General features: G+C 35.6%; 3 protein-coding genes across 4 annotated transcripts; 2 read left to right on the forward strand and 1 right to left on the reverse strand.

Moving 5' to 3' along the window:
- Nucleotides 1-1,842: 1,842 nt before the first annotated feature.
- On the forward strand, nt 1,843-18,072 carry CL1 (Cathepsin L). Its single transcript, XM_051215148.1, has 9 exons — nt 1,843-2,191; nt 2,228-2,347; nt 2,385-2,498; nt 5,591-5,675; nt 5,719-5,832; nt 5,871-6,118; nt 7,339-7,605; nt 13,552-13,704; nt 16,660-18,072. Exons 1-9 carry the CDS (start codon nt 1,994-1,996, stop codon nt 16,732-16,734), a joined length of 1,374 nt encoding a protein of 457 aa, XP_051068332.1. The 5' UTR covers nt 1,843-1,993; the 3' UTR covers nt 16,735-18,072.
- Nucleotides 18,073-46,686: 28,614 nt separating this feature from the next.
- MS3_00006909 (uncharacterized protein) lies at nt 46,687-73,661 on the forward strand. Its single transcript, XM_051215149.1, has 8 exons — nt 46,687-46,778; nt 52,484-52,568; nt 52,618-53,381; nt 55,372-55,574; nt 58,842-58,956; nt 65,261-65,459; nt 66,802-66,906; nt 72,092-73,661. Exons 2-8 carry the CDS (start codon nt 52,520-52,522, stop codon nt 72,307-72,309), a joined length of 1,653 nt encoding a protein of 550 aa, XP_051068333.1. The 5' UTR covers nt 46,687-46,778; nt 52,484-52,519; the 3' UTR covers nt 72,310-73,661.
- Nucleotides 73,662-82,077: 8,416 nt separating this feature from the next.
- TUBGCP3_1 (Gamma-tubulin complex component 3) lies at nt 82,078-120,345 on the reverse strand. 2 transcript variants are annotated; one of them, XM_035729639.2, is made up of 19 exons: nt 120,286-120,345; nt 120,090-120,249; nt 120,000-120,045; nt 119,912-119,964; nt 119,811-119,878; nt 119,713-119,781; nt 119,590-119,678; nt 116,487-116,698; nt 114,212-114,324; nt 108,597-108,797; nt 106,242-106,796; nt 104,419-104,521; nt 98,150-98,277; nt 97,284-97,348; nt 95,411-95,556; nt 92,899-93,188; nt 86,378-86,629; nt 85,064-85,204; nt 82,509-83,056 (listed from the first exon to the last, which is right to left on the reverse strand). In XM_035729639.2, the coding sequence occupies exons 2-19, from the start codon at nt 120,181-120,183 to the stop codon at nt 82,574-82,576; spliced, it is 3,108 nt and encodes a 1,035-aa protein (XP_035586448.1). In that variant the 5' UTR covers nt 120,184-120,249; nt 120,286-120,345; the 3' UTR covers nt 82,509-82,573. The 2 variants fall into 2 exon arrangements, with proteins under 2 accessions (XP_051068334.1, XP_035586448.1); XM_051215150.1 differs by lacking the exon at nt 120,286-120,345 and having other exon boundaries at nt 82,078-83,056; nt 119,590-119,672; nt 119,713-119,878.
- Nucleotides 120,346-121,896: the final 1,551 nt, after the last annotated feature.

Raw genomic sequence — 121,896 nt, forward strand, 5'->3', positions numbered from 1 at the left:
TTCCAAATACCAAACCAAAGACAAAGAGAAACCCAAATGTCCTAAAATAATGATATAAATAAACAAATTCAGAAGTTGAGTAAAACAAATACATCGAAAAACACTGTGAAATCAAGAATATTTAATATAAAGGTTATAATCAGCCAAATTTCTCCAGCTCTCCCGTAACACTGGGCTCACTAGATAAATGTGATGGACCGAAATTTATGTTAATTCGAAAATGACACTAAAGTTGTTAGGTCCAAAAGTAAAAGTTGTAATATATCAATTATAATTTATAACCACAAACAAAAGTTATGGGGTGTTGCTTTAATCGGGAAGCTTTGGCGTGTTCAAGCTGCATTTGGTACCATAATCCACAATTATAGGTAATTGCTGTGACTCCAGTGATCTAGCCAGATGTAGTACATAATGGAAATTGAGCTGTAGTCTATACATGTAGATAGTAGATATTTTAGAGCTCATGTATCATGACCACAGACAATTGAGAACGAGAGACGCGTGTGTAGCAGTGTATTTACGAGCGGTTAGCAGAGTGCGTCATTCCATGAGGAGTTCAAAACGGAAACGGAAGAATTCAGGGTCATGCAACTTTAAACAACTTTTACGAACAGTTGTGGTTCATGTAAAAGCTATGAGAATTAACAAAATAAATGTAAACAATGTCGAAATCGATTTACAAAATAAGTTTGTCGTGCCTATCTCCACAAAAGTACTGTGACGATCTATATAATTATACAATAAGTAAGACGGTACTGCACAAAGCAATGGATTATAAAGGTTTGGGAGTCATAGTAACTAACAACCTAAGAACTACAAGTAATTGTAAATCTGTCGCTAACAAATGCCTTGGGATCCTATAGGCTATTTGTGAGTCATTACGTCGCTTGGACGCAGTGATGTCTAAGCTACTATGCACGACGTCTGTGAGGCCGGATTCAGAATACGGGTTTCAAGCGGCAACTCTCTGTTTCAGTCATGGAGCGGATGTGCTGGAACAAGGGTGAATAACCTTACTAACCTGTCCTGTAAAGACAGACCAAGAGGACTTAACCTGTTTCCGTCATTCTGCCTCAGGTACGGGGTGATTTGACATTAAAAACCGTATATTAAACGATGAATTTGGCATTATTATGTTTTGTCGTTTCCCTCCGTCTAGGACTAATCGTTTGAGGAGGCATTCTATCAGTGTTCTGAAACCGAAAACAAATCGTCTATCTCTGGCGTTTCATTTCTAACATAGAATAGTGTTACGAGAGTTCTCTAACACGTAATATCAGCACCTTCTGTTGTTACGTCAAAAGCGAGATCGGATCGATGTTCACAGTGATGCGTACTGCAGTGTTTAATATAAGTCGAGAGATCTGTCAAAACTATTGAAGACTGAAGAATATGTAACTCCTTTTAACTAAGAACTACTTGCAAACCCTGACAATTCAATATCGAAAAAACACAAAATTCACCTATTCGAACCCAAGGTGGCTTAAGTTTTAATTAGCGCCCGATTCCGGAACTCCGGGGTTTATCATACAAAGAGCAACTTGAAAAACTGGACCTCTTTACTCTGTCCTATCGCAGACTAAGGGGAGATCTAATTTTGATGTACAGAATACTGAGAAATGATTTCGGACCTAACTTATTCTCTCTCTTTCTTCCCACTAGATCGGGACACCTCAAAGGACATAGCAGGCGAGTAGAAAAGCCAAGAACGAACAAAATACCCGTGACATACAGGTTTTCACACCGAGTCGTCAATACTTGGAACCTGCTGCCTGAAGCAGTGGTGTCCGCACCTTCAATTGACTCTTTCAAGAGAAGACTGGACACTCACAGAAGCATACTAGAAAAGGAATAACATAGGCCGTAGGCCTTCTGTCCTTACTGCACAAATCTGAATCTGAATAATCAATCGTAGTTGAAAATCTTAGTTCGAACTTCGACCTCTGACAAGGTCAGTGGGTCCGTTCCATTGGATCGTCTTATGTAGTCTGGTATGATTTCTCTCTCTGTTTTGTTAGCACTTTTGATTGGTGGAAAAGATGACCTGCTTTATTACAATGAACACTTCGAAGGCGAATTGAGTGATGCACCCCTAGGACGTGTAATTCCTACGTTGGTGACGTTTTATAACCAATATTCAAGCGAGCCCTACAGATATGTGGCATTTGACGCTAACCAGACATTACAAACTGTATCCTCGAATTTAAATATCTCATTTTTCTCACAGAATACAAGGGGTTATAGATATCGTTTCTCTGTTTTGTTGGCCCCCACTATTTGCCCCAAATACCAAACGGAATATATATCTATTGCGCACTTGGGACCTTGCTCGTTGAAAGTATATGGAGTATGTTGAACTTGAATAAGTGCTCTAATACGTTTAGTATCAACAATGCAATTTCGTTTTAAGCTTTCGAAAGGGTCTACTGTATGATGATAGCACGTTGTACCTTGAAGGTTGTCGATCTGCTGTCCCGAGAATGCCTGTAAACCTCGAGGTAATTATTTGTTAAATTCATGTTTTCTGAGGTTTGGTTTTATATCTCAATATTCATGGCATGCCAGAAATACATCTGAAAGTCCCTAGCAATATAATCTTTTGAAACTGCTTTATTCACGATAAGCAAACTTGTCATTAGCGTATACGCGAGTTACTATAGTAACTCGTTGTAGGTGGTGTGTTTATGTAATTTGCGTTTCTGAGCGACAGTAAGACAAGTGATATCAATAGTTTGCCGCGAAAAAACCAGACTATCCAAATCAAGTTGTATATTCCACGTGGGGTTTATATGAAAGAAACCAGCATATGTGTGTTACGAATTTTATATTGAATCAAGCTTTTATGCTACACATCAGCGCCCAACTTTTTATAAACCGGAAGGTTTACCAACTTTTGCTAATGTGTGTCGAAAGTGTAATAATTAGTAAAAGCATCTTTTGTGTAACGATAATCAGAGATAGAGTATTGGGTAAGACTAATTTATAGACGAGCCAATCAGAAGCGACTACAACAGATGGGACTATTAAGAAGTTCCTGTATCTGTGACTGGCAATCAATTGACTGCAGCACGATGTGCAGACTACCGTGATGACATTAGATTTCGTTGTACTATATGTTAGAAGATAAAATCTGCTCGAGCTGGCACTTTCTTCGCTCGATCACGACTCAGACTAAGGCAAATCATGATAATTGTTGCAAATTGGATTATGAAGTCACCAGTAACATTGGCTGCGGCTTTCGCAGATATGCACCCTAACCCTAAACTCTATCCATAACCTTAACCTAACCCTAAACCCTGAACCCTTACCCTAACCCTAATCTTAACCCTAACCCCATGCACTATGATTTCAGGACATCTGAACCTTTATCTAACCTTAACAAGTTTTTAAATCATGTAAAAGAAGAATATCCGCTGTAATTCATAAGCTTTTTATAATGTTTTCACTTTATACTAGCTCTCTTCTGATTGGCTAATAGTTTCAAGGTCACTGAAAAATTCGTTTAAAGGTCGTCCATAAAATATAGTCCTACCGAGGATTGACTGTATGTCTCATGCTGATAAAATTTTTAATTGCTCAACGAATATTAAATATTTCTCCGTTTATTTCTCCCGTAAACCACTATTTTCCAAGTAGTTAGATGGTATTGTATCTACTCATAGAAAGTACCTCGTATGATCTAGATAACATACATACCAAGAAAATTCAGATAAATATTGGTACAGGAACATAGTAGTTAAACAACTTTAAATTTAACCACTAGGTTGTTTGTTCACTTACTTTCCTGTCATTGGTTTAGACACCTTCGAAGTCTTACTAGTCCTCATAAAACTTCTGGCTTAACGCCAAGCATATAAACATGTCAACAACGTATTCAGTGAACTTCGTTTACTTTGCGTCATCAACTTTTCATTTCACTGAATAGAATGTATTTGTATCAAATTTTGTCACTTAGTAGTATTGTCGACATCAACACACCAACATATATTTCGACGGCTTTTTATTCTTATAAAATTACTTTATGATAGACAATATAATTATGAAATATCTAATAGTTGGATTCATGTGTCAATTAAAGCTGGACCACCATGGAGAACCTGGAAGTACTGGACGGTCGTTTTGTCCTAGTATGAGTCTCCTCGGCAGTGTGCATAATAGAATTGTTTTTATTCTGCAGATAATTCATAGTAATTACACCTTATCAAACATATAGAGGTGATCTGTTCCTCGGATTTTTCATAATTTCAGATAATTCAGCCAAATGAATTAAACGCACTATCAGTCACACCATTTCAAATATCAGATATATGTTCTATAGGTCGACAAGGCTGCTTACTCTCTCTGCCTTTCTATTTCCTCTGATGGTCGACCGGATTATGAAGACCTCAGCATCTGACGGGAAGCAGAGAATAAAATAGACAGCTTGCATGCAACTAGACGATTTGGACTTCACAGATGACCTGGCTCTTCTATCCCATACACACAAACAAATGCAAATTAAGACAACTGGTGTAGCATCAGCCTCCGCATCAGTAGGCCTAAACATACACAATGGAAAAAGCAAGGTTCTCAAATACAACACGGAGAACACAAACCAATTCACACTTGATGGAGAAGCTCTAGAAGATGTGGAATCTTCCACGTACCTGAACAGCAACATCGATGAACGTGTACAGTCCGATGCAGACGTAAAGGCAAGGATTGGCAAAGTAAGGACAGCACTCCTACAGTTGAAGAATATATAAAACTCAAAACAACTGTCAATCAATGCCAAAGTGAGAATCTTCAATACGAACGTCAAGACAGTTCTTCTGTACGGAGCTGAAACTTCGAAAAATACCCAACCATCGCCACAATAATGCAAGTATTCATAAACGGTTGTCTACTCAAGATATTGAATATCTGCTGACTGAATATCACCAGCAACAGCCTACTGTGAGAGAGAACAAACCAGCTTCCATCTGAAGAGGAAATTAGGAAAAGACGCTGAAAGTGGATATTGCATACATTACGGAAATCAGCAATCTGCATCACGAGGCAAGCGCTAACTTGGTATTCTGAAGGTAAACGTAAAAGGGGCAGGCCAACGAACACATTGCGTTGGGAATCGGAAGCAAGCATCTGAAGGACGAATAGCGATTGCAAACAACTAGAAAGGATTGACTAGGACAGAGTTGGATGGAGAATGTTTGTGGACGACCTATGCTCCTCCACGAGGGGTAACAGGGGTAGGTAAGTATTTGAGTAGGTACGTTCGATTACGTCTATTTTGTCTAGTGTTAGACAGTCTATGTTTAAGGACCGATTCCAGGGACGGATCCACAGGAGTTAAATAAACCGTCTTACTTCTGAGCCATGAGAGTGCCTTAATTAAATGCATTCAGTGTGGGCGGCATACCAAAACATCAATCACGTAGTCATTGGTTATTAGTATCAGGAGTTTAGCAAGCGGTTAATTTTCTCTAGCCAAACTGGTAAAAAGTAGAGAAGGAATGTCGATTACATCACAATGTTCCTTGTTTTTCTGTTGGTTAGTACTTCGACGGATAAAAACCTTATTTCTTTTTTACTTCTATGCTTTATTTTTCAGTACTTAGGCTTTAAGTTGCCTGCAAACGTGGAGGAGAAATATGCACAATTTAAGTTAACATATAGAAAACAGTATCATGAGACAGGTAATTTCATATAAAATTTGGAAATTAATACCTTTCTGCTTAGAAGACGAGATTAGGTTTAATATCTTCAAATCGAATATCTTGAAAGCTCAATTGTATCAGGTATTTGAAAGAGGTTCAGCCATTTATGGAGTGACACCTTATTCAGACTTGACAAGTTAGTATACATTTCCTAGTAATCGTAATTATCATTAGCTGATGAATTCGCACGCACTCATCTAACTGCTTCCTGGGTAGTGTCGTCTAGTACAAATAATACACCAATTTCTCTGGAAAAGGAGGTTAAGAATATACCAAAAAACTTCGATTGGAGAGAAAAAGGCGCTGTAACTGAAGTAAAAAATCAAGGAATGTGTGGCTCTTGTTGGGCGTTCTCAACCACTGGTAATGTTGAGAGTCAGTGGTTCCGCAAAACTGGAAAGTTATTATCATTAAGTGAGCAGGTCAGTCTATTTCCTATTCATCAATGTGTACATTCAGAAATTTAAATTAGATAATGTTTCATATTATATTCTAATCTCTCCCTACCTACTTTGGCTTGGGCAACCGACTAGGATCATCATTCATCACGCAAACAGTACGAACCAGTCGCAAACATAGAGTTGTATTCAGTAATTAAGTTGTGTCGAATTTCTCGAAATGGAGAGAAATATCATTCAGCAAAAAACACTTTGTTACTGTTTGCCGTATCAAATAAACGTATTTACAAAAGGTTATACTAAAATTCTCAATGGAGACGTAAGCAGTAGTTTTAAACGTATCGTAATATTGAGTTTACAAATTCATGTAAGTGAAACGTGTACCAGTGTTTTGCATTCAGTAAAAGAAAGGTAGAAATAAAAATGTTGATTAAAACCTATATATATAATATATAGGTTGTTTTGTGCATAACTCTCTTCGTATAGACTTTCTTGAAGGTGGGTTGATTTGTAGCTCAAGTAACCTTATTGTTACAATACTGTGTACGTGTTTCATTATGGTTTGACCAGTTATAAAGTGTGTTAAAGAAGCACAGCAACGCTACATTCTATTTTGTATATAGTTCAAGTGTTTAGGTTATGAATTTTCCAGCCACTACCTCATTGAGTGAAATTGTCCGATAAACCTATCTTGTAAGTTACTACCACTTCTAGTATTCTTCATGTTTAACCTTTTAAATAAACCTACAATTCGTGTCGTTCACTTAATCTTGGTATGCTTAGTTTAAAGCTATGGGAACAACATGAACCTAAAAGTAAGATCTAGATATTTAAGTTCGAAATTCACCTCTGAACATTGTATATATGTTTTGATAGTTTGAACATAAGGCTCCTGTAAACAGTAAATTGGAAAATAATGTGTATACGGATAAAGATATCCTACTTACATCGTGATTTTTGCGACTTAGCAGTATCACCAATGCTCATATAATAATTGTAGTTGATAGTCTAGTACGCATCCTTGCATATGGATAATCAGTGACCTACGAAATCCTCGTGTTGACGGATAAATTAATTGGTACTGAAAATGTTCAGCATACCGTCGTCAATAAGAATAATGATATTGGATCAAATACGATTCAATTAAAGAGTGTATTCATATTTTCTGACTATAATTGTACTTCTTACAACTAGCTTCTAGTTAATTGTAATATTTTATTCTCAATAATTCATGCTAATTACAGCAACTTGTTGACTGTGACGGTTTAGATGATGGTTGTAATGGTGGTCTTCCATCGAATGCCTATGAATCAATCATAAAAATGGGTGGTTTAATGCTTGAAGATAATTATCCTTATGATGCTAAAAATGAGAAATGTCATTTGAAAGCTGATAATGTTGCAGCTTACATTAATAGTTCAGTAAATTTAACTCAAGATGAAACAGAACTTGCTGCATGGCTTTATCATAATTCAGCGATTAGTGTTGGTATGAATGCGATGCTTTTACAGGTATAGTCCTCAAATTATATTTTGGTTTTCTTTATATATACACCATATTTTCTACTATATTGTTCTTTCAAACATATAATTCATCAACAGATTTGGAAATAGAATTTATTAGTGTACAAAAAATGTTAAATTTTTTTTAGCCGTTAGTTGTACTTGGTTAAGTAGTGAAGTTGTTATGAGTTGTTGATCATAACTTTGTTATTATGTATAACTCACCAAGTGCTAGTAATTTTGAATAACCTCAATAATTCAGTCCCTTAAAAGTAAGCTCAGACACTGGTTTTATTAATCCACGCAACCCTACTTTACAGCTTTATGAATATATATAGTCAAATGCTAGTCACGGCTTATTCACAACCGTTTTATGTTGTGTGGATAGTGACGCTCATCAATACGATATCGACAATATTTTCAAGAGTTGAATAAGGGTTCCAAAATTGCTGTAAGAATAAATCATCAGTACGAAGTTACGGTGTTTATAAACAGTTGTCTACGTAAAGTACTTCGGATCCGTTGGCCGGACACTATTAGCAACCACCAACTGTGGGAAAGAACAAACCAGATCCCAACGGAGGAAGAAATTAGGGATAAGCGCTGAAAGTGGATAGGACACATTGAGAAAAGCACCCAACTGCGTCACAAGACAAGCCCTCACATGGAATCCTTAAGGCTAAAGGAAAAGAGGAAGACCAAAGAACACATTACGCTGGGAAATGGAGATAGACATGAGAAAAATGAACAAGAATTGGATGGAATTACAAAAGAAGGCCCAGGGCAGAGAGGGTTGGAGAATGCTGGTCGGCGTCCTATGCTCCATTAGGAGTAACAGGCGTAAGTAAGTAACGAAGTTACGGTGTTATGAAACCTCGGGTTTCACCAAATCTTGACTGATTCTAAACAATGTAGACTAGTATGATGTGTTCTTACTTTTACTTAGGATATTTTCGTTAAGAACCAGCATCCTATACAATAAGAAATATTTATACTATAAATCGTATCCGAATGAGAAATAAATTTCACACCCACAGCCACTTTTGACTTGATCGTGTATAATCCTTATTTTTCATTTTATTGTGTGGTGCGACCTGCTGTGCTTGTATATAGACGACGTATGTCTGAAATATACGGTTCATATAGCGGAGGCTGATATTTGCGTCCTGGACTGAACGGGGAGGGATAGGCGAAAAGCTACTATACGGAGGACCGATAAGTACTCAGGGTTCACTCAAGGCTGCTAATGCTGGTTGATTTTGTTATGACGAGATGAAAAGTCAAATTAGATTGATTACTCATTATGATTTCTATTCAATATTAATTCCGTTTAATTCAATTTGATGATCACTCGGTATAGTATTTGTTTCGTTCCCCCCTATGACATTTTATTCTGTATAATATATGATATTCTTGTATGAAGTATTTTTCATATATGTGATTTATTCTGATTATTAGTCAAAAATGGGTGTACAAACCAATATATAAAGAGTGTATTTCGAACTAGACTGGTCGTGGTTGCTCGTGCTTCTGGCTGCTTGCGGAATGTATTTCCCCGTTTCAAATATGAACTTCTGTCTCCAGTTAGCAGAGCTGGGACGCATCTGAATAACTAGCTTATTGGTCTTCGGTCACAGAGTCCTTGTTCAGTTCACAGACTAGGTGAATTCGTAATCGCTTCAAACATAACATTGTCACTGACTTAGCGCAGGGACAAGGACAGTATTCCGATCAGCGATTTCGTCACGTGGTATTTGACGGGCCATAGAACATGAGAGAAATCAATAGTACGGGCAGACATTTTCCCGATACATATTTTGATTCACACTGCTAAATGGTTTGTATAACATGAATAATATAATTACATCCCGACCGTTGTTGCTACCTTGACGTAGTGGTCGGGCTTGCCTATCGTGATGAAGCAACCGAGCTATACTGACTGGAACAACTGTTCCTCAAGGTCCTACCACGTCAGAAAGGTCGGTTGAAGAGCGGTAAGACTAAAAGCAACAAACCCAAGGTCTGAAGGCGAAGTCGTACTGCTGACTGTACAGAGGTGTGACAGCAGTAAGGTGTTTCCTTCAGACAACCAGCATGACAGCGATGCTGCCTTCCCACAAGGAGGGGTGGGGTTAGAAAAGGTCGACCCTAACAATTCACATCTCGCCTTATCCCACGGATATCCGTCTCCGGAGGTAAGGTCTCAACAAGTACGGAGCTAACACAAAAATTACTCACAGAAAAATTGTGTGTGATCGACCTCAAGCAGTTGTCCCTTGGACACAACGGTCACGCTATTAATCCACTGTTAATCCAATTTCCTTTTCAGGTACCTCCAGAAGAACCCTTCCACGGTGTGGGCAACCGGGAAGTGATAACCGCCCTCATACCTCTAACAGCACTCAAGACCACTGTATTCATAATCAACCTCCCTCTTCAATTCCTATTATTCCTCCTACATCAACTTCAAACTCTAAACTTCTTTTTTCGGCTTCCCCCTCAAGTGTCACCATAGCCAACAATTCTAGTGCTCAAAACACTGTCCCAGGTCTACTGAAACCCTGCTCCAAACTACACATTGGAGCCTTCAATGTACGCACCCTATGTCAAATCGGTTAGCAGGCTTCCTTGGCTAGAACCCTAGAATCTCGTACCATTGATCTATGCTGTGTTTCCGAAACACGCATACAGGATCCCAGTGTGGTCATTCACTTGATCTCACCTCGGCAAAACGGAGAGCCAACGAGATACGCCCTCCATGTATCTGGGGTCCCGATGGCCAGTTCTCGTGGACTGGCAGGTGTAGGCATAGCACTAAGCATGAGGGCGGAACAAGCACTGTTAGAGTGGATCCCCGTCAACAGTCGTCTATGTGCTGTTCGGCTAAATGGCTCCGTAAGAACTCGGAAGGATAGGGACACACGTCGTTGCCTTTTTGTCGTTTCTGCCTACGCTCCCACCGACTGCAGCTCAGATAAAATGAAAGATGAATTTTACAGAAAGCTATCTGAACTTCTTCAGAAAGCTAAACGTTCAGACATAGTACTCGTAGCAGGTGACTTTAATGCCCAGATAAGTAGTTTAAACCAAACAGAAAGGCATTTAGATGGGTATTTTAGTATACCGGCACAACGAACAGATAATGGTGATCGTCTGCTGCAACTATGCTCAGACAATCGTTTATTTTTAGCAAACACAAATTTTAAGCATAAGGAAAGACATCGTCTAACATGGCGACCCCCTACACCAAACCAACGATGGACTCAAATAGACCATATTGCCATCAGTCATCGTTGGAGAGTGTCGGTGGAAGATTGTCGCTCATTCTGGAGTACCTGCTTGGACTCCGACCATGCCCTAATACGGGCACGCATCTGCTTGCGCCTCACTGGGCACAAAAAAGCCACATTAAAAAGACCAATTAGAACTGAGTTGAGTAACGAGAAAACCAAAAGTAGGTTCCAGGAAAAACTGAGGTCACACTTAGGTAGTTCTGAAAACGAGGCTGACCCAGATGCTGCTTGGAAAGATATACAAACAGCTGTGGAAACAGCAATGAAATCTATTAGTGACTTAAACCAATGAGTTACAAAGAACCAGTGGATTTCTTCAAAGTCTATCACACTGATGGATTCTCGCAAACTCGTCCCATCAGGTTCCGAACATGATGAAGAGCGACAACAAATCAGATCTAGGTTAAGAAAAAGTCTAAGAAACGACCGTGAGCAGTGGTGGGCAACGAAAGCAAAAGAGATGGAAAAGGCGGCGACTATAGGGAACACAAGACAGCTTTATAGACTAATAAAAGAAACTGGAATTAATAAGTCAAGTGTAAGTGAGATTATATCGGAAAAAAACGATACTCTCATCTACTCCCAGTCCAGACGTTTAGAACGATGGGGGGAACACTTTAGGGAGCAGTTCAGCTGGCCTTCAGCGACTCTACAACTGCCCTCCATTCCCAGACAGTGTGAATGGAACATTGAAGTAGGTCCCCCAACTCTTGCTGAAGTTCAAAAGGCTATAGTTAATCTGAAACGAGGAAGGGCAGCTGGTCCAGATGGATTGGCTCCAGAAGTCTTTAAGGATGGTGGTCCAATTTTAGCGATTAGGTTAACTAATATTTTAGCTAAGATCTGGGAGTTAAACGTTATTCCATCTGACTGGTCGCAATCACTTATCGTCTCAATATATAAGAAAGGGTCAAAATCATCTTGTGACAACCACAGAGGGGTTAGTTTAACTGATATAGTATCTAAAATACTAGCCTAACTAAGACTCATGAACTGCAAACACGAGAGAACCAAGCTGGCTTCAGACCTGGTCGTGGCTGCATCGACCACATATTCACCACCCGTCAGGTTCTACAACACAGGCATACTTATCGACGTCCGACAATGGTGGTCTTTCTTGACTTAAAAGCAGCATTTGACTCGGTAGACCGCGAGATTCTGTGGCAGTGTCTGTCATTAAAAGGCGTACCCCAGAAGCACATAAACCTTGTAAAGGCTCTTTACTCGAACACTACTAGTCGAGTCAGAGCTTATGGCGAACTGTCGTCTACTTTTGCAACCTCAGGTGGTGTCCGTCAAGGCTGTCCACTTTCTCCATTTCTGTTTAACTTCATCATAGACCTATTGATGGAAATAACATTCTCGTCGACTGAATTCTCGGGCATTGATCTCCTTCCAGGAGGTCCACTTATGGACTTAGAATACGCAGATGATATATTCCTGTTTGGTGAAGACGCTGATAAAATGCAGTCTTTTGATAGCACTAAACAACAGTGCCAGAATGTTTGGAATGCGCTTCTCTCCCTCTAAATGCAAGTTGTTGCTTCAGGACTGGCCTGCGTCAACACCTGAACTAAGGATAGGGAGTGAAGTAGTCGAACGAGTTGACAACTTCACTTATCTTGGAAGTTTGATCAGCCCTAATGGGCTGGTATCAGACGAAATCTCAGCATGGATTCGAAAAGCTCGTTTGGCTTTTGCCAACTTACGTCACCTTTGGCGAAGGCGAGATATCCGTCTATCAATTAAAGGACGAGTATACTGCACCGCAGTCCGTTCTGTTCTAATTTACGGCAGCGAAACATGGCCTTTAAGAGTAGAAGACACCCGTAAGCTACTAGTATTTGACCACAGATGCCTTAGAAATATTGCTGGCGTCTGTTGGGATCACCGGGTAAGTAATAGTGAGGTTAGACTCAGGGTATTAGGTAATGATGGTAAATCAGTTGATGAGGTTGCTAATCTTCATCGACTGAGATGGTTGGGCCACGTGTTACGTATGCCTGAACACCGATTACCACGACGTGCAATGCTAACGGGTGTTAGAGATGGTTGGAAGAGAATTAGGGGCGGCCAAACCAAAACGTGGCATCAGTGCTTGAAGTCACTAACCTCTAGTCTGAGCCATGTTGGTAGATGCAGACTACTTGGTTGAAGTCAGAACGACTATCGTAACCGATGGTTGGAGACTCTTGGTGACATGGCTCAGAATCGATCACAATGGCGTCGGTGTATACACTCCCTGTCTTCCCTTAAACTAAGAGATTAAAATCACTTCATATCTCTCTTTCTACTAACTAATTCTTTCTTCCTGTACTGTATCGTTATATGCAATCTTTCTCCTATATATTACCACCTTTTACCTAACCACTCCTGTGAATCCGGTGTTCATCTTGCTGTGCTAATGAGGTATGGCAACCTGGACCGATGCATATATGTGCCTGGTCCTACGTTGTAGCTGACTGAATATAATTACATTCAATCAACAGGTAACTGGGCTTACTCAGAATTGTAAGAAGTAGAATTTAAGTACAAAACAACTGATGTATTATGGTTTTCAACTTCTAGTAAGTTTCAACAACTGTACACTACAATTATTGTAAATGGATTTTAGGCTTTTGATTCCTATGATGTTTATTTTATCTACCACAACTCAATTTAGTTTTATCGACATGGAATTAGTCATCCATGGTGGATCTTCTGTTCAAAGTATCTGCTTGATCATGCGGTTTTACTTGTTGGCTATGGAGTTTCCGAAGAAAATGAGCCATTCTGGATTGTAAAAAACAGTTGGGGTGTTGAATGGGGTGAAAAAGTAAGTTTTTTCCCTTGCATAACTGATATAAAGCGTCTTACTGAAATTATTTACTACTTAAATTACATTAAATCAACTAGTTTTGTACTGTCGGTTGATATGTAAAGTCCATATATATTATTCTAGCTACTGGACAGGCCAATTTATCCGTTCTTGTTGAGTCACGTTTTGACCTTGTTAATTATTAGCTTATCAACCTTGACTTTTTATATTAGCGTGTGTGTGTACACTTTTTATCTTATTCATCACATGTCTGTAGTTTATTTTTGTGTGATTATAAATATTGATGTCTTCTTCAGCTGGAGAAGAGGCTACATCGAATCACGGTACACCTACCGGGGCTCAATAGTTGTCTTTGCAGGTTTCTTGTCTTTGATTTTACTTCATGTTCGGTGATTGCTGACTACCTATGTACTACATAGAAGTGATTGATTATGCCTTTCTTAGTTGGTAGGCTTTTATTGCAGCCAGGATGCGGGCATTTATTTACATTATTTATGGACTTATTTTTATTTATTGGGGTTTTAGTTTCAGTTTTAGGTAAATTGTGTTGTGGGTGACAAGATATGGGGTGAGCGGCAAACCGGATGGCAGAGAACTTCCTAATCATCCACTCCGCTTATACCCACAACTGATTACGAAAACTACAAAGAATCATAGCACAATTGCTACTTGTTCAAAAAAAGACAAGAAAATGCATAAAACCACCAAAAACTCAAACTTAGTTTATGGAATGTCCAAGGTTGCCTACAAGAGTGCAAACTCCAACAGATTGTAGAACAAATCATCGAACGCAAGTACCACATAGCAGTGATTACGAAAACTAGGATGGTCTCCAAAACCATCAAATAAGACAAAAACACTACCTTCTTTAACTCCAATCTTGACATCGGACGAAAAACCGGTGCTTTCAACGTGGTACGGTCGCTAATCCTGACATCAACGGTTACCGTAACACTGGTGTTGGCTTCGTCATTAATAACCAATCCTTACTGAACCAGCACACAAGACTTCCACCTGGGTACACCCTAAAACTCAGACTGAATATATGATAGATTTGGTATTAACAGAAAATAACTCCAAGTTAATGGTCTCTGACATAAACAACAGTCGTTCTATGGAGGCTAACTCCGATTATTACATGATCACAACCATACTTAAGCTAAATTACTTAAATAGTAATCAGACTCCTAACACTAATAAGAAATCCAAACGAAGACAACGTAAGGCGATACACGCCTTGACCACAGACTACCCAAATATGCTAAATAATTTACTTCAAAATGGATATACTCTAAGTCAGGTAGAAAGAGTAATCATACAAACTGCTAACAAAGCTACAATCCTATATAAGTCGGACACCAAGAGATGGCAATGCAATATAGGCGATCTCTTGAATCAAGAGATTAAACATAGAAAACAATTAAGACTATCCTGGCTAAATAACCCCACAACCATTAATAAAAACCTATATATACTTTAGTGGTCCGTAATATGACTCCAGTGAGATCGTTTCCGATTGCTATTGAGATATATATATCGTCAATCCTCGTATATAATTATCGACTTAGATCACGTTAGTTCATTGGACGGAATTAAATAAGTCAAATACGAGAATGGATTTTGAATATGTATATTTCACTCACTCATTCATTTGAACAGGCAGTCAGGGAATGAAGAAAAGAGAGCGAAGCGAAATGACGTGCAGTGGAGAAGGCATGTGAGCCAACTCAGTTTAGTCAAGCGTTAATCAATATTTATAGTCACACGAAAATAAGCTACAGACATGTGATGAGTAATGCGATAAAAAGTGCACACCACTCATACGCTCATATAAAAACAGTCAAGGTCGATAAGCGAATAATTATCAAGGTCAAAACGTAACTCAACAAGAACAGATAAATTGGCCTGTCCAGTAGCTAGAATAAGGTATATGGACTTGATATATCCCCGACACTACAATCTTTACTTTTCGACGAACTTTCTCAGCTAAATAGGTTCATTATTTCAGATAAATATTAACCACCTTTACTGTTTGTCGAGCCATTCTCTCGTCTTATTAACAGACAAATCTGTGTAGCATATCTTACCTTAATGTCGGTTATCGCACTGAGGAAACCATCATATTTCCTATTAAAAATGTCAAAGAAACTGGACTTTTTATATCGAGTATTTGAAAAGAAGTCTCCCTCTGTTTCTTCCATCCAAGATGAATTTATACTGATCAATTATACATCAGCCTGTACTGATGATCCTATCATATTTCAGTAGTTATTGCACCTGGTTGTACTTATTTATGTGTAAAAATATTCAAATCAGCACATAAAATGAAACCTTTTGATATTTCTTAAGTTATGTTAATTCGTCGATACGATTAAAGTTGTAATATAAACCGTTATTTTGAATCACTCATTACAGTTTGTAAACTTCGACTTGACGTGGAATTCTGTTGAAGTACATATGTAAAATGCTCATATAAAACATATTATGCCAATGAATAGCACTGAAAAATGTTATTTTCATCCTGTTACTAAAGGATAGTCTCACTACAATACTTAATGAGTGATCATTGTTTTTCAATGTGTTTTTTTTAAATTGCCAAGAACGTTTCTGTAGATTCGTATGCCCTAATGATTGAATCATCTAACTTTCAATCATCAAGTTGAAAATTAAAATTCTAAACTACCTACCTCAATTTGATGGTGCTTTTACACAATATCTCTGATTAAGAGCCAACAGAATAAAACTTTACATGGTCAATAATTTACAATAACATAATAGATTCATGTTTAAACTATACGTTGTTGATAATTAGCTCACACTACTTGAATTATTTTTGTAATGCATCTGATAATCTTCTAAATTTGTGTAAAAATTCTTTTTTAGATCAAAATATACATAAATCTCATGTACACTATTTTGTGTATGTATATTTTCGTTTACTTTAACTTTCAGGGTTACTTCCGTGTGTATCGAGGTGATGGTACTTGTGGCATTAATACTGTTGCTACGTCAGCGTTGATCTACTAGGGAGTGTGCGTATATGTGTTCCTTTTTTCATCTAAAAACAATTTATCTCATTCCTAACAGAATCTCAATTTAATTCCGTATTATTTTGTTGAAAATACTTTTTTTCAGATCCTGATTTATTTTAAACCTCCACTTCTCTCATCATCTGACATTTTTTTCATTAATGAATAAACTCCACTACGAATCTCTGTAAAACACCCACTATTAGTTTCTTTTTATTTTTGATGGTGGATGGGAAGGGGAGAATAATCTATTTTGGACAACTGCCTTTCTAATTTCAGTAATCTCATAAACATTTTGTATTAATTATTTTTAGAAACATTATGCTCAGTGCTTTAGGTCACAATTTTCTTAAATATAAAATTCAAACAAACACATTAACGGTGTTTTCTTTATGCAGAGATAAAATTAAATGCATCGCAAATGTTATCTGTTTTACATTGATGGTATCTAAGTAAGAAATAGGTTCTTTATTTGTTTATTCCGTTTAAAAAAGCGATTGTTTGTGATTATTTTTGGTTGTTTATTTTGTGAAATTCCACCGAGTAATCCATATATAGGGAGCAATTGTAATCTAAGCACCGTTGATAATTCATAGCTAAAAATGTCTAAATCCCCAGACTCAATTACAAAAATTTCAGAATTGTTTTTCTGATCATTCTAGTGTAACTTGCTATCTTTCATACCCAGAAAGTTTTGAAGATACATAATTTAGATTATTCTGTTACTGTTCAGCAAAGTGACATTTTAATCGGTCAGGTTTTACCCTTAATAAAATTAGAGTGGGTTAATAATCGATATTGATTAGTTGAAATTGAACTATGCTTATCATCCCCTAATTTTTCTTACCTGTAACAAAACGTTCATGGTAATAATGTATAAGGATGCTGGGTCACACATTAGTCAGTAGTATATGCAGTCTCCTCAGTAAGTGGGCAAATGGATGCCATAAAAGTTTCTTTGACATAATTTTGGGTGTGTTGATCCTATCTGTTTCGAAATACTTCCAATTTGTGGAAGTTCAATTGTCCCATCTTCGCTTCTGTCGTTCATAGTATATTCCAATGTTCCCAGAAACTAGGCTCACCAACATTAATTATCTAAACCCATGTGTTTTACTGTAGTAGTTTTCATAGACTATATTGTGTTCATTTAATCGACAATCATCTAGACGATAACTCAGTGACGAAAACGCGAAAAATATCACATGCGTTCAATGTTTACATCAATAAGGGAAATCATTGGTGGTACTGGCCTTGCATCATTGTTTCCAGTCTTCATGGCTCTCACTGGGATAATAATCTATCAGGAAAGAGCCTTTTACCTCGATATTTTATTTCCACAAAAAGTGCTCAACATTTAATGAATTCCCCTTTAGTTCTCAAGTTTCATTAGCAATTCACGTGGTTTAGTTCCCTTATTTAATGCATAGTGAGTGCGGCAACATAGATACTGATACTTTCTAAGATTTATAATGGATTAGAGTTGTTAAAGTTTATCTGGATTCGATTTTTGACCGTTTTTATTCTATTTTAAGAAGATCTAGTGAATACTGTTTGGATAAATAAATTATCCATTTGTGAATTAGTTATTCTAATTTCAAATTTATTGACTCAACCAACCTATGATCAGTCAGTCACTTCCACAGAACCCACTACTAATAAGTGTACTGGTCCAAGTTGTCACACCTCCGATCAGTGAACTAAGAGATAGTAATTGTTTATGAGTTGAGAACCAAAGGATGATAATTAATTATAACTGTATCAGTAATCTAACCATGAGCCATAAATTATACGAATATTCGTCAAGATTAGAACGAAGAGTTTGACAGAAATTGGGAGCCGAGTATAGAGAAGTCATTATATTTGAAATATTCTCAGCGATTGAAATTTAACTGATTTCAACGTTTCGTCCAGCTAACTTGTCTGGACTTCTTCAGGGTAATAATTAAAATCAAAGAAATATATATCTTTTTAACAATCCGGATTATACTGTGTTAAACTAATCATATTTGGATGTTGAATTTTTTGTAAAATAGGATCAAATGAGTCAGTTAACTACAAATCATGTGAAAAATTCAACTACATGGAAATACTTAACTGAGTAACAAATCGTATGTGTGTGAGTGTGTAGGTATGTATGTATGTATGTATGTGTGAGAGATTGATATGAAGGAATAAATAAAGTTCAAGGATGAAAAATTGATAATGAAACATCGATGTACATGTCAAAACATTAATTGTATATTTCAAATATAATTTTCACATATAATGACTCTATACTCGGCGCTCAATTACTGTCAAACTATTCGTTCTAATCTTGACGAATATTCGTATACATTAATTGTATTGTTTAAAAAACTCATTGAATTCTTTCAAAAATAATAACGATGCATGTGATATAAAAACAGGTTTAAACAAGAGATAGGTTTCAAATTTACTTGTCAAACGAAATTTGCCAGGTAGTTGCTAGTTGAATACCATCTTTTCGGTTCAGGCTGTTCTTGTTCGCCCGTATATGCAGCGCTTCTGCTGTCAATTTTTCTTTATGGCTGTTAAAACCTTTCTGAATTATTTTGGTCCCTTCAAAATTAATCTTGTGTCCTGTTTCTAACGCATGTAACGCTATCGCTGACTTATTTTCAAGTTTCTTTAAATTAACGGAGGATTTTGGAACATTTTTCAAGCATTGTTTGTGTTCCTTCAATCTTACATTCAATTGCCTGGGTGTTTCTCCAACATAGGTAGCATTACAGTCATGACAGTGAATCTCATACACAATGTTCTGTTGTTCTTCCTTTGTTAACTTGTCCTTAACTTTCACTAATGTCGATCTTAATGTGTTATTCGCTCTAAAATACACTCTTATATCATGTTTGTTCAGAATCCGTTTGATTTCTTCTGATGTTTCACTACGGTAAGGTATGACTACGGTGTACTTCCATTCTTTTCGTATACTTTCTAGTTCCATTTTTCTTTCATTTTTAATAATCTTCTTTAAAAACCTTTTCGGGTAGTTGTTATCCATAAGAGTAGAAAATACTTTATTTAATTCGGTTCGTTGGTCTTACTTGTCTGTAACAATCTTAGTACTTCTGTTCATTAGATATTTTGCCACATTAATTTTCGTGCTATGTGAATGGGCTGAATTAAAATCCAAGTATCTCTCGGAATGTGTTGATTTTCTGTAAACATTTATTTTTAACTTATTATTGTGTCGACCAGACAATCTAGAAATGCTAGTTTGTGGTCAACTGATTCTAATTCCTTAGTTAGTTTAATGTTTTCAGAAATGCTATTCACAAGGGAAAAAAGTAGGAGAATGGAGAGTTAATAATAAAACTGAATATTTAGTAAAAGAATGAGAGATGCAGCTACATCACTGCGATTAATCCTCAGCCACGTTACTCGACTGATTTAGGGTCTATGAGAAAAAGCGTAACTACATGTTTGAATAAAACTGGTAAGTTATTGATCATTTATAATAGCTATCAGTGAAAGAAAACCTGCTAACATTAATACTAGTTGAAGAGTGGTGAACTGTTATGGACATGATAAGATCATCTAGAGAAAAAGATGTAAGTCATACAAATGAATTGCTTTTCCAAGTACATGGGCCAAGTTAATCCCATATTACTTGTTCAGACCGGAAATCTTTATGAAGAACTTTGGATGTAGCAGTTTCTACTTAGACAACACCTTGAGAATCTCTTAGAAATATTTGAATATTAAAGCTTTTCGGTAGATGTTTGCGATTTAGTCTCAAATTAACTGGCTATGGAACCAATCTCTTCTGTCTTATTTACATTATCGTGTCCACTGTGTTATCAATAAATCTATTAACTAACGATAATCTAAGCTGGGACACTACTCAAGCACTCAAACCAAAACAGGTGGTTGTTTTAGGGCAGCATTTCGCAAGTTCCTGAAGTCTAATGTACGAGGCAGTGGAGCAACGTCAGGAAACGCGACTCTGTGGTAGCTGATGACTACAATAGATTCATATGCCATTTATTCCTGGACTCGATAGCTGAGTGGACACTATGTTAGGTGTTTGGAGTGAAAGATAGTGGGTGTAAGTCCCCATATGAACACGAACATTGAGACAAAGCGACATCCAGATGACAAGTCTTAAGTTGAACCGGACACACGTCCTGTATTCCACTGATCATCCCCATCAGACTGCCCAAATTTTCCAATTACATGTTTAGTTTAGTTAAATCTGAAAACTGAAATTATTTGTTTCAAATATAGAAATCACTGATTATTCATGATAATACTAAGTCTCTTTATTAATTTTCTTGCATATTTAATTCTTCATTAATTTTTTTTCCTGAACATAACCATCATTCTGATTCACAGACTCGTAAATTTCTTTTTATCACACACTCTTCATGTGATCCATTTTAGCATAGGTTTACATTTTTCTGTTTAGTGCATAGTTTCATGTGATATCCTTACATATTAATTATAATGACTGTATATACAATCACTAAGTGAAGAAAATAACGAATACACCGTTTGATCATTTCAACCCTCCTATTGATAATCGGAATATTTTCGGATAATCAATAATTTTTTTTTCGGAAAAAACGGGTGAGTTGGAAAACACAATGTAACGAATAACGAAATTAGGTAATTTTACTGAAAAGACGTTTACTTTGCTAATTGGTTTAATGGTGAAGAATTCATATTGTCTTTTAAAGAAAAAATCATTAATACAAGCTTCAAATAGAAGCGAACTATAATAATAATTTTCCAGGTTAGGATAATGAAATTTCAACGAAATTACCGGCCTTAGCTACAAATTTTCTCCACTGATCTTCAGGTCAGATGAATTTGATTAACTGTTGACGAATTGTGGATAATTAAATACGATCATTTTGTTGATAAATAATGATCATAGGCGGTATTGAATAGTTACATAAGCCTATAAATGAAATGAATAAATGTAAGTTTATTGAAATTCCTTATGGGGAAATTCATTAATCAAAATTAAGGTCTGTAATGATGTATGGAACATTTCAAAGAACTGTTTAATTGATCTTTAGTTTACTAAGATACATCAATAATATGAAATGACATAGGTTTATCAAATTCTACTGAAAACTGTAACAAACACATAACATCTGAAATTGATGAGTCCTAACAAAGTTTCTCTGGAAATTATCGTGGTACAGAATTACAGATCGAAATTAGTTAAAGTATTTATCAGAGTAAGGATATAGTGCGACTAGTTCCCTTCATGAATTTAAATAAAGCCAGAGCGAACATTGATGCAGAATAATATGGATTCATTATATTTCGTGGTTTCTCATCAGCTGCTTACAACCAAATATGTATTAGAATTCTACACTGAGATAATAAATAGTGTGGAACAGTTGACATAATTGAATGTAAATAATTGGAATGACGAAGCTTATCAATAATAACTATATATATAGAAGTCTAATACATATTTCGTTGTAAGTAGCTGATGAAAAACCATGAAATATGAGGATATCATGACTAATTTCTTGTAAGCTAAACTGGATTGTGTTGGGAATGGGGACAGAAATGAACATACGAACAATTAGAAACTATCTTTCAAGGAATCAGTTTGTATATTTTTCATGTGCATTTAACAAACAGTTGGTACATGATATGCTTATACTGTCTTAACTGTAGGCTCACATTTGATTTATTAACCGTTGCAATATCTTTTGCCATTGATGGATCACAGTGTATCAAATGTCAGTCTGTTACTCTACACAGTACCTCAGATGTCTTAGATGTGTATTTAGCAAGAGTCATTATTTATAGCCTATTGTGGTACTGGATTTTCTGTAATATAACAAAGAACTTATTTAAATTCTGTTGTTTTCGGGTTGGTGAACTGGGGAAGAGTATATTTTGAGTGGGTAGTCGGTTGTTAGTTTGTTAGGATAAAACATATGTTGCTAAGCTACTCAAGTGCATTTGAATGGAAAAGATTGGATTCATGTTATAGTGAATTCTAATTGTATTTCAATGATTTAGTAGTATGCTGGATATCGGAAGCCAATATATGCAGCAGCTGGGTCAGTGGGGGGAGGGAGGACAAATTCAGAGAATTTTCATTCAATGGTTTGTCCGAATAGTGATAGTGGGATCAAATGTTTTTTAGGGTCTTTAGATCTTTAATCTATCAATTTTGAAATGAAATTGTAAAAGACCAGATTTATGAGAAACGAAAGTTAAGGGTTAGTCATAAATCAATCTGCGAAATTTTCAAGATCTGTCATTTATTAAAATCTATGCATTTTTATCAAATAGCAATCTAGGTGTATCTTATTACCTGAATTTGGCATTACAATTTCGGATATAATTGCAATCAGTTACTTGAGACTACCAGACTACTCAACTTTCGTTAAGCAATTATGTTTAATAACAGTATTTATGCCGAAAATTATTACGTATACAATTGGTTTAAACTATTTCTGAACCTGACTAACTACGACTGACCTGATGTGTTTATCTATTATACTAAAGTTAGAGTCTTTTTTCTCAAAAATGCTAACGTGAAACAAAAATCTTCTGAACATTCAGTGTTAAAACTGACAATACTGTAGAAATGCTTAACACAATCTCCCCTCTGAATTCAAGAATTTTTTATCGAATAGTATGAACTAATGCCTAGTTTAACTCTAAAGTATAAACTGGATTCCTTAAGTTGTTTGATCTAATTTTCTGAATACTTCCATTAGTTATGAAGGCTAATAGTCAATCAAACCTCAATGTTTTGACTTCGCTAACATAGGTTGCTTGGATTAAATTTGAAATCGAATTATTCAATCTAATTTGTCCGGCTTTAAATTTGCGAAACATAGAAAATGGAAAGCAATAGATGCGCTTTAATGTCTTTCGTCAAAATCCTTGGAAAATTGAGGTGTCAGAGATACGATGTAAGTTATTTTAAATCTGCACCAATTCAGATTTTTTCCCAGCGTAACACTATCATGTGAGCGCTTTCTGTTTGAAAAAACTGTTAACTTGAATGGAGTTGAAATAACCAAAAAAAACCCAAGGTATCCAATATCTGACAGTTTGTGTAAACTTCTTAAGAAGTAGAAAACCCTTCAAAATTATTGTAATTAACAGACAAAATCTCTTATGTCAACCATAAATTTTCTTCCTGTGGTCCCTATTGTATCGTTCTTCATTGATTCCCTTTTTGTAATGCCTTTGTTTGAATTCAAGCACTTTACTTATATTTTCACATATTGGAACATGTAACTTAATATGTGTGGTACATGAAATAAGAAAATACTTTATCTAGGTTTTTCAAGAGAAGAATGAACAACAATTGGATAGAACTAGAAAGGAAGGCCCAGGACAGAGTGAGTTGGAGAATACTGGTCAGCGACTTATGCCCTATTGAGGGTAACAAGTGTATGTACGTAAGTAAAGTTTTTCAAAACCTCTAATCTACTTATTGTAGATATGCATGATAAAATTCCCATTTTCATTTTTTTTTTAAAATCGTATGTTCAGATTGTATTTGAGAGTATTTCTGAAGGTAAACTAATCCACAATAAGTTGGTTGCTTTGTTTTATTGAGTTAAATATTTACTATTTACGTTTAAATCAATCATCAGATCGTATAAAACTGTATGCTTTAAAAACCGATTCATTTCAGTCTTTGATTTCTCTTGAGAAAAGTTGCATGAATTATTTCAGATAAAACGAGTGTTTATTGTTCTAGAAACAAAACGTTCCTTTTCATCTTGTCTTTAAAAATACAACAATCATATATGAAAGCATATCAGCCGTAACATCTACTGTTTGCGAGGTAAAGATATAAAGCTCCAGAATAAAATGCCTTTGTGAGATTTTATCGGTATACTTCACCAATAATTATCGATAGGCATGGTAAAGGACACCATAGAAGGGTGATCTTGTAATCTGGTGTCAGCAAAACAGTTACTGAAATCCATCACCAAAATATCTCTGTTGCTTTGGAAATAAATGGTTGAGTTTGAAGATGAAGCAATTTAAATTCGTGTAAATATGTCATTTCTAGGTTGGGTCTTTATAGCGAACTAATATTAGTTGAAGAAGTTATGAATTCAATCAAACATGTCAGGTGTGAGACAAATATTATTCATGTGAACTGCTGGATCCAGTTTCAGTAGTATAAAGTTATAATACGGACTGAATTTTTTAATTTGATCTCTGTTTTACGCTTAAAGTAAGCACTTTTGAAAAATCTCAAACTAGGACGACACAATTGCATAGTATCCTTTGATTTTCAGTAGCTCTCCAACCGATACCAATATTTGATGTCAAAAAAGTTTGAGTGTGATCGTAGTTATCATTTTTCAACCACCTTGCCTAATCAAATAATATGTGATTGTAATCCAGTAACATCTGGCGCACTTAGAGACTACTCTTTTAGCCACAATTAATTTACCATGATTGAGAAATCGAGTGTAGAGGGTCAGTTTGTTAAGCTTACTTACTTACTTACTTACGCCTGTTTCTCCTCGTGAAGGAACATAGGCCGCTCACCAGCATTCGCCATCTAACCCTGTCCTGGGCAATCCTTTCCAGCTCCTTCCAGTTGTTATTCATCCTTTCCATATCTGCTTTTATTTCCCGACGTAATGTGTTCCTTAGCCTTCCTCTTTTCCGCTCCCCTTCAGGATTCCAAGTTAGGGCTTGCCTCGTGATGCAGTTTGACGATTTGCGTAATGTATGTCCTATCCATTTCCATCGTCTTTTCCTAATTTCCTCTTCAGCTGGAAGCTGGTTTGTTCTCTACCACATACGGCTATTGCTGATGGTATCCGGTCAATGGATGTTGAGTATCTTGCGTAGACAACTGTTTATAAATATTTGCACAATCTTGATGATGGTTGTGGTAGTTCTCCAAGTTTCAGCTCCGTACAGTAGAACTGCCTTGACATTCGTATTGAAGATTCTTACTTTGATATTGGTTGAAAGTTGTTTTGAGTTCCATATATTCTTCAACTGTTTGTTAAGCTAAACGACATTATTTTTACGGATAGAACAACTAGCGTGTTGTGTCAGTTACTATGTTAAGCGCATATACCTTCTCCTAGCTTTCGGATAGCCCATTTTATTCATTCTACTTGAGTCACATTCTGACCTTGTTATTTATTCGCTTATCAATCTTCACTGTTTTTATATGAGCGCATATGTGTATGTACACTTCTTATCCCATTACTCATCACATGTCTGTAATCTATCTTTGTGATACTATAAATATTGGTTAGTGCTTGACTAAAAGGGAGTTGGCTTACCAGCCATCTCCACCGCGCGTCATTTCTCTTCTCTCTATTCATTTCGCTTCATCTACAAAATATATGTATTCAAAAGTCCGTTCTCGCTATTTGACTTACTTAATCCCGTTATTGACTAACGCGATTTAAGTCGATGATTATATACGAGGATAGGCGACAGCATACATTCATTACGATCTAATTGAAGTCAGATCAACGGGCCACCAAAGTGGGGAGCCCCTTCGACAACATTGTTCGATCTAAACGACGACAAAATTACGGGCCCCACAAAAAGCGTATACGTAAGTAATTGTATACATATCTCATAGAGCAGCTGATTATATGTATTGTATTGATTCATATAAGATATTTCAATATAGGTAACAGCTTAGATTGCGCGCGAATATTTAGCTTTCTCTATCCAATATTGCTATAAATAGTGTAACGTGTGTAAATTCTATCTTAAGTGAAGGCTATAAACAAGTAAAATGTTTAAAACCCTTCAACAGATATGTAAATATTTTGTAAAACTTACTACATACAAAAGTTATGATGTAGTTGTCCCATAATTGTATGAATATTACTCAATACTTCATAAAATACACATGAATTCCTTGTACAATCTTTCCGTACATTGAATTCAATGAGAAGTAATGTTGTAAATAAATTCACAAAGTCTGTCTTATCATAAATTGTATTCATGACAGACTGATTTGAGTTTTAGTCATAGGAATAATAAGAGGGGACTGAAAAGCCATTTCGTCCTGGTATAGGACTTCTCAGAAGTGCACACACGGCACCTCAACCTTCAGAGCTCTCGACAAACGCTTAACTACTAGAACCAGAGTGTCCAGTGGTAAAATTCAAATTTTAATGAATAAAGAATATATATATCGCGAAGACTATTCAGTGTCATTGATGACAACTGATCCAATCCAGATTCGTCTGGATATTCAATTATTCCTAGTAGCTCCAACATACACTTTAATCCCACCTAACTTATGCCTTCGAAAAAGTATGTGACTCATCTAACGCTGCTAAGTATATCGGTTGTCGGTACCAATAGTTGCCTTAGTCATAAGCTAGACTGATCAGTAACAAATATCTGCTAATTATGATTGCTAAATAATATAAATACTTGGAGACTAATACTAGAGGATATTTAGTTAAGATACTGTCAGGATAAAAAGTTATTCACAGCAGAATTATACTTTCAAGTGATTTTTCATTATTATTGACAATAGACTAATCTTCTCTCGGCGATATTGTGAAACAAAGAAAAATGGTTAATTGACAATGGTATTTTATTGGCTAATTTACAGAACCAGAATACCAATTGCATCTCCTATATGGGGTTTGTTATATCCCGATAAGAATAATTAATGGTAATTCTTGAGATCCTTTTATGGGCCAATACTATGAGAATATTTTTATCGTGTAATTGTTATGTAACTAAACTGTTCATATTCATATCGCTCTTATTATAAGCTTTGATTTGACCCATAGACTATTACTATAGGATTTGCCATTCTTGAGTTATGGCCTGTTTATTAACTACTATCTCCCTCATTCACAGCCACATTTGGCTAATTCTTGTACAAATGTTATTTTCTATTTTATGGTACGTTGTGGTCTGTTTGATTAATATATAAACCGAGTATGTTTGAAATAAATGATTCATATTGCAGAGGCTGAGAGTGGTGTTCTGGAATCAACTTGCTGGGCTAGGCGGAAAGCAGGATCAATCAGGACTCTAGGCCGCTCGCACGTGTTTTATGAGCCACGTGTTCGATCGATAATTCGCTGCGGTGTCGTTGCGTCATACAATAAACAGGGCACACAGCTTCACAAGTTATAACAATTGGCGACGGAGATGGGATGCATGAATAGTTAGTGGGGTAAGGAATATTGTGTTCATAATTTTGAACAGCACTCTCAATTCTCATGTTTGATTCTATGTTATTGATTTCTCTCATCGCAGTTCGTCCCATTTCTTTTGGAAAACTGTGGTCACTCTCTACACAATCATATGAATTTGCTATTATTTGATTTGAACAGACTCCAGTATGAATTCGATAATGATCTTTTAGATGGCTTGATCTTAAATATATTTTCTCACAACCAGGAAATGTGCAAGCATACTTTTTCTTTATCTGTTCATCTTTGGTCGAAAAGCAACTGTTTTCAGTATCACTATCCGGAGATTCAACTTTAATGGGGAAGATATTTTTGGAAAAAATGTTACGCACAACATTTATTATGGGAAAAAAATTATACTTCCAGTTGAAATCGAATTCTTTATCAAAAGAGGAATAAACACAATCAAACCGTTTGTTTCAATCAGAAGTGACATAGAATATAAACATGTGTGTGATATGATCTATTATATTTCATTTCTGAAATAATTAAGTCCAATACTAAGAATTTGATATGGATGAGATAATTATGCATTAATGAAGACAACTGGTTGTCCGAATAATTAAGACAATATTGTATAATTGGTCCAGATTTGTTTCGACAAAAAGACATTAGTTGTATAGTTACAGAATACAATGTTCTCAAGCCAAAGTCCACTTAGTAAATAAGTTACATTTTATTAATTCACATGAATACCTTGGCAAAAAATATTATCCAGTAAATAAATGTCAAATCAAATCACTTTTTGACAACTTTATCGGGAATTGTTTCAAATACCAAGTCCTATAGTTGACCAAAGTAATGTAAAATGGATAAATATCTTGGATCTATGATATACTTTTAAAACGTAACTTTAGAGAATCTCAGATCTGATTTGTCTTTATCTGATTTCCATACTATCAATATGTATCATATAGATGAAGAAATAGAAATAATTGAACTCGTGCATTTCTTTATTTCAGACGAACTAATTTAAGAGTGACATTCTACTTATTGTCATGTATCAGTAGTATATATATGTTTTCTAAATTTAATTTAGTGCTTGGAAGTCCTTAACTAAAAATGAGGGAGTAGTCCATGGTTGTCAGTGTCTTTTCTTGTTGAAAATGATCTTAAAATAATGCAACGATTGAACTTCATTTAAAACTGATTGATAACTCAGTGGTGACCAATGTTTTGTTTGTCTATTCCTTATAGTGTTGTTCGGATTCTATCGATCAAGTTGCAATGCGAACACCAAGGTAAGTTATTCGACATCGTGTGGGCTAGGTTGGCTTGTCGAGTCATAAACAAGACATTAGTCACTGGTCAGCCATCAATAACCCTTAAGTAACACACCAATTTGAATGGAAGATAATACTGGTTTCGTAGGTGAAAATACATAGTTCTTTTTATTAATAAACTAGGTAATGAGCAATTTGAAAGTAAATATACCAAGTTTATCAAAACGGGTGTACAATTAACTGAACTGATCGAGCATTTTCAACATTTTATGGAAAATTAGATAAGTTTTCTGATTGTTGACTCCTCAGCGACCAGTCATTTTTAAATATTCTCAATCATACTAGAAGATAGCCTAGACAGATTGTCAAAGCTAGTGATACAGGATCGAATCAGCAAAAATGCACTAGTTCCCTGTGAATTGCATTTATACCTTGGTGAAAAATGAAAAGTAGCACGAAACCTAGATCATTAGTTACCTTTCGACTGCTTAGATAAAAGTTCATTTCAATATCAAATACTTTACTTTTCTGGACATACTGATTAAGTTTTAAAGTAATTTATTTAGAAAAGGGATTCTTTTCAACAGGTTCACTTTTAACATTGATAAATGGTATATATGGAATTTGAGTACATAATCTTTTTGAAAAGAATATGAGTATATACATATATATGTAAGTGAACGTAGTCACTATGTATTTATTTATTGATTTTTTAAACATATAAACATTGGTACATTAAAGCACCAAATATAAGTGCGCCACACTTCACCATTCTATTTGTGTGAGGACTGGAACACTGTCCAGACGCCTAAAATTAAACAGGCGGTTTTTTCAGAGGACCACACCCCGAGCCTTTGACCTACGGGTCTAATCCACAAGGCAGTGGAGCAACGTTAGAAGATGCTGTCACATAGTAGCCGGTGACTAACGATTGGTTCATACGCCAATTGCTCCCTCAGGATCCTAGAGCCCATGTGCACCAATGGTTTTGAATCAGGGTTTTCCAACTCCCTCTAGGTCGATCCTTCATATCCACTAACCTTGTCATTGCGCCTGACATTCGCTTTTCGTCCTCTCAATTTCGTGAACAACAGGAATGCTGCGAGAAAGTAGTGAGTAGAAATTCCTTGGAAGGGGCTGTATACCCGTGACCATGTGAGGGCATTTCGAGAAGGAGAACGAACTCTCCCTACCCTCGACCGTAGCAGGGGATTTGTGACCATTCATTAAGTTGAAGTGAATGAGATGTTTGAGTACTAGTAGAAAAAGCCTGGATAGAAAACAACTTCTGAAATAATAATACTAATAAAACAAAGTAATATACTGTCATTTCGCTGACGGACTTATTTATGAAAAGAAAAACAACAAATCAACAATTGAAAATAAATTAAGCTCATAGTAAAGGGAAGGACTTGAACAATAACTTTTGCAGACGATACCAAGTCATAAATTTCAGGATCTCTATGTATTGCACTTGATTTCTGACAAGCGATTAGCAAGCGAGAATTTAATAGGTTGTTCTTTTGCAGCCCGTTGATGTTATAAATACGATTCAAAACAACCATATGCAGCGAGAGCAAAGGATACATCAACTTTTACATATCAATCCAGTGAATTAAGTGCACTGATCGATCATTTAGCACTAACTAGTGTAATGTTTATCTGGTTCTAATCTGACTCTGTCGACCAAGTCTCTGTATGGTTATTGCTCAAAGTGACTCAGCAATATGCACACCGTTTTCATTCAATTGGTCGGAAATGGTTGACACAAATCCTTGAACCTATGCTTCATGCTACTAAGCACTTATCTTAGTATCCACTTAATTAACTCTTAACAACTGCTCAGGATTGATAACCAAACAGGATCTCTTAGGATAAGCATATTGTTGGATGATACTATCAGTTAAATTGCATTGCTTCGGTTCGCGAAATTAATATACATGATAAGGCTTTTCATCCCTCACTCTAAAGATCACTGGAAGTATCGAGCTAATCACATGCATTGAAGTGAAAGGAGATTATGATGCTTTTTTAATTGACTTTCCGACATTTGTGTCATTCATTTTCAATGTTGAATTCATGAGTCAATCCAAGCTAGACCACCAGTGAGAATATTTAGTAGCCGTTCCGTCCTAGTATGGGACTCTTCAGCGGTGCGCATACACAATTCCGCACGTGAAACTCGGTCCTGCGACCTTTAGCATCGAGCACGAACACTTAATCTCTAGACCACTAAGCCGGTATCCAATTATGTTAATGGCCAATTTCAATCGATTCACATTCAACGCTAACTATTCATTAATTTTAGAGATGATTCCATATTAGACAGTTTTATTATTAAAATAAACAGCTTCCTTTATGATATAATTATTAAAATCTGATCATTTCTATATGATCACATTATTCAATGAGTTTTTTTTACCAAAATAAAGTGGATTATATGTGACACAAGTAACCTTAAAAATATAGTGTGATATTTAGTGATAATAAAGTTTATGAACGACAGTAATAATAAACAAACAATTCAATGGTCACCTTATTTAAAATAAACGATCACGTTTTATCAGTGGTTAGGACGTATGAATCCAAACTTCATATATTTTATAAACATATTTATCAACAACTGTTTGACGTCAAGGAAAAATAGTCAGATTAGTTATTCAAGTTGAATATTTAAGAGGTTGACTGATAATCGGATGTTGTGTAAATGTTTTACTAGAATGTATACAGAAAATGTCTTGTTACTTACTGACCATTTATGAACTGTGTTTGCGATAACTAAAATATTCGATGTTAATTAAAAGAAATATATACAATTTCTAGAAGGCAACAGAAAAGAGAAAACAGTAAGTATAAGCTGAGAAACCATACATAAAAATTCATCTTTTTTCAATCCGAGTTAATTACAAACGAATGATAAAAGGTAAAACTCATGCAATTTTAATTGAGTGGTAACTATAAGGCAGAATAATTCAATTTGAAATAAGGTTTTCTGATCAAAAGTTTGAGTGAAAATTTGACATTCAGGAAAACATGAACAGTCAAATGTGCGGTAAGCCTAATCCTCCGCTTTACTGTTCAAGTTCTCAAAGTTTTGAAATGTGAATTAGATAAATTTAGAAAATTGGTTTAAGGATGATATTTAAAAAGGAAAAAAACAGGACTTCTAATGTTCTGTCATAAAGCAAATACATGTTATACATTAGAAAGTGTTAAAAGAAAGAATAACAAGCGAAATCAATCCAAGTGACAATTATATCAATACCATGATTGTCACAGTTCAATCATCGGTTAATAAAGTGTAGAATTACGAAATGATCTCACTTATTCGTAAATCGTATTCGAGTAATTTTAGACCACTTACAATATTTGACACAGCAGGTCTATAACCGAGAATACTGATGTCAGTGTGTTGAAATGACAGTGAATTTTGGAGCACGTATAAAACCAATCTACTTGGTCCGTGCTAAAAACGGATGTATGACTTACGTTTCTAAAAAAAAGCCGAGAAACTACACTTTTATAGTATTAAGAAAACAAAATTTATTCAAACACTTCAAGATTTTCTAAAAGTCAGTTTACTGAATGATCATTTCTCACTACAATAATAAGTATTTGAACAAACGGGATATTTAGTTGACTTACTGAAACTCCTATAGCGCAAAACCTCCGATAACGACAGATGCATTTTTATAAATAGTCGAACACTGTGTTTTGTAGTGTGTACGACATTAAGAAACGCAATCTAGCTAAAATGGTAAATTATATAAATCACATTTCAGCTACAACAATAATGACATTGATATGAATACTAGTAGAAATATGAAGGATGAATCTTCAACTACCTACTACATCTTAAAAATGTAACCGAGATGACGAAGAGTTGTGGTTCAGGAGGACGATTTTGATAGAGTTGAGTTCGTTGAAATTGGTGGTGTAACTTGTAGACGTATTACCAAGTCTGAGTGTACACTTAGATGGACATGGATCAACAATCAAACAAATTTATAACAATGATTCGAATGATGTCAAGCTTCCGATAAGTCACTTGCATAATTATTGTCTATTTCATTGGGACTAAATTAAAAGAATAACTTCAGGCACTACATTTAAGTATCCCATTCTTGAAATTAATCAATTTACATAGGACTTAACCTATCAAGAACTTATAACCCTTACAAGATTCATAATTGACGTCACCTTCTAAAAGGCCATATTTTATCAATTACCCTTCAGTGTTTATTGTAGTCCCATACCTTTTACCGAAAATTTCTGTTGGTCTTTATCGATTGTTAATTATTTATTTCGAGGATTAATTTGTATTTAACTTGAAATCATCGTACAGCGGACCACATAATAAAACAATATAATATAGCAAAGTATTTTTACAGATTGTTCACTTTCTTATTAGTTAAAAGCTATCATATCAGTCAAGTTTCCATTAAATATAAATACGCTTCTAAAAAAAACAGAAAATATATTCGTCCATATAGATATTTTATTGATACCATTTATCAATACTTTTTCAAACACCTTATCGTAGAATATACCTGATGGAAGTGTTAAAACTTGTGACACTTCTACTTAGTTGTACCAACATTACCAATGATCCAAAAGTACAATTAATAACATAGTTTCCAAGCATAAGCATTATCCTTATCAGGAAATACAAATGCATGTTTTAAACGTGGTGATTACTTAATACTCAGAAATACAATGAATGCGCACGTCTATCTGATCTACCCGAGTGCAGTTTAGCACCACACTAATAAAGACATGTGTCATCAGACAGTGAATTATAACATAAGTATCGAATGATATAAGACGTTCAAGAATCCCAGCGTGATCGCCAACTCTAGGATTCAGGTGTTTCCAACTGATGAGTCTCAAAGACGAAACGACTCGATTCCACTGATAGCCTCTATCTGACCATGCTTAAAAATACTTGCGTCCTAATGATAATATTAAGGTGTTTCCCATATATATATATATATATATATATATATATATATATATATATATATATATATATATATATATATATATAGTGATAAACTGGTTTTTAGAACTCAAGAAATAATTGTAATATCCCAAAGAGTAGAAACGTAAATGTTCGACATCTCATAATTTTTTGGGTAGTTGGATGGTATTTGGCAGAAAAACCTAGTTGACCTAGGTCACGTGTTATATGGAACTCTTCAGTAGCATGTATCTACAGTCTTGAAGGAAGTAACGCTCCCCCGTAGGATCCGAACCCTCGCAACCCAGCTTCACAGTTCAAAACATCACCAAAAAGCCATCCACTTTCTGACTAACCTACAGTCGGACTGGGATTTTTACAAATGACTGATAATTGAGTAGTAACCAATGTCACTTATTTAGTCCCTTAGCGTTGATCGAACTCGTAAACTTTAAAAAGTTACTTTAGAGAATAGGTTTTTTACATTTTTTTCTAAATTTGGTAGAATTTTTGGCCACACTGACAGATTAACACAAAGTGACATATTAAATTATAAACAGAAATAGAAACTACGTGACAAAATAAGGAAAGACGGATTCCAGCTGGCATGAAATAAAAATGTAAAATATAGCAGGAAGAAAAATTAAATCACATGACAATCAAATATTTTATGAAGGATTCTAAATACTTCGCATCAGTATTACTTCAGAATAACTTTTGGACACAGTTTCCTTACTATGTAGAGATGGTATAATAAGACTGGAACTATGTTTCCTACTATTTATATTTCTCATAGTTTCATTTAAGTTGTTGATTGTCAATTACTGATGATACAACAGTCTGTCTAGATCACAATGTCAACTTACTGGTGTAAATATACATTGTTCACTGACTGTGGTTTATAAAATACACGTGATTCTGTTCGCTGTGTGTTCTCTAGTATTGCTGCCCACTTACTAGGCTTATGACGAACCTGTTATATTAGAAGGCGGTGCCCTAAACATTTGTCTGATAGATGTATTTTCGAGACATTTACTCATAATACTAATTTTGGACGTAATTTTTAGTGTATAGAAACTTTTGGATATGTTGGACACTGAGATATACAACATTTGCACACTACTACCCATGTAACTATTTTTATTTGGTTTCAGATTTTTTCGACAATCCGTATTTTTGCATATTTTGCAAATTTATTATCTTGTCTGACTCCTTTTAGCGATAAAATGTTTTCATTTAAAATATTCGATTGGTTTTATCTTTCGTAGATTTAATCAACAACTAAACCTTTGGAGCTTTGTCCACATCTTTTCTCACTCAAGTTTCCATTCAGGTTATCTTTATGTAAGAACTGTAACAAATTTGTGTGGGTTGATCGTGAAGGGTTTAAAGATAGGGTATATGTTATCAATCTTTTTGGAAAGGAACTAGTGAGCAGTTTTGTATTAAGTACTTGAAATCAAACCTATTTCACTGTATGATAACGTAGATCATACTTTCCACGGAGTAAATATGCATGTCCAAAGACCCTAAAACCCCATCAAATTCTCATAAGGTAATTCCCAGTTCATTATTTCTATCTTTGATATTGGCTATTCTGGATACTAAAAAGCTAAAAAGTGTATCTCTTGAAATTCAAACTTCCCATACGTTATACGTATAAAGTAAAAGAACTTTAGCAGTTTGGTTCCAACCGTACTCAGATTTATCCTACTATATATCAAATTATACTAAGTACTTTGAATAGTAGAACGTAACCTTATAGCGCAAAATATATTGAGACTTAATAACTTTACGGCAACAGGTGAGTATATTAACAGATAAAAAATTCAAAAGAGTTGATATTTCACTTTACTATCTTGTCTTACTTGAGGATGCCTGAGTTATATAGCCCTTTCTAAGTGCAAGTATGTAGTTTAAACTTTAGCCCACTAAACATGACCCTAATTTGAAATAACCTGAATAATAGAGGTAATAATGAGGCCAAAACTTACTTGTCATATTTAAGAATACCAATTACGAATACAAAGAAATAAAAATTGGTATAAATCCCACTTCTACTGGGTTTCCATAGATCTCATCAATCTTAGTAAAAAAGACAAACACATAACCTTAACGAACCAACTCTTAGATTTCAAAAGCTTGCCTTTCGAACTGAGCCATACACTTTACAATTTTTCCAAATCCTTATTATTCTCACATCTAACTGCACAGGACAGTTCAAGTGTGAAAACATGAAAACTAAGCCAAATAACAGAGCACATCTCTTCAAGCTATCATAGTTTACTACAGAGCAAGTTTAGTAGCATAGAAGCAACAAGTTAAAGGTAAATGACAAGTAACGAGAAATTCAATACAATATGATGAATTAATGCATTCAACCTACTACGGTCGGTTCTAAGCATTCCATCTGTAATCTTTTAATACTAACTTTACTTTCCTGAAGACTCGGAATAATGCGAAGTGTTTACGCTGTCATATTCGGCTTTCCCGAATATAATCCTACTTCAGTAAACATCATACATCACGATGAACAGTAACTTTGCAAGTATTACACACTAGTCAGTTAATTCACTTGATCTAGATTCATAACTTCAGTTATGGGCATTATGTCTTTCAATTCACATTGTAAGTGGTTTCAGATTGTTTGACGCTGAAACGACCACATCATGAACGACAGTTAAATCATCTGATCTTTATAAGCTAATATTTTCGAAAATGATGTTCAGTAGAAATGAATCTAAAAGAAGTGATTAAAACATATGGAATAGTAGTGACAAGCAGTATAAGACGGGATGAGTCATTTTTCATCTCGTTTATATAACCTGCACAAATACATCAGGAAGATCAAAAGAACACAAAGTTGTGTAAGTTTTGAATTTGAGGGTGAATGTAAAAGTAGATTTAGTGAATATACATGTCTCTTAAGATTATGACGTAGATTTCCTACGCCTATTATTTTTGTTGAAAATAAAATATAAGCTCTGATTACATACCGAACTAAAAAGACAAAATTAAAACCAACTTACAACATTTGAATATGAGAAAACCTTTATTAACCGAAACACAAATGAAGCACGGCAAAATCTAGTTTTAAGTTTATCATTCAGTATTAACAAGTTTTCACGGTTTAAAACACGTACAACAATTATAACACCGAAATTAAAATTAAATCCCATGTATGAATAAGTTATAAGAGCAGCTAAAAGAAACTAATAAGAATAGTTTTTAAATGCCAGAGATAGGGATTGTTTGTCAGTAGTCCCCAAATATGAAATTAGAAGTAAACTGCCGGAAAAATATTAGCCTCATGAAATCATATTTACTTTACTAGAATATATTACTGCAAACAAAATCAAATGCGACTACTAGGTTCAATAATGAATCGCCAGAAATGAAGAGTATGAAGTCAGGTTATTTCCGTGAAATTCAAATCTAATTAACTAATGAACCAAATACACGCATGGCGAATGAAGCAAACTTTGCGGTATACGAATAATCAAATGTTAAAATCTAAATCCCCACCATTGCATGAATTTATGGCATAGCATAGAACGAGAGCAGATCAAATCGTATCCGTAGAACAATTAACTATTTTAATTATCTCAGAAGCATCAGATTGGAGCCATGGTCTTTGCCATACAGTGACCTTGCAAATCTTACTCTGAGTAGAAAATAAACAGAATTAACATAAATGAAAATACCTCTCCACCAGTTACGTCACAAGAATTCTGATTACGAAAAATATCGCCTAAAACATCTAAGATGCACATATTAGTAAAAGGTGTTAATTATCTTACGAGTGTTGTCATTGGCAAAAGTTGTGCACGATGTAGGGGAAAACTTAACGTAAAATGTATATAAAATGCCCTGAACGACCTGTAAAAATGATAACTTGTAAAGACAGAACCTCACCTGGGAGGTCACGTTTACCAACTTAGTTATGATATGAAGACTGCTGTTTCCATGCTCGGAGTTGAATTTATGGGCTACCTTGACCAACTCATGATTAAATTTTTCTATGGTCGCCTCGTTCGGTTGCAGTTTTCTGGGTGCCCCAAACATCTCTGCATCTCCTAAAGTAAGGAGTACAGAAGCAGATACTACAAAAAGGTAACAAAGCGGACTCATTTGTCAACGCAGCGACGATGACCTTCACTGTTTACAATTAGCGGCTTTTGTTTTCAGTCCTCAGTATTCGGTTTTAAGGAAGGGTCTGTATTCATCCTAGCAACTTGTGTTGCAGTTGAGATGTGGTGTTTTTGCTAACTGATGATTCCTTTCAACGCGATTGCGCGCTATTTGCAAATTCAAAATATGACGCGTTCAGTTGTGTTCGTTTACTTCTGGCTTAAATTGCATTATCTCGCGAATTCTTAGTTAGCAACTTAATTCAAATACTTGTAAGTATCATAGAAGGTTCAGTCTCCACCTGAAAATTAACCTGATTGGACTGAAACCATTTGTTCTGGTAAGACTTTTCAGTCATTGACCGCTCGATGAGAAAAACGAAATCCCATTAGAAATATATTAGTTCACGGTTTTCGGACTTTCTTGATGTGACCTTAGATATGATAAGTTCCGCAAGTAGCGCAATAATAAGACATCCAAACACCAAAATCGTTATTTAAATAAACGAAATACCAGTACAAGATCACCTCGCGTTCCACGATAATTTGAAGCGGTCAGAATGTTTTTAGCATTGAACACTTAAGTGCGTCAGCATCCTTGATAGGACAACTATCAGCACTGCTAGTGTCGTCGCACACAGGCAGAGTACAAAATCCAAAACATATATTCTTCAAAGCATTTGAATACTCATCGAAGTGGCCGTAACGCTTAAAACTTTTTGGCGACTGCTCCAGTGCTTATGATTATTATTAGTGGGTTAGAATGAAAGATAGAATCATTTTCCAGATGAGCGCTTTGAGAGTAATTACTACCCTTTTCCACCTCAACATAATATTTTGATTCAGAACAACAGGAGCACCTGAGGTGCTTCTTTTGCATCTTTAAGTGACCTCATCAGAATCCATGTGCACTTTTAGAGCAGTAAGTGCCAATAATTTTTGGAGTATAAACACTTTATACATTGTTTTGAGAAAATTTGAAGTTATTGCAGTGGGTCTACACTTCACATTCTAATCGCCAGATGCTTTCATGTGCATCGGGATTATCGTTAACCTTCTCCACGTTTTCGGTATGAGGTTGGTTGAGAAGGATTTATTAATGATACTAGTCTTAAAATTTTTAGCGAGTTACGTGACTGGAGATATTTTCAAATATGTGTTTCAGTGGAAACTAAAACATAACGACTCATAAAACCTGTGGATATAGGAAGCATGACATCGAATGACTGACGTATAAGAGACATATTTAAGTCATAAACATTCGGCTAGTTATCGCTCCCAATCTTTCGCACGTACGTTTTTTAAATGATTCCCAAATACGTGAAGAGTTTTTACAGGATAATAATTCTTCAACAAACATCAGTTTTAGACTTCTAATTTCTAAGTTTATTAAACCATTTAGTTTTCGAACTTTTGTGGAGTCCTTCTCCTTGTACAATCATTCTTTACCCTCGCTCCCGTAATCGTTTTAGTTGTAGAAATGCAAGTCAGTCAAAACTTACAAAATTAGCTTCAGTGGAACAACAAACATTAAAACAGGAATTAAGATAACAAACGGTGTTTTCAAGTGAGTTATTTGCAAATAACTCCCATTGAGTCGTATGAAATACGTCTTTCATGTTTTGAGTATTTTCATCTGAGTAACTCCTGTGTTTGACTTCCTTTGTTTAATGTAAGAGTGCACTATTCCCATGATTTCCATATATATTAGATAGGACACAAAATGTACAGTGATCCGAGCTAGACAATGGAGCACGTTTACGGCACACATATGTACCCAAATCATTAATGAGAACGACGTCTAAATGGGCATCCAAACAAGTGGGAGAATCTACTACACATTGGTGACCTAGTGACAAAAGAAAGCTACAGTCACATGAAATAAAATCACTACATATAACTGGAAATGTAGTATTGAACTCAGTATCGGCAAATTCAAGGAAGTCACAGGCGAAAACACACCGCAGATGATGTGCAGTTGAAGTTACGTAAATGTTGTTAAGGCAAACATTTATTCAAGTGTTTTGGTTCGCAACGTCAAGTTGAGTAGTCGACGGTCGTTTGTAAGCTTAAAACATGCTGACATAGATTGATTACATTTACAAACATTTTCTCATTGATACTAATCGTCATCTTTTAGATCATTTAGCAGAGATTCTTGGCTTGTGATTACACCACAATTACGATATATGTTCTGACTTAGAAGAAATAAAAGATAGTTCACCTTGCAAATTAGTAACCGGCAGTTAGAGTTTGGCAGTTCGAGAATCAACATTTGATTGTCGTTCATTTATTTCAATACATATTGTTAGTCATCACGATGTCTCTGATTGTACTTTTTGTACCTTGAAAGGTGATAGGTCGTCATATATGCGCCTGAATTGGTTATGCAATTAATAGACATGATAATATGTGAAAATAAAATAAAGATAACTTGTCGAAACACTCCGATGGGAGGAACGGGTAGCCCGAATTTTCAAATGGCCTGCCACCGTTGATGATAATGACGGACAGTTGCTTTTAAGCCGTGAATCGTTATCAACCCTAAGTCTTTTTGTTCCTGCACCCGTGAAGTTGATGTACGGTTTACCCTATACTAGTAACTGTTGCCGTATTCGATGTGCACTAATACTGTGTCAGGAGTTACTGATCAATTGAGAAGCAGCTCCTTCAGTCAAATATAAACATATTAACTGTATTTTGTAGGTGTTTTGTCGTGTAGCTATGTTCCTTTTGCATATGTCCTGGATTTTTCGATACTCGTAACTAAATGATTTGTTGTCTGTTGACAAAGGTCATCAAACCGTTTCCTGTACCTCAGCAGCTTTCGGGTTTGTTTATCGATCCATGGAATCCAATATTTTTGTTATGAGCTTGTATAAACTGACAGATTCCTTGAACTGTTTTTGTTGTTTCCATTAGGTTTCATGGATTTGGAAATGTCCAGTAGCTGGTAGTTTAACAGCTCAACTGCGCTAATTCTGGCTAGTTTGTCTGTTTTTTGTGGATTTGTATGTGTAACTCATGTGAGTGCGTATGTTTCAGGGTAATAGGGTTTCTGATTATCAACTGCCATCGCACTACCATGCGGGAGGTTGGTTGGTTACAAGGTAGGAAATACGAAACGGAAAATTCCAATACTAATAGAAGACGGGTGTTTCGAGGAATAAATATATTAATTAATTGGTGATACAGACAACATGAGATCAGGTTGAAAGACTAAGAGGAGAAACACAGAGGATTATAGGCTAGACGGGAAGCATTTATTAGTATTCTTTAATGATAACCGTGGTAAATTATGAGACATGCATCAGGCGCATGCGGTTCAATATTGGGATGGTAGTCTACGAGTGAGTACGTATTGTTCAGGTCTCCTCTTGAAGTTATCCGGTGAGGTGGTTGTGGTCACTGCAACTGGGATAGCGTTTCAAATGGAAGCAACAATTAGTGACAAAAAATGAAGTCGTGCCCGGATGTTCGCTCTTTTATGTGCAAGCTCTTGTGGGTTTCCTCGATGAGCGTGTTGATGATCTTCACCATTGAAATTACTATAATATCCACAAAATCCATCTGATATTTTGGTAATAATTTCTTGTTGGGGTGACTTGGTTCATTTAACAAGTATGCCATTATCATACCATTTCGGATTCCGCGATAGCTCAGCGAGAATAATCCCAAGTGCTGGGGTCTGTCATCGCAAGATTTATGTTTCAGACCTATCGTACATTTGGTTGCCCACCTATGTATTCGATTCAAGAGATTTATATCTGTTTTGAAAAGAAGGGATGAAACGATCTTCTGGACTTCAAGATGACTCCGTGCGTACGTCTTTGAGTGAGTTAAGAACATTTCTGGTGTGACTGCCTGTTGCGATATTCAGAAAAACTTCCCAAAAATTATCCTGTTAAGTCTAATGCTATACTTGGACTTGAAATGGTATCATTTTCCCATTGGTCAATATTTATTTCACGTGTCGTTTTTCTGTTGGTCAAATATTGTACAAATATTATTTTCTATTTTATGGTACGATGTGGTCTGCCTGATTGGCATATAAACAGAGTATGTTTGAAACGTAACGATTCATATTGCAGAGGCTGAAACTTGTGTTCTTGACTTAACTGGCTGGGTTAGGCGAGAAGCAGGGCCAATCAGGACTCTACGCTGCTCGCCCGTGTTTAGGCGTCTTTGTTCCGATCGATAAGTCACTGCTCTCTGATCGGCCGTCACAGGTTATAACACTGCCCTATGTTGTTCTCCCTGAAATGCAAGAGCGATTGGGTTTCTGAAATCATCAGCCATTCAGTTGGAGACCATGAGACTAGATATTTCATTATGAAAGCTGAACATTGAAATTTAAGGAAGAAGAGAAATGAAAAAATAAGGGTATGTGAATAAGTTAAATAGAGTGAAACAAGAACGTAAGAACAAACAAATATGAGGATGTAACAAGGAGCAAAAGAGCCATGACATATCAACGATGATAATAATAATAATAATAATAATAATAATAAGATGATAGTCCTGACAGTAATAGAAGTGATGATATGCAAAATAATATAGAAAAGTTGAAAGACGTGTATTATGCCGGATAAAAGGTGTGGAAATGTCTCTTCTTACACGTGCATATAATCAGCCGCTGTCCTAAGCTAAGGACGACAAAACACAAGTAGCTAAATGGGTGTCAAGTTATTTTTTAGAGCTTTCTTCTTAGTGAGATGTATTCATGTTGACTGAAAGCATAATTTACTTAGAACTCAGATAATAGTTACGAAAAATACGACACTAACAAGATGGTTTCCATTCAACATGAAATCTGTACTGGTTTATCTACTGAGATGTGATAGCTGTGTGAAGGCGGAAATTTTTGTCAAGGTGATCTGGGGCACGGTACGCATTTCCACGAAGTTGGTCGATGGGGGGCTTCATAAGGGACACGCAGTTTGGCACGAATCATCCATAGAAACATACTAGTCCATTAAACGTGCGTAATTGCTTGATTGTGGTTGGTTCTGGGTAATCCAGAATGCGAGCCGCTTTGCTTTTCATAGGTTGCCTTGAGCATCAATAGTGTGTACGAGGGAATTTAGGGAGCCAGTTCTGATTTGGCATTTCTGAATGTTTACAGTAATTCCGTGCTTTTGTAGTCGTTCAAATACAAGTCTCAGATGTTGGTGATGACACTCTCTGTCCGGACTTGCAACCAAGCACTACGCATGTACTAAGTTGAGACCTCAAAAAATGTCTTTAATGAACCGTTGGAAGGTTTGCGTTGCATTTCCTAACCTGAAAGGCATGCGTGAAATCTCGTATAGACCGAAAGGATAGATGTTAGTGGTTTTCGGAATGTCACCAGCAGCCTTGAGAACACGCTAATATGGTTTATCCAAGTTGATGCTCAAAAAAGTCGTTCCTTTTAAGGTATCTATCAAATCATGAATGTTAGTCGATGGGCAACAATCAGGAATGGTCTACTCATTCAGCTGAGGATGGTCGCTAGTTGGACACCAATCGACGCTGTGCATTTTAGGGCCTATATGTAATGGAGATGCCAATGGGCTGCTTGATGACCGAGTGATTCCTCAATCTATCATATGATCTAATTCGTTTTTGATCAACCTCAGATTTTCGGGAGCTAGTCGTATCATTTTTCAGAATACAGGTGGTCCTACAGTCGTGACGTGATGTGTAACATTGCTGGTTACACACGACAATGTCGGTTGCGGTTGACATATCCCAGAGTACTTATTGAGTAATCGTTGATAGAATGGATCTATCGTGTGCCTGACTGTGCCTGGAGATAATCTGCAACCGGAAAAAGAAGTTACGCAAACAGATACATTAGTGTTTCCGTCTACTAGGCTCCGTTTGCGCGTATCGATGAGTAGATTGTGGTGTTGTAGCAGGTCTATAACAATGATTAGCGAAGAAACATCTGCAACAAAGAAAATATAGTGAATGAGTTTGCGTAAAACCAGTTTAGGGTAAACGTACCTTTTACGATATACACAGCGATAGGCTTTCCGTTTACCGCCTGTGAATTTGAAACCAGTTGGTGCAGTCGGTCGTCAGGATTCGCTGGAAGAACGCTAACATCTGCGCCAGTATTGACGAGGTAGCGAATTTTCGCAATCACATCTGTGACGTGTAACAGACGGCTGTGTTTGTCGTCCACAGTTGCCGTTAACGCGTGCCGGCTGGGAAGTTTCCCGAAAACTATTTCGTGTCGGTCGGTTTGACATTCGGAAAATTGCAGGGTTTTCTGCAGTTTCGAGAAGATTTTCCGTACTGATTATGGTACCAGCAGCAATCGTGGTTATCTGTGTCTCGTGGTCTAGAGACATCGCTTACGTGAAGTATTTCTTCGCGGGGTTTGTGAACACTCACGGTCATTACGAGATCAAAGGTAACGTGTCAGCGTATGACATAATCCCGTAATGTCATTCTATGTTGCTTGAGGTTTTTCTTTGAGTGAAAAAACCTTGGCATTAGAAGATTTCGTGTTTTCAAGGATGTGGTCGGTAGATGCAGCCAGCTCGTCTACGGCGTTTTTTTGAAACGAGACCAGCACAGCTTGCTTCTGTTGAGGAAGTTCAAACTAGAAATGTTGTCTAAATAGGCTATCGTCGAAAGTTCTTTGACCAATTACTTCTCTCATTCTTAACAACATGTGTGTCTCTGAACCGTGTTGCAGATTGATATTATTAGGGAGTTGGTATAAACTTTGTCGATCGGATGGATCTCCGCGTTTAAGTGATTTGTGGGGTTCCGAAACATCACCAGTAAAGTTAATAGGTGTAACGTACCTACTGAAATCGCGCAGTAGTGCCTTGACTACTGCGAGGAATTGTGCACGTGTCTCGTTCACGCCGTGCTCGCAGAAATCGGTTTCTGCGTAGCAGAACCAGGCTTCGATGTTGTTTGGCCAGAAAAGCATTAATAGAAATTAAGATGGGGGCATAGTCTTTCACTTGAGTACCTTGGGTGTCTGTTCCATCATGGTGAAATATCAGGCACGAGAATGAAAGAGGAAAAAATATATATACACAAAAACACTGAAAAAATTTCACAATGTATGAAAATTAAAATAAAGCAATAATTTATGAACTTCGAAAAAAGAACAGACTTACAGTTTGCGAATTGGTGTACCAGATCACTCTGGGCTCACCAATGAAGATGCCGCATGTATTTGGAGTTTGACAACGCTTTAACCAGTAACACCTAGTCAAATCAAATGTCAGAAGATTTATTTGATAGAATATCGATTATATCGAGAATCGACTGATCTAGACTGGCTGGCGATTTCAGGGGAAGTTGAGCACGGCGTTCTTACTCGTGATCTGATGCGGATACATGACCGAGCACCTTCAGCCAGGTGAGTCCATTAAAACTAATGTGGTCAGCACCCAATGCCGAATGCTTACAGAGCTATAGATTTTTGGGATTTATTTACCGCCACAATGTGATACCTGCTGGTTCGAGTAATATAACTACTTCAGAGTATGTGCTCTTGTATGACTAACAGTAGAATAACTGTTTTTTGTTTATGGAGCCCCAACGAAGATTTCCGAGGGTATGACCACAGATAATGAGGTGGTAATTGGTTTGTGTCATCAAAATGTTTGTTCGATATTTCAATTTATACATTTTCTTTTAGCCCATGTATGTATAAGTATAGAAACTGGAGAAGCTGATTGTCTTTAGCTGCAATCAAGGCTCGCTGCTTTAAAAAAGTTAATCACTGAGCAAATTATTAGCTTTTATATCCACTTTAAACAATAAAAATAACCAACTATGCAATTTTTTAAATCAACAATATTATTTTGTGACAGACAGGTTTAAGGATCATAAAGGCGAAAGATGTTGAAAGTTATTCACTAATGTAAAAGGAGGTGTAAACAGTATATTTAACCACAGTGTTTTTAGTGTTAATTCTGTCACATGACCAAGAAAAATTGACTCCAAATCAACTATCGAATTCATTGGAACCAATGCAACTGAGTGACAAACCACCTGCAATAGACGATACCAAAGATCGTGAAACGTTCGATGACATGAAGAATAGAGCGCACAAAATCAATCTGTTTATATTAGTTCGACACAACATTTTTGGATTTTTCCGAACATTTACACTTATTTGTCCTATCTTCTAACTTTATCTAATTCGGACTAATGTTTGTCACCCCAATAACCTTTTCGTGATCTTATAGTGGTCATTAAAACAAATATTTGATGACGTAAGAGCCTCTAACTCAACCAACCTCATTGTCCTGAGACTGACGAGTCTGCCTTTCATAAAATATTTCGACTGCCGAATACTTGACTGGTTCAAGAAAACTTTTGAAGTCAGTTGGCTTTAAAAAAGCTTTGCAAATTTTTCAGAAAACTTCTTAGATTCTGTTCTCAAAGCATAAACCTAGATCGGAAAACAATTAAAGATATTGGGTATTGAAAGCCGCAATTATTGTTGTTTGCGTTACTAGAGGCACAGTCTGTTCGTTTGGCATATCTGTTTAAAGAAATTAGAAAGTTTGTTCTTTGTGTTGATGCTACAGGTAATAATAAATGCTTCACATTTTACGTCATCTATCATTTTCATGTAAACATTTTTTTGGGTAAAAGGAGAAGTGGTTGTATAGCCACAGACCACATATGTGGTAATACTTAGCCATTGCAAATTATGCTAATATTTGATGGCCCTATCGCTCCCATCACTAACAGTTCGCGTAGATTCAACTTTACAAGATTTTGTCTCAACTGGATTTTCACTAGTTTGTTCCTACCTCCAAAATGTTGGTCACCCGTTGCTACTAGATGCATAAACTCGTTAAACTGAGGCCTCAGTTCCGTATGCAGCCATTCGAAAGAAAAAGATGGTTCTATCGCAAAGCCTTGCTCTAGTGAGCCCCCGAAAAGTGTAAATTGCACTTTTCCCACGAATATATTGCAGATTATGGTTCATCCTTAAGGAAGGCTGATTTGTGAACTGTTGTTGTGCATCGTAAAATTTCTTAAATATCCGGGTATCTTCTCGAGAATTTATGTGATCCAGGTTAGTATTTACCAGATATGCTTATGTCTTTGGCGAAATTTCACTAGCTAACTATGACCGATAAAACTGCATGGTACGATATATACTAAGCTCATTATAAACCTTTACATATCATTCTTCTACTAGTTCTAATTCCAAAATAGCCTCAGAGCATCGGTATGTTTTCGTATATAACTTCACCGTAACATCCGACTCCACTATTGGTCTGTCGTTTCCACTCATGTTTTTGACTTTTTAATATACTGGTGTAGTGTCACAACTCATAGGTGTCTTCGAAGCATTGCTTGTATATCCTGGGATCAACCTACTCCTGCACTGTGGAACATCGCTCGTCGGTGGTTGGGCATATGTAACACATGTCCCAGCCATCTCAACTGATGAAGCTTCACTACTTCAATTGATTTGCCATCCTTACGTAGTACGCGTTTCCTAACGACTGTATTGCTGACTCGGTGGTCTCAAGATATACGAGCAGTGCTTGGAAGACACCTATGATTGAATAATAGTAACCTACGAATATCCTCTACTATTACCGGCCATGTTTCACTGCCATAAAGTAGAACGGAACGTACTGCTACGCAGTAAACCCGTCTTTTGGTTGATAGACGGATATCTTGCCTATGCCATAAATGACGCAAGTTGACAAAATCTAGTCGAGCCTTGTGTGTCCATGCTGGGATTTCGCCAAATACCAGACTACAAAGACTGATGAGACTGCCAAGATAAGTGAAGCGGTCGACACACTCAACTACGTCACTCCCTATCATTAGTTCAGAAGCCGATGCAACCCAATCCTGAAGCAACATTTTGCATTTTGAAGGGGAGAATCGCATCTCGAACACGCTTGCATTGTTGCTTATGGTGGTTGAAAGACTGCATTTTGTCAGTGCCTTCACCAAACAGAACTGTGTCATCGGCGTATTCCAAGTCAACAAGTGAATCTCCCGGTAAAAGTTCATCTCCTGGACACTGTATTAGTCAGACTGATTCCTCTGTGATTGTCACAAGAGGACTTTTTTCCCATATAGACTGGCACAGTCTGTGATTGAGATCAGTCAGATGAGATTACGTTCAGTTCCCAGATTCCGCCTAAGGCCTCAGTCAATCTCACTGTTAATACTGAACCGCCATCCTTAAAAATCTCACGGGTAAACCTGTCAGGGCCTGCTGCTCTCCCTCGCTTCGGATTTCCTATAGCTTTTTCAGCTTCGTAAAGAGTCGGAGGACCTACATTAAATTGCCATTCAGGTTGACTGCAGATCATGGGAAACCAAAGTGTAGCTGAAGGCCGGTTGAACTGATCCCTTAAATGTGATACCCGTCGATCCAATCTCCTGGATTGAGAATGAATAATATTTCCATCTTTTTCCGAGATAGTTTCGCTAACAATTGGATTCCTAATACTGATTTCCTTATTAAGTCCGGACAGTTGTCTGTTGTTACCTATTGCCACTGCCTTTTCCATCTCTCTTGCTTTCGCTACCCACCATTGTTCACGATCATTGCGTAGGCTTCTTATCAGTCTGCGCTCAAGTTGATTCCGCTCTTCGTCATGTTCGGAGCCAGGTGGGATGAGTTTTCGAGCATCTATCAGTGTGGTAGATGCTGCTGAGATCCAGTGTTCCACCCTAACCTTACGGTTTACCGTACTAGCAGATGTCACTGCTGTTTTCACAGCTTTTCGGATATCATTCCAAGCTGTCTCGAGGTGGGCACCACTTACACGGCTGCCTACCTGCTTTTTAGTTGTTCCTAAAATATATTCTTAGCTTGGCTATCATTAAGTAGGACTCTAAGAGGTTTCCTTGCAGCGTCTTTCTTATGTCCAGTAAGACGCAGACAAATATGCGCTCGTACTAGAGCATGATCTGAGTCTAAGCATGTGCTCCAGAACGAGCGACAGTCTTCTATTGAGCCCCTCCATCGGTGGCTGATAGCGATGTGATCTATTTGGGTCCAACGCTGGGACGAATTAGGGGGTTGCCATGTCAAAATATGTTTTTCCTTATGCTTAAAGTTAGTGTTTGCTAGAAACAGTCGGTTATCTGAACATAGCTACAACAGACGGCCGCCATTATCTGTTCTTTGAGCCATGACACCATAAGTTCCATCCAGGTGTCTTTCCTTTTCACTTAGTTTACCTGTTTGAACGAAAACGTCACCAGCCACTATCACTACATCAGAGCGCCAAATTTTTTGCGGGGGGTCAGAAAGCTTTCTGTAAAACTCATCTTTTAGCTCATCTGAGCTGCAGCCAGTGGGAGAGTAGGCAGAGACGACGAAAAGGCAACGACGAGTTTCCCTATCTTTCAGAGTCTTTACTGTACTGTTTATTCGGGCTGTCTACTGGGATCCAGTCAAGGAAAGCTAATTCTGCCCTAGAAATCAATGCTATACCTACGAGAAGCAGCATCAGGGCTTCCAGATACACGAAGCGTTAATCGAGATGGTTCCTTATTTTGATATGGTAAGGTCAAATGAATGACGCTACTCGGATCCTGTATGTGCGTTTCGGAGACGCAGCATACATCGGTGGCGTGGGATTCTAACGTCCTAGCTAAGGAAGCCTGCTATACCATCTGGCACAGTGTTCGGACGTGGTGGTGTGGCAACTCGAACTGATGTACGTACGTACGAAGTTCAACGTTGTTACTGACTGACTGACTGAGTGTTCGGACGTTATAAGCTCCAACATGAAGTTTAGAGCGTGGTTTCAGGAGACCATGAATAACGTTCCGCGTACTTGAATCGTTTTCCCTAGCGGTGCGAAGTGATAAAAGGACGTGAGAAGGGTTAGTCATGGATACAACAGAGTCATTAAGAGGTGTAGGGAGGATTTGATTGTGATCAGCTTGGTCTCGTGCTGTTACAGATATGAGGGCTGATGTCAATTTCTGGCTGCCCACACCGTGGAAGGGTATTTCTTGAGGAACCTGAAAAGGAAGTTAGATTAGTGTTGGTCTTAACAACCTAAAAGCGTGACCTCAGAGCCCAAGGGACAACTGCTTGAGGCCGGTCGCACGCGGCCCTTTCGTGGGAGGTTTTCAATGTGTTAGCTCCGTTCTTCAAAGGGCCCTACAGCCGGAGACGGAAATCCGTGAGGTAAGGTGTGGTAAGACATTTTTAGGGTCGACCCTTTCTAACTCCTCCATTCCTTGTGAGAAGGCAGCATCTCTGCAGATGGTGGTTGCTGGAGGGAAGCACCTTACTGTTGTCACAACTCTCTACAGTCAGCAGTACAACTTCGCCCTCAGACATTGAGTTGCTGCTTTTAGTCTTACCGTTCTCCAATTGACCTGTCTGGCATAGTAGAACCTACAGGAACATATGCTCCAGCCAATATAGCTCGGTTGGGTCATCACGATAGGCAAGCTCGATCACCACGTCAAGCTAGCAGCTACAGTCGGGTATGTATAAAGGTAGTTCAGCGAAGAGAATTGCCTCGACGATTTATATGTTTATGTCAAACTTTGAACGTAAAGGTCTAAATGGACTAAATGATTTTATGAAATACTACTTCCCAGAACTACTGCTCTAAAAATGTCTCAGATCCAGTTGTGTCGAGTTCACCTTATTCTTCATGGATCGTTCCTCTTTCGAGGAAACTCACTGGCTAACTTCCAGTATACAGACAACACTACCTTGTTTGATGGAGAAGCTGATCAAATTTAGTGTTTGAAATACTTTGTATAATAATTCGAGAGTTTTTGGGGTAGTTTTCTCTTAAAACCTAAAACTGTTCCAGAACAGGTTTGTGTTAATATTTAGATTGATTATAAGGTATCTAACTGCTTTTTTCATTTCAATTATTGCGTAAGTTTCGTCACACCTGGTGAATTGAGGTGTATCACGTATATTTAACCACCCCCTTCGATGCGTAATGCTCGCTAGATTAGGAATAGTTTAAAGAGAAGCTAGAGGTGTCAAACCACGGTACCAGTCCACAAAGTTATTGACTATTGGTCTGAACGATATTCGTGGGTCCTGGCTAGGGTTCGCGCGATAACAGCAACCAGTGTTTGGTGTCACCATCTTGAAACACCGACTTCGGTGGCTTGGACATGTTCTCCGAATGTCGTCCCAGAGAATTCCACGTCGTGCATTATTTGCCGACTCTGGGACTGGTTGGAAGAAGCGGAGAGGTGGTCAGTGCATGACATGGTGTCGTGGCATGAAAGAAAGCTGCAAAGGACTGGCTTGTGTTGGTCCTTCACGACTCCCTGGTTGGGGTCTGAGAGATGGTGCTACACAGTGGCTAGAGACGTTATCAGGTATGGCTCAGAATAGAAGCCAGTGGCGATCCTTCTGTAACCTTCTTTTACTTTCTTCATAAAAAGTGGTTGTGTCTCCCTTACCTGAAAGATTTCTTCTGATTATACCTTTCCGTTCCCTCATTACTACCACACTACCTTACACCAATCTCTTCGTTATTGTTCTCTTTTTTTTGCGCTCCTTAGCTTTTTTTTCTATTTCTCTTCGAATTCTCATTGTTTTGTGTGGCGCATATATATTGGTGCTCTCTTGTACCAATATTCATGTGTTCAAATAAATAAATAATAAGTGTTTGGAAAAGTTGAGTAATATGTTTCAGGATCGATCACAATGGAAAATATGTGTTCAATCTTTCGCACTTTGAGGTTTAGTATTTTTTCTATTGTCTACACATCAAGATGGTTCCTTGTTCTGGAGCCGTCTTCTCTATTTCTAGTCACTTATTTTTATCTTGGTTCTGCACAGTGAACATGCCTTCCTCGTATTGTTACTTGATGTATTTCATTTTGTGCGTCAAACAAACCTGCTTTTTGATTGTATTAACAAAATTGCGGTTATGATCGTATTGGTCAAATACTGATTCCCAGTAAAATTCTAATAATCGGGCTTAAATACTATTCAAGATTGTGATTCCGAAGATCCAAATATTCTACTGCTTTCAGATAGTTTCATTAAAATATGCTTCTTTTGCGTTTAAAGGCTTTGAGACAAAAATTATTCCCATTTTCAAATATAACGCGTTCAATAAGAGGTTGAGGTAAGCAAATTTAATTATGTAAGAAAATGATAAATGAATACATTTATGAAGTTTCAAAAAATAATACCAAATGAGATATGTGGCCTCCTAATCTCAAAAGTTGTTTACCGACTTTTTAAAAAAGTATTTTTTTGCTCATGGTCTTACCTATTTTAAAACATTTTCTATTGATTGTTTAGTGATGCAAGAAACCACAAGAGTATTACACTATAATTATGGAAACTTCTAAACAGAACTGCATTGTATTAGATGATGAATATAAGGGTTGGTTGTGCTAACTTTCCAATAATTAAATCCATTATTTTACAATTAGATGACAATGTGGATCTCAAATTATCATATCCAGCTAATTACTTCAATAATATCGAGAACTCTGACTTATCACATGTAAATGAAAATGGAATATCCAATGGTTATGCAGAAATATATTCCCCCACTGGTAGTATATCTAGTTCAGAGTCGGTAGAAATTCCGTATGATATTCCTGATAGTCAAAAGTATCATGATCTCGGTGCATATATAAACTCAGTTGTTGTTGCTGCTTGTAAGAATGAATCCTTAAATCCCATAAAGCCCTGTCCACAGTTATCACAAAAAGAAACTGCATATATAACCAATCTAGAATTAACCGAGTCGGATATTGACATGGTACATAATGCACCTACCAATATAGACCATACAGATACGTCAAATGTGATGGAAATAAATAACAAACATAACAATCCTTCATCTCCTCTTCCTCAGAAGTATTCAGCACAAACTCTGACGTCAGATTTATCTAAAGACTCCCATACTGATGAAAACTTTGTGGAGGAATTTGCTGATTTTGTGAGTGATGGTCCGGTTGATGAAGATTGGGCTATATTTTCACCCGAAGTACATAAAAACGTAGTTGACGTAATAGATGATAAGCCTTCTATAACATCTCGGAATTCTTTGGAATCAGATGATAATGAAGACTTTGGAGACTACACTAATTTTACACCAAACATTGTTTCTGCCGCCACAACTACTGTAAATATTCTGAATAACGTTGAACCTCTAAAAGGCAAACAAGCACCTACTCCTAGTATTTTGGTATGTAATTCTAAAACCTAAAATGATGTATGTATTCATTAAAAAGCTAATATTAGTGAGGATTGTTTTTCCGTTTCTAAATGTAAATTAATGCTCACCTCATCTTCCTTTCTCTACCTATTCGCAATCTCATTTTAGCTGTGTGGGGGATACATATTTTGGTACTCTTTTGTACCAAGATTTGCGTTTAAATAAATATTAAAATGGTGTTTCAAGCAACTGCTAGTTTTGATAAAGTAGAAAACCCATTCTTAGTAGCATATTCATGAAGTTCTGTTCCTAGGTTTGTTTCATTCGGACTTGAATCAGAAATCCTGTAGTTGACTTTTAATCAAACTGTTATAGTACATAAACCTTGATTCTACTGGGGTCAAATCTCAAGCTTTCAAATAATAAAATTGTCGGATTCTGTCTCACGGCTGATAGATTTAAATCCTTGTTATCTCATAAATGTTACAGTTAGAAACTGTATACAAAGTTTTCAAAAGGAACCTTCATTGTCAGAGCATGCTCACTTTTAAAATAGATGATGAGCAGTAATATTAAAGAATAATTTGACATGAATAAAGATCCTAAGTTAGTGTCATAATGAAGGATTTAGAAATAGTATTAAGTCGCAACGTTGAAAATAATCATTGGATGGGTCATACGTAATAGTCACATGTACATCATTTGATCAAATAACTTTATGAGAACCTGAAGAGTCTGTAAACATTGTCAATGAATTTTTAATTTTCATTAATTTAGTCACTCAGTTAGTCGCAACATATGACGTGGTACATATGTACATCGGTTCAAGCTATCATACCCCATTAACACACAGACATGAAATTGTCAAACCGAATCCCTGAGTAGTAGAAATAGTAATAATATGAGTGTTAATAGGAAATATTAGGCACGGAAGATACGGTTCGAGGTGAAGTTAGCGAAATAAAGAAATACGTCATAAGAAATTTAGAATCTCAGAATTTGAGGGAATACTAAGAATGAATGCACCTGTTCCGTTGTAGATGATTTTAAGCCATGTCACTCACAGTCTCTAACCACTGGTTATGATAATCACGTGGACTCAAACCAGGTAGTCTACACCTACTAACATTACTCAGTCCAACTGTTAATAGCTTGTCAGTAAGGGGTTGTGGAAGTTTGGATTTCATCTAAGTTATGAATCGATCAATGTCACATTACCATTGGAAACCTGGGAGCACTGAATGGCTGTTTCGTCCTTGTGTGAGAGTCATCAGCAACGCACAACCACGATTCCGCTCGCGTGACTCGGGTCCACGACCTTCGCTCCACGTAAACGCTTGACCTCCAGACCACTTGAATGCTGTTAGAGGTATGAGGGTGGTTTCCACTCCCTGGCTGCCCATATGGTGGAAGGGTTCTTCTAGAAGTAACTGGAAAGAAAATTCGGTTAGGGTTGGTTTTACTGACCTGAGAGCGTGGTCACAGTGCCCAAGGGACAATAGCTTGAAGCCGGTTCCATTCGACCTTTTTGTGAGCATTTTCCATGTTAGCTCAATACTTGTTGGAACTTTACCGTCCCAGACGAAAATCCACGGGATAAGACGAAGTGTGGGAAGGCAACATCGCTGTTATGCTGGCTGTCTAGAGGAAACACCAACGGTCGGGCTCTAGACCACTGAGTTGACATTAACCGGTGTTAGCGTCTAACTTAAATCAATCCACGAAATCGTTCGACCGTCTTCCATTGTTTTTGGTAGGTAACTGCCTCACATTCGACATGTTTGGACTCCATTGGTCACGGCTTCTTACTAGAACTCTGATATTTACCGATAATTATCATGTGTTCACTAGTGACTAGCTACGAGAGGTATCATTTGCGTATTCTAAGTCAATAATTGAATTTCCTACTAACTGCCGTTCAAACTAAATCATACTCTGTGTATGATTTATTTGCTAAATAATTTGCCTTGAAATTTGATATGTGCATCTGTTAGCATATATTTGTTTTTATGTCCTATAGGAACGCTTATTACAGAAATTGGAGCCATCATTGGATAAAGCTTTTGGACTTCATTTCAATCACCAGACTGATGAAAATTTAAATCCGTCAATAGAAACTCTTAAAATCAGTCGACTTTACACAAATATCAATAAATCTGTTCATACATCATCAAATAAAGTTTCGACTTCGCTAGACTCTGAATCAAGCAAAGTTAATAAACGGTATTTATTATAAGTACTTTTCTGATTAATATGATTGTATATAAGTATATTTGCATATTCGAGTTTGTTTAGTAAATATAATAATAATATATTCTGAAAATAATAACAGAATTCATGCCAGTTTACAGGTATTATCGGCTTGATATCGATAATAATATAAAATGTAGAGGATAGATATATGGTATTAGATTATTTGAAGTGCTCTAGTTCAAAAAATCGTTTAGGTAGTACATTTTCCACATATATTACAGCAATGAAAGGCATCAGTTGTGAAATTTTACTTCTCTTTAAGTGGATATTTTATTGGTGTATGAACAGTGTATTTAAGGTCGTTTCCCGCGCCATAACAAATTGATCATAATCATCTACAACTAGGGAAAATAAAACAGAAGCAAAGAGCGTGGGACAACAAAAGCAATAACTGCAACGATAGATCGATCAGGTCTACCGTAATACGTGTACCAGATTGTTTTATAACATACCATTCGTGTTAAGTACTATTCAGGTTATTTAGGGTTACCAGTAATAATATTAATGTAAAGTAACAGCATGTAGGAAGGTTTACTTAGTGGGTCCGGTAATAAAAACGATTGGACACTGAAAGTATCTATAATCTGTTTTGTGGAATATGATATACTTACAGACATGAGAACATTCAAAGCATTTTTAGAGGAGAAGTAAGCAACAATGTGACGGTCAAAGGATGTGGGTGTTTTTTTTCCTCACAGACAGATTGTGCTAGATTATTCCATAGTCTGGAAAATTCGCTTGTAAATTAATTCGTACAGAGAGAATATTTGGAATGTTATTGTTTGAGTAATGATGAGTTACGGATGCTGTAGCTAGGAATTTCTGCATTTTGAATTGCTTCATCGGATGTAAAATATAGTTTATTAAGTATTTTGAAGAAGAAGATTAGATTTAGTTTAAGTCTCCTCTTCCATAAAGAGTCGAGTCCAAGTTTATTACATCTAGACTTATAATTTAAGGTACAGTCAGTCCCAAGAATTCAAAGTTTAAATTGTCTCTGAACGAATTCCAACTTTAATTTATCCTTTATTCAAACACTACTAAAAATAAATGTTCAGTCTTATAGGAGTGGTCGAGCCCATACTTTTGCATCAAAATACATGAGTCGTTGTTATAGAGGTTACGAATTATGCAACCCATAAGACGTTGGAACTTGGAGGTCTGTTTCGAGACCTGTTCTGTGAAGGACCAAATTGTGGGAGTACCTAAGTCCACTACTCTATGTTACCTAAATAACGCCTTACCATTCGTGGTAAGATGAGTAATATATTACCGAAGAATATCCATCCACATTTAGCCATGTTAAGCTCCAATTCCCATCTTGAGCACCGCTTGGCTACTTGGTACAATTTTGCATATTGTTCAGCTCATGAGGAGAAAATGAATACACTACTTTAAGACCATCTGCATATAGAAGAGGCTTACCCATACAAAAGCAACCTCAAATATCATTTATATAAATTAAAAAGAAATTGTAAATATCTTAGCCCCCTTAAAGGTGCAACATTTTCTTCTGTAACTCACAAATAATTAATAAATAGCTTTCAGTAAGTACAACTTTTCACACCTGAAAAATTCTGCTTCATATCGACTTGTTGAATATTCTCTGATTTCTAAAGTGTATTGTTTAAATGGATTAATTCATAGTTAATTATTTCCAAATAGACGATTATTCCATGTGTTAAATTAGTGTAACCTACTTTTTCATTCCGAACATCCATTCACAATATATGTGAATCGGTGCATGATAAAAACGTACTGCCAATGTAAAAAAAAAATAATATTTGCTCATGAATTAGTTTTTCTAGACTTTCACATTGTTGCTTTTAACTTTACCTTTTATTTGCTTCTTATTTTCACTAATATTAAAAATCATTGGTTTTTTATAGGTTAATCTTAAAATTTAGGATGCATATTTGTTTTCGAATTAGGTCGTATTAAGTTAGATTTACAGACATTCTAGTATGTTGATGTTCATAACAATATTAAAATCTAGCTTAATATTTTAGCTTACTTCTGATATCATAGTATGGTACGTGTGGAACTATGATTTGGAGTTTAGAGTTTCTAACATTCAATAGCTAACATGGTGGATATGGACTGCCCGATTGGGGTCTGACGATAATTGCGATGAGTGGTTGCGGACATTGTGTAATATGGCTGAAAATCGGTCACAATGATCGAGATTCATTCACTTTATCCTTCTTTAGATCTCGAGTTTTCGTACTTCTTCATACATACCTAGTCATTCCGTCTTTCCTTATCATATTCCCAATGTTCAGTCTTTTTCATTATCATTACTATTACATGACTTTGACTCCCTAACTGTTCATCGTGTTAATTTCATCTCGTAATGTTAATGCGGTATGGTTACTTGGCCCATTCCATAAACTTGTTATGCTTTGAGTTGATCATGATTAACTGATTAACTAGGTTGCAGATTTTAATTCTGTTCTCTACCTACTTCAATTCAAGCCTTTCTGTGGTATCCCTAAAGTCACAAACAAACACTCCATACTGAATATCTGTTGTTGGTCAGTGAGTAGTATATTAATCTCATGTAACATTTTTAATTTACTGATAAAATCTTTGTAATAAACATATACCTGGCTCTTTTTTTGCTGAAGTAAATGTAAAATCTAATATAATAATAACAATAGTTTTTTAGAGCCCTGCATCAACAAATCCTCACAAACAACTCATTCGATCTGCAGAATAGGTGAATTGTGGCTAGAGGATAAATGGAGGATGTTTGTTTCGTCTTATTTTGGACTCTTCAAGTGGGTTTAATTGCATCACAGTGTTGATATTCACATTAGAACCCTATATACGCAGTAGCTCCATAGGGTTTATAGTCAAGCGTCCTAGGTTCAAGACCCAATATGAACACCAACAACGAGATGCAGGTTCATTCAGATTACTAATCTCAAGTAGGACGAAACATGGATCCTGTATCCCACCACTAGTCGAAATCCGTCAGACTTGTAAAGGACTATATCGAGGCCTATCACACAGAATACACAGATGGTAACATAGATTGGTCAATTTTCAGCCCTGAATATCGACAACGAGAGAATACGATTCCTTAATAACAATAATAATAATAATATAAACTTAACTGATCATCTACAAATCTGTTAGCCTAGTTACAGGTCGTATACGCTATAAAATTCATGTTTTTTAAAATGAAAAAATGTTAAAGAGTCTTAACTACTTTATTTCAATCTTTTTTTCAAGTATCTGGAGTCGGCTATGCAATCCTGATCGACTTCCTGAAATAAATCAACAATGGTGGAAATCTCCCATTTTCATGACATATTTGAATGCTATTAATGTGAATCCCCAACATGCAGTAAGAAATATTCACTATCTTCTCCATATTATTGATTTCTTGTCTAATATTGTGTTTTATTTTCAAAATGATTTATGTGATGCAAAAGTTCTGCAATGACGTTCGAGGTACCGCTTAGTATATTATCAGGAAGAAAAGGTGAAGTTAATGTTTGTAGAACGTATTGAGATTATGTTGCATATGCTTCTTACTTCAATGTGATATACTGTTTTACGTCAGAATAAGAAATAGAAAGAGAGAAAATCGTTGTTCATATATTTCCTAAGAATTGGTTAGCTGAAGCTATGCAGTTGTTGGCAACTGCTATTTATTAATTTGTTCTAAATGAGAATTTGACGTATGTATGTATGAATGCTTAAAATACTCGTTGGATTTCGAGAACGAACTTTCATATTTGGTTGTATCAGGGCATTTAAATGCTCACATATATGGAAAAAACACTAATATGACTTCATTTAACATATAATAAAAAAGAGTCCGCATTAATAATATACAGTTATCCGACTGCTCTTAGTAGTTCCTTAGAACATCTCGAAGCTTAGTGTTGATTGTTTTTCAATATGAAGTTAAACAAGAAATAAGATGAAACCTGTTAGGAAACTCGATAACCTTCACTTACTTGGTATTACGTGGTGAATTTTCAAAGTCTTCATTTTTGTTCTGGTCAACATAATCAGCGACTACCTCAAATCGAAGTCAGCTTTGAAGAATTATTCCACCAGTTTATACAAATATTCGTCAATATTAGAACGAACAGTTTGAAAAAAATTGGGCGTCGAGTATAGAGAAGTCATTATATGTGATGTGATTTTATCAGCGTCCTCACTAAACAGGGTTATGTCTTCCGCGTATTCTAAGACAATAAGTGGACCTCCTGGTGGGTGACCAATTCCTGAGAATTCAGTCGACAAGGACGTTATTTCTAGCAGCAGGTCTATGATGGAATCGAACAAAAATGAAAGTTGTAAAATCAGTTGACGGTTCGCCATGAGCTCTGACTCGACTGGTAGTGTTCGAGTGAAGAGCCTCCGCAACGTTTATGTACTTATGATGTGATTTGATTGTTGAACGCTATATATTTCTTGATTTCTGTTATTACCTTGAGGAAGTCCCGACGTGTTTGTTGAACGAAACGTTGGAACGGTTTAAATTTCAATCGCTGAGATTATTTCAAATATAATCTTCACACATTCTATCAGTGTTTAATCAATGTGTTCTAATGACCCAAAAAATAATTGTTTTTGCAAAACCTTCATTTATACTCCCATTGGCTTTTAGGTTTAGTTAACCTCTTCTAATCACATGAATGATTGACCTGATCGTCATCCATTAGAATTATACCAATATATATGTTGACTGAAAATTGACTATTATTATTATTATTATTATTATTATTATTATTATTATTATTATTATTATTATTATTATTATTATTATTATTATTATTATTATTATTATTATTATTATTATTATTATTATTATTATTATTATTATTATTATTATTATTATTATTATTATTATTATTATTATTATTATTATTATTATTATTATTATTATTATTATTATTATTATTATTATTATTATTATTATTATTATTATTATTATTATTATTATTATTATTATTATTATTATTATTATTATTATTATTATTATTATTATTATTATTATTATTATTATTATTATTATTATTATTATTATTATTATTATTATTATTATTATTATTATTATTATTATTATTATTATTATTATTATTATTATTATTATTATTATTATTATTATTATTATTATTATTATTATTATTATTATTATTATTATTATTATTATTATTATTATTATTATTATTATTATTATTATTATTATTATTATTATTATTATTATTATTATTATTATTATTATTATTATTATTATTATTATTATTATTATTATTATTATTATTATTATTATTATTATTATTATTATTATTATTATTATTATTATTATTATTATTATTATTATTATTATTATTATTATTATTATTATTATTATTATTATTATTATTATTATTATTATTATTATTATTATTATTATTATTATTATTATTATTATTATTATTATTATTATTATTATTATTATTATTATTATTATTATTATTATTATTATTATTATTATTATTATTATTATTATTATTATTATTATTATTATTATTATTATTATTATTATTATTATTATTATTATTATTATTATTATTATTATTATTATTATTATTATTATTATTATTATTATTATTATTATTATTATTATTATTATTATTATTATTATTATTATTATTATTATTATTATTATTATTATTATTATTATTATTATTATTATTATTATTATTATTATTATTATTATTAATGGCTTTATTCAATATTATATTTTGGTATAATAAGAAATCCTTCACCATTCCCAGACATTCGTCGGTTTAAAATTTCGCCATTATCCTAGTTGAATTTTTGCTTGCAGATACCTTCATTTTAATATATGTTTTTGAGTGCGTAACTGTAAGGTTCAATCTAACGAGATTCAGTGGGCGATACAAATGCACGTGGAGATAACAAAGCCTTTATAGGACGATGAACTATCACCTGGGTTATCAAAATGTATCCCTTTTAAAATAATGCTAAAGTACTGACTTCTATTTAAAGTCACCGCTAATTGTACCCGAAACGATAATTAATGCTTCACAACCAAATAATTAGACTCATTGAATACATCACTATATATATCCACTGGAATTACAAATTTTCCCTGATATTCCAAAACCTTCCTTTTCTGATTAGGTTAATCATCTTGTTTGACAGCGTAGACTGAACAAAAGCCTTCATAGATGAATATCTTATAAGATGGTGGTCGGAGGTAGTCAACAGGAAACCCTGAACCCGGGTTTCGTTCTATTTGGCACTCATCAGCAAGGTGTACCTGTAATTTTGAGGGAACTGGTGCTCCTTGATGTGTTCGATCCCATGTCACCCAGCTTCACAGTTAGAGACGTTACCATTGGGCTATCCGGACCGTGACCGACCTCCTGTAGGACTGAGATGTAATCAAAATTGATTGATCACCATCCAGTGATCAATCAATTGTGATGAATGTCTTATATTCAGTATTATGATATTTTCAATTAAATTACTTCTTATTTCATTAAATTGACTATACTTCATTTCTCAAAAAAACTATTCTAATCAGTTGACCATTATATTATACGGGTAAAATTTTTATTTATGACATTAATTTTTACCAATTTATTGACTAAAAATCGATTTCTGTAAAATTCTACTTGTTATCAGTAATAAAATGAAAACTTCAAAAAATTACCATCAATCAATAATCATTAAAACAAATAGTGAAATAATAATATTTGGTCAATGATTAAACATTCATTACATGTTACTTAATTTGTTATTCCTTAGCAACTTAACAGGTTTTAATGAAGAATAGAAAGAAACTTAAAAGAATATAATTACTATTATTTACTGAGAAAATTCACACATTTACATAGTTTATATCACTATGAAATGTTAGATAATGTAACTAGTTTCAATTAGTGCTTTTGTATTTCAATATTCTTATTATATTCTTATTTAGAAAGAGTCTAACTGATCAAGTTGTAGCCCTGAATTTCAATACAGGAGGGATAATTCGAACCTCTACTAATAATGATCTAACTATCATAGTTGTTGGACAATGTAGTGGCTATTTGAACTCTATAACTTAGTGAATAATGCGTTGGAGTTTGAATTGAAGTGTAATGGACTTAAGTCTTAGTGCAAATTTCAATACTAATATATTACAAGTACATTCAGTTGGCGAGTTCCAACTAGAAGGAAACATGCGTCCCTTGGATCCTGTTATTAATCATAGTCTGTTTATTCTAGATTCACTCCTGTTATTTATAATTTCATAGTCATCAATAAATTTCAGTGCATGTTTAGAAATGTTGGCTTAAACTTATTATCTACATTTTTTGTGAACAATGAAATCTTGCTTTGCATGATGTTGCTGGATGGTTCTTTATGTGATAAATTTGCGAATTTTGAAAGAACAGTGTAGTGCTTTAACCTCTGGTTCAAATGAATAAACGAGTACAATGCAATCATAGGTTACTGACTGAATTCATTCTTATAAAAGAACGTAAATAGAATTATTCCTGTTGTTGGGTTGTCTGAGCCAATCGACAGGAACCTTTGAAACTAGATTTAAAGCTATTTAGTGCTTGTCATCAGGGTGTACCTGTGATCTTAAATGAATTATTGCCTCATTTGGGATCTGAATACGTGGCTACCTAATGCCGCAGTCAGAGACTTTCCCACCGAACTATTGGTCACTCAGTCGCAATCAATATAGAGTCTGACACATATGAACGTTAGACTAAGTCGCCCTACCATATTAGCACAACGAGAGGAAATTAACAGGATAAATGATGGATAAATCGAAACAACGTAGTAGTAATGATAATGGTTAGACTGTTCGATATGTATAACGAGAATAAATCACATTGTTCAATTCAACTCCATTGTCTCACTACACTACCAAGATTTATAAAGGAAACTAGTGGACAATGAAAAATACAGAGCATTAAGAATCTGGTTCAAAAGACAGAAAGAAAAAGTGCGCATGAACAATTAGGACAAGTTCAGCTGTAGAGTAAGTCAATGAGTAAATGCATCTGTGCCATTGTGACTGACTTCGAATTATGTCATCCATCGTCTCCAACCACTGGTTCCGATCATCGTGAGAACTTGAATCAAGTGGCTTACATATATCATCATAGCCCGAACCAAATGTCAGTGTCTTTATAGTTTGATCACACATCTTCGTTTGGCTGCCTCACTAAGCTATTTAGACAGCTACTTACTTTCTTTACGACTGAAATGTTTATTGTAATTGATCATTTAATAGTCACTAATATCATTTTCCCTTAAACGTTACTGCTAGTCGAATTCTGTTGACCGAGCTCTAATCTAATCGTCTGACAGTGTGATTCAACCATGACTTCTATTTAAATTTAAGAAAAAAAAAGATATCGGAAGTGTTAAAAATGTCGAGAACCTACTTTTAGAAGATATACCTTTCAATATTTACTTTCTGTAGTACCCTGTAGTAAAAAAAACTTGCTTCTTAAATAACAGACATGATTTGGTTTACTTGATATTATCTCATGGATATAACTTGTTTGGCTAGTAAATTATTTTTTTTCTCCGAGTACATTTTTGTAAAACAATTCTCGATTGGTGAAGGATGACACATCTAATTCTTATGTGATTGTATTTTAAAATATTATAATGAATGAAATATATTTAAATTCACTAAATGGAATATAATGCCGAAATAGGATAGTCTGTTTAACCATTGAAATTATTCAATGATATGTTCATGTGTATATATTTATTCAGGTTGATTTTAAGTTGTATCAAATCATTGATATGAGTTATCCTATTAATGTGACATAAAAGTCATAACGTTTTTGTCGTAATGAACCTCATTTTTAGACAGTTCATCATTTTTTGTGTATGGACTGTGATCCTGCCTGGGTGCCCAGACCGAAGCAGGTGGTTTTCTTAGGGGGCTACACCCCGAGCCTTTGACTTAAAGGTCTGACCCACAAGGCAGTGGAGCATCGTGAGGAGATGCAGTCCCATGGTAGCCGGGTGACCAAGAAATTGGTTCATACACCATTTGTTCCCACAGGATACTGGAGCCCATGTACACCGTTGGTTTTGGGTCCGGCTAAAGCGCCGGACATTCGCTTCTTTTTACGCTCCTCACCTTTTTTCCTTCTCCTCTTCAAATTCCCATTGTTTTGTGTGGCGCATATATATTTGGTGCCCTCTTGTACTAATATTTATGTGTTAAAATAAATAAATAATAAACGTAATGAATCTTTCTCCTATAAAATCACAAATAATTAAAACTATTTATTTTCTAAGTTATGTGATAAAATTTCGTAGAATTTCAATGTTTGTTTTCTTGTAATTTATTTCATCTAGAAAAACTGAATACTTTTACTACTAAATATTTCAGATTAGTTGGCATTATTAACAAATTGTATCTAATCTATAGAATGTAATAATCATAAACTCATCTCAATTGGAGCATGACTAAAAACCATAGATGATTGAAGAGGTGTTTTGGCCAAATATAGGACTTCTCAGAAATTTTCATCCAGTTCATCTCTAGGGATAGAAGGCAGAACCTTCGGGTCTCAGGCCAAGCACTCAAATTATATTTAGTTTATAAATATTACTAATATCATTTAATGTTCTATTTTAAAAAAAAACAACAGATTCCTGCATTCGCTAGTCAACTTCGTCTACTGGAACCAGTTCGGTTGAATAGTCAGGATTTGCATAAGAATATCACATTAAATGACAGTTCAACTAGTCAAGAAAATCATGCAAATGTTTTGTTGCCGACAGATGATTTCAACGACAAATCTCCATCTAATAGTTTAACGCATAATATTAATTGCAACGATACAGACAGTAAGTAATTTCATTATTAATTTTTTCCTTAATATTAAGGACTAGGAAATCGTCCTGTGAATAATATCGTTTTAATATGTTCTATAGTCCACTACAATTCTCAAATTTTAATCCATCTTCAATTTCTTTGAAATCGGTCAGTCGTAGGCAACATAGAGCCTGAGACTTTTGTGCTTTGGTTCAAATTCCCACACCATATTAGCACAGCGAGATGAAGCTATCAAGATAAATGCCAATTCAGCAGAATTAGTAGTACTATCAGTGGCAGTCTAAAAGATTAGGCATAGATAATATGATTTGACAATAAAGAATAGATTCGTTGAATGAAAAAAATGTAGGATAGTGTCAAAACTCAGGATATAAGGTAAAATAAGGAGTAAATGGATCTGCACCATTATGATCACTTTTGACCCATCTCATTCAATGTCTTCAACTATTGGTTAAAATAATTGTGTTGACCTCAACCAGGTAATCTGAATCTACCAATATGTCTCATTTCAACACTCACTGGCTTTTATGGACTGATGTTACTCTTTGTTTAGCCGCCATTTGCTTTCTTCCAACTTCTATGTCAGCAAACCTAATCAACTACCAAATATTTGGTAAAGAATTTCAGTAACCAACTGAAATTATTAATTTGTGATGCTTCATATTATCTTATCACATACTTAATAGTTAAACAATGTTTACCTTTAAATTACTAGGTAACTAGCTCGTACCTTACTCCGGTTTCTGCAGTTTGGGGAGCCAGATAGTGTCTCCGCCCTCATATATGAAATGTTCCTCAAAGACGATTACACGAATTTGTATACTGTAAATGAGTTACATTAGTCGGGAGAACATCATGTTTCTCTTTATCATAGAGCCTATGTATATTGAAGTTAGATTTGACGATCTCCTTAACAAGTATCTAAATACTGTCGATCGGAGTTCATTTCAATCTCTATACTAATCGATTGTATCAATCACATTGAGAATTTTTGGATTACTTTATAAACTCCGAATGATTACTAACGGGAATTATGCTCAGCACATTTTTACCCTATTGGTTAGATCATACCCTAAAATGTTGTACTATTGCATAGACCATGTACTTATGGTACTAACAAGGTTGAAATGAGCAAACCGTTTTCTTTCAACACTACATATATTTATATTATTATAACAGAAGTGTAAGTTTAACAAATGAATTATGCATTCCACTAGCTAATCAATTATACATTGTAATCTGTTTAAGTCTTCCGATGTTTTAAAATGACTTTTTTTAGAAAACCGATAGATAAAACTGAGCGTTCCATCATTTCGTAGATATTTATTAATCCTATTCTTTCTCATATTTTAGGTAAAATAAATCAAGTTCTGGATTTGGACTTTTTTGAAACACGCGAAACTAAAAATAAACCTAATCTTCACACAAATGGGAAGGCTAAACATTCTGAATTATCAGGTAGTCTTTTTTCGTAAGAATGTCTTATCGTTAAGTACTGGTAATTTTGTTGTATTATTTGTCAAATGTATATATGTAGGTTGGGTTATCATTGAAAACTGAAGAGTACTCGACAGCTGTTCTGTCCTAGTAGCTCACCGTTGACTTCAAGATGTTTCTGAAGTTCTAAATCAACGTTGTGATTAGTTAAGTCCAGTTATGTTGGTGGTACACTAGTCGTCACCGTTGGCACTGAATAATCGTCGCGCCACATCACAAACTGGTTTAGGTTAAAATTGTATCATTAAGTGCCGACCCATTAGTTCTAAAAGTTAACCGTTCACAGCAAGATCTGAAAATCTTTGATTTAGTTCCTGGTGGTGTCATGACTGCGCACTATCGAGAAGTCCCATACTGGCACAAAACACCTAACAAGTGCTCCCCAGTTCTCAGTGGCACCCCAACTGGGGTCAATTTGTGAAAAATGTAACCTACAAATTAAACCAATCTCTACAAAACTCCATCAACTAGGTATGTATTTGATAATCTAGAGTTTGGATCTCCCAACTATGTTCGGTAATAGAATCATATCTTAGTAGTCTGTATTTTCAGCTTTTAAATAAATAAGTTATGTATCGTTAACCAAGATTTAAACACATGGGTAGCCTTCATGCAATGTGTTTGGATTATAAACTAGTGTATAAAAAAGCACTTCGTTTTGGGTTCCTTATTTACTTCAAGCTGATTGTTTGCTGAGCAGTAAGCTGTGTCATATTTATGTATTCTTTTAGTGTTGACTAAATCCTATCGATCAATTTACAATATGGACACTATTCTAGAAGGGCTTATCATATTTAGCATATCGGGCAGCTGAAGACAGTTAGAAGTAAGCTCTGGGCCTAGTTTTCATTCTAGCTAACGCTTTTTAATATATGCTTTGTGCAATAGTTAAGGGAATGACATTGCTAGTGTAATTTGAAACCATAGTTACTTAGCATCCATTGTCACAGACATTACCATTGTGGTACTCAACCGATGGCTTATGTCGTGTTTTAAAAGAGAATCCTGATATGAAACATAGATTGTCAAGTTTCTAAAATAAAAACTGTATGATTCTATTCTCGTTTCTGTGTATAAAAGAAGGTCTGTAAACATTGATTACAGTTTTTTTCCGAATTTCGTAACTAAACTGTCTGAACTCTTGTCTAGATATACAGTATTCTCATATTTTTCATTATATCAAAGAAAATAATAGTCTATTTTTCTATCTGTCTAAAAAATTAAATACATTTGACATTCATATTCACCGTATTCACTCATAATATGATCAATTTCATTAAGGTGTTTGTAAAGGGAGATGATTGCAGAAAAAACTTGAAATGTTATTCCTTTAATTGAAGTTAAGAAGTGAACTTTTATTTTGTTAAATAAAAACAAACTGCGTTAAAATGTTTACTTATTACGTGTACTAAATTAGTGATCTTCATATCATAGTCTAGTCGTAAAATGGTAACCGTACAAAGTATCCTGAAGTGTGGAGTGGAGAGGATCATAAGAAATCTTTACTTTATATATATATATATATATATATATATATATATATATATATATATATATATATATATATATATATATATATATATACTACTCAATAAGTCGTTAAATTCTTGCGTGAGCTGGGATACTGCCCAGGTGCCGAAACCGAAGCAGGTGGTTTTCATAGAGGGACACTCCTCGAGCTTTTGATCTAGAAATCTAATCCTTCCTTCATGATCCTGGAGCCGATGTGCACCATTGGTTTGGGATCAGTGATTTCTCGCTCTTCTAAGTGGGCATGGATGACCCACGGACCCAGTTTAAGCGCTTCACGTTTGTTTCTCGTCATTTCAGTTTCGTGAACAACACCCTTGCTGCGAGAAAATAGTGGACAAGACTTTCATGGAGTGGATGTATACGCATGGCCATATGAGAGCATTTCAAGCGATAGAACAAACTCTCCTCTGTCGATCGTACCATGGCATTTGGGGTGTAAATTGTCAATTATGAATTCTGTTCAAATATTGTTAAGTGTAGTGAGTAACACTTCAAGCGAACTATTCAAACAAACAGTTGGTGGTTTAATTTTGTCCACCGTAATCTTTCTACTATTTGTTAACTTTTGTCACAAAATTATCTGGAGTTGTGGCTTATCGATTAGAGTGCTGGAGTTTTAGCTGCTAGGTTGTAAATTCTGACCCTACTCGAACTACTAAATTTAAGCATCCGCATTGTATTACTAGCGCTTAAACCTGTAATATGATTTATAGTTCACGAATGTTGAGTTATTTTGACTAGTTGTAATTCAGAACTATCGCTGAAAGTTGGAAACTAACTACTTTTTGACCTTAGCCAAATTCTCTTTGTGTAACGAATTATAAGGTACTGTTGAAAGTTTTACTTATGATTCTGATGTGTGGGCGAGAATGATAATGATTGGTTGTTTGTTTAGTCAGACCTGTAGATAGTCTGACAGGCGTTAGATGAGTTATATGTGGCCTGCCAAAAATACACAAAAGCGGCTTGCCCCTTCGACAGTTTTAGACATGAATAACTCAGCGTATCATACTATAGCGAAATGGTTGGTGCAAATTCTTAAACCATTACACAAAGAAGTTGTCAAGCCTAGTGTCAAGTATTCCTTTGAGTTTGTTGAGAACATAAAAAATCTATCAGTCAAGAATGACTTCATATCACTTGATGTATCATCCTCACTCATTAACATTCCACTACTTGGGACGGTAGGTTTTATTTGCAATGAACTAACAATGAAGGGCATAGAAACCCCGATTCCCGCATCCGCAATAAAACGGTTAATTCTTAAATGCACAATGAATGCCAAATTCAGATTTGACAACGTATACTATAGACAACTAGATGGAGTTGCCATGGTACACAATTGGACCCTGTACTGGCGGATATTTTCCTTGTAAAACTGGAAAATGGACAACCTAAAAGCACAACCATTTAACAACTTATTATCACTATATAGACGATACTTTCATAGTATTAGAAAAAGAACATGATAAGGACAACCTACTTAATATATTTAATAACGTCCATACATCAATTAATTTTACATCAGAAGATGAACAGAACAATAGCATATCATTTCTAGATGTCCAACTAACTAGAAGAACAGACGGAACTTTAAAAAGAGGGGTACACAGAAAGTCTGCAACAGGACAATACACTCATTTCTATAGTGCAGTTCCAATCAGACACAAAAGGAACTTAATAAAGATCTTGACTCATCATGGCAGAATGATTTGCTCGGAAGACACCATTGAAGATGAATTGGTTAATATTCGGGACTTACTTAGTACGAATGGGTACCCTAGGAAATTCATCGACTAACACATGATGGCGATGAAAAAAAGGGCAAAGATACCTACCGTCCCCAAGAAAGTCCTGTTCATAAAATTACAATTCATAAATGACACCACTGAAGAAATCGTGACTCAGAAACTAAGAAGGGCTGTACAAAAAACATTTAATACAACCAGATTAAATGCTATCTTCTACAACTACCCCAAAATAAGAACGGCCAATAAAGACAGACTGCCTGAATTCGCCAAATCCATGTGTATCTATCGGTTCAACTGCTCCTGTGGAGCCAGTTATATAGGGCGTACAATTCGGCAAGTTCGTCATAGTATTACAGAACATCATCCATCGGGTTTAAGGAAAGGACAGGTAAAGGTGATTAAAAGTTCTATTCTCTCTCACTTGGTTGACACAGGTCATCACGTTGAATTGAATAAAACTTTTAAGGTTATTTACAATATCCCATCGAATTTGCCACATGGTTTACGAGTGCGCCTTGTGCACATTGCGGAAGCCATCGCAATCCATGTTCACAAACCTGACCTTTGCATTCAAAAGAGATTTGTACAACCACTTTCGCTGCCTTGGCCATCGGTATAAGATTTCCTGCAACAGAACTATTTTTCATACTTCTTCCACTTAATTTTTTTTAAAAAGAAATTTTTTTTGTAATTTTGTTTGTTGTTTTTGAACTTTATAACTAAACATTCATCTCTTGATTCTTACATAGCTACTATTCTATTGACCATCCGTTATAAAATTCTGTTCCTTCTCTTTTTCTTATATTACGCAACGTAGCAACTTCTTGATTTAATAATTATTTTCATTATTAATAATCCTCTTTCTTCCAATTACTCAATGTTAATTGAAATGTCATTATGTAATTATTACGTAACGTATCCACTCGATGAGTATTATATCATTATTGTAAATCATATGTTAGTGTAGAGCCATGATGAAAAACTAATTGAAAAGAAATTTCTTCGCTCAATTCGTTCCTTCTTGAGTTATATATTCTCCTATCCTTATTATTGATTGTTGATTGTTGTCAGTTTTTGGTGTGAAAATATATTTACGTTCTAGTCAGGCTAATCATGTGTTCTTGATCTGAATTGTGTTGGAGTCCTGTAGAATAGACACTGGGAGGGAATCTAGTGTAGAAAAGCCGAACGTTATAACAGATTCTCAAGATAGTAATGATTATCCCATATATTTTTCTAGTGTTGAATAGTAGTAATTACAGCAATATAACGTATTTACTAAATACAGTTTTTGTTTATTTCACTTTTAGGCACACTGTTTTTGTAAGGACTAGTGATACTTTTATTTACTTGTTAACTTATTTACCAGATACAGATCCGTATATTCGACTTCAAGCTACACTCTAAGTGTGTTTGTTTATATATATGGAGGGGTAATGATACTACTCAGTTCCCCAGGCTAAAGTAGAATGAAGCGGAATTGGAACCTGCAACTTAGTGGCTGGATGTCAAATGCTTTAATCACTGAGTTACCTCTGTACAATAAGAATAATACCGGGAGGTGAAGCGTACACAAATGACACATAACTCCATTTGAATCCAGCACAGCAATGAAATCGAATTTGGCGGGTTTTGAACCTATGGTTTAATGATTGAAACCTAACTGCCTGAACCAATACATCACTACATATTTGATAAAAGAATAATTCTCTAGTAGTCATTTTTCTTTACGCAGTATTTACTTGATGTCATTATTGCTATCTATGATATGATATCTTGTACAAACTTCATAGTGATGCGAATGTTTGTAGAATTTATCCAGTTCTATTCAAAATACCTTTATTCTTATTTTTATCCCATAGATTTGGAAGCTGAACTATCAATTTTCACTATTCCTCCACCGATAACAACAATAAAACCACCCTCATTATTAGTAGAAGCTGATTTGAAATTGTTAGAAATCAATAAACGTTCTAAATTAAGTGAATCTGTTCGTTCCACCTTAGATCGTTTACCAATGATCAGCTATATGCGTTCAAAACGTCTTATGTTTCCCGTGCAGCAACAAAGCCAAGATTAATAACAGCATCAATAACAATAACTATTAAAAATCAAATTTTATTCTGAACAAGATTCTTCTGAGTATAATTAGAAAATCCTACTGTTGTGTTATATCATTCATAAAAGTAGGAATAATGGTTGTGTGTTAAGAATGATAATAATGTATTTTACAATTTGTTTTTCAAATCTTCAAGTTTCTCTCATGAAACAAATCAATAACTAATCACAATGATGTAAATCTTCTCTTTTCACTTGTTCACAATTGATTGGATCAAATAATAAACATCATTATCATTATGATGATGACAATGTTGTATTAAAATGAAAATGTTGCAAAACTAGAAATTACAGCTTCACTTTTTAAAATTATGTCCTTCTTTACCTCTGTTATATATATATATATATATATATATATATATATATATATATATATATATATATATATATATACAGGTAAAAGTGCAAATAAGATATCACTTTACATGTATTCTGTATGTTTTTGTCTCTTGTGTAAATTCTACTTATTTGTCCAGTGTATTATAGAGTAACAAATCTAGAAATAATTCTATTTTTACAAATAGATAAAGAGAATACACTTGGTATTTTTTAGTATTTTTATTAGAAGAAAAAATTCACTATGGTTTCTTTTTTTTTGTTTTTAAAGTTTCCCCTCTTTCTGTTTTCTTATTGTATATTTTAATTACATTTGTCTTTTATCATTTTCACATTGTGTTATCACCTTTGGTGATGATAATGTTGATGATGCAATGATATTGTTACTGTGTTCTCAGAAAGATAGTGACAGATAACAATGTGTCTTGCCAAATGATCTGTTTCTTCTCGTTCTTTTTTTTCGATTTTATTTCATTGTTTCGTCAATTCTTTTCTTTTCTTTTCTTTTTTTTAATATCTAAGCATGGGTTGGTTAAATGTTATACAAGAAATTGTACTCTGTTTTCTATCTCATCTTTTCTTTCTCAATTTGTTTTATTTTAGAAAAACAATTGTTTTTGTTTTACCTTTTAATTAAATTACTATTATGCACTTGATTGTTGTTTCCTGTTTTTATTTAGTTACATAATGTTATACTTTGTCTTGGATTACATATTCAATGTTCAATTATGTTTTCTTAAATTGGTCAATGAATTATTGACACATTTATACTATGAATGTGTGTATTGAAGAAGTGTAAATTACTTATATCAACAAGTAAGCAATTAAACATACTAATATTCATTATGTGTAATTTTCATGTTATGTTTCTTTTCAGTAGTATATACTTTATTATATCATATAATTTGACTGATTAATACTAATGTTTGCTATGAAAAATAAAATGAATTGATTGTTTGATTATTCAATCACCTAATAAAAGACGGTTACTTCATTTAAATATAGTAATAAGATTATCTAATTTATAGATCATTTTGACTATGTATTGTGATCAACTGGAATATTATTTTGAATGTCCAACAACACTTTTAGACATTTTTGATTGAGACCACAACCCCTATACTAGTAACTAGCTTCGTGAGGGGATTCTCCGAGTTCTAGTGAGCACATGTGACCAGTGGAGCTAATCCATGTCGGGTGGAGACAGGTATCTACCTCAGTACAATGGAAGTTGGTCGCGTAATTTCGTGGATTGTTTGATGTTAGACACTATCATCATTGGATGCCAGCTCAGTGGTCCAGTAGGTTAAACGTTCGCGCGCGGGATTGAAGGCTCTGGGTTCGAATCCCGCCAGTGGGATCGTGGATGCACACTGCTGAGGAGTTCCACAATAGGACGAAACGGCCGTCCAGTGCTTCCAGGTTTCCAAAGGTGGTGGTCTAACATCAATCGGTTCATGATCTCAATCAGAAACTTAATAATCCCCACAACCCCTATACTAGTAACTTTTAGACATGTTTAGCTTCAGTGGATTTAACTTTTCAACAATAATACACACTTGTAACTTCTGAAGAGATTGGATCCTATAACTTATAGATGTTTTAATGAACGTTAATAGCATTAAACCTAACAATTTAGAATTCAGTGTTTTATGTTCGCAATTTCGCCTAATTCATCGTTTAATACTAACATTATTCTATACATCATTAAGAAGTGACTCTGACCTCCACTGATTTAGTTAAATCTATTGTTGTTATATCTAGAAGGTTGTTCTTGACATACCGCGTATAACGCGAGCACTAGAACGCCAGAACCCTTCCAGGTCGCAATGAGAAGACAAAAGACTAATTAAAGGAATAATATTCCCAGATAGTGTCAATTGTAGTACAAAATTGTCAGGTATTTATAGTTTTTAGTAAGAACAAAATCATCATTACAGTTCACCAGTCAGCATACAGGGGGTTATTAGCATTATCTAATCGGGAAGCTACACGTAGGAATTCTAGAACATTCTTCCGAAAGGTGATTTGATGGAATATCTTCGGCTCCTTCTGAGCCTCCTACAACTTCCTCGAGTTCACCCGTGGTCCGTCGTCACAACTGTTAACACGAATTCCAACATAAATATTGGGAAATTTACCTCAGCTTCCACTAGCGAGTTTATGATTCTTATTATCAATGAAGATGGCTTTCAATTCCACTTGAAATCTTTTTTTTTATTGAAAATCGATGTAGACTGAAGTAACTTTAAAAGTAAACAGGATGTATTGCACTACTGTTTTCCTCCTAGTTTCTTATACGATATTTTCAATGTGTAATACACAAAACAGTATAGCAAAATGAGATGAAAAAGTTCGAAAATGCATCCACATCATTGGTTTGTAATCAGAATTTTCCGATTATCCTTGATGCACTATTCATATCCATTTACTCCATTCAAGTTCCAGATGTCCGCTTTTCAACCCTTCACAAAACACTTCCTTTGACGTGAAGGCGGTGATCTGGGTTTCTTTTCTAGAGGCTATAAACGTAGGACTGTATCAGATGTTAAACAAACTTTCCTCAGCGTCAGGCACACTAGGATGAATTACACAGCTTTTCTTATCTATAGTATGTGTTTAACCTTATTCTAGAAGCTTAAAAATATCAGGTGAAAATACACTAACACTGAATGAAAGTTACATTTGTATCTCCGTTGATTATATTCCATTACAAACAATCAATAAATCGAAACAGACCAAGCGAAAGTCAAATGAATTGTATTTAATTAAGACATATACCAGGGACGACAACAATCGATTTGTATGTTTTATTATTAATATGTGTTAAGTACTTGATCTTGAAATATTCAATGAATGAGAATGTAATGTACATCGATTATAGTCTAACACCTTCGACGAAACTTGTATCAAACTTGAAATTGGTGAGCTATATCAGTTAAAACTTTTGGGAACCCGTCTTAAAGTTAGTCACCCACAAACTTAATTTTCAGTGATTCTTCGGTTAATGCTGATCCGGAAACGGATTGTTTCCGTTTCACTATTTAAGCTTGTGTTATCTTAGAATAAAATAACCTATTATTTTCTTTGGTTTACTTGTTTTGGGTCCCATGTGATCGGGCAGTAAAGATAAGAAAGCAATTTTTTACTTCTCTCTCTAATCACATTGTTGATTAGTTCACCTATGCTGCCAGTAGCATCTGTATTCTATTTACCAATTATTGACACACCGATCAATGAACAATAACGAAGACGTTTACCCTTACCGGTCCCCGAGCTCCGTTGACGAATCAGAGGGTAGATCAGTTCTCGATTACATTCAATTCGATTATTACTTAAAACTCATACAACAAATTCCTTGGAATTTCTGACCACACAACAACATCAGAAATTTATAATATGCACTAAAGGTAGTCATAAGTGACACATGAATAATTAACTAATAATAAATTTGGAACATTAAGATATGACAAAGATTTATCGATCAAACGAAAGCTTAGGAATATGAGAATATAGAAATGCAACAGTCCAAATACTCAATTCCACGATGAAAATATAAATAGTAATCCTTCATATGATGGTCTCAGACGTCACCGTTTGCCCCATTATTATCACTACTCTAATCTGTAATATCATTGTGATTGAAATGGAGCGAACAGGAAGAAAATCAGAGAGCAATTGAAAAGACAACAGCATTAGAGGAACAATCGAGTATGTAAAGGACAACTCAAGAAGATGTGCAAATGATGCATTTAATGTATGATTTTCATATTTACTAAGTCACTGTGTGGTTTTGCATTAAACAATAAATTGGTTTTCATCACCTGAGTTTTCGTTTACTACGTTGCTTTTGTACTGTCGCTTGTGCCCCAAGTATAGATTCACATCTGCCAAAATATACACACTTTTCGGACCATTATCACGGCCAAAAGTAATACCTTCATGACGTTTCAAATGATCGGGTTTGATTTTTTTTGTTGGTTTGGTCTCTTTAGATTAATTGATTTCTTTCATTAGTGTTGTATTGATGAAGAAGGAAACTAGGAAATTATCAAAATAAGGCTAGTATATACATTGGTTGATCTGTAAGTCATAGCCGATGAGTGATATCAGTGGATTCGATCTCGATTCACTCGGTTTTACAGCAAGCGACGTAATTGATGAATTGTTTCGAAAGAGGCTGATAAGGTTTTCTCCCTATTACTTCCAATCACCTTACATCAACTTTAGCGTATTTCAACATAGTCTATAAAAAACAATAATATGGAGGTATAGTAACACTAATATGGAGGACCTGCTAATCGATACTGTGTGGCTAAGCTGTAACCTGTGTTCAATTAAGAAAACCGGTTATTCAATGATGATGCCAGATTAAGGTCATGTTGTATATCACCAATGGATTGAAAACGAAAATAATGAGGCATTCAGTTGTACATCATTGCTTTAGTAGTATTGTGCTCATTACTGATATCAAATGTTTCGGTCTCCATTTCATATTAGTTTTAAGGTGAAGATTTTGTTAGTGAGTAAATAATGGATAAAGGTGAAACTTATGGAACTATTCTTAGAAATATTTTTTATCTATTCTTATTGTACATGTATTAAATATTTTAGTATACGCTTTTTCTAATTGTAAGCTTTCGTACATATTTTAACGCTAATAAAGTACCGTTAACTATCTATGCACGTATTATACTGTTTTGTATCACAAATCAAATGAATATGAATAGGTCATGGTTTCCTGCTGGTGGTGAGCTGTGGCCTTGCAAGTTATGCATGTCATACGAGTTTTGATTTAGAATAATACAGAAATAACAGGAAATAAATCGAATTACAATATTCATTTCTGACTGGTTCGTAGAAGAATCTGCGTGAACTAATCAGCACTAAGATATCCAGAGGTTGATGGTCGTCAGTTAAGCTAGGGTTATCAGTATTATTAGCGTCAATAATTAAATGATCCTATAAATGGGCATATAGAAGCTGAATTCATGACAAATAGAATGTGTGTTAAATTTTCGTTTGATTCGATACTAATTATGGTAGTATTTTAACTATTTATTTTATTCATTAGTGTATCGTTATGTCCAACGAACCTCAGATGTGTAAACATTTACTGTTAATTCCAGTAATAACTCTGTGTGTATCTATTACAGTTCACAAACATCTTATAATATATCTCCCTGATTAAGTTATATAATGCAGAAATAACCGTCTACAGACCACATATTTATTTGTGACTATTAAATATTTAAATGGTATAATATCATCAAAGGCTGTTACACCGAAGTCGATTAACAGGAAGTAATGAATAACGGAGGCACTGCTGAAAACTATTCTTTATTACACTGTTTCTAAATTGAGATGGTTTAGATTTCCAGCTCAAGAAAATAGTTTTGCTGGAGTTACATTTTTTGAAGTAGATGGTGAATTCATGAAGTTTTCTCCCTAGACACCATCATCAGTAGCCCAATTCAGGTTTGTTCATATGAAAATGTTAGGATTATGGAGATACGAAGTACAAAATCTGAGAGAATCTTTTATACTTGACACTCGGGCAAATAAACAATCACTAAACACACCGAGAGCGATTCAATTTACCGTCCAATTAGAAAAGTTGTAAACAACCATAGGGTAGAAAGTAGGGTGGAGTGGGAGGGCAATCAAAATGAATACTCAGACAACGACATAACAAGTATCAACAGTAATTAATTTAATTCAAAACGAGAGAACGAACTGTCAGTCATATAAGAGAAATTCGAATAGCTCACTTCTATATGAAGTGTGTGCTGATGATACTGTCTACAAAGACAATGAAAGCTATACGACTAAACTGACTAGATCAGGGAACAAATGTCCATCTAAATTTTTCTATATTATTAGCCATCGAAGTTGACTTCTCGTATTCTGAATTAATCAGATCATAATTAGTTATATTCATAGGACAGGTTTAGCATACACTAACCAGCGAATAGGCGGAAAATGCTAATGCCCACTATTCAACACCGAAATACTATTAGGTTCTAATTAACACTGAACACCCTGATCACATGGAATGACCTATTACCTACATATTAAATGAAGAACTAGATGTACAACTTAAAAGATTGCTATTTAAAGTAAAAGGGTACTGTTTGTCTATTCAATTAACACCATTATGGGGTTATGGAGAATGTTGAACCTTATTGAAAAGACGAGCATACGCTAGAAAACTACTGAAAACACTAGACATCTATTTCGTTTTTGTAATGAACTCCTCGGCAGTGTGTATTCATTACCCCGTTACCAGGGATTAAACCCATGACGTTTTGTCTCACACATGAACGCTTAACTTCAGGACTAGTAGACCATAATCCAATGGTGTAAAGGTCTAAGTCCAACCAATCCACGATATTGAACGGTTAACTTCCACTGTCTTCAATGAGTACCTTCCTCATACTCTACATAGTTGAACTCCACTGGTCACGGCTACTCATCAAAACATCTGAAATTTCTACTCAGAGCTACTCACCAATCAAAACAGTAGTATCAAGGTTAAGAGTTCGCACGCGAGACCATAAAGTAAGTTCGATTCCTGACAGCATAGTCATGGATGCGCAATTCTGAATGAGTCCCTTACAAGAGTGAACCAATTGTTTAGTACTTCCAGGTTTTCATTAGTTGTCTGATTTAGATCGGTTAGTGTTCTGAATTATATTAAATTATCTTCGAAATCATTAACATATATGAATTAAAAAAACAAACCAAGTATTACCTTTCGACAAAAGCACAAACACGTGACGAGATATAAATCGATATTCCAGATTCTACAGTTTGATAAATAATCGATCACAACACCCTTTAGTTTTAAAATCATACCACTCATCATTAATTTTGTATAACTAATATATTGTACTAATCTGCTTTTTTACGATCATATTCTTTTTTTTCGCAAATTATCCATACCTTATTACGAAACTTAATTTTGTAATCCAAGAAGATCACTTTTTATGTGATAATACTTATTATTAATAAATAGTATGAGTTATACTTTCAATCACGTCTTAGATAGTAAGGCATCTTAATGTGCTGTTTTGACCTTGTCACGTTGTTTTCATGTTTAATTACTTTATACGGTGTATTCTATATAGATGCTTTGTTTACAACGACTAATAAGTCTATTTTTAAAAACATTTGCTATTTGTTAGAATATATACTTAGTATAGAGTTATGTGTTATTCTACTGTCCATTTCATATTTTGCATCGCTCCTGTGAAAAACACTAAATCATAAGTAAAATAATCTGTGATGGTGAATGTAATCTAACCTTAAAAAAAACCCAGCTGCTGAATGCCGACTTGCCAGCAGCAATTCCTTCAGGTCAAAGGTGGCTAGCATTGATTATTCAATCGGCATTGTGGAACTAGCTTGCGTAACAGTTGACTTGTGCTTATTTAATGTGTTCTCTTAAATAAATCAAGAACACATGGTAGATTGGATACCTAGTTAAAATGAACTAGGCCAAATAGTTATTGTAAAATTTAGTGTTGATAAAAGAATATGTACGTTGAGTATTTACACGTCCCAGGTAAATCTAGCGGATTACATAGTGACTAATTTATATCTCACTTGTACAACTTCTCATCATGAAACATTTTCTAAGATTAATGACATTTAAACTCTAAGGCCATGAAACGAGAACTATTTACGGTGTACAGTTTATACATCAACGTCTTTATTGCGTTAGAGATGTTTAAATTTTCTTCAAAACTATTCCCTTACTAACATTCTTTAGGTTTAAATTTCCTTTTTTCTCGCTCAAAAATTTAGCATGGATCAGATTACTTTTTCTTTGTTGAATATTTTTCTATTCTTGTGCATTATTACTAACGTAAAATGTTTTACACACAATTCATGCATATTTGAATCAATCTACTTTGGCTTCTCTAAATAAATCTTCTGAATGGAAATTTGTCTTTTGGATTAACCAGGATTATGAAAACAATAAGTGGCTTTCATATTTAGTATATAGTAATACAAGTTAGCAGAATTTACATTGTATTATTATACAATGACGAAAGATGACAGTTTTGATATCGCGAAAATTGTACAGATAAAATCTCGACAGAAATTGTGTTTAGCTGAAGTAACGTTACTAAACCGATCATTATTTGTTACATGTTTGTACTGGTCTAATGTAAACATTTAGTTGTTATTATATATTAATTCACTCGGTAACGTAAAGAATTCACTATTTAATATGGGATACACAATATCATAATTTTTTAATGAGACCAATGTAACCAATAACACAACATATCAAACCTTCAATCAATAATAACTTCCATGAACCCAATTTTAACTAGTTCAAGAGTACAGAGAAGGTTAGACTCATAGCTTATTATGATAGTGATTAACTACTACTCCAATTGTAAATGCAACACACTAGAACATCGTAAAGCAAGCCTCAACGTAGAATCTTCAATTTTAAAAGAAAAGATACAGACCAAAAAACACATAGCATCAGGAACTGGAAGTAGATATCAAAAGAATAATTAGTTACATGGCAACAATTAAAAAAGAGAGTTCAGGACAAAGTTGTTTAGAGAATTTTAGTCAGCAACCTATACCCCATGTTAATAAGTAACAGTCATTAGTAGATAATAATTAACTTTTTAAAAATTATCACCAAAAACAATCGAACAAAACACAAACACATTACATTTTAAAAACAAACATACATTATTCAAACCACAAACAGCTTAACAATTAAAAATTACAACCTAATAAGACATTTCAATTATAGTCTAATAATATGAAGATATATTTTTGTTGGAGTGTTCCAGGAAATTTCTTGCAAATGACAAGCAAGGATCAGGAAACACTAAAAAGCATTCCATCCAATCAGCGTCCACTTGAAGTTTTAGACAAAATCATCAAGGAAGTGAAACGTCACATGTAGAGGTTCTGATTGGTTGATTGCTATACTGCTACTATGTTTAGTAGCATTCCAGAATCGTCGAGCAACCCAAGGACATTTAGAAATATTATAAAAACCCTATATTTTCTATGTTAAAATGAACTTAGGAGTAAAGTACTTCTCGCATACTTTGAGTCTTCTCTCTCGTTGTTCAGGTCGCTGTATAGTTCTAGCTTGGGAGTTGCAGAATAGCTTAGGAAACGAATATAGCGTTCAATTTGCAAGAATTATCAATTTTATTCATTATTAATTTTAACGGATAGAATTATTTTAACGAACATCTAATATGACGGAAAGAATTCAAAACAAAACCAATTATGTAAGACAATAAAACCATTGGAAATGAATAAAAATCGGTTGCCCCCTTTTTTTTTTCTTTTTTCGTTGTTGTTGACTAACTACACGTAATATCTAACTGATAATGAAGCGGTACTCTATGACTTTAATTATTTATTTTAAAATAATACTTGTTAATTGACATAATTAGTCAAACAAATATTTAAATAAATTAAATAAAGACATAGAGAACAACCATCTATATTGGATGGAATTATTGAGAAGGACAAAAGAAGAAAGAGATGCAAATATTGATCTACACGAACAAACAATTATACACATATAGGGGGAAACATGTATATACATATAGATATATACATATGTATGGAATTGTAAAATAAAACTATTATGGTAACAATGAGCAAATATATATCATTAACATCAATGATATATTTTGTTAGGTTTGAGCAAGTTCATAAAGAGGAGGAAAATGGAAATAAGGATAGAATAAAAATGTAGTTACATTACATAATAATAATAATAATAATAATAATAATAATAATAATAATAATAATAATAATAATAAACAATAGGAATAGTAAATGGCTCAGATCTACATAGTTTTGTTTTTCTTGTTCAATTATCTTTTTTTTGTCTATTTCGGATGTAAAGTGAATTCTCTATATTCATCAGATGCACTGGAATTTTTTCTACATTCTAAATCACTTAAATGTGATACACCGGATTCTGTTTGTTTTGAACCAATTGTTAATGATGATGATGGTGAACTTGGTGTTACAGAACCAGAATATGGTAATGCACTTTTTAAGATGATTATATTACTGTATTTAGTCTTGTTTTGTTCTTCGTGTTGTGATGTAGGTTGAGTTGATGACGACGGCAGAGGCGGTGGTGTTGATGAAAGTGATTGTATGCGTTGTTGTTGATGATGTGTTGATTGATATTTTTGATGATGTATCAGTGAAGGATAACCGGATGTTATTGATCCACTAGTGGTACAAGATGAACCAGGTGTTGAAGTACAATAATGTCCATTGAAATTTATATGTTCTGCTAATAAACGTAAACTAGGATCTGTATGATTTGACAACATATCGATGAACTTGATAAGATTAGCCTGAAAAACAAAGGAAATATATAAAAATTCCTTAATAGAGAAGTAAGACAGGTGACTATGGACACAATTAACATAAATGTATTAATTGAAAACACAGATTATCACTATAACAACATAAACTAAAATATAACTCAATTGGAAAGTTATAAGTACTGGCATATGTAAGTCGTTATTGACTAAACAGAGCTTGGAAAATAAGAACGTTAGCCTAAGTCGCCCTACCATATTAGCACAACGAGAGGAAATTAACAGGATGAATGGTGGATAAATCGAAACAACGTAGTAGGAATGATAATAATTAGATTCTTCGATATGTATAACGAGAATAAATCACATTGTTCAATTCAACTCCATTGTCTCACTACACTATCAAGATTTATAAAGAAAACTAACGGACAATGTAAAAGACTGAGGACATTATGAGTCTGGTTCAAAAGACAGAAAGAAAACGTGTACACGAACAATTAGGACAAGTTTAGATGTAGAGTAAGTCAATGAGTAAATGCATCTGTGCCATTGTGACTGATTTCGAATTATGTCATCCATCGTCTCCAACCACTGGGTCCGGTCATCGTGTGAACTCTAACCAAGTAGCTTAAATCTATCAACATAGCTCAAACCAACAGTCACTGACTTAATAGACTTATACTATATCGTCATCTGATAGCGTTTAGACATCTTTCAACCTCTTCTACATCACTAAACGTCACCTCATAATTAGACATACTTATATATGAATAGTGAGATAGAAGCGTGGGAAGAAATAGACAAGGATCAAAGAAATCAAGTATTGGTAAGAATAATTTAAAAGATGTCCGACAGTTGTTGCTACCTTGATGTGGTGGTCGGGCTTGGCTATCGTGATGAAGCAACCGAGCTATACTGGCTGGAACAACCGTTCCTCAAGGTCCTACCATGTCAGACAGGTCGGTTGAAGAGCGGTAAGACGAAAAGCAACAAACTCAAGGTCCGAAGGCGAAGTCGTACTGCTGACTGTAGAGAGGTGTGACAGCAGTAAGGTGTTTCCTTCAGACAACCAGCATGACAGCGATGCTGCCTTCCCACAAGGAGGGGTGGGGTTAGAAAAGGTCGACCCTAAAAATGTCACACCTCACCTTACCTCACGGATTTCCGTCTCCGGCGGTAAGGCCCTTTGAAGAACAGAGCTAGCACGTCAAAAACCTCCCACGAAAAGGCCGTGCGCGACCGGCCTCAAGCAGTTGTCCCTTGGGCACTGCGGTCACGCTCTCAGGTCACTGAGACCACCTCTAATCCAATTTCCTTTTCAGGTACCTCCAGAAGAACCCTTCCTCGGTGTGGGCAACCGGGAAGTGATAACCGCCCTCATACCTCTAACAGCACTCGAGACCACTGACTGAATTTAAAAGATGCAAACATGAAGTATGTGAAGGTAGAGTATGAAATGGCATTGGAAATTGGTAGGATAATAAAACAAAAACCGAACGGACTAATGTTCTACTAATACCGATATATATATATTCAATCATAAGTTAAGATTAGCATGTGAACCCACACACCAGAGGGACTGTTTATTCCAACATAAACAGTCAACGAATCAAAAAGACGGATACCACCTTTGATGTGTTTGTCTCTGGCTTTTTCCTAACCAGCTATTAGTGACTAGACAATCTTAACCAACTCAGTGGATGGGAAAACTTTTTACTCGTAAGACTCATTCGATATATGTAGTTTTAAAATAACTCTAGAAAACACCAGAAAAATCAACGTGTAATAAGACGAATTAGCCAATGATGGAAGAGTTAAAGTTGTGCAGCGTAATATACATATACAGATTAAAGGCGAGTAAAAGTGTGTATTTAAATTCAAAAATCTTAAAATAACCGTAACGTTTTGGATATCTTTGCAAAAAAAATGTTTGATACATTTTTGGTGCTTTATTATGTTTGTGAAGTCAGAACATTGTGGTATGTATGATTCATAAGGACTATCTAGTAAAATAAGACTTGAATAAATTGTTAGACTTACACGATATGCAGCAGCTTGAATACGAATTCGAGCTTGTAAATGAGCAAGTTTACTATCGACAAACTCTTTACGTCTAAATGACTCTTGTTCTTCTCGTAATCGATCAGTACCCCAATGACCAGTCCGTTCAGCACGTTGTACCTATTTTTGATTGTTGAATAATGATAGAATATTTATAAAAATAAATATAATATCTATTGTTATCATTACTTAAATGTATAATTAATAAGTTGAAGGTTTTCGTATGAATTTGAGTTAACATTTCAATTAAATTCACTTAGTGAATAAATGAAGAGTGGACAGTACAAAACAGTTTGCCGTTTCGTTTACCGTCAGTCATCCTCAACGTAGGATTTGGCATGAATGTGTAATGCAGTCCAGGCAGTCAAACCTTACATCAGCATATAGAGAGAGAGTTCACAAGATGAGAGCCACAAAGAAGAAATCAATATGGATTGGAATGAATATCTAATTATGGGATAACACACCAACTTATCATTCATAGGAACTATATAAAAAAGATCAAAGCAAGCAAATGTGCACTATGTTACGCAACATCTAAAACCGATGAGTTCGATTATTGCAAGAGTGTCCACCTAAAGAAATCGCTGAGACACGAAACTTATAATTTCGTGGATTGAAGTTATGTCTTGATCATCCCGCTTCTAACTGTTGTCCAAACTGTCTATTCTTTCTATGTTAGTCAACAATCCACATACTATCAGTCGATGAAATTTTATAGCCTTTTGACCTAGTACCCGATGTTTCATTTCAGAATTGTTCATTCGGTTGTTCAACTGTGAACAAATAGTGCATTCAAAAAACATATTGTCAAATCTCTTAGGAACTAATAAATCATCCAATATTTTATGATTGAGGTGATCTCAAGTGTCGTTAGAGGTGTGAGGGCGATTGCAACACCCCAGTTACCTAGACAGCGGGAAGATATTTCTTGTTGAGGGACATGAAAAGAAAACTAGGTTTAGGGTGGTCTCCTCAAACAGGAAGAATGACCGCAGTGATCAGTCGTTTGATCCCAGTAATATGAAGTCTTTTTGAGTAATTTTCGATATATTAGCTATGTATTTATACGGTTTTATAACCATAGCTAAGATGGGATATACGATTTTTTAAGGTCGATGCTTTTCGACTCCCTCCATTTGCTGCAGGAACCAAAACGGCGTTACGACTTTGTGCTCGGACAATAAATTTAGGGTTCAACTATGTTGAATTATTAATTGTTCTCTAGTAAAATGGTTAACAACTAATATAAGCACTAGTGCATAAAAATTAATACAAATTATTCAAACTAACTTCAGATGCATATTTTTCACGTATACCATTCTCATGCATGGCAGTTATATTAAAATCTTGATGTAACTGAGCATAATCTAAGATTGAATTAAATATCGCTCGTAACTGACCAAGAAGTTGACGTGACTCAGCATCTAATAGACATCTTGTAAATACATTTGATAAGAACGCTTGATGGGCTTTAATAACGTCACTTAAATCTTGAGCGGAATGTACTTGTTTGACAAGATTTTCCCATGCACATTCTAAAACCTTAATTATGTTCATTAAAACAAATATACAGTGTAATCGGTGTATATATATATATATATATATATATATATAAAATACAAATGTATAACATTAAAATAGCCAAGTGGTTTATGTTGTATTGTGGATTGGCGTTTTAGTAATTAAAGAAATTGACTTTCAACCAAAAAGGTTAGAGTTTTGAACCCTGTTTCAGTCAGTCAGTCAGTAACAACGTGGAACTTCGTACGTACGTACATCAGTTCGAGTTGCCATATCACACCAGCACAGAGATGCAGTTGTCGATTCAAATCCCATAGTGATAGACGTAATAAGAGTATAAGCAGTAATCGGGAAGATTAGTGTTTGGAGATGTTATTTAAAGAGTATAATACAGTGAAATAAATTTGGAAAGAGGAAAAAAAGAGACAAGGAGGAATAAGGAGATCAAAATTTGGGAGAACACAAAGAGTGGATGCACCTGCGCCATTGCAAACGATTTTCAGCCATGTCAATCAGGGTCTCTAACCATCGGTTGCTATCATCTCGCGGTCCCCAACCAGGTAGTCTACACCTACCAACATGACTCAGTCCACTTGTCAGTGACTTCATGGACTTGTGCCATGTTTTGGTTTGGCCGTCCCTAGCTTTCTTCCAAACTACTCCTATACCACTGAACATCGCACGTCGAGGCAGTCGGTAGTTGGGCATACGTAACACATGACCCATCCATCTCAACTGATGAAGTTTCACTACTTCATCAATTGATTTGCCATCCTTACCTAGTACCCGTTTCCTAACAACTGTGTTACTTACTCGATGGTCCCATGATATACGAGCAATGTTTCGAAGACACCTATGATCAAATACTAGTAGCCTACGGATATCCTCTACTCTTACCGGCCATGTTTCACTGCCATAAAGTAGGAAGGAACGAACTGCTGCGCAGTAAACACGTCCTTTGGTTGATAGACGGATATTTCGCCTACGCCATAAATGACGCAAGTTGGCAAAAGCTAGTCGAGCCTTCTGTATCCGTGCTGAGATTTCGTCACACACCAGACCACAAGGGCTGATGAGACTTTCAAGATAAGTGAAGCGGTCGACACACTCAACTACTTCACTCCCTATCACTAGTTCGGGTGTCGATGTAACCCAATCCTGAAGCAACATTTTGCATTTCGAGGGAGAGAATCGCATCCCGAACATGCTTGCACTGTTGCTTAGAGTGGTCAGAAGACTCTGCATTTTGCCAGCGTCTTCACCAAATAAAACTATGTCATCTGCATATTCCAAGTCAACAAGTGAATCTCCTGGTAGAAGTTCAACCCCTGGAAATTTAGATGAGGAGAGTGTTATCTCTAAAAGTACGTCGACCACAAAGTTGAACAAGAATGGGGAGAGTGGACAGCCCTGACGAACACCACTTGAGGTAATCAATTCTGATGACAGTTCGCCATAAGCTCTCACTCTACCAGTTGTGTTCGAGTAGAGAGCCTTTATAAGGTTAATGTACTTCTTTGGTACTCCTTTCAGTGACAAACACTGCCATAGAACCTCACGATCAACAGAGTCGAATGCCGCCTTAAGGTCGAGAAATACTACCATTGTGGGGCGTCTGAATGTGTGTCTGTGTTCTAGAACCTGACGTAGTGTGAATATCTGGTCTATACAACCACGTCCAGGTCGAAAACCAGCCTGATTTTCTCTAGTCTGCTCTTCACGAGCTTTAGTTAGGCGTCGAAGTATTATTGAAGCTAATATTTTAGACACTATATTAGTCAAACTCATTCCTCTGTGATTGTCACAAGAGGACTTTTGTCCTTTCTTATAGACTGGCACAATCAGTGATTGAGACCAGTCAGATGGGATTACGTCCAGTTTCCAGATTCTACCTAAGACCTCGGTTAATCTCATTGCTAATACTGGACCACCATCCTTAAAAATCTCAGGAGTAAGCCTGTCAGGGCCTGCTGCTCTCCCTCGTTTCAGATTTCCTATGGCTTTTTCAACTTCGTAAAGGGACGGAGGACCTACATTAACTTGCCATTCAGGTTGACTAGAGATCGTGGGAAACCGAAGTGTGGCTGAAGGCCAGTTGAACTGATCCCTAAAGTGTTCTGCCCATCGATCCAATCTCCTGGATTGAGAATGAATAATATGTCCATCATTCTCTGAGATTGTTTCGCTAACGGTCGGGTTCCTAATTCCGGTTTCCTTAACGAGTCTGAACAATTGTCTGCTATTACCTATTGCCGCTGCCTTTTCCATCTCTCTTGCTTTCGCCACCCACCACTGTTCGCGATCATTGCGTAGGCTTCTTGTCAGCTTGCGCTTAAGCTGACTCCGCTCTTCATTATGTTCAGAGCCAGGTGGAATGAGTTTCCGAGCATCTATCAGTGAGATAGATGCTGCTGAGATCCAGTGTTGCTCCCTAACCTTCTGGTTTACCTTACTAGCAGATATCACTGCTGTTTCCACAGCTTTTCGGATATCATTCCATGCTGCCTCGGGGTGGGCATCACATACATGGCTGCCTAACTATTTTCCTAGTTGTTCCTGAAATATACTCTCAGCTTGACTATCATTAAGTAGGCCCCTAAGAGGTTTCCTTGCAGCGTCTTTCCTACGTCCAGTAAGACGCAAGCAAATACGCGCTCGCACTAGAGCATGATCTGAATCTAGGCATGTGCTCCAGAATGGGCGACAGTCTTCTATCGAGCCCCTCCATCGGTGGCTGATAGCGATGTGATCTATTTGGGTCCAACGTTGGGACGAATTAGGGGTCTCCATGTTAAAAGATGTTTTTCCTTATGTTTAAAGTTAGTATCTGCAAGGAACAGGCGGTTATCTGAGCATAGCTGCAACAGACGGTCGCCATTATCTGTTCTTTGAGCCACGACACCATAAGATCCACCTAGGTGTCTTTCCCTATCGCTTAGTTTACCTACTTGAGCATTAAAGTCACCGGCCACTATTACTACATCCGAGCGCTTAGCTTTTCGGAGAAGGTCCGAAAGCTTTCTGTAAAACTCATCTTTTACATCATCTGAGCTGCAGTCAGTGGGAGAATAGGCAGAGACGACGAAGAGGCAACGACGAGTGTCCCTATCTTTCCGGATTCTTACTGTTCCGTTCAGCGCACAAACGACTGTCTACTGGGATCCACTCTAAGAGAGCTAGTTCTGCCCTAGGACTCAATGCTATACCTACGCCGGCGAGGCAACGGGAAGCAGAATCAGGGCTTCCAGATACACGAAGCGTAAATCGAGTCGGTTCTTTATTTTGGTATGGTGAGGTCAAATGAATGACGCTACTTGGATCCTGTATGCGCGTTTCGGAGACGCAGCACACATCGATGGCGCGAGATTCTAAAGTTTTAGCTAAGGAAGCCTGCTGTCCTATTTGGCAAAGTGTTCGGACGTTAAAAGCTCCTACGTGTAGTTTAGAGCGTGGTTTCAGGAGACCAGGAATGGCGTTCCACGTACTCGAATCGTTTGCCCTAGCGGTGCGAGGTGATAAAGAGACGTGGGGAGGGTTAGTCGAGGAGATAAGAGAGGTATTAGAAGGTGTAGGAAAGATTTGAATGTGACCACCTTGGTCTCTTGTGCTGTCACGGGTATGAGGGCTGATATCACTTCCCGGCTGCCCACACCGTGGAAGGGTATTTCTTGAGGAACCTGAAAAAGAAGTTGGATTAATTTTGGCCTTAACGACCTGGGAGCGTGACCGCAGAGCCCAAGGGACAACTGCTTGAGGCCGGTCGCGCACGGCCTTTTCGTGGGAGGTTTTTGACGTGCTAGCTCTGTTCTTCAAAGGGCCTTACCGCCGGAGATGGAAATCTGTGAGGTAAGGTGAGGTGTGACATTTTTAGGGTCGACCTTTTCTAACCCCCTTCTTCCTTGTGAGAAGGCAGCAACGCTGCAGATGCTGGTTGTCCGAGGGAAACACCTTACTGCTATCACACCTCTCTACAGTCAGCAGTACGACTTCGCCCTTAGACCTTGAGTTGCTGCTTTTGGTCTTACCGTTCTCCAATCGACCTGCCTGGCATGGTAGAACCTACAGGAACATATGTTCCAGCCAATATAGCTCGGTTGGGTCATCACGATAGGCAAGCCCGACCACCGCATCAAGGTAGCAGCTTCGATCGGGAGTCAGTCAGTCAGTAACAACGTGGAACTTCGTACGTACGTACATCAGTTCGAGTTGCCATATCACACCAGCACAGAGATGCAGTTGTCGATTCAAATCCCATAGTGATAGACGTAATAAGAGTATAAGCAGTAATCGGGAAGATTAGTGTTTGGAGATGTTATTTAAAGAGTATAATACAGTGAAGTAAATCTGGGAAGAGAAAAAAAAGAGACAAGGAGGAATAAGGAGATCAAAATTTGGGAGAACACAAAGAGTGGATGCACCTGCGCCATTGCAAACGATTTCCAGCCATGTCATTCAGGGTCTCTAACCATCGGCTGCTACCATCTCGCGGTCCCCAACCAGATAGTCTACACCTACCAACATGACTCAGTCCACTTGTCAGTGACTTCATGGACTTGTGCCATGTTTTGGTTTGGCCGTCCCTAGCTTTCTTCCAAACTACTCCTATACCACTGAACATCGCACGTCGAGGCAGTCGGTAGTTGGGCATACATAACAAGTGTCCCAGCCATCTCAACTGATGAAGTTTCACTACTTTGGTTTGGAAAGTCACTACGTAATACCATTATCCATGATATAATATATGAATGACAGTAGAGTAAATAAATATGTAATTGATGAGTTACAATACGATAAAAGGCATATCACTCAATTGACTTTTTTTGATTTACTATTTTCATATGTCTTGATGCAATCTAACTGCCTTCACATAATGATGAATGAAAACAACGACTTAATGTATAAGCACGGCTGTTATATAAAGTAGAAAATTCATATGAACTAAGTATCATTCTACTAATTAGATTAATGTGTAATGCAAATTATTTGCTAAATACAGATTTACGCATTTTGGGAATTGAATCAAAACCGTAAATACACTATCCTGGTTAATAAATATCACTCGGCTACCTAAAGTATATGAAACAAAATTTGCACGTCCCATCTAATGCTAGGAAAATGAGCGTTTTAACACAAAAAACCATCGCTGCACTAATATATATACGTATCAGCCAAGTTCAATCAGGTTAAATAAAGAAAGTCTTCAATGGGTTTTGGATCATTGTCATTTATATATAACAACAGATTTTAACTAGCATGTCGCTTGAAGATATACAGAAGACTATGAGGTATCGTGATTAAGGAACAACTCAGTGAATTGGAACAATGATCTGTATACTTAGAATGCAGATATTCAGAAACAAACGTTTTGCTCCACAACTTCGATTTCACTGAGCATATCATCACATGTCTAAATGAAGAGCAGACGGACTATGGATGCGTATATGTATATTCACTGACCAAAGAGAATATGCCCCAGTGTGACATGCAGCTGATCGACATACTAAATACAAATTATTCAAGGTGTTATAGTTCGATTCGTTTTAATGAATAACACTGAGAAGCTGGATATAATTTTCGCTAGTGAGTTATGTAATTACATTTCGACAAATCACTGATATACCGGAATTCAAGCTAAGCTTAACAGTCAGTGTTAAACTAATTAGCAAATGAGTGATCGACAAAACTTATATTCTTCAGTCGGTTATAAAAACTAATCACGTTTATTTCTACATCTAACGTTTTAAAAATAACCCTTTCAGTTTACTAGAAAAGGAAACCTAGTCTAATGGCTTGTGGATTTATTTTACATTTCACTTCATGCACGGGAACCATCGCAAATAATTCACTTTTATGAGAAGTTATCAATAAGAGACATAGTTTAGTAAAGATCACCACTAGAACTCCAGTGAACTAGGTACTGACGAGCACATGATTATCTTAACTTTAGAGAGTTCATGAGGAGTTTTGAATGTTATAGTTTTTATCACAGACTGACCTTAACTAGACAGTCACTGGAAACCAGAAATATAAACCAATGGGTGCGGATTCAGTAGTCTAAAAACTATGTTCAACACGAAACCCAAAAGTGTACTATTTGACCTCTAATAGTGTTATGAATGCCAGCTGCTACGTTCCATACTAAGGCTAAATAGCTATCCATTGCTTTTAGTTTTTTAATGGATCTCTAATTGAGATCACTACACAGTGATGTAAAATAATACAATTCAATAATCTACACAAACCTCTCATCGTAGTAAAATATACATGTAACATGATATGAATGAACTCACTTCAAAATTAATATAATATTGTAGCTGTTGAATAAAATGTCGTATTTCTGCACCGAATAATTGTAATAAATGTAATACTAATGATAAATCAATTTGTAGACCATAACCTAAACGTGTTGCACATAATTGTTGTTTCCATAAATTGCTTAATGTAAATTCCATACGTTTAGCACGCCAAAGAAAATTAAATGAAAATAAATACATAAAACGACAATTATCAGTAAATATTGTAGCCAATGGACCATCGACATGATAATCCAACGAAAATATATCCCATCCAGTATCTTGACCTATTTCAAACAAATAAAAATGATTGTAATACATTGAGACAAAATCAGTATGAGCAAAAAGAGATGTTGATTTTTTTAACGAACGCGATAAATCTATGTGTAATTTACGCTCTATGGGACATTCGTTAACAATGGCGTAAAAGAGATTTCTATCTATAAACTCAAGAACGAGTATATTGTGTTCTAGTTCGTTTCATCCTACTTTATGAAAAACAAATGTGGCCTTCGAAAAAACTTGGAAGCCACTAGTATTTGATCAGAGATGTCTCTCTCTGGAGTTTAAAGTGATAAGCATTGTGATTGAGTCTACGTGAGAACATCAACATTTGGAAACATATACACATAGCTAAGGATTTAAATAAGAAGTAGCAGGTGACCAAGATATCCTTGTCACCCATCATTAAAAATTTAATGTTTACTAACTTATTGCGACAAAAGAACTCATTTAATTCCCGTTACTGAAATTATTTCATCAACAAAGTGTTGATATAAGTGTCCAAATACAAATTGCTTCATTAAATCAACCAGTCACATTCAATGTAGAAACGGAAAAGTATGTTTATAGGTTCAAGCTGTCATATTACATTAGCACACCAAGATAAAAAAATTTCAGAAAAAACCTCAAAGTATTAGGAATAGTAGTAAAAAAGATTAGGTATAGAAAACAGGACAAAAGGCATAAGGACATTTTGGTACTCAAGTTCTAAAGTAAGACAAGGAGTGAATGTACTTCCGTAATCGCAAACAATCCTGAGCAATTTCATCTAAAGTCTTCCATCATTGATTACGATGATCACACAGACCCCAACCTGGTATCATACACCAATTAACGTGGCTTACTTCAATTGTAAATGATTCTATGGACTGGTACCAAGTTTAATCAAGACGTTATGGTCCAATTCATTTCAATGAATAACACTAACAGGGTGGTTATACTTTTTTCTAGTGAATTAGACATTGCATTTTGACCTAGCTTGCTTTCAACCTACCCCTCCGTACACCAGACAATATTGCCCGTTTAGGTAGGCGAGGTTTGGGAATACGTAATACATATCTCGACTAACTCAGTTGGTGAAGATGTACTACCTTATTAGTCAACTTCTGATATTTACCTAGTATCCTATGCTTAATCTCAGCATTGTTCTACTTGGTGGTCCCGAAATACACGAGCAATGCTGCAATGGCACCTATACTTGAACACTAGTAACCTACGGATATCCTCTACTTTTAATCACTATGTTTCACATCGATAAAGTAGAACGAAACAAACTGTTGCAAAGTAAACTTGTCTTTGGTTGGTAAGCCGATATCTCGCCTACGCCTAATGTTCACTAAACTAGCTAATGAACTTTCATAAGCATCGCGTGTAAAAGTGACCAATTAGACAGTCAGACTATTGAAAGCACCACCGCTAGACACCACTACCACTAATAAATAATAATCAAAAGAAATTAGTAACAGGCTAATAACGATTATGTATACTTTCGTAATATAAATTCACAGTCGAGACTAGTTCAGTCAGTCAGTTAGAGATAATTCAGGGCCAATAACGGATATGTATTGGTCGAAGTTGTCACACACTTCATATCAACAGATCAGAAGAAGAAATTATCAAGATGGTAGCCAAAAGAAGGTAACTGATAAAGTTTGACTTTTAATCTCCATGTTAGATACTAATTGATGTGTTTTGTATTATCGAAAAATTGTAAAGGAAATTTTATCCTGATGGTGATAGACAATAGATTACAATTTATTTCAATTTAGTTAGGTGCAGAGATAGAAGCTGCTATGTTGTAGATTGTTGGACGTACTCCGACAAGGAAAATAACAAATAAAAGTACTTTGATGTATAGAATGGACTACAAACAAAGTGACCGAACACAATCAACTTATGAAATCGTTAGCGTTCGGGTTCCGGTAAACTAGAAAACTATTAATCAATTGTTTGATATCATAAAAGTCCAATGAAATGACTTGGAAGAAGTAACAAAAAAGTAGTGAATAAAGCAGGCGTTAAGCCACTAGGTCGTAGGTTCGAGCCCGACTCCGCCTCGTTCTACTTGAGCAGCCGGGTAGTAATGTTTGCCATCAAGCTTACACTGTGGCCCAAAGTCAGTTACACAAATGTATAGCTGGTAAAGTTAATAATAATAAACGAATAAAATTACAACAAAGGATATCTGGATATATAGACATGAAGAACTTTGTTTAAACTAACTAACCTGTTGATATATCCAGTAAACGAACATCTAAGCGTTGAAGAATTTCCGGTTGCTCATATTGTGCATTAGTATCGCGTATAGCTGTCTCCAATATACCACTTAATCGACTAAGTAGTATTTGTGAACATGGTTTATTTAAATTTGAACTAAAAAACAGTTTGACAGAAAAAGGAAAAGTATGAAAGAGAAAACTATATATACAACGAACTTTTAAGGTGTATAAAAAGTAACGATTAATTGTGGAGAGAATGATAAACTTTGCAAGTTACATTTTCGGTAGATTAGTATTTACATTTTCATTGTGTTGATTTAAAACTTTTTGTGAGATTTGTACATACTTTAAATCATAAGCTTTCATGTGACTTATGAACCGCTGTCGTCTTGTCCTATTCCTAAATTGTTGTAAATAATTTATCAGCGTGTTATTCATATTTGTAGTGTAAATATCCCCTGGTTACGTAAATATTGCGATTGATTATTAACGATACGTTATGGTCCCGCAATTAATATAGAAAATCATGTTAGTTTTTTAAGTCATTATAAAGAGGATACATTGATTCCCTTTTCTCATCTTCTGATTGCGGATTGAAATAAAGTAAAGCAATTATTTGTGGGTCAATAAAAGAATTAACGACAACAGCAAAAGAAATACAAACAATCCTATATCTCAGAAGTAGGATTCACGAAATTTCGCTTGTGGATGGAAACTGTTTATAACCATACTCACTAACATTACAGAATTTATGTAGAGCCGGCTGAAGAATTATTTACGACTTCATTTCGACTCCGGAAGAGAGTCGCACTTCAGCTATATGGATGAATCCCTTTACAGAACATATTTTGGATTTCCCGTTTGGTGACGTGATGATAAACATGCAAATATTTATTAATCACCTTAAAACTATTTCCCATTGTAAGTATCCTAGTTTTAGGATCCACGAATTGTCATTTGTGGACGATGACTCTACATTAATACTCATATCTTCTAGGAATAAATAGTAGTTCCCAAAAGAGCAAATTTTTTTAATAAAGGGTATTAGTTTCCTTGCTTTGCAATCTGGAACATATTCGAAATCGCCATTTCAAGAAATCTGTCCCCAATCCCGAAAAATTGCCGTACTAGAGAAACAGAGTACTTATCCAGTCGATTTCTCTACTTTTTCCTTAGTAGTATTTCCTTGTTCTGATAGCTGATTCATCAACCTCAACAAATTTACCCGTTCTACTGTGTTAGTGCTATAGGTATCATAACTTCGGAACATACTTTGTGATAGTAATGATACTACTGAACCGCACTAACTATTGACATACCTATCCAGAACACTCTGTATTATTTTACTTTCCATTATCCAATGCAGAAATAAATGTACTAATTGTTTTAGATTCAACTTAAATCAATAAAAAGTGGACCAATTCTAATGAATTTGTTATTCCGGCATTTATGGCAACGAAATACTTTTTCATTTTCTGTCTCTGATTAGTCAGTACTATTTTCCTCTCCGCATTGGCAATTAAATATTTTTCTAAATAGTCTACAACTTTGTAAGCGATTTTTAACGTTTTCATCATAGAATTCATTTATCAGGATCTTTAATGGTATTTTTATCAAGTTATCATCTATGGGGGGTTGAAGTATAGACTAAAATCCAATATAATCCATCTTTAATGTGATCGTCAATATACTTTACTTCGGCCTACTTAACTTATCAGATTACTAAGTCGAAATATCAGTATTATTGTTTTAAGTACAATAGAGCAACATCATGTCAAAGACATTATTAATTTTAAATGAAAAACTAATAAGTGTAAATTTACAGTCTTGTTGTGTTAGTATAAAGAACAATAATACAGAATAATATTATCTAGAACTTACTCTAACAAATCCATGAGATGTTGAATAAAATCCCCTTGTCCTAAGAGTAAAAATTGTCTTGTAGCCTGGAAGATTCAATAATAATTATTATTATAACGAAGACAAATTAGATCATAGTACAAGCGAGTCATAATTAGTACATTAATTTACATTAAAATAACTCATTCACTAGGTACTTGGGTATAAGCTACACTCTAAGTGTGAGGCTAAACCATACTGTCCGGTTATTTAAACCGAAGTAGGTGAATCGGGTTTCGAACCTGAGATCAAGTACAATACATTTATTGTGTGAGTAACCTATGCTATATTTGTCTAATCTTCAATATTGATTGAAATGTATCGATCGGGTTGCAATGTGATGAAATTTCCAATATATTACATTTTTTGGTTTAATTCGTAACTGTTAGTATTGATATGATATACCGATAAGTTTGACCATATGATCAAATTGTTATTTACGTTAGCGTTCGATCTTTACCTCGTTAAGCTAGAGCAACTCATATGATTAACAATATTCACAAGTTTGTTCATCATATTCAACAAAAGATACTAATGATATAAACTCAACTTTAGTCCATATCCAATGATAAACAGTTGGATCCATACATATGTGAGAAAATTTAGTATTTACTACAAATCATAAGTCCAATAAAAATTTTGTATATTATACTGAGGTTCGTGGAAGATGTTTTTCTATAAAACGGTTGTCAATAATACTACAAGCAAGATGCAAATACCAGTAATTGAGAAAACTAAAGTCTTTAATAATTAACCCAATGTGCTCCATTAAATTTGGAATAATGATAATATAAACTAATCAATGTAGCATAACAACTGATGAATAAATGTTCGCAAATTATACTTACTCTTAAATGATCTAGAAAATGATAACGTCCTATTAATGTTTCTAATAAATGTTGACTAGTTTGTTTATATACAGTAGATATCATTTGATCAAATGATTGATCCAAATCTTGTTCAAACATGGATTCAACTATAATGGAAAAAGAAAATACATTTTAATAAATACACTTATTATTAATTCATTAGATTCGTGTAGTTGACTTTGAGTCACAGTCTAAATCTCAGGATCAATGACATTAATCAAGTACCCAAACGGATGTATGCAAAGTACCAATCAAAGCTGAAACTTCGTGACTGAGAGTGGAACCCCTTAACAACTGAGCCACCACTACAACTCAGGGAACATAGAGATTACATAAAAACTTAATTGTTGACAGGTTTTAAAGCAATCTGCAAAATATTCAGCTGTAAAAATCAAAGTTGAGTGAACTAGTGATTTAATGATATAGAGGTTACAGCACAAATGACTTCTATATTTACATTTGCTATTGCTAAATACGAAAATTCTTTCGATAAAATTCCGACAAGAATCATTCAACGAAACATCTGTCTTTTAAATTTAAAATAATGTATATGAAGCTGAAACCATTTATTTTTAGTAAATGATTTTCAAAAACATCTCGAGATTCTCTATAAATATCAAAGCATTGTACTATATGCCCACAAATGCCCTGGTACGATCGAGAGTAGGGAGAGTCAGCTCTCCCTCTTGAAATACTCACATACGGCTATGCGTATACAGCCACTGTCAGGGACGTCCTACAAACAGCTTTCTTGCGGTTTTTACGAAAATGAGAGGACGAAAAGTGAATGTCCGGCGCTTTAACTGGGTTGGTGGATACGGAGGATCCACCTAGAGGAGTTGGAAACCCCTGATTCCAAATCACTGGTGTACATGGGCTCCAGGATCCTGAGGGAACAAAAGACGTATGAAACTATTGTTGGTCACCGGCTACCATGGGACTGCATCTCCTTATGTTGCTCCGTTGCCTTGTGGATTGGATCTTTAGGTCAAAGGCTCCGGGTGTGGGCCCCTAAGAAACCACCTGTTTCGGTTTGGGCACGTTGACAGTATCATAGCCCACACACAAGTCAAGTGATAGTTACTACTGGAAAATTACCCTTGTTTCAACTCTCATTCAGATAAATCATATTCACAACCGTTTGATAACATTCGTTTTTATTTCTTTTATACTACGTCCCTTATGTATTCCCCTTTATTTTTATTTTGAGTATTTTATTTCTTAACTCATACAGCAGTCCGACTATGGTGAAAACCCAGTCCTATCTAAATGATCTCAAGTCACTGGCTGATCGAAAGCTGAATGCTAGAACGACTACGATATTGTAGTATTAGCTAAAGACTTGAATGCATAGGTCCGGCGTCTAGGTAAATAGGGACTTGCTGGTCGCAGATCAGATAACGGTGACTGTCTACTTCAACTCTTCACAGACCAAAGCTTGTTCCTGGTTAGCACTAACTACCGATACAGTTATCACCGATGTGCTAGCTGGCGTCCTCCCTCTGCATCTCAGATCTGGACTCAAATTGATCATATTGCGATCAGCTACCAATCCAAAAACTAACCGATAATATAGCTTTTTACTTGAGTAAGAAAAAATGTCGATTAACAAGATGATTTATAAAGTTAATAGAACACATATAAGCGAAGAATTGTGTATACAATGAAGTCATCAACAAAAAGTACGGCAGTATTTATATGTAAATGTGAAAGATATTATAAGCAAGGTACTTAGTGAGTGAATAAAAACAATGAAGAGGATCACAGCAAGTCATAATTATAGATTACTATTAAGGTAGGTAATAGGCATAGTAATAAATCTAAGAATAATAAACAGTATGATAACGTGACCAAATATATTGATATAGAAAGTAGGTCAATTGTTGAAAATGGTAAACTTTTTTAAATAATAACTATTAAGAATAATACGTGAATAGTCAGCTTGAGTACGCAAATGTTAAGAAAACAAGCAAACAAAGGGTAGAAAGGATTAATAGTATCATCTGTTCAAAGAAACGAACAGAGATATTACAAACGTTTTGTAGAACATGGGAAGTAGGATTACTAGTCTAGATTCCTTCGGCTTCTGATATGCGTAACACGAGAATGGACTGAACTTGAAAATTGTGACGGCATTTAATAAACTACTCTGAGTCTTTTAGTCCTATTTACTATTTGACCACTATAGACTAAATATGATAGGATGGATCTGAGGATTAATTATTTCTGGCTTTCCAAACTACAAAGGGCGATGCTCGTTAATTCATTAGCAAAATTGTTTAGTCATATGTAAGATGAAGCAGCTGAATCGATAGTCAAAAAATAGATGTGGCAAAACTAAGTAATTTATCTTTTATACGATGAAAATATTTCTGGACCAGTACGAAAGTGAACTGTTTGCATATATACTGACTAACCATTATTCGATTAGAATCATTTATTTTAGTCATCAGATTTCAAGCTCGTATTATCATCTCGTTTAATAGCCAGTTTGTAACAAAAAGAATTTATGGTCTAAATCCCGTTTCACTTACTTCGGGTGAGATTATTTGCAAGGTTTTCAACATCCAATAAGTGTGACATACTTAGCACTTTCGGTTATTGTTCCATTAAATAAACAGGTAAGTGGTGTGTACTAGAGTGTAATTTTCATTGAACGATTAATTCGAGACCATAGCTTTTAGTATAACTGTTTCCCATGATTGGGTTACATTGTACATGCTCATAGAAAATAGTTTTATATAGCTTCAAACCCTACTTCAGGCCTAGTAGTTGGATCACTAATATTGCCTCTAACCAACAGGTCGCAAGTCCGAACGATGCTCCATCTAATTTACTTCAGGTAGCTCCACATACACAAAAAGTATGTGGCTCAAAAGTGAGTAAGTAAACCCACGTATTCAGCACATGAGTTGCATACATTTTGGTGCATGAAAAGAGTATGATTTTCCCAATACCCAAATGTATAAATGGAGGTAAAAGGATGATTTACTGAGAAACCAATCAGGTCTAAGACAGTAACTACTAGTTTTTTTGAGCAATATCAGAACTTGATGACGGATAGCTTATATCTGAATTAAAAAATACCAATATTCACTTACTAAGATGCTTAAAATCGATAAAAATGAGAATAAAGATATGGAACTATGATTTTTGAATTTTCAAAGGTAACCAAAAGGTTTTTAATGTTTAAAATTAAATCGCCGACTACATAAGTATTCATTAATATAACCACAAAGTATTCTCAAAAACTATTCCTAACAATTACTCCTAGCCTGGAATTTCAAGCACAACTTCTAACTTCAACTCCTAAGTCTAATCTTGCTTGGGTTACTACGCGACGAATAATTCATTTACATCACATGCATTCTGATTGGCTAAAAAGTCGGCTTTACTTTCTCATGGTCACTGTAAGAGTCACGAAATGTCGCTAGTAAAGCATAGTCACGCCCAAATATGTATACATAATTACCAACGTGCAACCGTTTTTATATCACATCTTGTAAATTTTGTAAATATGCATATTTTGAGCATGAAACAAATGGAATTGACCAGCCAGAGTAAAGATAGCGATTGTTGAGTTACGCGCGGTTTTTAAAACGGATTTACGGATAGCTCACCACCGTGTATGAAGTACTTGACAAGATTTCTAATTTAGCTTATTTGGAAGGTTATGTGATTGTACATCATCAATAAAATGTTGGACTATCGGGAAGCCATTTATGTAGCTATGGTCCGGAGATGACATCTAAAGAAGGCATGGAGTTCAGAGATGAAATTGCTTCTGAGTACTAGGGTTACGAATATAAGGTTTAAGATACTTGTGGTGAAGTTTATGAATTGAATTACCTTGTCAGGTAAGTCACAGTAACATGGAAGTTAGTTAACACTAACTTAATAGAATATTAACCCCGTATGAAGATTTCCACAAAACACAATTACAACATATTTCTAATACATTCACTTCGGAATTAAAATAGTTTATTAAGGAAGAGTTTATCGAAAATTATTACTGAGTGAATCATTAGTTTTAGAGTAAATGCATTTTTGTTATGGAGTTATCAGTATATGACATAATGGAGCAAAAAACTTAAGTTTAATTTTATTATTTTACTGGATACATAAATGTTACAGGGGTTTTTTTACACAAAACATATACTACTGACAAACTAGTAGACGGAAGGAAGAGCAACAACTAGCTAACCTATTCAGGAACAGATGGATATGGGAGTGCCTAACAAACCTTCAAGCGAGATCCAAGTGACTGAACATGAGAAGAAATATACAACCGGGAGATTTAGTGTTAGTAAACAATATTGGCTCACCGAGAAATCAGTAGCCGAAAGCTATAGTTAGACAAGTCAATTATGGTTCAGATGGACAAGTCAGAACAGTTCGGCTGAAGACAACGATCGAAGAGATCAGACGGGATATACGAAATCTGACTGTCAGAAGAAGCCGATTATTTGAACGCGACAGTGGCGAAGCCTGAAAGTGGTGTCCGCTTGGGAGGAATGTTAGTTATTTCCATAACTAACCAATCAAATTGTTACTTAAACGCCCACCACGTCTACCTGGCCTGATGTTTCTGTAGAATCTCCCTGTTACATGTGACCTACCAATTGAAGGACATTATTATCCTATCATATCAGTGTGACTGCAACTAATATTTTTTTTATTCATTTCGGTCAGGCACGCAATACTGGTTAGTATGCTGTGCGTTTCACTTGATGACTAAGATTCCTTTCATTATTGTACCAATCGAATTGTTTCTTAACATTTCGAAACAGATAAAGTTTACAGCCAAGTTGTCCTTGTTCTGACTAGCTTTTACGTAGGCTCTGGGTCGTCAGTATCGCGTTTACAATTCTGGTAGAATATCTGTAGGACAAATTAAATCCTACACTCATTACATTCACATAATTATTAGATTTCTCTTGGAAGTAAGAGAGATAAAGTGGGCATCTAAGGCTTGAGATCAAGTTGATAAATGCACCAAGTTAAACAACGCAAGTCGGGAAACTATACTTTTAAACAAAAGATACATATGAAATCCAGGACCCCAAAGTAACAAGCCGTACACGAAACAACTGTAGTCACCTCCGATCAAATAAATGCATTTACCTACCTCGTTCCACCACCTTATAGTCCAAATCTTAAGATCATATAGTCAGGAATAATTGCTTAAGAAAAAACACATACTTCTGTTCGGACAATTTTGCAATCAATGCAGAAATTCTGATAAGTAAACTGGAAAAAATCGATAACCTGGTCAATGATCACTAAGATATGTTCTTTACTTGAACTCGATCCAATATTTCAGGCTTATCTGAAACTTGACGCTTACTCATATCATCCCAGTAATCTACATACCGGGCATTATTTGCTTACTCGAAGATTGATCATAGTAATTGGATCAACAAACAGTTTGTGACATAACCCCGTGAAACAATGAGATAGATGCGTTAGATTAGTATTCGTTTACTCCTGACAAACTTCTGTATAGAGCACTGAACACCAAACAACTCAAAAAGCTGAAATGTTATCCAAAAAGTTGATTCTAGTATAGTTTCCCACTGTTTTCTTCATTACCAGTGAAAAAAACACTGACCGGAAGAAATCTATCTTTATTGGGTTTCGATTAAAACGTTACCCCTTAATGTTCACCATTCATATCCTTTGTTATTACATAATGCCTTTTACTTTACATTTCATTACACTATTGTTACACTGTGTCACGTAGGGCGTTCTCAATTTCCTTTAATTTATTAGGTACTTTCTGTGACTGTGTATATAAACTGAAGTCCAGTTAGTGTAAATTAGAGCATAGGTTGATTACTTCAACTCTATACATATTTATTCATTTAGTCATATACACAAATGACAATAGGACTATATGCTAATCAAACTTAGAAATTTCCAATGCCATTAAAACATCAATTATTTCAAATCAATCCATGTACAACAGCATATATATATATACCACTTATCAAATTATACATGTAAGAAATGCTACTACAATCGATTTAAACAATGCAAATGCCTATTATTATCGTTACTATTGTTATTTTGGAATTACATCAGAATTTGATGTACATTATATCAGTCTAAATAATTGCTTAGAAATATGAAGATATTGTGCTGTACACGTGTGTGTGAGGATGTAAGGGTTTGGGCGTGTAAATTGATTTTAAGAATCAGTACAACAAAATGACAAAATAACTATATAACATTTGAACAAAACAAACCCTTTTTTAAACGTGTATGACGAATAGATTCACGATTTTTAATGCCTTGTTTTTCGCCACAAACATGAATTAAAAAGTTGATCGATTTACCAGTGACAAGAATCTAGGAACATGAATATAGGAGAAAAAAGAACAAAATAGTTGAAAATCCTTAACGATAAAAAAGTAAAATATTTATTTATATTACATCACAAACTGACTACCTAGAATATCATTAAAAACAACAGACTATTGGATTATACTTTGTACTAGTGTGGTATGCGCCTCTTATGTGAACAGATACAAGTAGTATGTAGCAGAAATGGGATGCTTACCAACAGCAGATTGAGATAAAGAGAACAGGAAAGAACGAGGTGTAATCGGAATAACAACAGAATTAGAAGGATGATGGAGTATGTAAAGGATAACTGAAGGAAGTTGCGCAAATGAGGTATTTAATGTATGATCTTCATATTTTACAAGGACATCATGTGATTTTGCACGAAACAAGAAATTGGTTTACCGTACCTGAGCTTTCATTCACTATACTAGAAGTGCACTACTACTCAGAAGGTGTGGATCCACAACCTCATCAAGGATAATTATTTTTTATTGGCAATAACATGGTACTTTTGGTGATTATTTACATGTTGAAAAAATCACTGGAAACCAAAATAACATAAAATTTAATGGATAGAAAAAAAGTCAGGTATTTTGAGTAGTGAATTATTTTACTATTGTTTATACCACTGATACTGTTACTACTTCTACTACTCTAACTGGCATTTGCATTGATAATCACATCTAGTTGCACTTATATGGTATGGCAATTTGAACCAATGCACATATCTGCCAGGCTTTAAGTTGCACATAACTGGCTGGCGGCGATTTACAAACTCATCAATTGGATTCTTTTGTCATACGCTTGAGGACAGTTATTATTACAATTTTTCATTATATTTTGTCCGCTTTGTGCTACCTTAATGTCTATCTACCAGATTACTTGCTGTTTTGCAGTTTTTATATTGGCCGCACAATGTGTGCTCTTTCCAAACGCTTATCTGAATACTATTTAGGTTGGTTGTCAAAATGTGCATGAAAACCACTCATTAGCTCGATTGTTGAACATCTAGTTTATTGTGGGCATTTACTTCCACCTGAGTTCTCATTTAAAATTATTCATAGATTGAGATAAGCTGGTTCGAAGAGAAGCCAAATAATAAACTTTTGGTGATTCGTCAGTTCGGGTCTGATTTGTATGCAGAAACAGTATATTCAATCCATTAGTTTACCATGATTAGTGCACCTCATCATATTTTATTAGTTATTCCTTGTTGTGATCATCTTTGCTTCTTCATCTTCCTAAACTATTCAAGTAAACAGCTGCCTCTCCAATCTCTGTTTTATATCTTATATATCTTTATTCGCTCATACTTTTATCTTTCTTACAATTATTAAACGGAAAATCTTTCATATCGCGTTTCTATATTATTTCATTATTATTCCCCTTTGACTATTGCGTAACAAAATTCTAATTGAATTTTAGTACCTACGTCTTCATCACTCTACTTTTATACCAATTGAGGAAAGGATATTTTACAAAAGGCGCCACTGAATAATTCATTGATTAAAAATTAACAATTTGAGCTAAGTTGTTTTTGTAGGAAACAGCGATAACATATGACTGCTTAAATCGAAATGAAGTGAAGGGTTTGGAGTTGCAACTCACTGATTAAGAATCAAGTACCTTTCAATTAATAAGCCATTACTGTACAGTTAAAAAGAAATTTTTAATAAAAAAATAAAATGTAAAATTCATGAAATTATATACATAATAAATATACCTTATTTGCTTGGCTTGAAGTGATAAATCTTGGAATCATATTATGCCGAAGATTATATTTATCATACCATAAACGATCCATTTTCACTGACGTATCTGATTCAACAAAGAATTCTTGATATGGATCGTCTAGATGACCATCATAAATCCATTGACTAATAAAATGTAACAAACTGGAAGCAATATTGGACATTAAATGTCGCATAATCAACGCTACTTCAGGATCGCCATGAAGTGTATAAGCAAACACTTCAGATGCTAATGCTCCACCACTTAAACCATGACAAACATCACATAAGCTGGCTAGAAATCGTAGTCTCAACCGAGGCTCTTGAGTCCATAAAACCAACCGAGTTAATGTCAACGGTTGGACAAAAGACAACGAAGAGGTTGACTGATGATCACTGGTACGATCGACATGAGAATCCAAGCCTCCAACATCACCATGCATAAAACTTGCAATATTTTCTAGTGATCTACCATAGTCTGTGCCTTGATCAGATTGATTAGTATGATGATCTCCGGAGAAATCATGTTTATCTTGATTCAGTTGTGACTGATAAACAATAAAAACATCAGACAAGAATGAAGAGAAAAACTCGATTCAAACTTTGATTGATTTTCAGACATAGTTGTTTACAGTATATAGAATAACACTATTTTGATATTGTATACTACTCAAATACAGTAGCAAATAATTATTAGTCTTTGGTTTAAGTTTCTACTATAGCTGCTACCTTGAGGAGGTAGTCAGGCTTCCAATCTTAATGACTTAAACGAGCGATATTGGCTAGAACATTTGTTTCTTTAGATTCTAACATTCCAGATAAGTCGGCTGGAGAACAATAAGAATAAAAGCAGTAACTTAAGGTCTGAGGGCGAAGTTGTATTACTGACCTAAGTGGGGTGTGACAGACAACCAACATCTGTATCGATGCCGGTTTCGTATGAAAAAAGTAAGGGTCAGTCCTACAAATGATGCACCTCACCTTACCCCAAGGGGTTTTTTCTTCGGCGGTAAAGCCTTTTTAAGTACGGAGCTAATTCATCAAACAATTTCCATGTTTTATCATGCTCACACAATTGTCGATTGGGCTCTCCGGTTGCGCTCTCAAGTAACAAAGACCACTACTAACACAACTTCTTTCTTAGATCCCTCAACAAGGAATATTCTTTAATGGTATGGGCAACTAGGAATTGGCAACTGCTCCCATACTTCTAAAGATACTTGAGATCATATTGTTCACCATGAGTTTAAGCTACACACATACAAAAGAGGCCGTAACCAAACGCTATGTCTAAAAATTATGTAAAAAGTCCTGGAATTTATGCTATAAACAAGTCTCATGTAGATTAAGTGCCTGAAAATCGATCCATTATTATACCTGTTTTCTAATAGAAAAAATTTAGAATGTATTAGATCATGAAAAAAAACCGAATGTTAAATCTTATCACAACTCACGTATAATTTCGAAATTTAAAAAAAAAATACTCTGGTTGTCAGTAAGTAACTAAAAACAATTGATTGCAAAGTTTATAACCGATAACATTTTATATTATGTAATTTCAACAATGGAAAAATGTTTCTCACTAATCTCATCCAGATATTAACTGGTGTATAATCTTAATTACTAGACATTATACAGCTATTTAATTTCATAATATGATTAGTAAAAGTATAAATAAGTAATATTTTTTGATAAACATCAGAAATTCTGTTTACGGTCTTCATACACAGTTACAGTGTTTCACAAAAAAAGTTAGAAAGTATAAATGTAATCCATCTGCATAAATCGAACTGGATGATTGTACATAGACAGGAAAATAAAGAAATAGTGATTGCATTTAGCTATTCTCTGGAACAATTCCAATTTACTTAGGCTCCTAGTAACAAGAAGTCTAGTGATATGTAAATTATCTTTGAAAAATACATTACACCAAATAAAATATCTACGAAACCGACTAGTACACTGAATGGATCATTATCAACAATTAGTCAAAATTATTCATTGCTTCGAGCTCTTTAATCATATCATGACTACCGAAAATCAACCCGTTCATCAGTGAAGTGGATCTCTAAAGATAATTTCAAAAAAAGAAACATTCAACTAAAAATAACACAGTTCGAAATAAATAATAGAACAATTTTATATCCATATTTAAAAGACTACAGTTTGGTATGAAAAAACAATTCTGGCAACATATTACAGAGTCTATTAGCGAATAATCATAAATGGAAGTTTAGTTAAATTCATAGGCAATAAGACCTCAAATATATTCAAACATATGAATCAATTAAATATGTCAGGAAGATTAACCACCAACTATATATAAATATATCTATAAATACACTTACTTCTAAAGTGGCGACTAGACGGTAATACTCAGTTAAGTGTTCATGTAAGCCAGAAGCAAAACTTTGTACAATAGTCCCAGCAGATCTATCATTTCGAGCACGACTTATAAATTGTTTAATTTTATTATGTAACCATCCGCATTCAGCTATCCTATGAATTGAATCTTGTTGACCGACAGCCACATTTGCAGTTGATACTAACTAGGGGAAAAAAACAATTTATAAAAATATATAAAACATTTTAACATGAAACCAAGATAGAAAAGAATAGATCTTGAATATGATAAATTGAAAATTATTTTATTCAAAACGTACAAAATACCATTTCAATAACTTAAAGATCTATCCCAAGACCAGGGATTACAAAACACTTAAATAAACAATAAAATTTTTATTAATTTATTCCTTATTTTTTTATTCCTATTGCAGGAGAAATACTCAAATAAAATCAATTTGCATTAAACATTAATTAAGACAGAACTCATAGAATAATGAATTCTGATCAACAAATTGAGTTGACCCAGAACAGATTAAATTGAAATCTATCTACACAAAAAATTGTATCTTAAATTATTAGAAGGGGTTTTGTGGAAATCATAGTAATTTCAATGGTTGAGATCATGATTTAGTTGATGCTAGACCACCATGGAAAACCTGGAAGCACTGGACGGTTGTCTCGTCCTATTGTGAGACTCCTCAGTAGTGCGCATCCACGATCTCGCCCCCCGCGAGATTCAAACCCAGTATATGTACGAAAAACCTTTTTTTTTATTTAACTTGATGTTTCAGTGATACATAACTTTAATTACGTAATTTGAATATTCGATAGCTAAACACATATCAATTGTCCAGCTTTTTTATATTCGTTTAGAGATAATAACCTAACGAAATATCATTTTCTGTAGGTATATACACAAGTAAATAATCATATCTAACTACAAATTTTTAAACTTCTAACATAACGTTTATATGGGTTAATTCATTTTCTCAAGATAATTCGATACTTAGGGAACAACTGTTTTTACAAATTGCACATTGTAGAATATGTTACTGCCAGAGAAAATATACAGAACGGTCTGACTGGTAGTTTATGAGAGAATTATGATGTTTATAAAAATAGACTCGATATAGATTTCGAAAACATAAACGATTTCACAATAAAAATAAATACACATCCTAAAGCCTTCCTCATCCTTTAAGGAATAATACTGAGAAAACAATAGAAAACTACAAAGGAAATAACATCGATAAATGCCGAACTACTCAATTTTATACACGAATATTAATTATTTAATTATATAATATACCCTTATAAGCCAGGGTAATTTTACATTGATTTTCAGGAGAACCAGACATCATTCAAACTTTCACGTGACAGCCCAAACAGTACAGCTCAATCCTGTTTAACAGGAGAGTCAGACATCGCCCAGGCTTAAAATTTGTAGCCCAAATAGTACGGCTCAATCGCGTTTCCAGGATAACCAGACAACATATAGGCTTTAACGATACAATCTGAATAACTTATTTACTAAGTGCGAACTTATACACAAGGATTTCAGTTATATGGTTTGTGAGAAGGCTACTGATAACGTCCGACTTCACAAATCAAGGTAGATAAGGCGAGATTCAAACCTGACTTGTAGACCCCAAATGCTCTGGTATGGCCAAGAGTGGGGTAGGCCCGCCCTCCCTCCCTCTTGAAATGCTCTCACACGGCCACGCGTATACAGCCTCTGCCAGGGAAGTCCTACTCACTGCCTTCTCGTACCACGGGTGTTGTTTACGAAAATGAGAGGACGAAAAGCGAATGTCTGGCGCTTTAACCGGATTCCAAACCAATGGTGCACATGGGCTCCAATATCCTGAGGGAACAAATGGCGTATGAACCAATCGCTGGTCATCGGCTACCATGGGACTGCATCTCCTCACGATTCTCCACTGCCTTGTGGATCAGACCTTCAGGTCAAATGCTCGGGGTGTGGCCCCCTAAGAAAATCACCTGCTTCGGTTCGGGCACCTGGGCAGTATCACAGCCCTCACACAAATCGAATGATTTATGTGGCGCATATCTACTTGGTGCCTCCTTGTACTAATGTTGGTCGCAGGACAGATAACGGGGACCGTCTACTGCAACTGTGCACAGACCACAACCTGTTTCTGACTAGCCCTAACTTTCGGCACAGTCATCGCCGATGTGCCACCTGGCGTCCTCCCTCTGCATCTCAAGCCTGGACTCAGATTGATCACATCAAGATCAGCTACCGCTGGCGTGGTTGTGTACAAGACTGCTGCTCCTTTTGGAGTACCTATTTGGACTCTGATCATGCCTTGGTCTGTGCCAATCTTACCTTACTTTTCAGTGGTCAACGAAGTGACCACCACCAAAGGATTGATGTTAGCAAGCTGGTTGCAACTTCTGTTGTTAGTAAGTATCGAACCGAGCTAGCTTCTAGGCTAGTTACCATCCCACCGAAAAGTATAGATGAGCATTGGTCGCAATTGCATAACGCCATGAAAATGGAGAGTAAAGTCAGTTGTGGGTTCGCGAAACGTCCCGCTTACAAGCACTGGGTTTCTTCAGGCTCCTTACAACTCATTGAAGCCTGCCGGTCTACTCCGGGTGACCGTGAGTTTGACTACAAACGAAGGCTGTTACGTAATGAAACCGGGCAAAGCTTGCGTAAGGACCTAGAAGACTGGTGGTCGGAGCGTGCTAATGAGCTGGAAGTAGCAGCTGCATCTGGTAACTACCGGACGGCTCAACTGGCCTGCTGCTCCGGCAACTTCCGTCAAACTGTTCTGCCCTCCATGGCCGGTGACGACTGATCCACCAATTGAGGCGGAAGTCCGCTAGGAACTCCAAATCTCGAAGCGCTGCAAATCACCGGGCCCAGATGACTTACCTCCGGTCCTTTTTAAAGATGGTGGTGACTTTCTGACTAAGGAACTGACGACGTTGTTCACAAAAGTCTGGGAACTAGAGAGTGTACCAACGTCATGGAATGAGTCGATAGTTGTTCCTATCTTTAAAAGGGTTCACGTCGTTCCTGTAACAACTGTCGAGGGATAAGTCTACTTACGATTGTGTCCAAGCTACTGGCTTCTGTCGTACTTCATAGGTTGTTCAAAACCCGAGAAAGATTGACTCACGAGGAGCAGGTTGGTTTTCGTTTCAGTTGAGGATGTATTGATCATATCTTCACCCTCCGCCAAATGTTAGAACACCGTCATACTTATCAAAGACCAAAAATCGTAGTGTTTCTTGACATTAAGGCTGCCTTCGATTCGTTGGACAGCACTGTTCTCTAGGATTGTCTATTGAAGAAGGGTGTGCCTGACAAGTTTGTTAACATCCTAAAAGCCCTATATAAAAACACCTCAGGCAGAGTGAGGGCATACAACCACCTCTCTCCATTGTTCCATTCGAGCAGTGGGGTTAGGCAGGGTTGCCCAATCTCACCATTCCTCTTCAACTTTGCCATCGATGACATTCTGGAAACAGCTCTGATGGATGTAAGTAATGGTGGTGTGGATCTGTTGCCTGGAGAAAGACTTCTCAACCTTGAGTATGCGGACGATATTGTCTTACTGTGCGATAATGCCCAAGGCATGCAATCCGCACTTAATCAGTTGGCAATCAGTGTCCGTACGTATGGTATGTGCTTTGCACCTTCGAAGTGCAAAGTACTTCTACAAGACTGGCAGGATTCTAATCCTATACTCACCCAGGATGGTGAGCAGATAGAAGTAGTCGAGAAGTTCGTGTATCTGGGTAGCTGCATAAGTGCTGGTGGTGGCGTGAGTGATGAGATCAATGCAAGTATAATGAAGGTCAGAGCGGCTTATGTCAATCTGAGCCACCTTTGGCGCCTTCGTGATGTTAGTCTGGCTGTATAAGGTCAGATCTACAACGCGTCGGTGAGAGCAGTTTTGCTCTATGCTTGTGAAACCTGGCCTCTCCGAGTTGAGGACGCTAGACGACTCTCTATGTTCGATCATCGCTGTCTTCGAAGGATTGCTGACATCCAGTGGCAACACCATGTTAGTAACGCAGAGGTTCGGCATCGTGTGTTCGGGTACAGAGACGATAATGCAATTGGTGTCACCATTTTGAAACATCGACTTCGGTGGCTTGGACATGTTCTACGAATTTCGTCCCAGAGAATTCCACGTCGTGCATTATTTGCCGAGGCTGGGACTGGTTGGAAGAAGCGGAGAGGTGGTCAGTGTATGACATGGTGTCGTGGCATGAAAGAAAGCTGCAAAGGACTGGGTTCTGTTGGTCCTTCACGACTCCCTGGTTGGGGTCCGAGAGATGATGGAACACAGTGACTAGAGACGTTATCCGATATGGCTCAGAATAGAAGCCAGTGGCGATCCTGCTGTAACCTTCTTTTACTTCCTTCATAAAATAGTGGTTGTATCTTCCTTAACTGAGAGATTTCTTCTGATTGTACCTTTCCATTTCCCCCATCATTACTATTATTATTATTTTTATTACTATTACACTGCCTTACACTAATCTGTTCGTTATTGTTCTTTTTTAACGCTCCTTACCTTCTTTTTTTCTTCGAATTCTCATTGTTTTGTGTGGCGCATATGTATTTGGTGCCCTCTTGTACCAATATTTATGTGTTCAAATAAAATAATAAAATAAATATAAATAAACCTGACTTGTTGGTTGAGAGCTGAGTACTTTAATTACAAACCAACTGCATAGATAGCCTATCAACAATATATTAACCTGTGAAATTTTATTAACTTATCTAAATTTAAATAAGAATTTGAAGCAAAGAGATGGTGAATACATTCATAGACTCCTCTGGACCTTTGACTTAAACATCTAATTCAGGAGACGATACACTAACATCAAGGGATATAATCCCAAGGTAGCCGATGACCAGAGTAGGTTTGTATGCTACTCATCCTCTTGGAATTCTAGAGGACGTGTGCACAACTTACTTTAAAATCAGGGTACTACAATTACCCTGAGTGGCTTTTTGTATATTAGGAAGAGAGAATCAAGTACTGAGCCCATGTCACAAACAATGGAAAAAAGGAAGTCGGTAGCGAAACAATATAAAAAAGAATCTACTTATTCACTTATACAGCGGATAATAAATGAAAGAATACTTGTCCAACAAACATAAGAAAAGCCAAAAGCAAAAGAAGGTTTGTCTAAGAATGGATCAGATAGATAACCTAAGCAACATTTTAGTGCATACAGTTAACTAGCTGTTTAGTAGTGCCCAATGTTATGTTTGCATACTTATTTAACGTTAATTGGACTCGGTTAATCAAGTCGCAACGTCGTTACTGGTCTAAGTGACTTAACATCACATGAACTGTGATCTAATGTTAAATGGTTGGAGATAGTCGACAAGAAATCATGGGCTGAAGTGATGATAGTCACATCTGATTAGGCATCAATAAACATTAATGAAAATATAAGTATTGTATAGCTTTAACGAAGTAGTTATTCCACGTAAAAATTAGTAGAAATTCAGAAATTCTCACTATACAATTCCAAAGTTGAATTAGTCGCGTCTTAATATATAAACATATTTTCCAAGAAAGGATGAAACTTTTTTACGACAAAAAGGCATTAAACATACTCTGAAGGAATCCTGTATATGATTAAATTTAATTAGATTCCCTCCAACACCATTTAGTACAAATACTAGTTCACGTAGGAGATCAGATTCCGAAACCGTTGTTCGACTGGCAGCTGAAACGCCAAAGAAAAATAGTTAATTAGAAGTTCATTCTGAGTTTCTTCCTTAACTAAATGAGTATCAAAAGTAAAATATGCAGTAACTGAAATAACTATTACATGAATTATATATTCCTAATAGATTTGAAAGCTCGTAAGTCAAAAACATGAATGCTATACTCTGATTACAGACAGCAAATTCGAACGTGACTGGACAGTTGTTCAGTAGATATTTATTTTTGGCCTTAACTATCCTTGAGAATTTGTATTTCAACTATTGTTTTAAATGAGGCTGCAACTCCACTGTTCGATGAAACGTCAAATTAATTTAATTTCAGTTGCTGAGACTTTTGTGAAAACAAAATTTCATAATTTGTTAAGTAATCCTGTGACGTTCGAAAGCAATCAATTTTAGGTTTGAGTCGCGGTGAAAATGCTAACAAATCTGATGATATATATATATATATATATATATATATATATATATATATATACTTATTCAATTTAACCGACAGCGAAAAATATTCTCTATCGAACGTCTCAGATGTCAAGGAGTTCGACTTTCAACCACTTTATCCCAGGTTCGAATCCCGCTTCACCTACTACGGTTTGGGTAACTGAGTGGTATCATTAGCCCTGAAACAGCCGAAAAACAGTTATAATTGAGAACCCTTAAAAAGGTAGAGAAAAACACCTAGTTCAGGTAATAAAAAAGCCTAAAACTGATCGAACATAGATTTGTGGAAAGTATTGGACTTATAGTCCAAGTTAAGAACTAACTTTAGTTAGACAAACTTTAGAAAATAGAAAGTGATGGAAAGCTGGTTCTCCTTAGTATAGAACTTCAGAAAAGGATATCTGCGGCACCTTCAGATATGCAAACCAGAACCTCCATATCCCACGAAGAGAGCTTGACCTTCAGACTACTGAGTTAACATCTAATGGTTTACATTTTTAACTCCAGTCAATGAGCAATATTGGTGTCATCAACGACAACAGATAGACGTTACTCTAAACTAAAGCGAAGTTTAGAACCTCCAATCAACTGGTTGGGAGCCTAAGAATTTAATCATTAGGTCACTTTCATAACTCTAATCAGAAACCATTATCCAATGACAACTGAAAGTTATGAATCGTCAGATAATTTTAATCCATCCTACAAACAACCAACAGCATAACTCACTACAAGGTTCTGCTTTGAAAAAGCCAAATTTAATATTTTCAGCCAGTTTTAATGATGGCAATGAACATTAAACAGGATAGTCTTGTGAAAGAATAAAACGACTGTATAGTATTCCTTTGGCTTTCAGTGACCCAGTCTATGATGTGAAATATTTTCTAAATAACAATCCTCATAAATTTTGTGACCGATAACAAAAGAAAGGCTAAGCTTCCAAATGTAAACCAATAATCTGAGTTGTATGTTTAACACTGGATCCATTGAACTACAATACATGGTCCTTAACCGGATTTATTTCATTAAATATTCAATCCTAATTTATATTAGGACAAAGTCCGGCTAAATAGATGTGATGGAGTACTATTATTAAACAGAGGACTGGGTGATTGCATTGAGATTGTGAATTAATTGACAGTTAACTTCCATAAGTTCAACCGATCAATCTATCAGTAATCTTCTGAGAGTTGATGGCTAGTTAAAACATTGACTTTGTACACAAGAACAGATCCATGAGGTATGATAGAAAAAATCAGTGAGTTTACCACACCGACTAACCACTCTGTTTACAAGTGGGAGAAAACTAACTGAACGGAACTCTTGACAATGAAATTTACTAAGGTGTCCCAGAAGTATTATTCACAGTCGCGTAGACCAAACAATAGTATTACTTTACTCATATTTCCGACATATTTCTAAGACAATAGTAAAAAAAACTAGAACAGATATGCTAAATGTGTTTGAGTTTAGTGTAGATATAAGGAGTAGTAAATTTTCTGACGTACGAGAACAGAAATAGCAAGTGACTAGAATATTTGAGATAACGTAACACGTTAGTAGAGTACGAACTTCATATTAGTAACTACTGTTAGCCTAGAAACAATATTTAATGTAATATGTTAAAACTGAACCATAGAAAATTCTTATTTCTCGTACCGTGTGTAAAAAAGTAACTCTGGGGAATAAGATTATGAAAAATGACATCAAATAAATAGCTTACCTTTGGGTAGTGATGAATTCTTGATACGCTGACTAAGGAAACGACGATTAAGATTACTGTTTGAAAGAGGTTTATATGAATCACTAGCTGAAGGCCCCCATAAATTAACTAAATGGTCTGTTGCTGAATTCGATGAATCGCCAGATCTTATGGTAGACCTCACAGTTGGAGTAGGGGGTTTGGATTTCGGTTGGACGGAAGAGTGAGATATTCTAAAGTACAAAGGACCCATTTTAAATTTACTCCGTACATTTTTATGCTTTTAAATGTTTTTATATCAAACTAAAATTTACACCTCAAAATAACGGAGAATGTGTATTCAAAAATGTAAACTGTCCTAACAGATAAAACGGCATTTTTAATCAATCTATCACGGAGATGAATCAACAGAAAATATGAAATGACAGCTGGTAGTACGAAATTCCATGGGCAGTAAAGACAATGTTCTCTATATTCGCAAGTGTCAAAAAGTGGATTTCAAAAATGCTCAAACTAGCTACATTGCGCCCCTAAATGCCCTGGTATGGCCAAGAATGGGGTAGGCCCGCCCGCCCTCCCTCTCGAAATGCTCTCACACGGCCACGCGTAAACAGCCTCTGCCAGGGAAGACATGGCCGGTAAGAGCAGAGGATATTCGTAGGTTACTAGTATTTGATCATAGGTGTCTTCGAAATATTGCTCGTATATCCTGGGACTATCAAGTAAGTAACGCAGTTGTTAGGAAACGGGTACTAGGTAAGGATGGCAAATCAATTGATGAAGTAGTGAAACTTCATCAGTTGAGATGGCTGGGATACGTGTTACGTATGCCCAACGACCGACTACCTCGACGTGCGATGTTCAGTGGTATAGGAGTAGGTTGGAAGAAAGCCTGTAGCGGCCAGACCAAAACATGGCACAAATCCATGAAGTCACTGACAAGTTGACTGAGTCATGTTGGTAGGTGTAGACTACCTGGTTGGGGACCGCGAGATGACAGCAACCGATGGTTAGAGACCCTGAATGACATGGCTGAAAATCGTTTGCAATGGCGCAGGTGCATCCATTCTTTGTGTTCTCCCAAATTCTGATCTCCTTATTCCTCCTTGTCTCTTTTTTTTTCTCTTCCCAGATTTACTTCACTGTATTATACTCTTTAAATAACATCTCCAAACACTAATTTTCCTGATTACTGCTTATACTCTTATTACCTCTACCACTATGGGATTTGAATCGACCACTGCATCTCTGTGCTAATGTTGTGTGGCAACCCGAACTGATGTACGTACGTACGAAGTTCTACGTTGTTACTGACTGACTGCCAGGGAAGTCCTACTCACTGCCTTCTCGTACCACGGGTGTTGTTTACGAAAATGAGAGGACGAAAAGCGAATGTCTGGCGCTTTAACCGGATTCCAAACCAATGGTGCACATGGGCTCCAATATCCTGAGGGAACAAATGGCGTATGAACCAATCGCTGGTCATCGGCTACCATGGGACTGCATCTCCTCACGATTCTCCACTGCCTTGTGGATCAGACCTTCAGGTCAAATGCTCGGGGTGTGGCCCCCTAAGAAAATCACCTGCTTCGGTTCGGGCACCTGGGCAGTATCACAGCCCTCACACAAATCGAATGATTTATGTGGCGCATATCTATTTGGTGCCACCTTGTACCAATGTTTATGTGTTCAAATAAATAAATAAATAAATAAAAGCTACGTTGCTCAGATTTCACTGATGAGCGGTGTGTTCTAATTTGTTTTCCGTGAAACATCCCCCACCATACTTAGACATGAGTTACCATTTCGAGCACAAGCAGTGAATGGATGAAACTATGCACGAATAATCTTACCCAAACATTTTTAACCCTCTTCATGGCAGAGTTCAACACTATGCAAAATATTTAACCGAACTAATTCATTGAGGAGCTCAACCTTAGTGTGTGTGCAAACAATTGATTGACATAAGATGTCGTGAGCCGCATATTTTTTGCATTTATGGAATCTTATTTATGACCATTTAACCAAGATGAAGCTATGGCCTGGCAGGAGAAAATTCAGTTTTTAACTAATAGATAGAACACCAAGAACTCACTTTACCTACTTCAGTCTGAGTAAATGAATCACTACCCTTAAAACATATAGTGAGGTTTAAAACGAAGTGAAAAACCTTGTACTGAGTAAGTGGATCACTTTACGTCACTAATATTGTTAATAATTAAGTACAAGCAACAATGAAACATCCAAAGCATTTTTCATTAAAATCGAACAAGTAGCAAGAAATACCTAAATAAAAGAGTTTACTACACACTGAAGGATGTTAATATGCACTGTTTTAGGTTATGATATAAATAAAACTACAGGTCAATAACTTTATTAGACGCTCGAAAAAATGGGATAATTGGCCTTTACAATAAGATGATAAAATAGCTAACGATCTCATGACATTTCTCGAAATTCCAATCATTTGTGGTAAACAGTATGGAAAGAAAAAAAACAACTAAATCCAAACAAGCTCCAGTTTAACAGCTAAATAAACTACTGACTGGTATTAATTAACACTATAAAATGTTTTAATCTGATTTAATTGAACTGCTTTTCTTATTGTCATTAATATTTCGCCCATGCACTAATTTCTACTCATCTCTATTCCTTTTTTATTATACCCACCTTCCTTTCTCTATATCTTCACAACCTCATCGTTATTTTGTGACGCATATGTATTTTGGTCCGTCGAACTAATGTATGTGTACAAATAAACAGATAAATACTTGATCATTAAAATGCCCCTTCAGTATATAATTTTTAAACTTAACTGTGAGATAGCTGCTACGAACAATCATCTAATGATATGTATGCAAGATGCTTAACACCAAAACAGTACCATAAGTTGTTATCACTATTACCTAGAAACTGTTGTGCTGGCCTTAAATCAAGCTGCAACTATCTATTACTCAAGTGGTTGAAAATATGCGTGGTTTCCAAATGCTGCAATATCACACTTGTAAGTTAAGATATTGTAGGCGGGTCAGTAAGGTAATATAATTCCGAATATTAAAATAACTCAAAAGAGCACATTGCTAATTGCTGGGTACAAAATGAATTGGGAATAAATTCGACTCACAAATCGGACACGAAACCACTTGATCCATTATTAAAAAAGTTCGGATTTCGAAATAAGCTTTCAGAAACAGACGGGATATCAGCCTTTCGCTTAAAAATCGAGGTTACCAAGACTATAACATACTCGATAATAATTGTGGCTAGAAAGCTGGTAGAAAAACTCCAAAATTTCTGCCTTTCGTCTGACAGAAGGCTGAAAAAATAAAAATGCTGAAAATTTACCAAGTTATGTAAGATTCTTAGCAGGCGTTTGAGTTTAACTGAATCAATATCTCTTCCATCTATTTGCACTAAAACGAAATGAATTGATCCTTAGTACTTACGAATCGAAAACAGCTGAGCCTCTACTTCTGATAATGATGCTGGCTTGGAAGAACTAACACAAACTGCGGGGAAATATGGGAAACTTACCACGTGAACAAATTCTCACCAAATGAATAAAATTGCTTCACGGAATCTGATGAAATTGAAAACTCAGAGAGAAGTTTCGTAACTACTTACCAGATGAGTACGATTCACATCGATTTGTAGTAAGGATTTTTGTGATGAGATCATGAACTACTAACCTTAAACTATCGGGCACAACACCGATCATCTCAAGGCATACGCGACCTTCAGATATTCATATCGTCTGTGTTTTCCTAAACAGCATGAAAACAAGCTTTTCAAAGAATCATTGAGTGAAATAGCTTTTTACGCCTTTGCATAAAGAACTGGTGGTTAATATATTCCTCAGAATCAGCATTCAAATTTGAGTGTGCAATATTTTTGCGGAGAGCTCAAATGATTCGAACGATTCTGGATGAGATAGAAGCTTTCGCTTAACATGCTCCCATATCTATTCACAGTTGATCACCAATACCCCTAGGTCAGAATGGTTCGTTCTCCTATGTTGTGTCTCCAGTTTCTGAGAGTGACTCCTAAGGTTTGTGATGAAGTAGGTATTTAAGGGGATGTCCAGAAGTATTTACGATGCTGTCAGTCATTGGAAGACCACCTTTAAGTCGCCTATACTCTAATGGATAAGCAGTGGCTCAGTTTTGAAAAGTTTAAACTTTCTGTTTAACTCTTTCCGGGGAATCCTGTCATTTTTTCATGCAGACTAAGAGGAAGGTCGGAGTTGTCTCTCAAGTTCGTGATTATGAAAAAATCACTGCGAGACCCGATCGTTTTCTCAGGTCTTCAGGCATGTTGAGGTTGGGATCCTTTATGTTTACCAGTTGGATAGCGTTTAGAATTCCCGTGCTCTTTCCTGACTCGTTGGATAATCTTAGGAGAATTATACATGACCAATCCACTAGCTGATGATCCTACAATACCTGAGCAGTTCAGAATTTGCTACAGTGATATCGGATCCTTTCTAACTCTATTGACAGTGTCATTTTTCCTCGCTGGGTAAATTTCATTGTTTTGATCGTTTAATACGTATCAAGATTACTGTTTTCACTTTAACTGAATTCATGTCAGTTAAAGTATTCGACTAGACTACCGTTTTTACCGTTCTCTCAATTAGTTTTGTCGTTGGTACTCTTGAGTACTTCATATTCAATTGTATCTGTTAGTACTTTTGGTCCTAACAATCTACAGTTCTTCACTTTTTGGTCATTGATTTTTTTTGTTTCTGAGTATCATCGCATCTCGTTCCTTTTTTAAAAAAACTTTTAAATGACCGGACAGTGTAAAAAAAGGCAGTTGCCAACGTCCGGGTTGTCGTGGAGTGCGACGAGTGTAAAAGCTGGTACCATGAAGGTTGCACGAACTTAACGCCTGCGACTTTCAAACGGTTCAGTAAGAAGGGTTGCGTATGGCTTTGTCAACAGTGCTGTTTGGATGCAAACAGCCTGTTAACCGAGGCCATCTCACTGGTTGATGCTGCAAAAGAGTGTTTTAGCAAGCGTAGTCGGAACACGTCAAACAGCACTCGATCTGTCGACACACAAATCGACATGAAGCAAACTAAGGTTAGTTCGATAGTAGATGACTCATGCCGGTCAAAGAAGGAAAAGCAGTCTCCAAAGGGGTCTGTTTTAAACAAAGCTCAAGGGAAGTAGGTTCTTCTCTTCCCCGTCTCCCAGATGGGATCCCACAGGAAACGCCTAGAAGCCGCAATCGCAAAGATCGATCGGTTTTAAGCGGCAAACATAACCTGACTTCTCAGGTCGTTGACAACCCCCTCGTTTCGAGCATGACATTGTGCTGATTAAGCAGCTGCTTAATCAACTCATGCCTCAAAGTATCACCGGGGTCACCTTGCTAAGGTGTACAGACTAAGGAGTCTAGCGGACTTGAAACCAAATCATTCCAGACT

Source organism: Schistosoma haematobium, chromosome 2 (genome assembly GCF_000699445.3).
Source record: "Schistosoma haematobium chromosome 2, whole genome shotgun sequence".
NCBI lineage: Eukaryota > Metazoa > Platyhelminthes > Trematoda > Strigeidida > Schistosomatidae > Schistosoma > Schistosoma haematobium.

What these genes read in the sequence shown, in the direction of transcription:
- TUBGCP3_1 (XM_035729639.2), bottom strand. Translation starts at nt 120,183, where the DNA reads ATGATCGGTGTTGTGCCCGATAGTTTAAGGTTAGTAGTTCATGATCTC. An exon ending in ATGTGAATCGTACTCATCTG is followed by an intron (nt 120,046 to 120,089) that starts GTAAGTAGTTAC and finishes CAATTTCATCAG; the next exon opens with ATTCCGTGAAGCAATTTTAT. An exon ending in AGTGGTTTCGTGTCCGATTT is followed by an intron (nt 116,699 to 119,589) that starts GTGAGTCGAATT and finishes TTTGTACTTTAG; the next exon opens with AATATCTCACTCTTCCGTCC.
- MS3_00006909 (XM_051215149.1), top strand. Translation starts at nt 52,520, where the DNA reads ATGGAAACTTCTAAACAGAACTGCATTGTATTAGATGATGAATATAAG. An exon ending in CACCTACTCCTAGTATTTTG is followed by an intron (nt 53,382 to 55,371) that starts GTATGTAATTCT and finishes TATGTCCTATAG; the next exon opens with GAACGCTTATTACAGAAATT. An exon ending in TAATTGCAACGATACAGACA is followed by an intron (nt 65,460 to 66,801) that starts GTAAGTAATTTC and finishes CTCATATTTTAG; the next exon opens with GTAAAATAAATCAAGTTCTG.
- CL1 (XM_051215148.1), top strand. Translation starts at nt 1,994, where the DNA reads ATGATTTCTCTCTCTGTTTTGTTAGCACTTTTGATTGGTGGAAAAGAT. An exon ending in GCTCGTTGAAAGTATATGGA is followed by an intron (nt 2,348 to 2,384) that starts GTATGTTGAACT and finishes TAATACGTTTAG; the next exon opens with TATCAACAATGCAATTTCGT. An exon ending in ACCTTATTCAGACTTGACAA is followed by an intron (nt 5,833 to 5,870) that starts GTTAGTATACAT and finishes AATTATCATTAG; the next exon opens with CTGATGAATTCGCACGCACT.